Raw genomic sequence first — 124,948 nt, forward strand, 5'->3', positions numbered from 1 at the left:
TTTCACAAGACTGGTACAAATAGATGGCAGTCTTTTCAAAGGGTTTTACAAGCGGGCACACTGTGTGTGTTGAACATTTCCTGTTAACTGTTACTTGTAAAACATTTCAATCAAAGACATGGCTCTGTCTTACTACTTCTAATAAACAGTTTTCTCCTGTTCCATGTGATTTCAATCAAACTGCCGTATATAATGCAGACAGAATATTTTGATTGGACAGAAAAATCATATTTGATATCTTTGTTGGAGTTTTGGATACATCCAGTTTTCCAGTCATAGCATTAGTCTCCAGAGATGCTTACCCTAAGCTATGTGGTTGCGACACTTGATACTTCCCCTGAGCTGCCCACACCACACTGAGAGGGAGTAGGGGTCCGGCTGGGTAGGGTGATGTTGGGGGCAATAAAAAGTCCTGTCACATACACCTTCAGTAGCGTGTCAGTAACGGGTGATAAGAATCTTTGCATCTGTTGAGAAATTCCAAGAAAGTATCGCTCTGCAGATTTGTTTAGTCTCTGAAAATGAAGATAGTCTCATGGCTCCATTTCATTATATTATTATTTTTTCACTATGAACGTTTTTTCAGTAAAATATGTTCATTTCAGAGACTAGCTGTTAGTCTAAGGGACCGCAGAAACTGGAACTTGGCATCGTGCAGAAACGTCCATTGGTCAGATGAGAGTAGGTTTTTACTCTTGATGACTGATATAGCAGAACCTGTGTTTGGCGGCAGAGAGGCACTGCTTACACACAGAGGAACAAGTCCCATTTGGCGGCGAATCATTGATGGTATGGGGATGCTTCTGGTGACTGCAAGAAGCAACCTCAATGGGTTTAATATCAAAGAGACATCTTGCAACAGGTCTTTTTTCCGCATTTCGATGACCACCCTCTCCGTACAAGGCCGGTTTTATGTATGATAATGGGAGACCCCATAGGTCTGCCATGGTTCGTGATTATCTTCGTCAGGAAGCCATTACAACGATGCCATGGCTTGTAAGAAGCCCCGATATGAATCCAATTGAGCATGTGTGGGACAGTTTAGGTCGAAGAATACGACAAAGATGATCTCTAGTTCTAAATCTTGCAGAACGATGTTGCTCTCCATGAGAAATGGAACAATTTGCTGCAAAGGCAAATCCAACGCCTTGTTTTGTCAATGAGGATACGTGTTGCTGCAGTTGTTGTTGCAGACGGTGGCTACACCAGATATTGAGGTTCTTGTCAGATTTGAGTACTTCAACATTCTTTCTAGTGACGTTAGTGCTCCGCCGACGTCTAACCAACATTACATTGTTGCTGTGACCATAGTTATTCTGTCCCCTTTTTTGTGAGTTTTCTACGGTCGTTTTGAAATGACCATAGTCGAATGAAAAAGTAACAAAATTCATGCAGTTTTGTTGTCATTTTATCGTCAATACTCTATTTATCTCACAATAACAGGTTTGATCCCAGTTATTGGCATAACCGTATAACACCATTGGCATATGGAACAGCGTAGTTCCAAAACACTGGTATTGCAATACTGTTTTCCAGTTGTATACTTCACATCGTCCACAGTGGATGTGCACACTGGTAAGTTTTGCCGTAAACAAGGATGCATACATAAACCGACAGCTTTTTCATAAGGGATGTATACAGAACTCTATGGTCCACGGTAACGTATACAGATGCTAGTATTGTATTCCACAGTGATGTATTTTTGTATACAGAGTTAGCTTCACTGTCCACAATAACGTAAACACTGACCAAAACCTTCCAAGGATCTACATCGTTCCAGATATGCATGTTTGACCATTAAAACACTCTCTGCCTTCCAGCAAGTATTTCAGTGTCTGCATCTAGGGATGCTCTGTACGTGAATCCGGACACATGTTCCTTTGTACATCAACTACAGTCTCACAATGCTGAGAAATTTTAGATCCGCTCGCACAGAAACTGCGTGAATTCTGAATACAGAAAAATATACATATATTGAAGGGGATGCTCACAGAATAAAAGTAAACAATTTGAGGTATCAAACAAATATCCTTCACAAACGTGGCAATGATTTAATAGAAATGAATATTTCAAGGGGGACAAAGCAATTTTACCTGTCACGTCTAGTTTGCCGTCTCCGTTTCGATCTGCCAGATGTAATATTTGCTCTGCTTCCGACACCGTGAGTACCTCGCCCATCCTCGTGAGGACTTCGAATAGCTCCTACAACAGACAACGATGTGGACATACAGAGAGGACCGAGAAACATTTCATGAAAACACTTCATTCGTTGATAGAAGTTGGGGAAGTGGAGACATTTGTGGGCAAAAACTATTGTGTGGTAAATAAAATCAACGAAGCTATTTCCATATTCATACGAAAGATGTTGATTGGAGCATAACGTTTAATGGTTTGTTATAGTTCTTTAATAACTTGAATACTGAGAAGGCGGAACTTTAAATTTCGGTGAACCCACTCTCAACTCTGGACCGTTTCCGGAGCTTTTGCGAAAGTAGATTACTCGCCCTTGATTTTCATTAACATTTTATCATCCAATCAAACGACGACACAAAAAGAACAGTGAAGAGTACGAGAGGTAACTCATAGAACAAAATAGACCCTATTACGTAACAGGTACAAATGACTTCAAACTATACCACCAGCCATCGCCAGTGCTAATGTCGATGAGTACATTCACCTTTCGTATCAGTCACTTTTTCAGCATTGCATATCTTGCAGACTCTACCATAATCAAAGGGCCGCTGATATTGCCAATCTACCATTGAAACTGTTTGTACCTCGCAATCTGGTTGACTAGACTAGTAAGTCTAAGGTACCAAACAAACTGGCAAATGCGAATCAAGGGCGAGAAATTGAGATACGTACACCCACGGGAATGGAACCAGGGCTATTGTGCACTATTATTAGCGAATTGCTCGACCCTAGGACATAGAGGATGGTGGCACTGTTCGCATTGTACCTGGAAACGTTGGTTCAAATCCCCGTTTGCCGCGATCACACTCGTTTGTCCTCACCATACCTAAGATCGCGGGTTTCATCGGTCGGTGAACGTCCATGACCTGTATCAATGCAGGGTTTGTCTCCACAACACGCTGATGTGTAGTGATGTAACTGGAACACTGTTAAGATCGGGTTAAAACCCAGCCTTCTCACTCACTAACTTCATTTGTCTATCATTGACGATGAGTAATTTCTCTTACTCTTTTATCCAGCAGTTCATTCTTATCCTTGTCGAATACCAGGAACGCCTGTCTGAGCTGCACCTCCACCTCCTGAGGCGAAATGATGTCTTTCTCCACCAACTTGACGAACTCGTCGTAGCTGAGATAGCCGGAAGCTGGATCACAAAGTATCAGTTTCATATAATACACCTATTCATCACGAATCAACAGCTTGTATGTTAATACTAACAACTATTTTGTTTCCTGGTTGCAGCACATCAAGCACACGTACACCCCCCCACTATTGGTATGGAGATCTGTAATTTCATCCATAGAAATATGCTACTCAAAGGCAATACAGCAAATATAATTACTGGACGTACAAGGACGAGCATCAGCAGCACTACAAATAGCAAATGTAGGGAAGATCAAGATAATTTCATGTGACAGTTCACATGCTGCAGCTGATGTTACATTTACCAAAAATATCGTCCGACATCATTGTGTCCACTTTGAAGTGGCCCACAGTACGCCAAATAAATAATTGTTGTGGTCTCTAAATTTAAGGTAGGTAAGTAGGATTTTTACCTTCGATTTACGTTTTTTAAAAGTAAATTGTTTATTTAAACAAACGTGCGGCCAGTTTCTCTATCAGAATGACCCATGTCGGTGACGGGGAAAAAAAGTAGTATCTGAAAGCTTATTTTGTTTACATAGCTCCCAAAAAATAGTGTCAGCACTAGACTTAAGGGGTCGGTCGGGTAATCGGAACATTTCATTTATAGGCCTTAATGCGAAATTTCAAGTCTCTTAACAAAGAGTCTAATTTGGACTCAGGGAACATAAACAAACATTGAGGGCACCTCAACCCATGCCCCACCGTGTTATCTGTGAACAAGCTATAATGTCATAGGACAAATACTACCATGAATTAATTACTTGGCATATATGTTTCTTTGAATAAACTTCAATTTGTCGTTTTTGTAGTGTTTAAATTTGCTATTAAGTATTTCCTGAGGGTCAGGTTATCCAGAGAGTAAGTTAAATTAAAGTTTGGTAAGATTCTTCTCAATAGTTAATGGCAACACAATGATAAAATGAATACTATCGGGTGTTGCCATACCTTTTTCCTTGTGTATCTATGAAGGTCTCATTTACAACTTCACTCATTTCAGGACAATAAATTACAATCCATTTTATGAAGACATATAACCTACACCTCCATTCGTGATATACCCACCGTCTGTGTCTGCTAGCTCCATATACATGTCAATATTTTTCTTTGTGGGGTTTTGACCGAGAGCACGGAGGACTGCTCCCAACTCGTCTTTGCAAATCTTCTTGTCTCCATTCTTATCAAACAGGTGGAAGGCATCCTTAATATCTGCAAATTTGCACACACTCATAAATTATATTTGTCCCTTATTATTCCACAAGTAATAAAGTTTGATAAGCTATAAGATCTCAACAAACCCTACTGGGGACCCTTGAAGATTCGGGTTAGAACTGATCTTCGACAACCCATGCTTGTCTTAAACGGCAAAGAGCGGAATTGGATGGTCAGGCTCGCTGACATTGTTGGCATGCGTCATCGTATTCCAGTTGCGTATGCTCATACTGTTGATCACATGATTGTCAGGTCCAGATTATTTACAGACCACCGCCATATAGCTGGAATAATGCTGAGTGCGGTGTTAAACAACCAACCAACCCCACTGTGTCTCTTCCACGAAGCGTTGCACGTTGTGCTGAGATAGCCTTTCTGTAACCTGCCTTTTTGCCGATTGGAGTTTGACCTACCTTGTGCCTCACCAGGAGTAAGCCCTTCGACATACGCCTGAAAATTAAGGAAGTAATATTATAAACATGATCAGCTGTTATGAACGGCATTGACGTTAAGTCCACTTAAACGTACCAACAAACTCTTTTCACTGACATCTCCTGAGTCTCCATGCATTCACATAACATGAAAGCCCACGCCTGCCGTTGGATGCAACAAACGAAATCAAGTGGTAAGATTCGGTGAAATTTGATGAGATCGATACTCATGATTTCAGTCACTTGTTCGTCTGGCTCGAACTCGATGATACGGATGGTTATAAAAGTGTGGCCTTAGAAAACAAACAACCAAACCACATTTAGTAATAGTAACACCTATTTTAAAGAAAGAATGAACTCTATATTGGGGTACTCCTTTTTACCATTGCATATGAAAGACTTCTGGTTAGTCATAAACGGAAAGAAAAAACTTGTGGTTAATTAATGCCAAGCGCTTAAAAGTTGCTAAAAACCGTCTGCTTCTCTCTCCCCGGCAAAACAGACGGGTTACGTAACTTTGTAGCCAGAGCCCTGCAGTGACGTCATAGAAGGAACGATTTTCAGTAAGTTGTTTAGAAAATGTTTAGGAAGCTCGTCATTTTGCTGATTTCTCAACCTAACCAAGGACATGCCAAATTGTTGTGATGCCGTCAATTGCTATTTGGGGTCGGGTGATGGCATCACGATGCACGGATTTCCACCGGACCCCGTAGTTTGTGTGTGCGAAGCGAGCGTTGTGGAAGCCTGTGGTATAAACTAAATCGGATTGTTCGAACCCTACCACGCTTCCAAGACAGAAAATGGAGTTCCAGTTTCATCGAGTTTATAAAATCAGGACTGCTTACTACACATTGCTGACCAGAAGGATTTTGCATGAATATAACGCTTTCTTCCTCGGGAGCGAGGTTGTGGTCGAAGTGACAATATTATCGTAAGTAATACTATACCGACCCCTGCCTCGCTTCCAAGAGTGAAATTGTTATGTTATAAGCAGTGTCATGTAAACTCCTAATGTCCATCAATTAAATACATATTTTATAACCAGTGAAAAGTAATTTTGATTTTGTAAGCCGGTGAAAACAAAAGTAAATAGCATTCATCCTCAGACAGGGCGCCGACATGTTTGAAAATCGAAAGTCCATTTGAATTAATTAGATTATAGTTTGTTTTCATCAAGTTAGAAAATCAAAGCAACTTTTTACTAGTAGTTAAATATGTACTAGTATTTGAATCAATATCCAAAAGGATTTTGCATGACACAACATGTAATGTAACCTAAGCGAGGTCGGGGTCCAAGTGAAAATACTGTGCGATAAATTTCTTCACTTGTTACATTTACTTGATTTGTAAACGTTCACACACCAGTATGTAGAGACTTGTCAATACACGCCTTTATATTTGGTCTCATAATCCTAATTACTTTATAATCATACTTGCATGCATTTTGAAACTTAATAAAAAGAAGCGATCTGCGAATGTATATCAGGAATGTAATATCTAGATATTTTATAGTTTGCCTAATTCGACATAACACGCCCTAGTCTATGTCGTCTGTATCAATACACTTCACGACAATGGTTCTGTTGAAAACTACGACAACTTAACAAAAAAAATGCAAATATTAAAATTAAAACAAATTAAAGTTATAGGAGCAAAGTCGGGCTATTACCTTGTTCGAGGAATGTGTCCATCAATATCCACAAAAACGAGTGAGAAAAAGTTCATCTGCAGACAAATAACGTGTAGGTTTATAGCACCTAACACGGATTACAACCTAGCGACACCAAGTGATTTTGACAGAATCGTCTACGAAAACCAGGGTTGTAACTCGGAAACTAGGCAAAGCAGGAGACAAAACTAAATGATAGTAGATTTTGAGAACATATAGCTTTCATTTTTCACTACAGGTGTCGCGATTTCAGGTTTGTACAAACCTGTAAACGAAATAGTTTACCCCCTGAAATGTAGATGAATTCTGCATAGACCCTAATATCTATACCTACAATTACGGAGATCGACGCGCCGCTCTGCTTGGTTGAAATTTCGTTTGCGGCTGAGAATTGTACATTGTTGTCAAAAAGGTCGATTTAAGTTAATTAAAGATCGAAATGGGCAGTTTTAATGACGGGGATTCATTTAAAACGATGTCAGTGAGTGATTTATGCATTTGCACCCCCTAGAGTGTATGTGATCTTTAAACTCTATGACACAACAGTAACACCTTTTAAACTCTTGCAACACTATCAGCCTACCCCATAATCTTCCGTATCTGCTTCGAAATAACGAAAGGGAACTTACGTCCATTAGTTTGAATAAGATGTTGACAGTCCAAATGTTTCTGTTACTGCCACGTAGAGACTCTGATTAGAGGGCCTTCATATTACAGCGACTGCATGTGTTACTTTATATCCACAATCGTATCATGCCGTAATCTGACGCTGTGGGGCGTCACGGTCAACTGACTGTAACCAGGGCTACCAGGATTGTCGTGATGGCTGACAGACATGTGTTTCTTAATAGACAATGCCTTATACGAAAGACATGGGTTGTAACAACTCACTGTTGGCTGAGGATCATATTATGTAATCAACGCCCTAAGCTACCATTTTTTGGTTCGAAAAAATCCATTTGAGACAGTTGGAATTTATGAATATTCACTCTCTGTCCTGAGGTTTACAACAATGGGTCTGAAAGCATTCTATGGCTTAGGGATGCTAGATCATGTACATGGTATACACACACTTGTGAATTCAAGTTAAAAAATAATGTCACGTAAAAAGATAAATCTAGCATGCTGTTGTTGAGATTTCACTTTCTTAATAAATGGGTTATGTTTGACCACTTTTTATGTGGTATTGTGTATTTAATGTCATGAAACGTTATCTTGTTTACTTATTAAGAGGTTTAATAAAATACGCAGATCATGACTCACCATCTTTTCCGGTCCCGCAGCGGAATAGTCGTTTGTTTGTTACTTATGCACGTTGTCGTGTACCACTGTTTGTTGGCTGGGCGCCATTCAGAGCAGAGGACACAGGGATATTTAACTCCTTTACTTCTGCTCAATATCCGACCAGTCCATACCCTAGGATTATCGTAACCATGCCATGATCAACCTAACACGTTTACCAATTAACCCGTCTACTTCTGTGAATGTCGCGACGGTGGCGCCAGGACGGATACTTCGAAGTTTCAAAAATTAAGCTTTACATCTTTTACATACATGTATATATTAGCGGATACAGCTTCTGGCAGTGCACTGATACTGTTCTGTGGTTCACAAAAGAGAATACCCAACAGACAGGGCAGTGAAAGGAGCTGCAAATAGAATTGTGCGTGCATGGGATTACTAGAAAAATGTATGTCAGATACCATTTAATTTCCAACAAAGTTGTAAATACCGTTGACGATTTCGCTATTAATTTAAAACTAATAATAGGTAACTGACACTCTTTTTCTTGATCATCATAACGCACTTGTTTTTGTCACCCGATATAAAGTTATCTATAACATTATATTTTACGGACGCGTCAACTACAAGCGAGCGGTGGAGAAGCGAGTGTGTTAAATTTTGTCACTTTGGCAATATTTCAATCGTATCGTAACAAAACAGTAAATATTTTATTATTCTCTTTCATAAAATAATGACAGTGATAGTAAAGTAACTAGATAACCACAGATTTAAAAGTATACACTATTAAGGACATTACAACATAACGATGGGCTATAGATCGCCAGCAACTGAAGGTAGATCGCCATACTAGGGACCATGGAGATGGAGAGATAGAGTGAGTGAATCAATGAATCTGTTTGTACGACGCTTTAAGCAATATTCTAAGCGGGGGACACCAGAAACGGGCTTCATACATTGTACCAATGTGGGGAATCAAGCTCGGGTTTTTATATGTGTGTGTGGTGTGTTTTTCAACCATATTTCTTAACACACTGACACCAGACAATATTGCTATATTAACTTTTATTTCTCTGTATTATTGTAGATGTGCCTATTGCCTGTGCATATACTACCACCAGGCAACTATTTTGTGGGAAACGTGCCTGTATTACTTTTACATCCTTCTTTGCCATTTATTATGTAGTTAACATACTCTGTCACCAGACAATGTTAAGCCTCATTTCCAGTACAGCCTATTGCCTGTGCATTATTGTTATTGCAATTTGTTTTGTAATTTAAAAAACTGGCCTATTCAGAAATATAGAGACAAAGGTTGACGGTGGCCAGGCTCACAGGGACTTATATATACATACACTTTACATAGTACTATGACCGCGTTACAAGCCCATGTGGTTCTGTCTCATTGCGATTGCGTAAGTCTTTGTACATTCGTGATGTGTTTTGGTTACTGCATGCTTTCTCTGTTTAGTGTCTCATAATTACGTTTTTCACGTTTTGATACGAATGCTTTCTGCTTGGGCCCAAATCTGTTCCAGCAGATGTATTATGCCAGTCACTCGGAAACAGATACTCTCAAACAAAGAAACACTTTGGTGATATTGATTTATCAAATTCAAAAATTTTCTTTTCAAAGTGTGTGTGTGTGTGTGTGTGTGTGTGTGTGTGTGTGTGTGTGTGTGTGTGTGTGTGTGTGCATGGAGCGAATGCACAGCACAAACACTTATCTTCGAAATCTTCATGCACACGTCTTCGAATCTTTACGTTCGAAAGCGTCCACTTGCATAAACATTTCTTGCAGAAAAAATGATTCGCACGTGGAGTTCAGGAATCGTGAGCACGGACATTGTCCATATAAAGTCATTTCAGACTCACTGTTGGAAATCACAACGTTGCCTTTCGGCAACAGCAACAGCAAGTTGCAACAGAAATTTCGTCTCAGACTCGATAATTTAATAACAAATAATACTTTGGAACCAGCCTTTATTAATTGCATTTACTGTAAGATGCTTATGTCTTTCAGACAGAATCCAAATGTGATACACATTAGCTTTCTTTCAGACTAATTGGTACTTCCATCTCATTTGTAAACAGTGAAGCATTATCGCCACTTTATATTGATTCAACTTTTTAAAGACAGTATGCACACTTAAGTACGTGCTATGTCCACTTTACGTTGTCATCGCAGAACACTATTTATCCAGCTGAGTAGAAATTACCGATATCTGGTATAAATAATGTTGGTAAATTTCCTAAATGAATATTTTTAAACACACGTCAAATTGGCCAACATGATAAGTGAGAAAAAGGGAATTATGTCCTTGGGCTTTTGTTTAAATACTGGCATAAATTATGATGTCTGTAAACAACACATATCGATGCCTTGGCCTATGTAGTCGAGGCTGAACACGGTATTTTACTGCTGAGGTCGATCATAAGCTGCAGTGCCTGCCCTGCTTGTAACAAGTGAAATGTTGCATGATCCAGAGCATTAAAGTGAGTACAACAATACATCTTATCATTTTCAACTTGTTGCAATAGGAGTGCTCTGATACTGCAACCATAATCCTCCAGAAAGCACTGTGAAAATCATCTCATTGGCGAACATGATAAGTGAGAAAAAGGGAATTATGTCCTTGGGCTTTTGTTTAAATACTGGCATAAATTATGATGTCTGTAAACAACATATATCGATGGCTTGGCCTATGTAGTCGAGGCTGAACACGGTATTTTACTGCTGGATAAATGAGGTCGATCATAAGCTGCAGTGCCTGCCCTGCTTGTAACAAGTGAAATGTTGCATGATCCAGAGCATTAAAGTGAGTACAACAATACATCTTATCATTTTCAACTTGTTGCAATAGGAGTGCTCTGATACTGCAACCATAATCCCCCAGAAAGGACTGTGAAAGTCATCTCATTAGTGCAGCCGTTGGTGAAACGTTTTTGAATATCATGTAGCTAACACAGCCTACAGGTTTTATTGTTTCCTAGTAATCTAAAGATATTGTTGACATTCCCAATCCTCCTATCGACGCTCCGATGTATGTTTTTCCTATGGGACATCAGTTAGTAGTATGATAAAGCGGAGAAAGGATATATTGGTAAAATGATGCTCTGGTATGTTTACCGTACGGGACAGAACTTTAATTGGAGAACACGCTGAGCATAATAAGACATTTGACAAAACCGTAACAAAAAAGTACCGGATATGTTTAATTAGTGTCGTAAAATCGTTCCGAATTCAAAAGAGCACTGAATGAAGACATCCCTATTATATTTCCATCGACCCATATATTGCAGCCAAATCATTGTTTCCCACCCAGATTACATTTCCAGCTGATATTTACTCTCACATATGAACGGGATGCTCAGAAATTATTTACAGTTGTAACATGTCTTAGCTTCTAGTATGGCAACGACTCCCTTTCATATTGTCATTCGTTTGGACGTAATCACTTCGGACAAGCATCAGGTGTTTATACAAACCTGGTTAAGACCCCCAATTAAGGCTTTGAAGACGCTTTTAATTACTCTTGTTGCTTCGGTAACCATCTTCAACAGAGCCACTGGCAAAGGAGAGCTGAGGAAAAGGCGTCAGTACTTCTGTCAGTTTACCTCCAGTAAGTCATGGAGTCGTTGACGAGAACGTTGACATTCCTGTGTCGGGTGATTCTTGGGATGGGAATGTTGGGGCACTCAGTCATTGGTAGTGTCCAATTTGCAAAGACGAAGGTCAACAATTACCACCAGTGCTACAGACTTTGTGTGGTCACCAGTAGGTGTCACGCCCCAGAGTATGATGCTCAGAGTCAGTTTTGCAGCTTGTACTTGGCGACAACAGAGGTCACCAGCACCATGATGTCTGACAGTCTAACCAAGGGATACATTGCAGATAAGGTGATAACATCGAGTTTGTCTACTTTTGTCTGACAATTAATGACATTGACGTAGTACCGATAACCTTCTTCATGAAGTAAATTGAGAAAACTCAGTGGGTTAGTCAGTAAACTACACAGCCACAACTACTTTGACACTCACTGTCACAACGACGTAGATAATGTTTAACTGCTTTTACATCACTTACAACACTTCTTTCACTTGCACTTGCAGAACTACTGTTATTGCCTGTGCAACTGCTTATATGTAAGGGGGAAAAAGAATTATGCCTGTGTTTTTTGTTTTTTGTTTTTGCTTTTTGTTTTTGAAATACTCTCATAAATGATTGAGGTGCAGAAGGCACTGTGAAAATCATCTCATCCGTCCGTGAATTGTTTGTATATTGTAATGTAATTCCAAAACCCCAAAGCTAATTGTTTCCAAGTACTCCTTGACACTAGTTATCAATGTGATAAAGCGGGTGTGATGGTAAAGTGATGTTATGTTTAATGCACGGGGAAAAATCTGAACTGAGGGGCTAGGTTAGCATGATAATAAGACATTTGGCAAACGCATACCAATACAGTATTAGAAGTGGGTAATTAATGTCCTGTTGAGATGACACAAGGTTTTGGATGGTCAATTTGTTTATTTTAACAACTGCGACGTTTCGGTAAAGGTTCTTATTCCGTTTTCAAACATATGGGAGAATGATGGGGTACTTCAGTTTGTATACGGCCACACCTCCCCAAACTATCATTAAGGCAAACGGTAGGACACACCACCACAGTCGCAGCTGATGTTGTAGACCACACCTATAGATTGTTTTTGGTGTATGGTGTATCAATGTCGTGTCGTAAATGTCGTTTCTCGGAGGTTTGTGGTACCAAATTGTAAAGGTAATGAAGGAAATAGTATTGATGTGCTCTGTTAGTGTCACTCACTGTCAAACCCTTAAAAGACGTGTTTAGAAGGGCAACAATATCAAATTTCCTTAATCGCCTTTGTCGGAGTACCATCACTTACCGGGTGATTTCCTTTTTCACAGATTCTTAATTGCATTCGAAATTTCAACATTTGAGATCTACTCATCTAAGATATCGTCACAGTCTCTGCATTGTTTACAAATTAACAACATCAAGAAATGCTTACCGCATCATTCGTAACTACTCGTGTCATTCCGGCAAACCGGATGGTCTTCTTGCAAGTCACGGAAAGAGGCAAGTAGTTACGAATGGCTTGCACATCAAACTGTTTGCAGTCAGTTTGAGGGTTAAAGATGTTACTGACGTGTTTATACGAGTTATCTGGGGCGATGTTTGTTTGTATACTGTTAGTGTTACAATACGTCTTTACAGACTTGGTGCATGTTTTACTTTTTTACAATTTACTCAGTCTGCAATATTTTTTTCCCTTGTTTTCTTTACACTGAGCTTGTTTGGCATCGATGTATTTGCTTTCAATATGCAGATCCGTTTAGTTTTTTACTCTAACTGTATCTAGAAGAACATATGTATTTCCAATATCCACATTTGTGAACATGTTACATTTCTAACACTGTGCTTTATAAATGACACGCTAAAGCCTATACTGAATAATAGCTCCTTAACTTTCTTAACAATCTATTCCCTTTTCTGTCAACTTGTACTGATTAATATTTAATTTTTAGCTTTATTCCTTGCCAAAGTATTCTCAACAAATCATTTTAACATGCTGCTGATTTTAGCATCTTGAGTAAATACTGACCAAGTTCACCTCCAGCAGCAATACTGAGTGTTCTACCAAGATCTAAAATGTCCTTCAGAAACGTATCCTCGACAGGAATAATATTACGGAATATATCTGGGCAGGAATAATATCAAGAAATATCGGGGAAATCCAAGACTTCACTGCCAGATATCAGAACTTGAGAAGTTTTAACATCGAAAAAATGGGTTAGGACCCTGGGGATAGATTAACAAAGTTACGAATTCTTGATCGAAATATCTATTAAACTTTGATAGCCTGCTCGGACAACGTCTTGTGTGTAATAGACTGGAACCCAAAGAAGAGAAGTGAACTCCTAAGGACTTATAAGATGGAACAATATCCACAGAGTGTGATTTTTTTCATATCTTCTAAGTCTACCCCTTTTTTAAATACAATCATGACTCAGAGTTAATCGTAATTTGCCGAACTTATCAGCTCTTTTCTGGAGGCTTCTACCTTACTGTTAAGCATAGCAATGTCATCAGCAAACGGCAAAATCTGAAAATAGAGAAATGCTCAACAATATCATTTATGAAGAAAACGAAAAGAAATTGTAATAACTGAGAACTCGTCCAACTGAAAATAGTCACTCAACGAAAACCGTACTTTCACCCCATCACCACAAGCCTTGACATTCTTCTTATATTATAACTGAAGGAAACGTTTACTATTAATATTTCTTATCCACAGATAATAGTAAAAACCCTTCCTACCTCTACCTAAGAGACAAACACTTAGTATAAATACTATCACGGATGAAAATGCTATTGCTGATATCCTTTACGAAAACATGCTTGTTCAGATGAAAAAAAACTTTCATCTTCGGCCCTTCAATTAAGCCTACACCTTAGAACTTTAGCTAAGTGACTGAGCAATGTCACCTGTATTGTTTAAATGCTGTTGATTTATCCGAATAAAGTCAATGCTATGTCTATATTATCACGTGTTTTTATTCTCGCGTCATGACGTCGCGACAATTAAACGGTCGCGAAAATATGACTGTTTACTGTATCTTGCCATTAACCTAAAACGTAAAAGGTCTGTAATGAGCAGGGTCACTGATACATCTCTACTCATGTGTAGGGATAGTAATGCCAAGTATCCTTTCCTGGGGGTATATTCCAGATGACAAAACAGAAACAAACAAGGCGACAAGGATATCTATACAAAATGAAGATGCTTTCTCAGTTTAACACTAAGTCCTGGAGCTCTACCCAGTAGCATACTGTCAATTGTACTCTGCACTTCCTCTTAATAAATATTCCTATTTATATTAATAAACTAACAGAATTAACAAAATTAATAACACAATTATGAAACACAACCTCTGTTGCACAAACATCTGTACCTTGAAATATGGAATGAAAATAACAAGAAAAGAAACAACATCCCTCTGCTGTAATATGACTTTAGATGACACGATTTTTTTCAGTATTTTTAAGTACCATGCATAAGTCAATTTGTTTGACATCATCCCTCGGGTTTTCTGTTTACAAAGATCTGCTTTCGTGCGAGCAGACAGCATTTCAAACCAGTTTCCCATAGTATTCGACAGTGTGATCTACAGTTCCAGAGTTCAGTAAAGTGCTATCATCATCACTGAGTGGAATTCCAGTGATCAATGTTGTCCCTTTCGAACTTACCAGCCGTTGCGCTGTTGGTTAATCAGCTCATTGTAGGGTTGATTGGCAGTTTTGTTGTCAGGTGTGTCAGCACGTATGTTTACAACTTTATTGTATGATTTCCCAACTGTTATACATACGTCATCAGCATATCAAGTTCACTGTCAATAGGTAAATATATAGGACTACAAATTAGTGCTGGTGCAAACTTATGGATGTGTCTTAGTGGTATTGACACAAACGTTGATGGATAAGCTATATTTAGTCAGCGCCATTAGCTGTTCTATGCATAACTGCTTCATGGTGGTGATCATATTCAATCAGGCATAATGCAATACAGAAGATTTCATCGTTTATCGATGAAGTTCAGTCTTTACAAACAATTCCGATGGCCAATATGTCAATTATGTCGCTTCATATTTTCACAGTTTCAATGTATAAAGCTTTCAAGTCACTTCATCGTCTTGGAATGGTGATTATCATTTAATGGACGTAATCGTATGGAACAAGTTCAGATGCATCAAATGGTTATACAAACCTGGATAGGATGGTTGAAATGGACATAAAAAAAGGAAAGAAAAGGAAAAAGTGCCTACTAGTGTCCATAAAGATCTTATTGATCAAGCCTACTGCTCACAACGGCGTCTCTGTTGAAGTGACATTTCAATTATAAAACAAAAAAAATAATACAAATAATAATAATTACTCCTATTGCTTTGGTAACCATGTTGGACAGGTGGGTGGGCGGGGTTGCCAAAAGGACGTCAATACGTCTCTCAGGCTACTTCCAGTAGGTCATGAAGTCGTTGATCAGAACGTTAAGTGTCAATCCACAGTATGAGGCTCAAACTATCAATGGAGAAAACATACTCACTATACATTTCTTCTTGAAGTACATTCACTAAATCCAACAGGACAGCTCGTAACCAACACAGCCCCAACTACTTTGACAATCACTTACACAACCACGTATATAACAATGGTCACAATCACTTTCTTTCACGTGCATCTACTACTGCATGTACAACTGATTACATGTATGGGAAAACTGCAGAGCTTGTCTTGCTTCAAGTAAGTGAAATGTTGCATGTTCAAAAGCATTGAAGTGAATATAGCAAGACGTATTATCGTGTTGCAACTTGTATACGAGTATTTATACTTGTTACACTTCAGGCACTCATACGTTGTCACCATAGTCCTGCAGAACGCACTGTGAAAATCATCTCATCCCTGTTACCGTTTGCGTAATTTCTCTTGATTGTCATGTAACTAAAAACATTCCCAAAGGTCTTATTTTTTTTCTTGTTGGCATTCCTAGTCCTCCTTTCGACATAAGTTAGGAACGTTATAAAGCGGAGAAAGGATATACTGGTAAAGTGTGGGGTCTACCACATTTTACAAAACCATAGCAATAAAGTATTGAGGTGTTTAATTAGTGTCCTTGGGGTTCGTGATACCCAATTCTGAACAACATCGAGGCTTCCCTATTATATTTTCATGCATCCATACATTGCAGTCAAATCATTGTTCCCCATCCAGATTGCATGGCTCTTACCTATGTAAGGGATACTCAGGTGTGATTTACAATTTGAACAGGTATAAGTTTCCAGTATAGCAACTATGAACGACTCTGGAGCATTTTGCAGCGGGAAGTAATCTTAAACCTGATAGGGGCAAGATGAAAATTTTCAACCATTATGCTTTTGCTAGTTTCCAATAGGCTCAAGAACCCGCAGATATTGTAGACATCCCTAGTTCAACAACACACAGTGAATGAAATGAAATCAAGATCATTGGAACTTTCTGCAGAGTTAATCGACCTTCCTTGGAAGTCTCAAACCAAGGTGTGTCAACGAGCTTGCGCAAACTATAAAATGTGTTTAGTGTTATTGACGTTAGCGTTAATGGACATCTATATGTAGTCGGTACAATCAGTTAATCTACAGCTTCGGTTCAACGTTACTATTTCATGATCCATTAGGCTTCACAGTCCATTAGACATAGTACAACACAAAACGTTTCATCGTTTATTGAGACTCTTTTACAGATTTCTGACTGCAGTTTATATGGCCAATAAGTCAAAAATGTATATCCGCGGTTCTAAAGTAAAAAGCTTTCATATCACTTCATCGTCTGTGATCGCTTATTGACGTTCATTTGAAGTTAACCCCATTGGACAACTTCAACTGCATCAAATGTTTACACAAACTTGAGTAAGATGGTTAAAATGAACTCTCCCGAAAATGTTGGCATCCACTTACGCGCATGAGAGAGAAAGGAAGAAAGAAAGACAGCTTTGCACAAAGAGCTTATTGATCAAACCTATTGCTCACAAGTGCGTCACTGTTGAAGTAGATGCATCTGTAAACCCTTCACTGTTTTTAAGTTTTTAAGACATTAATAATTACTGTTGTTGCTTCGGTAACAATCTTCAACAGAACTACTGGCAAAGGAGTGCCACCGAAAGGACGCCAGTTCGTCCCTCAGCCTACATCCAGTGGGTCATGGTGTCGTTGATCAGACTGTTGTTATTCTTGTGTCGGGTAGTTCTTTGGATGGGAACGTTGGGGCACCAAGTCATTGGTAGTGTCCAATTTGCAAAGATGAAGGTCAACAATTACCACCAGTGCTACAGACTTTGTGTGGTCACCAGTAGGTGTCATGCCCCAGAGTATGATGCTCAGAGTCAGTTTTGCAGCCTGTATTTGGAGCCAAAAGAGGACAACAACACCATGATCTCTGACAGTCTAACCAAGGGATACACTGCAGATAAGGTGATAACATCCAGTGTGTTTGTAATTAAATTATATTCAATGTACAATTAACGGCAAAAACTATTAATGGTTAAACGTCGTCACGAGGTAAATTCCTGCCTAAAGTACTTGATTTGAAGCCGTACTTAACAGGTTGGTCAAATGTGATTGTGTCTGATTTTGTGATAGTGTGTGACTGTCTCGTATGGAATACTGTAAGGGACATTCAGGCGATCTCGCATTCTCGCGATCTCGACCTTTGGAAACAAGCTTAAAAAGCCAAAAGTGCGAGAATGCGAGATCGCGAGAACGCGAGATTTGGCCAAAATCTCGCGTTCTCGCGATCTCGCATTCTCGTGTTTTTGGTACAGAGCACATTTCTGTCAAAAGTCGATAACACGAGAATGCGACATTTGTACATGCTGTCAAATCTCGCAATCTCGCAAACTCGACTTGTCAAATAAGGCCACAAAAACACGAAATCGCAAGAACACGATAATGCGACATTTCTCGTGATCCCTTTGTCTCCTTACATTCCCTGACACTATATACAACTCACACCCACGCAAACACAACGTAGATCAACTTATTCTCAACTACTACTCTCACAAGTTTTCAATCTGGAGTTAGCATCAACAAAGGCATGGCAACAACATGGCTTCTGGTATTCCCCTTGCATCGCGATGCTTAACCCTTGTAGGTTTCAAGAAGAGTGTTGACGCTGACGTAAGACGTCTGCCGATGATATCCCTTTGTTTTACTGGTGACGGATCGGGCGACACTTCTGGTTATGACAAAGTCGATGTTGACAAAAGTGAGAAAGTGAATAGTCACAACTGGCCATGGTCCGGATTCCCCCTCTACAGACCCCCTTCACATGTCCGTATGATTTAAATGGCCACAACCCACTCTGGGGTGGTACAAACATCAAAGATACATTACTGGAGGACTGTATTTCAAATAATGACTTCTGCATTTATGATGACCGTTCACAGACATATTTACATCCTGGCACAGGAACATATTCAGCTCTTGTCTTGTCTATTACTGACTCTAAATTACTGAGTAAATTCGAGCGGTCTGTCCACAACGGCCTCTGTGGAAGTGACCATTTCTCAACAATACTAAAACTCGTGAATCCATCGGATGTTCATCCATCATCGAGATGGAATTTTTAAAAGACTAACTGACCTTTATAAGACGCTCTATGTGCTAACAAACTCACGTCTGAAACTTTTCATCATATTTCTGATGCCATAAAGTGTTTTTCAGATGAACTATATTACATAGCTGACGAGTGTATCCCAAAGACCTCTACAGTTCCTCGCGTCCGAAAACCATGGTCAGTGATTCTTGCAAACAGGCTAGGAAGGCACGGAAGAAAGATGAGCATTATATGCGTCGACACCCTATGGTCCACAATTTAGACAAATTTAAACTTTCAAATGCTAAAGCAGGGCGTACTTTCAAGCAAAGTAAAGGATACCCTTGGCGGAAATCAAACATTAATACGCGCCGCGCACGCCGACAACAAGGTGTGGAATATGATCCAGAAAATCAAGAGTAAGGGCTCTAAACCCATCATGCACCATAAACAAATGGGAACAAATTACTGACCAATAAATCAGATATTGCAAATGATCTTGGTGAGACGTTGGCCAAGGATTTTTCCTCATTTGATTATGTACCTGAATTAGAAAAATATATACAAAACAGCAAGAATATAAATATTTAATTTCAATTCAGATGATGGGGAGGGCTACAATGAAACTATTTCGATACATGAGGTTCATACTGCTCTTGATCAGGCTCACGATATTGCTTCTGCAGCTGGTGACATACATTATTAACTCCTAAAGCTCTTTGCCAGAGGCATGTTTAGAGACACTCTTACATATTTTTGATGATTTGGACAACTGGAAAATTCGCCGCGTCGTGGGGGCTGGGGGTTGGATGCTAATATAGTATAATTGTTCCCACCCCTAAACATGGACGTGATCATAGTGATCGTTCTAATTACAGAACGTGTAACTACATGTGTGTCTGTGTTTGCAAGACCATGGAACGCATGATAGATATTAGACTTGTTTACTAACCTAATAACAGATATACAATGTGGTTTCCGTAAAAACAAAAATACTATCGATCATTTAGTGCGTATAGATTTTTTTGTGAAAAATGAAATGATAAACATACAGTGTCGATCTTTTTTCGATTTAGAGAAAGCATAAGACACGACATGGAAACGAGGGATTTTCAAAGATTGATATGATTGTGGATTACGAGGCCTCAATTTATAACCAAATTTTTAAATGGCAGGCAATTTCAAGTCCCAGTGGGTTCCCTGTCCGGCTATTACAATCAGTATCAGGGTGTCCCACAAGGTAGTATTCTGATATTTTGTCTGTCAAAACAGTATCAAGATCAACAGTTTATCAAAGATTTTAAATGAGTCAATCGACGGATCACGTTTTGTGGATGATTTTAACATTTCCTGTCGTGGTAAAATATGCATACTATTGAACAGGAATTGCATTTGTATTCAAAGAAAATAAATAAATGGTGTCTGGAAAACGGCTTTAAATTTTCTATATCCCACATTAATTGTATTTCTGCCATATAAACAAACCGCAAAAAGACCTTGAACTCTCTTTCTAAATGGCACGCCCATTAAGGCTGTAAAGGAATCCAAGTTCTTGGGTGTTATTTTGAACTATTTAACCTTTCTGTCACAGATAGAATCCCTTACAGCTAAATGCATGAAGACACTTGATCTATTAAAAGTTGCTTCTAACTCAAATTGGGAAGGGGACTAATCTACCCTCATACACTTATACAGATCACTCATCCGTTCTAAATTAGATTACGGCACCATCGTATATTAAAAAGTTCGCAAAAGCAACCTAAAAGTATTAGATTCTGTCCAGTACTAAGGTTTAAGAATTTGTCTTGGTTCTTTCAGAACGTCTTATAATGACAGTGCCTACGACGAGGCCGATGAGCCACCTCTTGACCAGGCCTAAAGGCCATTAAAATCTTTTTTGCCAACATCCAGTTATAATACATATTATTGAATTGTAAAATGATTTTGCTACTGGTCAATGCAACATCGTCCTTTCTTGCACTCGGTTGCCCTGCCACGTTGGTATTTCTGGGAACACAATGGCTGAATTTGCTACCAAGACAGGACTCAACAAATCGGTGACGCCACTTCTTTCTCTATACTCTCATTACAAAGCTAGCAAGAGAATCCACATCCGTGATCTGATGCAGAAGAAGTGGGACACTCAAGTAAGCACTAATAAATTACATACAATAAAACTCTATATCGGTTACACCTACTTGGGCTGTCAGTCCAGATTTGAAGAGGTCATCGTGCGATGATGTCGCATTGGCCATACGCGTTATACTCACAAATACCTGTTGAAAGATGAAGATCCTCTGTTTTGTATCCGTTGTGATGAGAGAATCACAGACAAGTATATCCTGCATGACTATGTTGGATTCTCCATCACAGGGATAAATATTTCAACTAAAGGCCAGTGAGGGATGGTTTTGCTTTTGCTAATTCTATTTTATTTTTTTTTTCTTTTAAAGAAATTGATTAATTTGATGAATTCTGATTGATATGTTTTTAAACAGATATATTTTAAAGTGTGGCAGTTTAGATTAGTAACTTAGATTGTTAGTGGCTGTATCCCTAAAGGGGTTTAAAATAGCGTAGAATTATTGTCGTCCTGAGAGGGTACGTAAGTCCAAAAACCCGTTCCAAGTCAGTTTCGCTCAACCATACTCTTTTTATATCATGGTATGTGTGTTATTTTAAATTTCTGCTAAGTCTTCCTAACATCGCCAGTGGCTGATGGGATGGTGTAAATTCAGCTAAGGTCCATTGTCTGGTCCAAACTCGAGTATTTACTGACCGCCGCCATATAGCTGGAATATTGCTGAGTGCGGTGTAAAACCTAACTCACTTCCACTACTAATACGTTCGGGTGTTCAGGCACGCTGACTCTGTTGACACATGTCAGCGTACCCCAGTTGCGTAGATAGATGTTCATGCTGTTGATCACTGGATTGTCTGATCCAGACTCGAGTATTTGCGGACCGCCCCCATATAGAGTATTGCTGAGTGCAGCAGTTTGCTCTGAGATTGCTTCCGATATGTCGAGATTCTAGGTTTGTTACGAAGGTAACCCGTATCCTTTCCATCTATCCCCTAACTAAACTAACAACTAGTCCCTTCAATAAACACATTTACAGACAAAAAGCTCTTAGAAAGAAAACAGTACAAAAAAAATGAAAAGGAACTCCGAGACTTACTGGATTTACTACATTTTCTAGACTTGCTGGGACTTTCTTGGATACATTTACTTCACGGTCTGTATGACTGACTATGAAACCCTTAGACTAGTCTCTAAAAGCTCACAGTAGTAAGATCTTTAAAAAATGAAAAGGAGCTATGAGATTTTCCTGAAGTTGTGTGAGCTTTCTTTGATGTATTTACTTCAGGGCCTGCATCACAGACTATCCCGTAGCTGACACGTGGTGTTACAATCCCTAAAGGACGATCAAAGATTTGTTTAATCAACTGTTACTCCACTTTGTCACTGTAGATGGCCCTGAGCCAGTGTGGTGTTCGCCCGTGCAGTGTTCGCCCCTGCAGTGAAGGTCAGGTCTGTGTCCACCTGGAGGCCGGGGAGAGCTACCTGTGTGTGTCAGGTGATATACGCAAATGTCAACAAGACATAATGATATCTTCTAGGCCCCGCTGCACAAAGCGATCGTAGCTCTTCAACAGTCGTATGTTAAAGTATAGGGATTACGATCACCCTCTCGCTACGATCGCTTTGTTCTGCGGGGCCCGAACGACAGCATTAAGAAAGTAAACTACAAACGACAAGAATACAATTGAGATGTATATTTTCTCTTGACTTAAACAGCTGATCCTTTACGCACATAACAAAATCAAACACATTTCACCGGTCACAAATGATGAATAATTATAGAAAAAATTATATCAGTACCGAGACGTTCATTTGGACGCATGCTTATTAATATCAAATCGTGTTGCAACAAAACATGGTTTCAAAGAAGTCACTGATTATGGTAATTAAGTTTGTAATTCAAGAGGATGCATATTTGAGTACATCAGTTGCATCTTTAGTCGTCCATTTCTCAGATGCATACACTAACAGTGTGGACCCGTGAAGGTCCAGGGGTAGAATAGGCCTTCAGCAACCCATGCTTGCTATAAAAGGCGACCATCGGGATCGGGTGGTCAGGCTCACTGACTTTGTTGACACATATCATCGTACCCCAGTTGCGATCACTGGACTCTCTGGTCCAGACTCGATTATTTAAAGAGCGCCGCCATATAGAGGAAATATTGCAGGGTGCGGCGGAAAACTAAACTCACTCACTGACAGTGTGCTTGGACCTTGGAGTTAAGCAATATATGCGAATGTTTCGGCATGACATCCAAAACAATTTAGCATTGGATCTGCCATAATAGTCGACACACATAGGCCTATAAGTGATGTAATAATATAAAAATTCACAGTGGCAGACTGCGGCCGACCCCGGCGTCTAGATACTTTGACAGCGCCAGATACAAGTGGAACATTCTTGGGGGCTGTAGTTGTGTATGCATGTAGGATGGGCTACAACACGACCGGGGGCAGCGGACTCATCGTGTGTCAGAACACTGGACAGTGGTCAACTCCAACATTGCAGTGTACAGGTAAATATCACTATATTTTAAGGTAATCACTACCACAATCAACAAAATATTGTATGTATGTATGTATGTATGTATGTATGTATGTATGTATGTATGTATGTATGTATGTATGTATATGTGTGCGTGTGTGTGTGTGTGTGTACGTGAGTGTGTGTATATAACAGGATCTTTCAGTATTAAGCTTGTGTTAATAGTAACATGACGTTACATGACTGTATTTAAACAAACACGATTCATTTTATATTAGTCCAGTCCATTCTGATATCAGAGGGGATTAGTTCAGCAACTATGATATCTGAAATTGCTCGCCCTTAAACGCCTTAGATATCAGGCATTTTTTCTCTCAGTTAAAGCTCAAATCGTAAAATTACACATTTACCTTGTATACTGCACCTCAATTCCTATAGCTGTGGACTGTGGAATGCCACTGGCTCTACCGAATCAGTCCCTTGGTCAGGTGACAAGCACCAACTTCAACAGCAGCGTCATCTACACCTGCAGCGTCGGCTATACCTTATCAACGGGAACTGGTGAAAGCGTCTGTCAAGATACAGCAGTCTGGTCGACCCCCACCCAAATTTGTCAGAGTGAGTTGGGGCCCTGCAGAAATGTTTATACTGTAAACAGCGTTTATCTCTTTAAAGGTCACATGCAACGCAAAAGCATTACAGATTCTAGCTGATACCTTTCGATATGAACTTACAGAGACAAATCATCAAAAACGTAAATTCAACATATAAAGTTCAAAAATAAAGCGATGGAAAAAGCCCGCGAAATCGCAGTTCAAACGATTTTCTCCCCGCGCTGGGGGAAAAACTGGTTTCACCAGCTGTGCTGCGCTGCGCCCATAGCGCAGTGATTATGTTTGAACTCGTACAAACATAGCAAGTGATGCAAGTTATTATATCTGTGGGTTGCAAGCAAACTACATCGATTTTCCAAGCCAGATGACAGGATCGTACTTGTCAGTTTCAAGTTCCGCCTTGTACTGACAGTTTCAAGCCACGCAGTATTTCACCATCTCAATATTTGTTGATTGGATTGAACACAAATACATGTATTCACAAAACGCAACATCTCTATATGCATTATTTATGGATGACAATTTCTTTTATTGTATATCATGCGACGTTACGGTATAGAGTCTTATACCGTTATCACTCTTGCTTGACTCTTGTTACATTGAGTGCACACCCACCAGCTCTGATGGGTTCGGTCCCCCGGATGTTTCGTTTCGAGGGAAGTAAACCCAAGTACAAAATATTGCACTTTTGATACGCGATTATAATTTTGTTTATCTGTCTTTTCACAATCAGCAATGTATATTGTAAACCAAAAGTCACTGTGTTCTGTAATCTGATTGGTTGAAAAACATTATTAAATGGTATTAGATTCCCGGAAACTGAAACACTATTCACCGCGTATTGACACGTAAACAATTGTTTTGTTGTGTCATCAACAGTGGTGACGTCATTCAAATCATATTGTGATGTAAAGTTAGAATGACGTCACAAATGAGCAACTCCAGATGCTACCATGAGAACCAGCTGAAACGGCCAGCTGATGACACTTCACTGCTGTATCCGTATTCGATGTAAACGAGTGCAGACAGTAAAACCATTTGGTTTACTTTTGTGTTTACAATGTCGATAAACACATGATGTTTATCTCCTAATTACATGACACGAATAAGTGGAAATTGTGTTTTAATTATGTTTTGTTTTGTTGGGTTTTTTTGGTGGGTGGGGGTGGGGGTGGGGGTGGTGTGTGCATGGGACCTTTAAGAAGCCACCGCAAAACGATACATTTTCTTCCCTCTTACTCCGTATAAGGTGAATTGAATAAACGCAGTAATTCATGCATCACGTGTTCTTCTTAGTCGTGGACTGCAAGACTCCCGCTGCCAGGAGCAATGCAACACATGACCTCATTGTATCAACAACGTTCAACACGACGGTGACATTCACGTGTGATGATGGGTTCAGAAACCACGGCGACGATGACTCCATAACCTGTCAGGAGAATGGGCAGTGGTCATCGACGTCGCTGGACTGTCGAGGTACTTAAATCTTCATCCTTATTTAATGAACAATGGCCCATTTCTGATGTCCCCCGCCAGATATTCACTCACTCACAATTGCAGGCCAACAATAGGCATTAGAGCATGCAACCTTTTCGGATTCCTACAGCAGTAAATGATATCTTGGAAATGTACCTTTACAGAGGTAACGATTAATATTATAAAACTATCAAATTTGCTACATGTACAACTCAACAGTCATCCCCAACTGGATCACGACGAAGAGGTTGTCCGCTGGGCCGACGACGTTGACGTGTACAGACAGAATGTCCGCGGCTGGCAGTCTTGAGTCGGTATCCTGTGAGGAAGATGAGATGCTGACAGACTGCTCGGCTAAAACTGCGGTGAAACACTCTCTTTTACTCTCTATTATAGTGCTCCAGTGTAATATCGAATAGACATCTGAAAGTACTGAAACGACCTTGACCTTAACCACCATTTTCTAACTTGATTCACTATAAGATATTTATAAAACGTACACGTCCATACCACTAGTACGTGCTCAAGGCGCTGTTTTCCCTCGATCATTGAATGTCAGTCTCATCGGCATATCCTATTATGAATCTAAACTTCATGGGGATGATACACCGCTTGTAGCCATCTGGCGAACCAAGCTTTTGGGACTTACCCATCCTTACGAAGTATCCATTCACATACACCCCGTTATCCAAGTTTATTGCACGTCGCTGTACCCGCTGCTCGGATTCATGTGGTCACCATCTAGTCAATTACATATACGTTGATTCTTTTAAGTGCACAAGTTTATGTACTGTACTCCTAAGGTTGTGACAACACCGGAAGAGTCTGCAGAAAAAACTGACTCCAAAGTTTTTGCACCCGGTCACAGATGGGCTTGATCGCAGCACCTCAAGCTCGTTGGTTCATCAGCATGGCGCTTCAGAGAGCTCGCCCACCATGAAACTGTGGTGCAGCCTTGACCCCGAAGCCAAAATGTTCAAAAGATCTTATTAGAATGATATGTTTTAAGTGTTAAAGTCATAGCGTCATTATCGTTGGGATGAAAACCTGCAGCGAGACACTATTGATATTCACGTCAGTTCATATGACATCGAATGGTCATCACAATGTATAGTCACGTGTGTGCACAGAAGAATGAATTGCTTTGAATTTCTTTGAGCCTTGCCTTTGGCACTGATTCAAGAGCTGAAGGAAAAACTGTTTGTAGTAACGTCAAAACGCAATTACTTTTATTCATAATGCATTGCATTGTTTGGTGGGCGTTGGGAAAACTTCACGAATGTTCCCAGCTGGGGCGACTCGCCTACTTATGACATCATCCAAGCAAAATACACATCCGACAATGGAAATAATTCGTCAAAACATGTCAGTCACTGTCCAATTATTTACAAAGGGGAATTAAATGAAGCATTCGTCGTGTCGTTACGTTATCAGAGTATCCTTTTCTTCTAATTACAGTCAAGCGGTAAAAACAATGGAGTCAAAGTTGTATTGATTAACGACAAGCTTGCCTGCCAAGTCGACTCAACGTCAACAAGTACGTTCCAATCTTTTTAATGTGTGTTGTTAAATGAGGCACATAGCCTGCGTTCAACATTAATTAACCATCCACAGGCCCGAAGCCAACTGAAAGCCAGTCGGGCCCATTTTGTTTTCTGCAAGTCCTTATAACATACCCCATTTACTAAGAGTATTATTTTCAGAAAATATTATTCAGTAATTTCAAGTTTATATTTCTAAATAAAGCTCTTTAACTCAGTTTGTAAACTGTCACATTTTTGTTTGCTGGGAATTATTTATTTTAGCTAAAATACATAAAGTAAAACAAAAATAATATATTCTCATCAGGATCCACAACCCAATATGGTTCTGTATCCGTGGGGCCTGACGGTGCTCAAGGTTAAACAGGGCAAACACTGCACATAGCGATAGTCCAGCTATCCCAATGATGTCCATACATCCTAATGATTGACAATATGAACATCAATCCATACCATTTAGATACGCATTGTTTATACGATATATATACGATTCCATTCTGACTATAATTATGAGTTGCAGACAGCAATTTCTGAACTAATTTTTTTAAAGATGGCTATGTTCATGTACGTCACATTGATAAAGTAGATCAGAACTGAATGTGTCATGATGTTTCTCGTCGCCTTTGTCTACCATCAGTCTTGTGATAACTTACCTACCTGTCAGCTTGGTGTCACGACAAATACGGTTCTGTTTGTGTCTTGGCAGCTGGAGCCTCCCCTCTACATGCCCAGGCTAGATGCTGTAGACAGGGAAGCCTTCAGTGCGAGTACCTCACAGATGGGCCTTCCGGAAGCGCGGACAGGAGTTCCGTCAGAAGCGAATGTTTTCATTCCTTCCAGGTTTTAGGTAAGATATGTAGGAGAATAGTAAATAGCATGTAGGATGTATTTGTTCCCAAATGAAGGCCTGGAGGAGATACAGATATTCTGCTTCTTTTTCTTTCTTACTTTGGGCGGTGGTGTAGCCTCGTGGTTAAAGCGTCGACATGGCACGCTTAACATCCGAGTTCGATTCTCCTTATGAGTACATTTCGAAGACAATTTCTGGTGTCCCCCGCCGCGATATTAATGGAATATTACTAACAATATACGAAAAGCCATACTGACTCTCTTTCTTCCGCAGTAAGCCCCATTTCATTCTCCTAATTATAATTGCACAGTATATTTTTGAAATGTGAAATCTGCTTCAAAATCGCACACACCTTACGGAAATTTGTAAATTTAGCGTGGTTCCTAGCAGGTGGGAAAAGTACTGTTAGCTCACATGGTCTCAAGCGAGGCGATCTACCTTCACTTGCTGGTGATTTACCGGCCATGTTTATATTATATCGTTGTCTTTAACATCTTTTGTATATTAGTTCTAACTTAATATACAATGCCCAGTAGTGTTACGGTCTCAATTTAGTTATCTTTAATATATAAATTGCCCTCCTCACGACAAGGGTGACATAAGTATTTGATTCATTCACTCAGGTTGCAGCTCTTACCAAGAAAACGGTCGTTTGGACGGAACTGTGATAGGCAGTCACTACTGTTCAGGCGTCTCGGGATCTCTGTCATTCACAGGTAATCTGACACATTGCTGTGGAATGCTAACTGACACTTCAATGAGGAATGTTATCTCAGACACATTTTTGTGGAATTTTAAATCAGACACACTGTTGTGGAATGCCAACTCTGACACATTGTTGTGGAATGCTAACTCTCACATATTGCAGTGGAATGCTAACTCTGACACATTGCTGTGGAAAGCTGACTCTGACACATTGTTGTGGAATGCTAAATCTGAAGCGTTGTTGTGGAATGTCAACTCTGACACATTGATGTGGAAAGCTAACTCTGACACATTGCTGTGGAAAGCTGACTCTGACACATTGTTGTGGAATGTCAACTCTGACACATTGCTGTGGAAAGCTGACTCTGACACATTGTTGTGGAATGCTAAATCTGAAGCGTTGTTGTGGAATGTTAAGTCTGACACATTGCTGGTGAATGTTAACGGACACATTACTGAGAATTGATATCTCAGACACATTTTTGTGGAATGTTAAGTCAGACAATTTGCTTTGGAATGTTATCTCAGACACATTGACACTGCTAGTGCAATAACACCGAACTGTAGCGTTTGCAATTTGAATCTGAAATGCGTTGCTCACGCATAAGGTAGAAGGAAGTAGTGCGGTATGTAAAACCAGTTTTAACGCACGATTCCTATCACTGTGTTCTCCTATATGTTGCTGTTGCAGGAGTATATTCTTTCGCCACCTGCTGCCAGGGTCCGGGTCTCTCCTGTCGCGTGTACACGACAAGTCCTGAACCTGTTGAAGGACTGATGAAGATGGCGTGTCCAGCTGGCTCCGTACTCACTGGGTGTGCAGGATACAATGGATGGAATCACCAGCGAGGATCCTATATAGCTGGTACTCTCATAATGTGTTGCAACAAGAGAGGTCATTCGTTTGATACAACTAGCTGGGATGACGTGGAATACAACCTGTTTTGAAATTACGTTGACAAGCAAGACAAGTTGTATCTGACACAGAGAGCAGAGGGGTCTTAGGTGATCAGAGCTCTAGTTCAGGGAAGAGAAGGGGGACCAGTAGAGTCCCATGCTGGGTGACATAGGGCACAGGTTGTAGTACTACGCAGCTGTTTGTGTATCTCGCCGCAGTCCACTTCTATCACTGACTTCGATCAAGTCGGGGAAAAGCGCAAAGTGATGAAAAACATACACCATTTATACCCATGAAGATCCGGCTTAGAAATGATCTTCAGCACCTCATACTTGTCGTAAGAGGCGGCTAATGGTGGTCAGACTCGCTGATTTGCATGACACATGTCATGGTTTCCAATTGTGTAGATCGATGCTTATTTTTTGGTCTCTGTATTGTCTGGTCTAAGATCGATTATGTACAGATTGCCTTCATCTGTATGTTGCGTTTTAGGATACAGTGGCACGAAACAGATATTACCATCCATGTGCAAGTTTTTGTATGGTAGACACGATGTGAACAGAAAATGTTAGCAAGCAGGCGTTAACATAGGTGGTTCAGCGAGATTTGATATACGTTATAATCAGAATGTCACTGTTTGTGCTATAAGTTCTCAGAGGACAGATACAAGATGCCACCCACAAGCAAAGGCTGTGATGGTGGCTACATGTGTAACTGACTGGATCTTCAAGAAAACAGCTATTGAGCTGATTTTAAGACATCGGTCAACTGATTCAGGTTCATTTTCATGCAATGGATGTCGTTTTTTACATTTAGATGACGGTGGAACTCCAACGTGCTACGTGCTATCCACGGACGAAAGAACCAAAGTGAGGTGTGTCTGTTGCAGCTGAAGCTTGGAAGGGCGATCTGGGAGCAATGTCACATCTAGCTCCAACTGGTTTATGTAGCTCTTATCCCACCACTGTACGGCTACTTTACCCTCATTCTGAAGAAGATTGGTACTACTCCAAACTAAAGGGCATTTGATGCAGCACTGCATTTGTTAAACCCCTTTGCACCTTAATTTACTGCGTTGCATTCGTTGAGTTACGTGAGCTTGTATTGCTTTCTTCTATCCCCACAGGGGCTAGGTCAGGGGTGACACCTTTACCAACATGTCGTCACATATATGAACATTAACCAAAAACTGCCAACCATGTAGCCCCATATATAATGACATTAACCAAGAACCGCCCACCATGTGGCCCCATATATAATGACATTAACCAAGAACCGCCCACCATGTAGCCCTTTATATGACATTAACCAAGAACCGCCCACCATGTAGCCCCATATATAATGACATTAACCAAGAACCGCCCACCATGTAGCCCCATATATAATGACATTAACCAAGAACCGCCCACCATGTAGCCCCATATATAATGACATTAACCAAGAACCGCCCACCATGTAGCCCCGCATATAATGACATTAACCAAGAACCGCCCACCATGTAGCCCCATATATAATGACATTAACCAAGAACCGCCCACCATGTAGCCCTTTATATGACATTAACCAAAAACCGCCCACCATGTGGCCCCATATATAATGACATTAACCAAAAACCGCCCACCACGTAGCCCCATATATAATGACATTAACCAAGAACCGCCCACCATGTAGTCACGTAGATGAACCGCTCATATTCTTACATGAAGCATGCGTCCATTCCCATGTGATATTGAACAGGAAGCTCCTTAGCTCGAACCTGGCGTTTCGTAGATATACTGTAATTATGAAGTGTTCCTCAAGTGTGCTTGACACCTTCGCAGCACGTGATCATTTGACTCAGGGCTCGATGGGGTAGCCTAGTGGACAAAGTGTTCACTCGTCACGCCGAGACCTTCATTCAGAGTGTAGTTTTACAAGGTGTATATGAGGTAAACATTAAAAATATAAACTTACTGTTATTCACAATTATTTTGAAACTCTCTGTCGTTTGTTTGCCGCTATGGTTGTTTGAGAGATAACAGGGGCATATAACTCTAAATCAAAGTGAACGAATCTGGTACGGAAGCCAATTACTACACTATCAATAGTCCCATATACTACCGATCTATTGAAAAGTTTTCGTTTCTGCCATCAATTAATTGCTATTGGAGTCTCAACAATTGCAATCCATCGATAGTTTGATGCATCGTCACAGCACGACTAACTGTACCCTTTGGGGTAGTAGGTACGTTATGTGTACAAGAAGTTTTACAGTGTCTAACTGGGTCGATGTTTCTGCTGGTGGGCGGCAGTCATCCATTTCCTCGTCTTGTGTCACCTTCAACTGAAGTACTTGGCCCAAGATATTAAAACTGCTCCCGATTATATACTCGATAGCGCATGCATTCACCATACGTCAAATGTTATGTCTCTGTTGGTTTCATGTGTCCCCGCGTCTTGATGCATGGAATCATTTATCTATATTCATCGCCACACCGCAACAGAAATCATCTTCCAGTTGAAACTGTGCAGCAGAGAGCATTACTGTCTGGCAATAAATATCCAGATTACTTTCAGAAATTGGCATTTGTTTTGAAGGAGTTTCAAGGTCAAATCACTTCGTCACGTCTTGATCCTGCAACACGGAACGTCGCCATTGAAAGAATACATGCTAGAGATAACCAGTATTCTGTTGCCAGGCGTCTGAATGTTAGTCTGAGCGAGATATCATCAAACAGTTATAACAAATGACCGTCCCCGTACAGGCAGGCCTCGAGTTACCACTGGAACCCAATTATTTAATATAGGTACATCCGGGTACCTCAGCTGCGTGATCGTACTGCCGCGGGTGAAAGTACAGCAGTCAGGGTGCCTGGACTTCGAAGATATCCAGTCAAACTGTACTGAAAAGGACAAAGAGATTGGTTCGAGAGCCAGTATCTGCCACGTTGGGGTCGTGCTCCGTCATCACCATCGCGCTCAACCTCCCCATTATCTAAAAGTATTCACTTGGTTGTATCGACATTACCTTCTTCTAAACTGGTGTATAATGTCATGCACTAAACTATATTTGTGGACGGGGTTATACATGTTTAAAAATACAACATCTTCGCAACATATTTCTCGTCTATGCGTTTCTTTTTTGGGATAGTATATGTATATTTCCTTGATTGTATATATCACACATAAGAGCATTTTCTGCATCATTGCAACGAATGTTAAAGATTTACAACTTCTTTGATATTTACAACACGACGTCTCTGGGCTACTTTTTGCCCCTTCACCGGGTGAGTGAATGATTATATTAATAGGACCAATATATGTGAATGACGGAATATTATTAAGAGTAATATATATATAGTAAGTATAGGAATCCATTGAGATACTGTTACAGATTGAGATGTACAGTGATCAATGAGATTAAGGGATGTGTTTTGAGTTTTCCCATTTCCTGCATACCCGTGATATTAATGTGCCAAATCACAGTGTAAAATGAGGAGAAAATGTAAAGGATCCATTCTTCTCTTTTTCTGTGACTAACCGACAGATCAAAGCATTGGATACGGGTAACAAATAGGGGAGCATGTGTGCAGTCTACCGTTAAGACTGATGTCAGTAGATGACAGATGGTCGGACTCGGATCATTATACTGAGCATATTTACAAAACTGTACATTAATATTTCAGTTTGATGTTTTCGGGTTGAGCCTAATGTAAACTGTGATTACACAAATTCATTTAGAAAGTGGTCAAATGTATACATGTTATATTTGGGATTGCACTTTCTTGAAAAGTAAAGATTCTAGCATTTTTGGTAGGCTGAGTTCCGTCCAGGATTCGAACCCACACCCTCAGAGTCAGGCACCAAGTAGTCAGCACACAAAGCCAGCAGCCTACCATGACTTCCACTCTGTATATTACTAGGAGGAAATGTAAAACTATGATCATTTTAATGTAAAACTCAAATATGCAATTTGTTGTAAAGGTGTTATGATTTACATTATCTTGAAACTTTACATTATTACGCTGTGTCTATCTATTCCGCATTACGATATTCTTTATTCCTTTCTTCTAAATCAAGACGTTTCTCAAATAATTATTACCTTTCCGTATTGTAAAGTCATAACGCATGGGCGTGATAAAGTTTCAAAACATATTCTGCCTTCCTGCATTATTTTTCAAGACAAGTAAAAGACTAAAAGGTAAAAACTGGGCTAAATATCCACCACTGTATTGTCTGGTCTAAAATCGATTTGTTTACAAACAGATCGTAATACTAAAACAAACAACCCATGCTTGTCGATAGAGGCGACTAAATGCGGAGATCGATACTCATGAAGTCAATCACTGCATTGTCAGGTCCAGATCGATTATTTACAGGCCACCGTAATGTGACATTAAACAACAAGTAAACTAACGTATGTATGAATTCAAATTATCGAGTGACTTTCAGAAACAGACGACATACACACACTTAAATGATTTACTATTCTACCGTTGTGAACAGTTCATTATTACGAGGGTGGAATAATCTTATGTACACAATATATGCAGGTAACAATGAAAACCTTTGCGCTATAGCTCCTGTGGATGAGTGAATGATATTTAGCATCGCTTTGAACCGTATTTCGTTTATAACGTGACATATCAGCCTACAATGCAGATGTTAGGCGGTGGGTGGCCTCGCGGTTAAAGCGTCCGCTCGTCACGCCGAACACGCGGGTTCGATTCCTTACATGGGTAAACTGCGTGACGCCCATTTCTGGAGTCCCCGTATCTGGTGGTATTGCTGGAGTGTCCCTAAAATTGGTGTAAGACTCACTCATTCACTTACTCAGTAACTCACTCACTACAAAGCAGAATGAGAGACCGAAGTAGTGCAAGTCTCAAACGTTTACCTCCTTGGTGAAATCAAACAGCATGAGAATGGACAAACCTGGACACGTGACCCTCGATCATGGTGAGTGAGTTTAGTTTTACGCCGCGTGTAGCAGTATTTCAGCAATATCACGGCGGGGAACACCAGAAGTGGGGAACATGTGTCTTTGACGTATCGTGCGAATGCATTTACCGGCAGGTTACTCGCCCTCTGGACCATAAGTAGGTTGAAACGAAATCGTGCCCCGGGGATTCATTTCTGCACGTCAATTAAGAGAGCAAGAACATGTGACAGTGAAGAATAAACAAAATTGCAACCACAGATTCTAGTCGGTCTCACAGTCCCTGAACTTGTTTTCCCTTCCAGACAAACCTTTTTGTAGAAAAACGCTTAATCTTTGAATACATAAAATTGATGTAAACAATTTCTTTTACATTGAAAAGTATCCCCAGTGATAAGGGAGATTTAAGGGCTTTGGCATTGCTTTGGCATTGCAGAGACGACAAGGTAAAGGGGAGATAATGCTGTTAAGGGACTGTGAGACAGACTACCCTTTTCACAAAGCGAAAGCCCTGAATATAGCAAGGATCTTACACCTTCCTCAGGTTGAGGTTCACATTCTCCCAAGTCTACGGGGCTCCTTTTCTAGTTAGATGGAATTATTTCTTTTCATCTGAAGTATATATACATGTATTCAGAGACTAATGATTAGTCTATAGTGGTGACAGCTTTCACGCACTTTCCCCCACTTATAGTCATCCCTCCTCTAGTTATAGACTCCTCTTTACTACCTCAGGTATGGACTATTTGTTATAGTGTCAGAAATATACTTAAGTATGTTTTATTGTGTTGCCTGAGATGATTACGTTCTTTAAATTTGCTCTGATTTGACGCCATCGTGGAGAAGATGGCATTCATAAAAACTCCCCAACCCTCTGATGCGTTAATGTTTTATATTATATCGTCTGCCCGGATAATGTACACAGGGTGCATTGTTACAAGAGCACCGCTGGGACATGCTTACGAAACCAACACCGGGTTTAAAACTATGACTTCGTAAATGATCCAGTAGGGAACTAATTCTGTTTTATGACAATTTAAACAACTTTTGAACTTTCGGTATGACTATTTTTATGCGTATAGAAAAATGACAGCTTTACATTTCAAATTCAACATGTCTGCCTCCTAGTGTTTTCCAATTGAATTTCCCGGTTGTTTACGTTCAGCTACATATCTGTTGCTCATATCTGTTGCACACATTTGATAATTATACTGATTCCCCAATGGTTCATCTGGGATATGAATGACACCGAGCTAGATACAAAGGAAATCGAAGAAATGGCGGAAACGAAGAAGAGACGACCCGGAGCAGGTTTTGCCATGATCGAGTTGATAAGCCGACTGATTTTGGCTGTGATGACAAGATTTTGGAAGCTATGCAGCACGGCTCTTCTAATTATCCTGCTGGTGTTTTGGTTTGAGGGAGGAATGCTGGCGTCCTTTCTTCTTGTCATAGCACTGTTAGGTAATTTGGGTTTGGTGTTTGATTTGGGATTTTACAGTTTTCGGGACGAGATTGGTACAATATGCTTCTCGCCCATGTCGGTATTGTGTTGCTATGGGAGCAGTTGCATACAAAATTAAAATACAGAGCTTGCTCATTGTGAGAAAATACTGTCAAACCGTGGGAGTGCTGCACTTTACCGTGCGCAGTTTTTCAGACTCATAAGTGCTCCCAAAAGATCAGAACGGGTACCAGACAATACCCCAAGACCTAACTCCTAAATCTATGGATTGTAAAGGCAGCACCCACTCAGTAATTGAAGGAATTGCAGCAAATCTGAAAGAATTGCATTTCAAATATAAACAAGCGTAGCCCACTCGTGAAACAATTGCAGCGATATCAGTAGTTTAGCGGTATTAACATAAACACAACGCCCCTACCGAAAGCAACGAGGGTAATACTAGTACTTCACTATCTTTTCTTGAAAAAACAATTTATAGTCCCAACAACACTTTGTATGTAAATGCATTCAACACAGGTGGTCAAAGGTTGATAATTATAAAAATGAAACAGTAGAAACTAAATACAAAACTCACCAAGATGGGTACTCCTTCCAGTGACGCCATGTGTTGTTGTGTGAGTTTCAGTATGCGACGGACAAATCACGGAACGGAGCCAAGAAATCTCTGAAGATGGCTGAGCATGTTTCAAGTGTTACCAACACTGCTTCCGCTAGGGGCGTTGTGTTATGTTATTACCGTTAGACTACCAATATTGCTGCAATTGTTTCGCGAGTGGGCTGTGCTTGTTTACATTTGAAATGCAATTCCATCAAAATTTGCTGTAATTCTTTCAGTTACTTAGGGGGGTGCTGAAAGGGAGCCTATCCCAAACCTCACACTCTAACAGTGTATGAAATGCCTTCAAAACGACAGAAAGCCCACAGTTCTGATAACTAAAAAAATGTTGCCAGCCCTGTTAACATGTAACCACCCTGTAATAAATATAGGAAATTGAGATATAATGTTAAAAGAAAGTAAACAATGAATTACTTGTAGTGATGTATTCTGAAACCTGCGAAAGGAAATTTAATATATTGTGTCACGTAGTGTCACTGTCACTGCCACCAGAAAAGGACAACATTATTCATTGGCTGAAAGCATTCTCTAGAGCAGTCACATTTAGGGTAAGATAAATGATAGATTGCTCTGTGGAAGTTAAAGTTTGATTGATCATGAACAATACAGACATTATGTACTTACCATAATTTTAAATTATTTCTGAAATATTTCCCGCAGTTAATGACATGGTCAAATATATACCCTTGGAAAATGTATTGTTTCACAGGGCCGGCTATAATATAAAGTTGTATGCCCGCCGTGTAACTAGCAAGCAGCGGGCCGCCGGGCAGATGCCGATCCATACACTGACTCTAACACTAAGGATTGTAAAGAGTGGAGTTGCTATGGTGAGGTAATTGCTCCACGGCAGTGGCTGGTGCTGTGCCTGGTAAACTGCATTCTGCTGCACTTTACCGGATGCAGTTTTTCTGGCTTGTAAGCGCTCCCTATAAATCAGAAATGGTACTAGACACTAACCCGAAGACCTATACCCTAACCCTTAGGATTGTAAAGGGTGCCCATCCCTAACCCTGAACCCTAACCCTTGTTTTTCTGGTCATGTGTTGAATGTCCACAGTGATGAAAAGCAGATAACTTGCTGTTTATTTTAATGCTGTGTTCGTGGTAGGTTTTGTATAACTGCGTCCAGAAATAATATTGCATATATGTAGTCCAAATCTTTTGCAAGCTTATTTTCAGTACAATCCTGAATTATTTCAAAAGTTATTTTTTTTCTGGAAAGAGTTCCTTCCATTCCCCAATATTCTTTCTTCTGCATGATTTAGAGATGTAACACTAACGCTATATATTGCACTTTATTTGGGGGCTTTTACTTATTTTTGTGAGTCCCTTAGTAATTGTTGTATTAGGTTTTGTTAACAATTCTAGGATATAACAGTGAATAAATATTATTTGAGGTGGGGGAACAGGAGAAATTCTTACTGTATTTCCCTAGGTTGCTGTTTTAAGGTATTTTTTAAACTCAAGAAGATCACAATCTGTGCATCCAAAACACATGCACAAAATATATTTTGCATGTTTTTATTATTTTTTTGCAAGAAAAAAACACAGGTTTCTGCATTAACGTGAACACCATGTCTGTGGCTCCTGCTTAGCTGATTTTGTGTGTCTTTGCTTTGGACTAGGTTTACTGTGCTATTCTACATCCAGTTCAAGCCTTAGCTCTTGGATCACCTATGTGGTCAAACAATCTTTGTGTCCCCCAAGATTAGGTATGCCTCTCCGATCAGCCACATTTTGAAGAATTTTAAGCTGGGGCAACTCATAGGGTTCCATATGTCAAAGACTTGTTTAAGTTGTTTATCTGCGCCAGACTCAGTTATGTATAGTGGAACCAGTAATTACCAAGCACAATCACCATTTTAATAGCATGTGATTTCTACTGTTACTTTGAAGTGCTGAACACAGCTGTGTGTTGAGATTGGTTTCATTAAAGCAGAGCCTTCATATAATTGTAAGTGAAATGCATGAATGGCACCAGAGTATAGAGGAGCGTTTCATTTATACAAATGAAGAGGTTCATGTGATAAGGATTCCTTTGATGTTGAGACTACAGCGAAATAAGGGGCACATTTAGTCAAGAGGAATGTTCTGTTTCCTATGTTTTATTCCATTTCTTCTGGGGCTGGCTATCCATATAGATCAGGTAGATGGATAAGTATTGGCTAAATATTGATCAGTTATCAGTAAATGTTTGAGAATAACACTGAGCAAAAAAAGACAGAAAATCAACATATTACATTGCACTGGTGAGCTGTATGAACAGAACAACATTCTGAACATAATTTAGAAGAAGCTAAGTGTGAATAAAGACAAGACATTGTGTCTTGTGTGTGTAAACTGAAACCATATTTCTTCAGGAAAGTTTCTGCATGAGATAATCGATGACACAATTTTCACTCATTTGAGTGACATTTTTAGAATTTGGAAGTCGGATAAAACAAGTTTATATGGCAGCTTCTTTAGTTCAAGATTCACACTTGAAAGTGATACAAGAACCTGTATCAAAATGACGTGCCCTTGAAGCTGATTGAAGAAATCGTCATTCATATATTCTTGTTCTATTCTAAGAATTTTCATATCAATAATCAGTAAATTTTTTTCCCATTGATGATATTTCTGATAATCAATCTTTTTAGCCAGTCCTACTTTGCTCACTATATAGCACTAGCAGAAATCAGTGGAATTCTTTAAGAAGGATATTTGCTCATAGTTTTACTAAGATCAAAGTTAGTAACACAGTAAATGTACATTTCTGAATATTTCATGAACATGATATATACAGTATGGAAATATAGCAGTTACTTCTGGATGGGCAGTAAAAAGTGCAGTGATAGTGATGATAAAGCTGGGATATTTGTAACCGCAGAATAAACAACCAACAAACAAGATAATGTTTCCATGGCATCGGAAATGATAGATGTCATGCACTTGATGACATCAGTACGAATACAGATGACCTAACTATGATAACCTAATACATACTTGAAGCTGTATCACAGCACATTTGCTGGCACACAGTACATAATGTTTAATGCATTTTCTGTCCTGATAAATCTGCATGATCTACCCTGGCGGTAGTAATCAATAGATGTATTTGATGCAGCCTCGTGTTTTAGCAGTATTTCATCTGTTCCTTCTGCTGCCACAGCGACTGATACAGCAGGGCACATTGACAGTGACATGTTTATAACAAACTGACAGATAAAGCATACTGTTGGTTTTTTGTTTTGTTTTGTTCCAGACACTTCATGTATACTTTAGTTGAAACTTGTATGGCAAAGTTTTGTTGTAACTAGATAAAATAGGTGTTATAAGTAAACTGTATTTTGGAATGTTTCCGACTTACATAGAGCTTTGTTTACTGTAATGCATTAGAGAAACTCTGTGAGGAGCAACAATGCATACCTTGATATGTTAATTGATTTTGGGTCAAAACTTAAATATTACATAATACTGCTCGTGTGACCTTGAAGTTACAGGCAAGCTGTGACGGTGGGACTTTTCCAACCATGATATTATACTTGAACTGAGAGTTTGATTACATCCTCAAAACAAATGTAATTGATTGGTACATATATGCTTTTATGTATTCTGATTTATCTGTTAGCACTGTTAGAAGTCTCAAATTTATGAGACTATCATATTGTTGAAAATAATTCATGGGTAATTTATCTCCTTTCTTAATCCTTACCATATGTGATCATCACAAACTGAACAAGTTGTGCAAGTATCCGAACTCTCGTCAAGCTATATGTTGTTCCTGATGTTATTTCAGGGTTGTTCTACAATGCTGAGGACATGCTTCTTTATCACTATCACCCACACCAGCTTCTCCTTTCAAGGATGTAGAATGTATGTTGATCCTGTTGTTATTTCAGGGTTGTTCTACAATGCTCAGGACATGCTTCTTTATCATCCGGACCAGCCTCCCCATTCAAGGATGTAGAATGTATGTTGATCCTGTTGTTATTTCAGGGTTGTTCTACAATGCTCAGGACATGCTTCTTTATCATCCGGACCAGCCTCCCCATTCAAGGATGTAGAATGTATGTTGATCCTGTTGTTATTTCAGGGTTGTTCTACAATGCTCAGGACATGCTTCTTTATCATCCGGACCAGCCTCCCCATTCAAGGATGTAGAATGTATGTTGATCCTGTTGTTATTTCAGGGTTGTTCTACAATGCTCAGGACATGCTTCTTTATCATCCGGACCAGCCTCCCCATTCAAGGATGTACGTCGAGCTGCCTGGGATACTCCATCTTCCGTACGAGAATCATTTTGTGAAGACCCGAGATGGCACACAGATCAATGTGGTGCTAGTGAAGCAATCTCACCTAGATGTGCCAACCGTTGTCTTCTTTCATGGAAATGCAGGCAATATCGGACACAGGTAAGTATGTTTGTAATGAAGATCCAGTTTAGAATTGATCCTCTGCAGCCAGTGTGTATTGTAAGAGGTGACTAACAGGATGGCATGGTAAGTAAGGGTAGATCATATCCCAGTTGCGTAGATCGATGCTCATGGTGTTGATCACTGGATTGTCTTGTCCAGAATTAATTATTACAAACTGGTGCCATATAGCCGGAATATTGCTGAGTGCTGCAGTTTGCTCTGGAATTGCAAATTTGCATTGGAACTCAAGTATGTCCAGATCTAAGTTTGGTACGAAGGTGCAATGTCTGTGACCCATATCCGTTCGCTTTTTTTGTTATACTCCCTGAATGACCATTCAAAAAATCATTAAACAAACTTTTATTTCTAATTCTGCCGATCTATGTTCATGCTGTTGATGACCGTACAATCTGATCCAGACTGTTACTTACAGAGCACCAACATATGGGTGGATGATTGTGGCACCAACATGTTAAGTAACAAATAAACACATCTGTAGATCGAGACAACTGAGTGTACTACCGAGAGCCTGATATTTGCCTATGAGTAGATGTCAGTACATTGGAACTAACCATTACCAGGTTTAGTTATCATGAATGTGGTATAGCATATGTTGAAGGTTTACATTTCATTAATAACAAGACCAGATGAGAAGAAGACTGTCCAAATTCATGATCCTATTCCCTATTTTATTCCATATTAATTTATTTTCAAGAAGTAGTACAGGGGAGATAATTCGTGGTCCTGATAGAGACGGCTCATAGGTTTTCACTAATTTCAGACGTCTGGTTTTCCTTCTGCTATAATGAGTTGGCTTTTATCACACATGCTGGGATAATTGGTTATGTTTATGATAAAGTTGTCTTTAATGTATTTGTGACATGTTTCATAATTGTGCATGTGGTAATCGAGACAACAACAGATGTTTTGAAGAATCTAATAATTATTGTTGTGATGGCCTAGGTTGGGATGAGTAAAGAGATGTTTTGTTGTTGGTTTCAGGTTGATGAATGTCCTTGGCCTTTACTCAGCTTGTAAGTGTAATGTTGTTATGGTGGAATATCGGGGGTATGGAAAAAGCGATGGATCTCCGTCAGAACACGGTAGGTTTGAAATGTTATGTAAAACTTCTGTCCTTTTGAGCTAGTAACTAATGTTCTCACTAATATTTGGTATCTTCTTTCTTTAAAGGTCACATGCAAGCAAAAAATCAAACATAATTAAAACACAGTTATCACTTGTTCATGGTATATAAAATGCATTTCTGATTAAGAAAAAACAAATCAACAAAATTGTAAGCGTATAATTGCAAATCTAAAGTGCAATAATTTGTACTTGGGTTGATATCCCTTGATACGAAGCAGCTGCAATACCAGACCCAGTCAGAGCCGATGGGTGTGCACTCAGGTGTAACGCAGCTTTTTCATTGGCCACAGGTTCATTTGCCGATACGATTAGCCGGCTCTTTGTTTATGGCTTATAAGCCTGATTTGTGTTAATTTCAAATTGCATGTAGTCATTGATTGAAGTTGTGCATTGTAAATTGTTATTAGCAGACGTCAGACATTTACTCGTAGGTATCAATAAACTAGACATTATGTTTTCTCTGTGACTGAGTCTGCTGATGACAATCAACATGTTTTTTTTCATGTAAGAAGTAGATTATTTACTTGTTTGTGTACACAACTAAGATTAGACTACTGGTCATACTTCGGGCAGGCATACTGTTTCACGCTCCACGAACCTATTCACTGCACATGCATTATAAGCGCTGCACAGCATAGTTGTTGAAACCAGTTTTTCCCCCATGTTGGTTATATGTCGTTTGCCTCCCCGGTGCACAGCATCAGTTTGGGGTCGGTGTAGCACACATGAACATATTTTTGCACCTTTCCACACTTGGGATTTCTAGTCACATTTTTTACTGTAAGGTAGTTGACTGTGGCACATATAGTTTATCCAGTCATGGAATGTTTTACAAAATTTACACACATGCTCTGAAAACATAGTTGCTGCTATGGTCAGAACCATCACTTATTGTACAAATATTGCAATAATATTGCCAACACGAATATTTTGGATATGTGACAAGTGCATGTTTTAACAGTAGGCTACCTCAACGCCCCTATTAATGTGAGTTCTCAGTTTATTTTATACTCCAAATGTTCAAACTCTTATCACAATCAGTGAGATACAGTTCTATTTTTAGATGATGCGCTGAGCATTTCATGTTTTTATTTTGCTCCTCCTTGTCGTCAGTGTGTAACTCTCTTGTAATCATCTTCTCACGATATTTCAGGGATGTATGATGATGCAGAAGCAGCCCTGGACTTTGTCCTCAACAGGAACGATATAAATAAGCGGAAAATATTTATATTTGGACGTTCTTTAGGGGGAGCTGTTGCAATAAACCTTGTTTCCAAGCCCTCCTATAGCAAATTAGTTGCTGGACTGATTGTAGAGAATACATTTACCTCATTGCCAGATATAGCAAGAGTTTTATTTCATTTCAAAATACTGGATTATTTGCCATTATGGTGTTTCAAAAATCAGGTGAGTAATTTGGGATTCTATGTATTGCTAAAAGAAAGGATGTATTTCCTGATACAGAATCATTAGAATTATTTTGAAAATGTCTCCTTGGCAGTTTAAAGCTATTCAGAACAAAAACAAATCAAGGATTACAAATTTTATTTTTGGTATGTACTAAGTCAAAAAAGAAACTTCACAAAATGTAATTTTTGAAAATAAAGAATAATTTTCACATCTATGTATCTGAAATGGGATCCCTATCTTTCGACTGTAGAAAAACGTCAGCAAAACCCACTCAAACCCATTCATTCGTCGTGCAAATGATGTTATTGCCAAATCAGGTTTTGTACGTGAAGTCGATCACATGATCTTCGCATCAAAGTTTTCTTCATTTGCATGTGTGTGCATTGGCCTCAAGAATTAAAAAACACTTTTAAACCACAGTTATAATGGTACTTTAAATGCCACGATTGTCAAATGTGCAACGTGCCGTTGGCATGTTGCAAGCGGGAAGATCAGTTAATGAGCAATGGTATGAGCAACTGTTGTACTGTGTATGACTTGCGAGGTCATCTGCAACAAACTGACACCACTTCTCATCGCCCAAGGTCGGGTCGTCCATGTGTGACGTCACGAGCAGAAGACAGTCAAATCATGCTACGTCACCTATGTGACAGATTTCAGCTGGCTACACGAACCAGGGTTGAGATGTTTAGAGGTCGACTGTCCTCACAGACTGACTGCCAATCTCCATTCTTGATGTCTATATTGTGGGCCAGTATTGATGCCGTTTCATCAATGTCAACGTCTGCTGTGGGCCCAATGTCACCTCTGATGGACCCAGAGAGACTGAAATCGAGTCATCTTTAGCGATGAATCCAGGTTTACCATCAGATTCACGGACGGCAGGCATAGAGTCTGGAGACCACATCGTGAATGGTATGCCCAGTGTTGTGTACAGGGGACGGAAGTTGCATGGCGTGGGGTGCTTGAACTCGTTCCTTTCATGGCAACTCATGGCCCAGGTCTACAGTTCCAGCATGATAATGCTCGGTCGCATACCGCGATGTTGACATGATATTTCCTTCAAAACACTGGAATCAACGTCATGGACTGGCCATCAAGGTCCCATGACCTTAATCCAATAGAGCACGTTTGGCATGCGCTTAGTAGTCTTAGGAACCAACCTCAGAATATGCAGGAACTTGGCACTGCCTTGCAAGAGCAATGGCGCAGAATCCCAAACCATGTGTTCACAAGCATCAGGCAGTCGAAGAGGAGACGGTGTTTGGCATAGAGTCTGGAGACGAAGTTGTGAACGGTATGCCCAATGTTGCGTACAGGAAATCGACAGATTCGGGGTGGAAGTTGCATGATGTAGGGTACTTTCTGTGGGAACAACCATTCCCGACTTCTGGTCATCCACGGAAACCTCACAACTGCTCCTTACCGTGACCAGGGGGTCACCCTGAACTGGTTCCTTTCATGGCAGCTCATGGCCAAGTCTACAGTTCAGCATGATAAAGCTTAATTCAGTCGAGCACATTTGGAATGCACTTGGGAGAAGGCTTCCTTGTCTTAGGAACCAACTTCAGACTTTACAGGAACTTGACGCAGCCGTGCAAGAGCAGTGGCACAGAATCCCCAACCATTTGTTCACACGCATCAGGCAGTCGATGAGGAGATGGTGTTTGACTTGACATTCACTATACCCATGTTTTGGAACGGCAGTGTAGCCTAATAGAACTAATTGTGGCACTGCCAGTGCATCGAGTACATCACACAGATCTCAGCAAGGAAACAATAACAATTTAACCTTCTTGCCCTCTCTTGTTCTTTTATAGTGCCCTGAAGAAAGAACGTGAAGTTTCTTCTTTGACTCCATATATTTTTGAAGTGAAAACTGAGCACTCACTTTAATTAGAATATTTATGGTCATGAACTGTTTTGTTACCTGGAGCCTGAGATATATTGTAGATGGTATTCAATAATGTGTTGATATGTGTAAGGTTATTATTACATGGTTGATATCTGTTCGACGATTAAGGCCGCCATATACCATGGGTCTTCTACTATGTTTCAGTACCCGTCCAAGAAGAGGCTACATAAATTATGTCTTCCCATCCTTTTCCTGTCTGGTCTCGGAGATCAGCTGATTCCTCCGCGGATGATGACAGAGCTGTTTGAGGTAGGGCTATATACTTAACCCATGACTTATATTGGGTTATTGATACCTTTAGTTTCTATTATGTTATGGATAGAGAAATATTATTCATCTTCCAGATTAGCATTGCAGTAAGGAAACATCTACAGTTTGGGCAAGATTGTTTGATACAGAAGACTAACTGATTGTTTAGTTAGAACAAAGGACATGTACTAATAGTGGTATGGTCTATAATATTTTCATCCATGACGATTCAACATAGAATTGGTCTACAGCAACCCATATTCAGTGTACAAAGTCACTAAAGGGATGAGGTGATCAGGCTCACAGACATGGCATTGTATCCCAATTGCATTGATTGATGCTCATGCTATTGATCACTGGATTGTCTTACTGATTATTTAATGACACGACCATATAGGTGGAATATGTCTGAGTGTGGCATTAAGCAACAAACAAACAGGTGTTGTTCCAATAGAGTCATCTTCGTGTCCCCAGCAACCTGTGAGCAAGTGGTCAGTCTTCATATTGTGTCACTGGATTGTTTGTTATTGTATCAATCACTGGATTGTCTGTTCTTAGCTGCTTATTTAAATGCCACTGGTTTGAATTACAAATATTGCTGAGTAGTATTCTACAAATATTACCAAGTGGTCGAATGAAAAATGTTTTAAGTTTGGGATTACACTTTTTGGGCATTGTGTGTGTATAGCTTTTGGCCATTGGAACTATGCCATTTTACACTTGTCAGAGAGCTGCAGCAAATGACTGAGCTAGACTACCAGTTGCAGGCCTTCCATTTTTGTGGAAGCTCTTGTGTTAAACTTCAGTCCTGCCCCACAAGCACATAACACATGTGGTCTCACCTTAGGCAAGTGAGCATGTTTAAAACTGCGTCTGTTCACCCAGCAGGAAATGGGTACCCGATGGAATGTCATGTAACCACTAACCTTTCAGCATCTAACAGGCAGCTAGGGTTAATCAGGGTAATAATAATCAAACTGTTTGGGCGCTTTGAGCATGCGTTGTGCATGGAGTAATGCACATGATATTAGGACTATTGTTATTGTTATTATAAGTGGATGAGGTTGCTGATCGTACGTGCTATCAATTAGTTGCATCACTCTTAGAGTGCACGTTCGAATTTTATGTGTTACATGTTCACTCTCTACTAGCCCTACTTTATTATTTTTGTAAAGTTTATTAGTGTCATTATGAGCAGATATGAAATGAAATTCAAGATTATTTGCATAAACCATAAGTGGAAATTATGAAGTAGTCCACGGACAAGTAAGATACCATTATTTGATTGCCTGAAATGAAAACTGACTTGTCAGGGGCGTCGGGCAGTGGGATTTTTTATCCCCTAGGTACTCATTGCATAATCACAAATATACTGAATGTTAAATAGTACCAAGGTTAGATGCAGTAGATAGTCTGTAGATATGGTACATTTAGTGCATATGTGAATAGAGTGGTGCATCATGTGCTGGATGCTCTCAAGGTAACTGCATGCACAAAAATATTACAACATGCACTATGTAAACATGAAAAATTATGTTAGTCACTCCTGAACATTTATGTCTGTTGTGTGTTTGTCAGAGTTCAAGCAGCCCTCTGAAGAGAATTATTCGGTTCCCTGGAGGATCTCACAATGAGACTTGGATGAGCCCTGGTTACTATGAAGCTTGGCTTAATTTTCTTAAAGAGGTAAGACTTGCATCCATAAATCTTATCTAAACAGATTATTTTAAATACCATTCGAACTAGCCTTAACTCCAATTCACTTATTTGTGTTAAAATAGATTGAAGTATTTGCTGGAAATATCCAAGTTGATTCTCTTGATACTTCATTTGTTCATCACTGCACCTTTATGTTTCACTAAATAATAAATGCCAAGAATTTTCTTTGGCTTTCAGCATTTAGCTCACACCCAGTGATACTATATAAGTGCTATCCCAGAACCGTGTCTGACATCCTGATAAATATGTCAAAAATACTAACTTAATATGCTAGTTGTTACACCACTAACACATAAGTGTAGATAAAAATATGTGACTCACAGCACTATAATCCAACAATCAGGAAACTGGTGGGCGTTGCCAAGATTCATAAGGTTCATGGAGACAAAATGCTGAAAATGGCTTGGTTAGCCAGTCAAATGACTGGCCAGCATTTTTTTAATAGAGGAAACTGTAAAGTCATAGCAATAACTTAGGATTTCAGGAAAATACTTTAGCAGTCTAAACATAGTTTCACTATTATTTGTTACACTGCCATACTGAGTCTAACAAATCCTAGAAGAGGGTTGCGTCAGCTAACCTTTGAGCGACCCATGACCACCCAATCAAATGTGAGATGACCAAACAGAATTAGCCAATCAGACAACAATTACTATTTATGGTTCGGCAGGACTCACTAAACCGATTTTCTTTTAATTTTCTCAGCCCTGATCCCTGGTATTGACCCTCAACAAACTAAAATCTGAAAAGATGTTTGAGCTGCAGTATATGCACTAAGGGATTTCTGAATCTGATCATATAGTTACTATTAGTTCGCTGTTGTGATAATGTGATGCGTTCTCCGTGTCTGTCACTCAGAAGCGATCATGTGTTAAATATTATTTGGAATCATCCAAGTTTTTGAGGTAAAAGTTCAGACAGAATGTGCAAATGTTAACTTTTGTGATATGGTAAGCTGCGTACTGATTGGTCGATTCTAAAGGTTCGCTGACACAACCTTTCACTAGGTTTTGTTGGACTTAGTTCAACAGTGTTAAAGAACAAAACTATAACCTGAAATGTTTCAGCATTATTTCACATATTTTTCACCAATTACCTAAAATGTATCACACAAAAATTCAGTAAATAGGGAATGTATTGTCTGAACTTTTCTGATGAATTCAGTTCAGCTGAGACTTTTTATGAAAATTATAAAAATACAAGCATGATTGGTATGACTAGCTGAGCACTGTATGGGAATCTTGTCGGACAGGTGTGGTGAAGTCCAGTAATCTGTTTCAGGTGTGCGATCGCCCAGTACATGAGTCCGGCCACAGTATTGCACTGCACATGGACAAGGGAGTAAAGGATGTCTGATGTAGGACTGATTGTGATGTAAATATGGAAGACAACTTCCACTGTGAAGAGTCTCAGCAGAGGAGGATTCAGGACTTTGAAGAAGGGATGGAGCTTGGGTATGCCTGTTGTAGCCAAGTAACAAGGGTGATGTTTACAAGTAAAGTGACAATAGAAAAGGGTCCCCAGATCCGTCTTTGCTCAGACTGAGTGAGTGAAAGGGACAGGCAACAAAAAAAGGCTGCAGTCATCTCAGCAGTATGTTGTTTCTGTATCCTCTCCTCTAGTATGGGTCAAGGCATTGCTCCTTCAAGCTGGACATTGGCTATTTATCCATATAATTATTCAAAATGGTTGCTATGACAGCTATCCGAAATGGGGTTGTGAAACATCGGACTGTCCAGTTTCTTTTATACCATGTTCACAATACATGAATCTTCATATTTTAATCACCTAATTGTTCCTTAGGATTTCATTGTGGCACATGATAGTTTGCCATAGAAGATCAAGGTCACTTTTATTGAAGCCATCAAGGATAGTAATCGAACCCATTCACAAATATTGTTTTATTAGGATTACAACATTATTGTTGGAAACTGCCTACAAACTGGAAATTATCAGGCTGTGACCGGTATGAAACATGGATAAGAAAACCCCCAGCTTCATTCCAAAATAAATAGAGACATTGTGATATAATGGTCTCTTCAGTTGTCATGCATGATATACGTGACCTACATGACCTATGTAGGAATGTTTAGGTAGGATTTGACCTAGGCTGCCTCTGTCAAGGTCAGGGTCAACGGAATCTTCTGCAGTAAGGCAGGTTTTCTGGTTCAAGTGTCTATTTTTGGTGAATATGTTTAAACTTCTTTTGCATCAACTATCTTCCAAACCTGTGACACTTTTTGTTCAAATGAAAGTTTTACAGTGTTTTGGCAGTATTATTTATACTTTCTACAAAGTTTTACAGGAAATGCCATGATTTGAAAAAAGGTACGTGTTGACAACTCAAATATTCCTGACCTTGATGTAGAACAATATTCAATGCTGACCTTGAATCTCTGTGTCATTAGATGTTTCCCTACTGAATGTTTGTCCTGCAAATATTACCTAATGCAGTCCTGATTAGGGATCATGCTTCTTTTCACAAAATAAGGTAAAACTGGTTGGTAGCCAAAGATGTAGATTTTGAATTTGATATGTCCATGGAGGTGCAGGAAACTCAGAAGCAACGTGTATCAGTGTTTTCTGGATAGACTACATTTCTGAATTGGAGGCAAAATCCCCATCAAGAGTTCCAGCAAGAGTTGTCTCCTCCTTTGTTATGTGATCTTCAGTTTCTTATTTATTGCCATGATTGTGATTACAGCTATGTAAAATCTTCACATAATTTATTGTCATTTTCCATATAACTATCGTCAAGACATAATGAAAGTATGTGTAGGGTGCTGTTTTAATGCATTTCTCCATGTACAAGGTGACCAAATATGGAAACGTGATGTGCTAACTGCAAGCATAGCCTTTGAAATTTTTGTCACTAAAGAATATAGAAAGTGCATTGATGGATGCAAGTATTTTGCACAGGAGTGTCTATAATCCTACAATTTTATGTTTCATGGGTCACATGATGATGATGATGATGATGATGATGATGATGATGATGATGATGATGATGATGATGATGATGATGAGTAAAATATATAATGCTTACAATTCCATGCACAGGTCAGTATACAAAAGTAGCTTCTAAAATACCTCTATGTAAACAGCAGTTATAAATAGGTGATTCTTGCAAATGATCACTGAAAAGAAAATGTACCAGTACACACAGAGCAAAGTCTAGTCTTGTTAACAGGTTTGTGTCATATTATTGCGCTTTTGCAATTTTTAGTGTGTATTTGTATGTAGCAACTCCAAATTATTAGGTTTGTCATAGTTCATGTTAAACATATTCTGCAGCTATGCATCTTACCTGAAGTTCTGTTTAGTAATGACATTCAGGAACATGATGCTGATATTTGCATGCTGAAATTCAGCACATGAAACTTAATCACATAATTGGCAGATGAATGTGTAGACTGAATTATGTGACATGTTAATCTTTAGTGACTTTAAAACTTACATAACAGCCAAACTCGCTGTTGACGTTGTCATGGTATCACTGTCTATGCATCTTTCAATAATAGTGATAATGCCTGCATTCATGTGTACAGATACACCTAATGTGTACAAATACACCCAATGTGTACACATACACCCAATGTGTACACATACACCCAATGTGTACAAATACACCCAATGTGTACACATACACCCAATGTGTACAGTGTATATTCAGTGTAATCACCCAGCATGGATGACATTGTGCCTTAGAAAAATTTGGCTTTCTAATCAGCAAGAAATTTAGGCAGTTGGAATATGGCATACTGACTTGGGGCTGAGTTGCAGCTGACTTGCAGCTGAGTTGCAGCTGACTTGCAGCTGAGTTGCAGCTGACTTGCAGCTGAGTTGCAGCAGTGTTGTTTGTTTGATACAGCTGCAGTAATGACAGCAGTGAGTTCTGTCTCAAGTGCATTCTTGATATATCCAATACATCCATATTTGATATCAGTGGTTTATGATTTAACTCTTCTGTTACCTTGATGAGATGTGGACGTTAACTATTCATGATCTACTGATCTAGCTGACCAGAACACAAGGAATATACTCGTCTGTGATCACCTGCCATAATTAATGTGTAACATGTATTCATCGTCCGGATGATTACTTGGCTGGCTCCAAGGTCTTTATGTACTCTTCATGCTCAAACTAAAGAACATCTGTCTGTGTGGACAACAAATATTTCACGCCTGAACATCTGTGGAAGGATTCTGGATAAGAATCAGCTCCAGCAACCAGAGCCTAGATTTTCAAAGCTCTCTTAGCACTAAGATAGTCGTAAGATAATGTTAATGTATGACACTTACGACTATCTTAGCGCTAAGAGAGCTTCGAAAATCTAGGCCCAGGGTTATAGTTGGCTGGATGGTCCCGATTGGTTGATTATGTCTGATGACACGGATTATCGTTCACAAGACCAGACAGTCTGGTCCAGAATCCATTGTAACAGGTTGATGGCATATAATTGAAGAGTTGTGTGTGTTTCCTGTACATAGAAAGAGAGATACTATAGAGTTAATTGAGGGGGAGAAAATATTTACAGGGTAAAGCTCGATTGTGGGTTTGTTCTTTTAGACTAGTGTTACTCAAGTTAGATTGTCTTGATGTGTGATATATACAGAGCTCCAGATGTGGTGTGTATTTGCATATTTTGCTCAATAAAAATCACATTATTCCATTAATTACAAATCTGGGAGTACAAAAAACATGTAAAGATCACTTGAAACCCAAATGGTCTATAATTCCTTGCGTTCGTTACTCAAATGACTAAATTGGCTCGTGTATGATTTGTTGTGGTGCACAAACTCTACAACAGCATTAGCTAATGGTAAGCGATACTTATATATATATATATATACTATTATAGCCGTAGCCACTGTCCGGGGTTACTCTAACAGCCACGTGACTTCCACGTTGAGTATTCAGAAATGGCTGCCAAAAGTGTGGCAATATGACAATTGCTGAAAACTTTTAGTCCATTGAGATGTATTTATATTTATATATTTATATATTTGGAAGAGTTAAGTACCCAATTTACATGTTTAGAAGAATTAAGTACCCAATAAGGATAAGAAACTCAATAAAGTACTCAATTCTTTTTACTAGTGGGAGTATACACAATGCTAGTTACTATTCGTGAAAATGCAATGACTCATAAACAAACAATTGCTTGAAAAATTACCTGGAGCTCTGTGTGTAGTTTGGTTTTAAGTGTTAGTCATGAGATGAGTGGACTCTACTCAGCTTGTTTAGTTGTTAAGGGGAGAATTTTTTTTATAACAACATTTTTCATTGTCAGTAATACAATATTTCTGTGAATATTCTTATCATTCACTGACCATACTGATAAAAGAGATATTATAAAACGTTCACCGATGAAATTCAGGTGGTAAGAAATGCCATCGTCAAGTCAGTTTTCATTTCATGTAATCAAATAATGGTATCTTACTGGTCAGTGGGCTACTGGATCATTTCTGCTTACGGTTTCAAACAGCAAACAAAGTTGGATTTCATTTCAACTTCATTTCATATCTGCTCAAAATGTAACTATTAAATTTCACAATGATAATAAAGTTGACTTATCCAAGTTTGCTATTTATCACTTCTTAATAAATAGTCCACTAAACGTGAACGTAAGTACGATATTGATTTGTTCTTTCACAATTACACGATCATGATGATGTAATAAAAATCAGGGCAAGTGGAAAATATGTCCGGACAAGTTACTTTCTTAAGAATTCTTAACAATTTATTTTGAACCCCTGAAGTAAGTATATTCTCCCAGACATGGTGTTCCTTATAGTAAGGTTGACATCCCTGAAATGTTCTCATTGATGTGTGTATACTCACCAATATACACATTTCATACATCTTACTAGTAGGCTTAGTAAATCAAAGTCTGGGCCTCCCTTCACAAAGCTCAAAGTCATTAAGGTAACCTTAGTACAGTGTTAAAGAATAGGGATAAAGTTAACCATAGTAAAGCTTGCTTCATGAAAGGAGCTCTTGGTCTTGGAAATGAAGTTATTAAACCGTCTTAACATTCAATGAGCAGGAGACCAGAGACTCTCCTCATATCCAGCAATTGCATTACCAGGACTTGCCAACCAGGCTTCACGGTCTGTATTGGATATTTTAGTTTTCAACGTTAGAAATTCAGTGATACTTATGGCCAGGGACTCGTTTTACAAAGCTGTTGAAACATTAGGACTGTTAAGTAAGTATTACAGTACAGGAGATACGCTTGCTACGAGAAAACGCTGAGGGTTACAAGAGCTTTATGAAACAGGCCCAGGATAATTATTTTCTGTGTATTCAGATCAGTAAGGACAAGTTCATGTCCACACACTCCATGTTTATACTGGGCTGCTGAAAGGGGTATGTTTTCCTTGGTGTCTTGAAGACTATACTGTGATGCCTTTTGTATTGTTCTCTACACTGTTTTCTCTTTTCTCCATACAAGGGTTCTAACCCTAAACTAGATCACACCTTGCCTTTAGAGGCCTTTCTTGGGGAGTACCAAGTGTACTGTATTCATAATGTTATGTAAATATTCTTTATACTTTGTTGATTTTGTGTACGTACGGGAACTATTGCTGTGATGTACTCTCTGTTTTATTATCACTGTAGGACTTCATATTCTGTCATCCTCGTTTATCAAGGTTATGCGGATCTGCATTCCATGATCCTCTGTTAAGGTCAGCTTTGAATTTATGCATGTGCCCTTTTTTTTTTTTCTTTTTTTTTTTTTTGTCTTCATGATGTGATTCACTTTAGGTGGCAGTGTTCTTAAACCTAGTCTGATAAACGAGGATGGGTTACTCTATGCATTAAAAAGTATTATTTATTATAGAGATTCCTGTTTGTTATTCATTAGAAATGTTAAACCGCTTGATGTTTTAAATCAACCGAGGTCTTCCATTCGGCATTTTCGATATCTACAGGGTATACAATCCGATGAATCTCCACTATACCCTGGATGCATCTACAGCTAAGCCCCGTAAATTTATTACCTCCCTTGGCTGGCTTTTTCTCCAATCAGGTGTACACACTGGGAAATTGAGCAAACCACTCACAACCCACTTTCGCCATTTAAATCATCTTACCGATTAAACTTTTCAACACGAACAGGCTCTCTGAAAGAGGCAGAAGGAGTTCTTGCATATATTTTTTTTTAAATTGTCGGACCTATCAATGTGTCTGTAAGGTTTCCCCCAAATCTGAGTTGCATTGCGAACAAACCCTCGCAGGTGCGGCCGCTGTTTGTTGACACTGGCAAGTTCAGATGTAATGGCGGCTTAGCCGATTGGCTACTTTGAGAATGAGGAGCCAGTAAAGGGAGGTATTAAAATTTTCGGACCGAGCCGTACGTTCCAATCGGTCTCCACAATATCCTGGAGATATCGAGGATGTCCATGCCGGGGCTACAGACTATATGATTAAGACTTTTCACATGGTGTCAGTTCGTTTTGGAAGGAGATAGCAAAACTATGGTCATCGGACCTTTTATTCAGACCTCCATAAAACAGTGCGACGGGAATAAAGACTCATCCACTGTTGGCAGTTTCCCGTAATCATTTCACGTTGGTGCTAAGGCATCGACAGTAAAAATATATTACGTTCTAGCTAGGTTTTTGAGCAACACACCCAGTGCTTTCGAAAACTAAGTTTCGGCCAAAGGGAAGTATTATGGATTAAATGAGAATGAAAATGCGCTTTTATGAGAAAGACATCAGATTTTAATTGATTTTTGTAAACAAAATAGCTAAACAGCTGAAAAACTTTCTAGTGAATGCTTTTGATTTGTTAATCCATTTCTCCAGTTTCCTTATGTCCTGTTTTGCCTAGGATAATGAGAACCAGCTGCCCAAATAGTGGAAGGGCCTTGTTTAATTTCCCAAGATTTTGTAGTCAGTCTAACGTAACAGTAACTCGAAGTGAAAGGCATCGGTCCCTGACAGGCTGTCTACAGGGGGTAGGCCGAGGCGATCTGAGCCCCCGACTTGTGGGACACATCCCACGTCTGGATCCTGATGGAATGTCCGTTCATGGTGAAGGAGCAGACAGCGTTAGGGTGCATCAACGCGCAGATTGAATATATGGCCATGTCGAACTCCGGACTTGACGCCACAAAGAAACTTCCCTTGCTCTTCCTATGGCCGTTCCAGGTGAACTGCGCTCCTACAATTTCAGGCTGAAAGACAAATTGTTCTCATCATTAAAGATGATGCGTGCAACGCTTGTCCGTTGTATTGTATGTACGTTAGTACGTGAAGCACATCCAAAGCATTCTACGTACATTTGCGCATGACGTTTCGTTTTCTATTCTAGGTTGTCTGGACTCATTAAATTTCGGGTTAGAATTGGTCTTCTGTAACCCATGCTTGTCGAAAGAGACGACAAACGGGATTGGGTGGTCAGACTAGCTGACTAGGCTAACACGTGTCATCGTATCCCTTTTACGTAGATCGATGCTCATGCTGTTCTGGTCGAGACTCATTTATTTGCAGTCTGCTGCCGTATAGCTGGAATATTGCTGAGTGCGTCGTAAAATGACTCACCCACTCTAGGTAATCTGTGTACTTAAGTCCCTTGACACCTATCCCTGGTTTGATACTGATAGTGGCCCTTGATACTCTCCTTGGCTGTATGCAACATACATTAACCCACACAAATCTGACACTAGTATCTTAGTTCATTTGCATTAACTAGACCGTATCCACTGTAGTACGTACGTTGGATCGCGACACATATCCCTTGTAGTCGATGGTGTTTGTCTTCTCCTCCTGGTAGAACTGAACCCAGTTGTGGAACCCACTCACTCCATTCTTGTATTCCCCAACAACAACGTGTTCAAAGCCGGAACTGTCAATGGGCCCCGAGCTTGAGCGCGGGTACAGATTAAACCAAAGCTCCTTCAGGAGGTCCCGGAAGTCTGCGGTTCCGGTAGTCTTACCTGAAGACAGAGTTATCAGACATGACTCACTCCAGTCCCAGTGAAACATGCCCCAGTACGATATGGATAGGACTGGGAAGTTTGTTGAGAAAGAATAATTTGCTTCCAGACAAGTATACGTTTGTCCTTTTAATATTAGGCTTTCAGTATATCTGAAAATTATGTAATATATATAAAAAGGCTCTTCTCTAACATGGGTTAAAGTTAGGACATCTGTACGTCATTCAACGAACCAACTGTAGATGCAGTCACTGACACAATCCGGAAGGGCGCTTTCCCCGACAAACGGTCTTACACTACAAGGCAGTTGAAGCGGAAAGACCACAACTCCTGTACTTCATATGGACATGGGAACGAGTGACTGACTGAATCCCCCAGTGAGGCTCTTTGACTTACGTTTCTTTCTACAATGACGTTATGTGGAGTTGCACAGACTATCACCCACTCGTATAGTTTTGTCGGACAATCAACCGTTGGTATAGCTAGCTCGGACTACCATCCACTAACATAGTTTTCTCAGACAATCAACCGTTGGTATAGCTAGCTCGGACTATCAACCACTGGTATAGCTGCTCAGATGATACACCGTTGGTATAGCTTGCTGAGGTGATCAACCATTGATCTAGATTGTGCGGACCATCAGCCGTAGATATAACGTGAATGTCGCTCAATATGATGTTAGGTTTTATTGCCAGTTGTATTTAATATACAATTACCTTCATTAAGAAGATAGTTGTAGGCCTTTTGCATAACGGACGTAGCAAGTACTTCGTCAAGGAAGCTGTTTATCTCTGCCCACTGGGCACTGGTCAGCGACTCTGACTCGCCGATGTTTGGATTGTAGTTGTCCAACAGCGGGATTAGGCGGGAAAATGTTGGACGTGAGAAGATAGCTTCGTTCACATACCTGAAGAACCTGTGTTGAAAATGAGTGAATGAGTTTAGTTTTACAGCCATATTCCAGCCACATTGCGGCTGTCTGTAAATATTCGAGTCTGGACCAAATAATCCAGGGAACATCGCTCTACGCATTTGGGAACCGATGACATGTGTAAAAAATATGAGCAATCCTGACCACTCGCCCCCGTTTGTAGCCTTTTACGACAAGTATGAGGTACTCAAGATCAGTTCTAACCCGGATATTCACGGGTATCCGTTGAAAGAGACAGCCGGCGAATTTTATCATTGTTTGGGCAAAATGAAACAGCTAAGGAAAAGAAGGTATGCAGCTGAAATATGGACAGACAAAAAGCATTTAGAAACGTTATAACAAATTTCTCATTCTGAACACAGTCCCGAAACATTGCAAATGTAAAGACTAGAAGCATTTAGCTAAGCGCGTACCATCATGGAGCTTCTAGCCTTCATCGAACATGGTCGCATACTTCCTTGTACCCGGCGGTTTCAATGAAGTCTTTACTACAGCTGCGCGTGGAGTGAAAATAAATAGGAGGGGAATGCAGTAAAATTAATCCAAGGAATTTTCCGAACAATTTTTGCTAGAATCTAAACTAACAAATGACGTATATTTCACCTGTAACTGGGGTAGAACAGGTCTTAGCAACCCATGCTTGCCATAAAAGGCGACTATGCTCGTCGTAAGAGGCGACTCAGGGGATCGGGTGGTCAGGCTCGTTGCCTTGCTTGACACGTCATTGGTTCCCAATTGCGCAGATTGAAGCTCATGGCGTTTATCACTGGATTGTCTGGTGCAGACTTGATTATTTACAGACAACCGCCATATAGCTGGAATTTTGCTGTGTGCGGCAAAAAACTAAACTCATTCACTCACACAGCTGTAACTGACGGACGCATTAATCCTCTAACATATTGAGTTATAACTGACGGACACACTACTCCCCCAATATTTTCAGCTGTAACTGACGGACGCACTACTCCCTCAATATTTTCAGGTGTAACTGACGGACGCACTACTCCAGCAGCATATTCAGGTGTAACTGACGGACGCACTACTCCAGCAGCATATTCAGTTGTAACTGACGGACGCACTACTCCTCTAACATATTCAGGTGTAACTGACGGACGAACTACTCCTCTAACATATTCAGGTGTAACTGACGGACGCACTACTCCACCAGCATATTCAGGTGTAACTGACGGACGCACTACTCCACCAGCATATTCAGTTGTAACTGATGGACGCACTACTCCTCTAACATATTCAGGTGTAACTGACGGACGCACTACTCCTCTAACATATTCAGTTGTATCTGACGGACGCACTACTCCTCTAACATATTCAGGTGTAACTGACGGACGCACTACTCCTCTAACATATTCAGGTGTAACTGACGGATACACTACTCCCCCAATATTTTCAGCTGTAACTGACGGACGCACTACTCCCTCAATATTTTCAGTTGTAACTGACGGACACACTACTTCCCGAACATATTCAGTTGTAACTGACGGACGCACTACTCCTCTAACATATTCAGGTGTAACTGGCGGAAGCACTACTCCTCTAACATATTCAGTTGTATCTGACGGACGCACTACTCCTCTAACATATTCAGGTGTAACTGACGGACGCACTACTCCTCTAACATATTCAGTTGTAACTGACGGATACACTACTCCCCCAATATTTTCAGCTGTAACTGACGGACGCACTACTCCCTCAATATTTTCATGTGTAACTGACGGACACACTACTTCCCGAACATATTCAGTTGTAACTGACGGACGCACTACTCTTCTAACATATTCAGTTGTATCTGACGGACGCACTACTCCTCTAACATATTCAGGTGTAACTGACGGACGCACTACTCCTCTAACATATTCAGTTGTAACTGACGGACGCACTACTCCCCCAATATTTTCAGCTGTAACTGACGGACGCACTACTCCCTCAATATTTTTGCATGTGTAACTGACGGACACACTACTTCCCGAACATATTCAGTTGTAACTGACGGACGCACTACTCTTCTAACATATTCAGGTGTAACTGACGGACACACTACTTCCCGAACATATTCAGGTGTAACTGACGGACGCACTACTCCTCTAACATATTCAGGTGTAACTGACGGACGCACTACTCCTCTAACATATTCAGGTGTAACTGACGGACACACTACTCCTCTAACTTATTCAGGTGTAACTGACGGACGCACTACTCCTCTAACATATTCAGGTGTAACTGACGGACGCACTACTCCAGCAGCGTATTCAGGTGTAACTGACGGACGCACTACTCCAGCAGCATATTCAGTTGTAACTGACGGACGCACTACTCCTCTAACATATTCAGTTGTATCTGACGGACGCACTACTCCTCTAACATATCCAGGTGTAACTGACGGACGCACTACTCCTCTAACATATTCAGGTGTAACTGACGGACGCACTACTCCACCAGCATATTCAGTTGTAACTGACGGACGCACTACTCTTCTAACATATTCAGTTGTATCTGACGGACGCACTACTCCTCTAACATATTCAGGTGTAACTGACGGACGCACTACTCCTCTAACATATTCAGTTGTAACTGACGGATACACTACTCCCCCAATATTTTCAGCTGTAACTGACGGACGCACTACTCCCTCAATATTTTCAGGTGTAACTGACGGACACACTACTTCCCGAACATATTCAGTTGTAACTGACGGACGCACTACTCCTCTAACATATTCAGGTGTAACTGACGGACGCACTACTCCTCTAACATATTCAGGTGTAACTGACGGACGCACTACTCCTCTAACATATCCAGGTGTAACTGACGGACGCACTACTCCTCTAACATATTCAGGTGTAACTGACGGACGCACTACTCCACCAGCATATTCAGTTTTAACTGACGGGCGCACTACTCCTCTAACATATTCAGTTGTAACTGACGGACACACTACTCCTCTAACATATTCAGGTGTAACGGACGGACGCACTACTCCACCAGCATATTCAGGTGTAACTGACGGACGCACTACTCCTCTAGCATATTCAGGTGTAACTGACGGACGCACTACTCCTCTAACATATTCAGTTGTAACTGACGGATACACTACTCCCCCAATATTTTCAGGTGTAACTGACGGACGCACTACTCCCTCAATATTTTCAGGTGTAACTGACGGACACACTACTTCCCGAACATATTCAAGTGTAACTGACGGACGCACTACTCCTCTAACATATTCAGGTGTAACTGACGGACGCACTACTCCTCTAACATATTCAGTTGTAACTGACGGACACACTACTCCTCTAACTTATTCAGGTGTAACTGACGGACGCACTACTCCTCTAACATATTCAGGTGTAACTGACGGACGCACTACTCCAGCAGCGTATTCAGTTGTATCTGACGGACGCACTACTCCTCTAACATATCCAGGTGTAACTGACGGACGCACTACTCCTCTAACATATTCAGGTGTAACTGACGGACGCACTACTCCACCAGCATATTCAGTTGTAACTGACGGACGCACTACTCTTCTAACATATTCAGTTGTATCTGACGGACGCACTACTCCTCTAACATATTCAGGTGTAACTGACGGACGCACTACTCCTCTAACATATTCAGTTGTAACTGACGGATACACTACTCCCCCAATATTTTCAGCTGTAACTGACGGACGCACTACTCCCTCAATATTTTCAGGTGTAACTGACGGACACACTACTTCCCGAACATATTCAGTTGTAACTGACGGACGCACTACTCCTCTAACATATTCAGGTGTAACTGACGGACGCACTACTCCTCTAACATATTCAGGTGTAACTGACGGACACACTACTCCTCTAACTTATTCAGGTGTAACTGACGGGCGCACTACTCCTCTAACATATTCAGTTGTAACTGACGGATACACTACTCCCCCAATATTTTCAGCTGTAACTGACGGACACACTACTTCCCGAACATATTCAGGTGTAACTGACGGACGCACTACTCCTCTAACATATTCAGGTGTAACTGACGGACGCACTACTCCTCTAACATATTCAGGTGTAACTGACGGACACACTACTCCTCTAACTTATTCAGGTGTAACTGACGGACGCACTACTCCTCTAACATATTCAAGTGTAACTGACGGACGCACTACTCCAGCAGCGTATTCAGGTGTAACTGACGGACGCACTACTCCAGCAGGATATTCAGTTGTAACTGACGGACGCACTACTCCTCTAACATATTCAGTTGTATCTGACGGACGCACTACTCCTCTAACATATCCAGGTGTAACTGACGGACGCACTACTCCACCAGCATATTCAGGTGTAACTGACGGACGCACTACTCCTCCAACATATTCAGATGTAACTGACGGACGCACTACTCCTCTAACATATTCAGGTGTAACTGACGGACGCACTACTCCACCAGCATATTCAGGTGTAACTGACGGACGCACTACTCCTCCAACATATTCAGGTGTAACTGACGGACGCACTACTCCTCTAACATATTCAGTTGTAACTGACGGACGCACTACTCCTCTAGCATATTCAGTTGTAACTGACGGACGCACTACTCCTCTAACATATTCAGTTGTAACTGACGGACGCACTACTCCACCAGCATATTCAGTTGTAACTGACGGACGCACTACCCCACCAGCACATTCAGGTGTAACTGACGGACGCACTACTCCTCTAACATATTCAGTTGTAACTGACGGACACACTACTCCTCTAACATATTCAGTTGTAACTGACGGACACACTACTACTCCCCCACCCAACATAACCAGATGTAACTGACAACAGTCACACTACTCCTCTAACATATTCATGTGTAACTGACGGACGCACTACTCCACCTGGCGGACGCACTACTCAACACATGGACAAGGACATGAACGAGGTGACTGATTGAATTCGTCAGTGAGGCGCTTTGACTTTAACGTTTCTTTGTACAATGACATTATGTGGCGCTGCTCAGACTATCAATCAGTGGTATAGATTTGTCAGACAATCAACCATTGGTATAGCTGGCTTAGACTATCAGTCACTGGTATATCTGGCTCAGACTATCAACCATGTATATATAGCTAGCTCAGACTATCAACCATGTATTATATCTTGCTCAGAGAATCAACCACTGGTATATTTTCCCCCAGACAATCAACTTGGTATGGCTTGTGCAGACTATTAACCACTGGTAAAGCTTGCTCAGGCCATCAACCACTGGTATAGCTAGCTCAGACTATCAACCACTGGTATTGCTTGTTCAGACAATCAACCGTTTGTACAGCAGACAATCAACCGTTTGCGGACTATGAACCACTGGCATAACATGCTCAGACAATCAACCACTCATATAACATATTGGTATGGCTTGCACAGACTATCAACCACTGGTGTAGATTGCTGAGACTATCAACCGCTGGTTTATCTTGCTCAGACTATCAACCACTGGTATAGCTTGCTCAGCCTATCAACCACTGGTATAACGTAACTAACGGAACTAGTGATCTTTGTGACACTCACGGTCCTGCTGCACTGTCGCCTGTATTGCTTGAGCTGACCTGGCCCTGGTAGCTGACGTCGTAGTCTGTGACGGAGACGCGGTTGACGTCCAGATTCCACAGTTGATCAGCTACACTGGAAAGGGTCTCTTTTCCTGCATCACCTTCACATAAAACTTTGTCACTTATCGACAGGCGATGTACATCGTGTGACGTTCGGACGGGTAAAGCTGTCCGATTCTCAGAGAAAAGGGAATGTAAATAACTAAATCATGTTTCGGTTCTAATTCGTTGTAGAAACTGTTTGCATAAAATCAACACTAAGAATATTATTGTAAAATGCAAGCAACATTCTAATGTATTCTAATGCAACACGATTCAAATCAGATAGCACTTTTCGTTGTATCAAATATATACTTGTATGTAGGTAGATATACTGAGTCAAAAAAGAAACTTCACAAAATGTAATTTTTGAAATTAATGACTAATTATTCTCTGATGATACATCTATGTATCTGAAATGGGATCCCCATCTTTCGACTCTAGAAAAACGTCAGCAAAACTCACTCAAACCCATCCATTCGTCGTGCAAATGATGTTAGTGCCAAATCAGGTTTTGCGCGTGCAGTCGATCACGTGATCTTGGCATCAAAGTTTTCTTCATTTGCACGTGTTTTCACTGGCCTCAAGAATTGAAAAACATTTTTAAGCCACAGTTCTAACGGTACTTTAAATGCCACGATTGTCAAATGTGCAACGTGAACGTGGCATGTTGCAAGCGGGAAGATCAGTCATTGACGTCGCAAGAGCTGTGATGTGCTACGTCACCTACGTGACAGATTTCAGCCGGCTACACGAACCAGGGTTGAGATGTTTAGAGGTCGCGGACTGCCAGTCTACATTCTCCACATCCATATCATGGGCCAATATTGACGCCGTTTCACCAACGTCAACGTCTGCTGTGGACCCAACGTCACCTCCGGTGGACCAAGAGAAACTGAAATCGAGTCTTTAGCTATGAATCCAGGTTTACCATCAGATTCACGGATGGCAGGCACAGACTCTGGAGACCATGTCGTGAACGGTATGCCCAGTGTTGTGTACAGGGGGCGGAAGTTGCATGGTGTGGGATACTTTAACTCGTTCCTTTCATGGCGGCTCATGGCCCAGGTCTACAGTTCAAGCATGATAATGCTCGGTCGCATACAGCAACGTTGATCCGAAATTTCCTTCAAAACGCTGGAATCAACGTCATGGACTGGCCATCGAGGTCCCCTGACCTTAATCCAATAGAGCACGTTTGGGATGCACTTAGTGGTCTTAGGAACCAACCTTTAGAATATGCAGGAACTTGGCATAGCATTGCAAGTGCCTTGGCGCAGAATCCCAAACCATGTGTTCACAAGCATCAGGCAGTCGAAGAGGAGATGGTGTTTGGCAGTGATGAATGCGCGGGGCGGCCATACACAATATTGAATTGAGAAATTTCGAATTTCTATTTTTGTGACTTGACATTCTGAATACCCGTGGCGGTGTAGCCTAATGGAACTGATTGTGGCTCTGTCTGTGTATCGAGTACATCACACAGATCTCAGAAAAACGGAAATGATAACAATTTAGCCATCTTACCATCTCTTGTTCTTTTTTTTTTCTTTGACTCAGTATATCCGGCTAAAACTACGTACCCCCAGCACAGAGACTGTCGTAGTCGGGGCAGCAGTCTCCATGGCTGACACAGGCTGTGTTACACTGGCAGGGCTTAGAACTGTCTAATCCAGCGTTGCACCGCCCGGAGCATGTGGCTTGATAGAAACAGTGAGTATTTTTATTTATTTATTTATTTATTTATTTATTTATTTATTTATTTATTTATTTATTTATTTATTTATTTATTTATTTATTCATTCATTCATTCATTCATTCATTCATTCATTCATTCATTCATTCATTTATTTATTTATTTATTTATTTCAATGGGATATGATCTTTGAAATGTGGATTGCTGTGGAGGGCCGGTGCTAGAGTCGAGTGTTTACATGAGTGTTAGTGAGTTTAGTTTTACGACGCAGTCAGCAATATTCCAGCTATATGGCGGATCTCTGGGAACCCATGATCGGTGTTAACCAAGTCAGCGAGTTTGACCATCCGATCCTGTCAGTGGCCTTTTACGACAAGCATGGGTTACTGAAGGACAATAGTAGTATAGGGAATGATAGTTCTGGACCACTTTCACAAAAAGTCTCTACAAAGCCTTATTTAGTAAATAAGGCTTTGGTTGGGTCATTAGCTCTTGCTACTATTACCCCTACTACAAAAAAGTTGGCGGTAATTACTGTGCCTTGGTAGGAGGTAACACTGTGCCGTACGGTACGATCAATAATTCTTCTCTTACAAATCCCCTACCCGGCCCATCCCTCAAGTAGTACAAGTTAGGTTCGTTGGCTTTCATATCCACTTTATCTATGTTGTAAGTTTTGACTGACCATATAGGATCGGTGGCTCGCTTACGGCTATCGCCCTCGTGTTCCCCCGGCTGGTATAAATACCTCACTAGGGCCCTATCTGGTATCTGTTTCTCCTTCCCACGCAATGGAGCGGCCGACTCTGCAACTATTGATTTTAGTTTGATAGCGTCTACCGGTTTCTTACCGGTGAGACGGGTGACTTCATGGTTGATTGCCGACACCACCTTGGGTAACCTCGTGACCCATTCAGTCGATCGTTTTCCAGGGGTGGTCATCTCCCTAGCATACTGATAGCCGAACAAGCGCTCAGCCAAAGTCCTATTAAATCTCTCAACTATGGCTTGGCTGCGATGGGCTCCGGCCGTGCCACGCCTGACCTTTGTATCGTGTTTGGTTAGCAGTTGTGACACGGCACCCATGAACTCCCGTCCGGGGTCAACTTGCAGCTCTGTTGGCCACGTCAGTGGGCTGCGTTTGTATATGCGTTCGAATCCTCTGGCTACCTGGGCCGAATCTTTCGTGGTCAAGGGTTCGGCTTCCTTGTAACGACTGGCTACGTCCACTACGGTTAAGGCATACTTGTACCTCTTGTCGTGGGGTAGGAACAGTAGGTCTGCCTGGTGAACGCTATTAGGTATGTTAATACCGAACCTCCTTCTAGGCACGTAGCGTGGTGCCGGCAAATAGATCTGCCACAGGGCTTGTTTTTCAAGCCACGCTTTGGCTTCCTCCGGGGGTACTCGCGCTATTTTAGCTAGCTTATCTACTGCGCTAGCTCCTTTCCAGTACCCACGCGGGCTGTAGTAAATAGCCTCAAATTTTTTCATGTCCATACGCGTATGTGTTTATCCCATCAATAGCTATCCAACGTTTCGTGTCCATAGGCGACAGGGACGTCTTGTTTATAGTCAGTCCGTATATCTTATGTCCATCACTTCTAAGTGTATTCATTTTATGTCTAAAGGTACGGGTCTTGAACAGGGCTTCCTTGAATCTGGCGTGTTTGATGTGTTGTTTCACCACATACTTCTTAACCCCCTTAGCCTTCCGGATCTCACTATTGTCGGCTTTCAGTATGGAGTACATCTTAGGTCTCAAACCTATGTACTCGGCTATGGGCGTGCCAGCACACTCGTCCTTCATCTTACCTAGGACCTTTTTATTTACAGTACTGTGTATGGCATGGGTCTTAGGGTAATCGCTGGTGTCGTATAAATCAAGGTGTTTTTTCATGTCCTCGTACACGTCCTCGGTTCGAATCTCCATCAGCAGGGAATCCGTGTCAGTGTACAACACTTCACACCTGTCGCCGTACTGTTTCTTGAGCTCGTTGTAGTAAAAGTCGTACATCAGGTGTTTGGATAAATCGAGGATGCTCATCCCCACATAAACAGGCCGGTTGAATTTTATGTGACTTTTCTTCATGTGTAGGGCAACCAGGTTGTCTGTGAATATCTTACTACGGTTGAATGCCGGACTGGCTATCAATTTCCTGAGCTTGTCTTCCTCACTAGATCTAACCAGCTTCACGGTTACGCGTTTCCTCAGGTTCTCCATAGTCTTACCAAACACCGAGTTGTTCATGAGCTTGTAGAGATTTTTCTCAAAATCACTGGTGGCTTTTTTTCGTAGGTCTGTGTTCATTCTGATGTAGGGCTCCATCCATGGACTCTGGTCGAACATGAGCACCCTGTGTATTTTGGTCAGCCTCATACCCAACGACAGGTACAGCTGTAGGTTGCGATAGTGAACGATGTACTTGGTCTTATTCATTAAGTTAGGCACGAGTTTTTCAACGTCTGTCACACGACCACCTGACAAGTTATGTTGGTACTCAGACATCCAGTCTGGGTTAACCCTCATACGTTCGGGGGCCAGGGGGTAGCTGTTGTGCGATGTGTGTAATTCCTTGGGATACTCTAAGTCAACCTCGAGGATATACCCTTTGTTCGAATCTGGTGCGACCCCCATAACATCAACGTGGGGTACCCATTCGAATCCCCCTGTAGGTAGATACTGACTCATGGCCCAGCCGTACAGGTTGTTTGCGTCGAGGTAGAGAATGTGATTGGTTGGTTTGTTAGGATCGTAACCTTTCACGTATTGATTATTTGCTTTCGCGTATCGTTTGGATGCCATGGAAAAACCACCTCGCAAGCCTTTCTCAATGAATAGGTGCATGTCGTAATCTGTGAGCAATTCCAAATTAACTCCGGTCTTTTTAAGCAAGGCGTCCCACGACAGACCTGGGCTGGTGTAATACCATGCGGGGTCGAGTTTATACTGCTTTAAACAAGTCCGCCTGAACGTTTCAAACACGTCGGCTAACAGCAGTACATCTGTCCTCAAGTACAGGTCGTGATAATCACCCAGGTTCTTACAACCCAGTTTATTCCATACGTTAGTCGCGTGCGAGTAATCATCTCGTGAGACGGACGCCTCATTCAGCTTGCTATAAAAGCAGTCAATAGGGGGTAGTCTGGTCTCGGTGAACTTGTCCCAACTATCCATGTACTCATAGGGGTACACACCCTTCCTCATAAGCAGGGGTCTAGTCTCGGCGTCTGTGTATCGATCGGTGATAGGGAAGGTATTGTTGGCCTTGACCAGACTGTCGAGTGACGACAGGAGGAACTGAAACGAGTCAATGAACCTAAGTCCGTTTAAGCTGAAGGAGATGTATCTCTCCATGTTGTTGGGGATGCACGTTATATTACCATCGATTTTCGCGATGGCCTGCATGATCAAGTGTGAGTCGTACCCTCTCAAGTTGTGAAAGACAACGGGGATGTTTATTGTCTTAGGGTTGATTTTAAGCTTGAGGTTGCACGCGTTGTGAGCGGCGCCTCTATACTTACCAGTTATGTGACAGTGATCTCTCACCGAATCACCGTTAAGTGGTGAGTCGCACACGTGACAGTTAGTGCTACTAGAGTGAGCTAGCCTGTCGGCTCGGGTCATACGCATGGGAGCGATTCTATACAATGTATTCCTAATAATTTTTTCTTCCTCCTGCAAACACTTTAGAAACCTTTCAGCGGCGTCAGGGCCCCTATACACTACCGGAGCTTTAGTTTCCCCGTCACAACGGACGACAATGTATCCAAACGAACAGGCTTTATGCTCTTGTGTCTTGTGGGTGAAGCTACCACTGGGAGCCTCGCCGGCGGCAGCCACTAAGGCTTCGAAGTCGGCGTATATAATATAAGGTACAGACATTTGGTTCTTGTGGTTACTGAATTTTAGGATATTTTCACCTTCCTTAGGCATGTCGACTCGTATGGCCGTCTGCCCCACACCTTGGCAATCATCCCGGTGGGATTCTAATAAATCAGCTCGACTGAAACCGTGTAGGCATCGTACACAAAAGTGTTTTTCCCCAACGTGTTTCGACTGGTCGTGCAACAACCGGCTGAGATGTTTTATCCACGTGTAGTGATACTTTTCACCTAGCTGGATCATGAATATATTGATAACTTGGCAATCCTTCACCGTGCTGACCGCGTGTACTATTGTTGTGTTACCTTCATACCCAAAGACATTTATAGCCAGATTATTCTGTTTTTCTACTTTAGTGATCTGGGATATGGGGGTGGGTTCATCTATACCATCCCAGTTGAGTCCATCGTCTTGGGGATAGCTAGAAAGCCTATCTGAATGAGTGCCAGCTGGAAATAAGGCTGACCTGATAGCTAACCTCAGGCAATCGTTTCCTCTATTCTTAACGTTTACTATGGCATGTTTGTTCCTATAGTAGGGAGGCAAGGCTAGGTATGACCCGCCTCTGAACGGCACGTAGTTAGCTATGTCTAGATAGACATTATCGATTTTATCTACAGCCCACCCGGACCCCAAGTGTGTATAGCGTTCTAGGTATTCTCGTATCTGCTGAAAACTTGTATCGATTGATGCGTCAATGGTCTCTGCATGTGTGACGACCTCTTGTTGACCTCGGAAGTAAGGCTGAACATACTCAGTGGTACTCCCAACCTGCTTATCGAGCGACATTTTCACTGTGATCTGAAACTTGATACTTCCTAGATTATTTAGTTCCTGGTTGACCTTATCAGCTATCAGAGGTTTGATATCTGTAATGTCTATGTTTCTATCAACGTGCATGCGCCAACCTCCCAAATAGTTGCCTACGGCGTGCTTAGTGCGCACGAACTGTAGGTCAATAGCTCTATTCTGTCGTAATAATTCTACAAGCTGTGGTTTTCTCATACGGGAATACCCGCCTAAACCCAAATCGTGTGCCTCGACTTTCAGTTGTTTTACAGTGGGACGTGCTACGGGGGCATGTGATAACAATGCGGTTAACCCGGCTCTCCCCAGGTTTGAATAACCCGTGTATCCAAGCTGTTTTGCTTGAGCTTTTAATTGTTTTACTGTAGGAGGGGATTCTAAACCTAGTAATCTCAACAATGCTGACTTCCGCATTCGAGAATACCCGATGACACCTCTCTGTTTTGCGACCCGCTTGAGCTTGCTTACAGTAGACATCGTGTTTACACCTAAGAGAACTAATGTCTAATTGGTTCACAGTAAGGGGAGGTAACCCTTAAGTGGCTATCTTGAGCAGTCGCCTACGTTCTTTTATGTAGCCTTTTTTATTCTCGTAGATGAGTTGATGTCTGACTACGTTCGCTCCGTGAGCTTTACATAGACAGTAGTGCCCTTTAACCCCGATACCACACACAGAACACGTGTAGTTAGGACTTCCCATATGGAAACAACAGAACCCCTGATTCCTGCATTTCCTACCACAGGCCTCGGTCTTCCCCATAAGTATGTATTCGCATCGGTATGGAGCGGGTCTCATGTTTACTTATATAGGTGTTTTAGTTTAATTGCTTCGCAACCAACGCAGTAGCTACTATACCCAACACTATGAAGCCCAGTTCACGATTCATTTGTCCCTTGGATGGTGTGTAGTACTGAGCGAGTGTGGGTTTATTGAGCGGTTCCAATTGTTTACCAGTTAGTAGGTAGTATTCTTTCATTGCTTCATCGACATCGTTGAATGTTTGAACGGCATGGTTTTCACGCTGGAGTTGTTCGTTAATAAAGTCGATCCTCTGGAGGCGTTTTTTAGCGTAATCGGCCTGTGCCCTTTGTAATTTCTCAGTAGCGAGATCGTGCCGCTTCCTTTCTTCCTGTATTTCAGCCGCGTGATCATCTCGTAGTTTCGAGAAGAGGAAATTACTCCCGGAAAATGCCAGGGCATTCACTAACGCCCCACCGACCATCATAGCTATCGTGGCCATCCCTATATTTATTTCATTATATTATCAGGTATTATTCCTTGTTTTACTAGGATGTCTTTTGTGGCCATCGCCATACCAAGGTTCATTATGAGCATACCCATATCCTGCAGGTTGAAATCTAGCTTGATAGTTGGTTGTTTAAGCACCATTTTAGTCAACCGAGCGTACCCTACGGCTAGACTGGCGACCACTGTGGCGTGGTATGCGTCGTTGACGAACGTTTTCCCCTCAGACATTATGTATATGATATAAAATATTAAAATTATAACATGATATGCGGGTCAATAATGGGGCCTGCCGGCGGCGTGGGGGGCTCACTGTTGGGTGGTGGCTCACTGTGGGAGGGTACCCCCACGTATAACCACGAGATAGCCAAGGCAGCAGTTACACCTACAGCCAACAACAGTCGGGTTGGGTTGGTCACTTTATGTTGGTTACACCACCGTTTTTTACCGGCAGCTACTCTCTTAGGATTCTTCTGTCTGGTTACTGTTTGTGAAGGGGTCACTTCCCTCACTGTGGGGGTTTCCTCCAGTGGAGTTTCCCTCACTGTTGGGGGTGTGGGGGGTACCACCACTGGGGTTTCCCTCACTGGTTCCTGTGTCACCTCGGGAGCAGTATCCATCTATACTATTATTATTATTCTTTCTCTCAAATTGACAATGTTTTGCTGTGATAATCGCCGCCGTCACTGGAGCCAACAACATACCATATTTGTGGTACAGCCCGCAGCTGATAGAGCTCACGGCGTGTTCGATAAAAGGGTCTTTCTCGAGGTCTTCCCACAGGTAAAGTCGGCGCTCTGGTGGAATGGGAAAGAAGTATGATACAATACCGGTGTACATCTGGGTCATAGCCGATCCTATTGTCTTTGTCATTTCTGCTCCGAGCCGGGACTCGTATCTAGCGTACAGCTTATCGATTTCTTCGGCTGACATTTTGTGAATTTTATCCGGAGTGTAGTCTCCAAAGTAATGTTTGGCTTTGCCGCCAACAGCCAACGCCACCAGTGTCTCTCGCTTGTCATCAGTGGGGCCTGCGGGCGGCGTGGGGGAACCCTCCAACGACAATTGTTCGAGCAATTCCTCACACTCCATCTTATAATATAACAAGTAAGATTTAGTTTTAACTATATAATACCCGATGCAGACAAAACACAGAGAAATGAAGGTTAAGTTGCACACGACAAATACTTCAAATATCATAGCTTTGCTTAGCTTTGCTTAGCTTTGCTTAGCTTTGCTTAGCTTTAGCTTAGCTTTGCTTAGCTTTAGCATACTATATATGCTACTGGTTGGTCGGTTTTTAGAACGAGCTTAGCGTGTTTAGTTTCAGCGAGCTGTTTCTTCACCCGTTCCCGTTCTAATTTACTCATCACATCGTTCTCTCTCAAACACTCCTCAAACGAATCCCTGTCCTTGCAGTGAAATAAGGCCACCCATCGCGTCTGCTCCCTGAGGTCTTTCAACACCGAGTTGAACTTCTGCGTTAGCACCCAGACGCTGTGATTTGCATGCCGGCCGGAGAAGGCCAGGTACGATAGCATGTCTCTCTTTTTTGTTATCTCGCGATTAGCGCTGCAGTCGTCCAGTATGAACAGCGTCGGTTCCCCTTTAAATTTCTCGTGAAGAGCTTTCAACCAGTCCTGCAGGCGTGTCCCAGGGTCGATTTTGTGTACGTCCGGGTCCGTTATCACCCAAGGTCGCGCGTACGTTTTATTCATGCTCAGAGTAGGGCACATGATAACGATGTTATCGAACACATCCTTGTAGTAACCCTCCAACATATCCAACACGAAAACGGTCTTCCCACAGCCAGTCTGCCCGCATATGATAGCGCAGTGTGGGTCAGTGGGTAGTGGGGGGTACCCCCCACTAGTAGATGGCTTGCACAAATCTCCCATTGTCTATATTAAGTTGCGCGTCCATAATAACGTACAGATATAATTTCAACTTACCAGCGGTTTGAGCCTTCTTAGTAATCTGGATAGTTATCCCTTCGCTGCCGTTATCTATACGACGCCCGCTGCCGTGCAGTTTATCATCATCCGTGGATCGCATGTCCAACCATAGGGCGTACTTGGTGGTCAGGTATTCACCGATCTGCACGGAGCCGAGGTCCAGGTCCTTTGTTATGTAATCCCCCACTGGTAGCTTTTTTATCTCATCCCACTGCTGGTGTGGTCTCATACCATGACTGAACAGATGGTTGGCCACGCCCTCGATGGTCACTTCCACCTTTTCAATCTCGGGGTTGAAAAACTTCTCGCTGTCCCTCCGGAATGGATCGTAATACTCCACGGGGACGACCAGGATACCTTTCATCGATCGCGCCGGCACGTTCAGGTTGATATTCCACACAGTGTCGCTCTTATCTCGCACGACTGATCTATGCCTCAGTACGCGATCGTACAGGATAGCCATCTTCCCAGAGTACTGGCTTCGAACCTGCCTGGCCAGCTCCGGGCTAGTGACCATGTCGAACTCCAGAGAGATGTTGTCTATGGCATAACTGGACTCATCACCGTTCTCCCTCGCTTTTCCAGAGATCCTTGTAGCAGTGAAACACGTCGCTGTCGTCGATGCTCAGCACCTCGTTACCGCTGATCTTGACGGTCGTTTTCTTGATGATAGCTCGACCCACGTTCCGCACTAGCTCGCGTTTGTCGTTGTCGGAGGTCAACGTGATATTGAACGCCAGTCGAACAGTGCCTGGTACAATGAGGTCATTCTCACCAAGGTTTGGAAATCTAACCAGCAGAGTTTGATTCTGGTCTATCTTGCTGGGATTGTTGGTGATAGTCACCGACTGTCGCACGGCTCTGGCGCCTAATGGCTCTCTCAATTTTCTGAAAGGATCTAATTTTCTGCCGTACATTGTTATATAAATGAAATATATTTTTAATACTAATGGATGAAGACATACCTATGGATGATATGTGGGACGATAGTGCCCAGGCATTCGATGATGACCAGGAGACCTCATTCTCGCAAAGTGACGAGCTCCTTAAGGGCGCCGTCGACGATTATTACAACGCAGTTGAAAATAAATCCAAACTCAAACCGTTGGGAAGGAACTATTCCGATTTTACCCTCAGCAATGGCACGCTGCGTTTGAAGTCTCGCCCGGAGATCGATCTCATGAATAAACGCACTAGAGAACCGCTTGCTTTATCAACATTGGCCGGTAAACATGGAAGTCAGTTGGTCCAAGATGAACTAGGCTTCACAGATTACGGTGGCGCGCGACCTAAGCAGTATCCTCCGAAGTTAGTTCAAGGTCTGGAAGGTATCAGGGACGCCATATCAGATCAAAACATGACTTATGATATTAAAAAGGTGTTGGCCGACTACGAGAACAAACCCTTCCCGGGGCTCGAATTTACCGTTCGGGAACTGCGGGGGTTGGATCTGACGATGCAAACCATTCGCGGACATCTCGCGAAAAGCACGGCCAAAATGAGTGAGATAGACGACAACATCGCCTATGAAAAGAAAAAACTCGGTGAAACTGATGACGAGGCTCTGAAAGCCCACATCGAGAAACAAATACGTAATTTGGAAGAGGAAAGGCAGACCTGGCTGGAGACAGCATCCTCCTTCAAAGAAAAGCTTCGATCCCAGGTCAACCGTATACGGGAAACCATCAATCAAGTCCTCTACCGAGACACCACGTTAGCAGACAGGATTCGGATATTGTTCCGGGAGCAAGGGATCACCATCGCCAGCATTCTGACTGCATTGGGTTTCATTATATCAACCCTGGTGGTGTCACTGACGGGGGGAACCCCTGTGGGGCCTGCCGGCGGGGGAACTCCAAGTGGCGGTGGGGGTGTTAAAGACTGGATTAAAAAACTCGGGGAAGGCCTAGCTAAACTGGCTGGTAAAGCCGCCGAAGCCCTTCCCGGCATCCTGGGTAGCATCGTCTCGTGGTTGTTGAGCGCTCTGTCTAAAACTGCCATGTGGCTCAGTCAAAACCTGTGGGCAGCCATCGTCGCCGTGGCGGGTCTGGTGTACGTAGCGGCTAAGAAATCTTTAACCAAATAAGTCCCAAAGTTACCCCACCAACCACCAGGGCCGTTTTATTATCAATATGCTGCTGATAGGGGGGTACCCCCACATGTATATGGGGGTGTGTGGGGGGCACATGAACTTTAGACTCCGGGGGTGGCGCCACTATACCCTTTTCACGTGGTGGGATGTGTTGGATATAGGGGGTGTTAATATCGGGGTTGATACCCAATTTTTGATCCTTCGTGGCTACGACTATTTTGTTGTTATAACCCACCACTTTTTTTACTCTCAGTTGCATATCACTCGGAGCCATGTACAACCCCACGGCGAACACGTAATTGACTTTCGATCTGGCGTGTTCTAACACGTTTTGGTAGCGTTCGATGGCCCGCGGGAGATCAACTGGAGAATTAATAGCATCCTCAACGTTGGTAACGAACTGTTTCTGAGCTTCGTAAGCAGTTCCCTTACCGAGGATGTTGGAACGCGTTTGCGACTGCGCACCCAACAGCGCCCACACGTACGTTGGAATCGAGTCGTTCAAGCGTATTGTACTAGCACGAGTGAATCCTTTCGACGTGTCCAGCATGAACATTTTCCACCCGTCTGCGGTTGACTGCTCCACTTTCTGGACTGTGAAAGCAACACCACCTTTAAAGTTCATACGATCATCCCTCCATTCATTACTCGACAAAGCAAAGTCCTGGCGTAGTTTATCTTGTTTCAGTAAAACATCACTGAGTTCTTTCACTGATCGCACGCCATCAGAAGGAATACCCAACCCGTGGTTCGGCCTCGGCAAACGCCAATCCGTCTTCGGGTTTATTTCGAATTCATTGCAAATACGTTCGTAGGTCCGTCTATCGTACGGGTTGTTTGTTGCGTCCCACGCTTTGTCCTGTGGGAGGGGGGCACTGATCTCTTTAAGGATACGTCTGACCTGGTAGTACACGTGGAACTTGAACACAGACTGACTCAGCGGTCCACGCTGAGGGTCGGCCAATGCCACACCACACCCCGTTGTAGCGCACCACACGGCAAAGTTGAATTGATTCTGCCAGAACTGCATAGGGTTGTTGAACCAAGCGTGGACTGCCTTGATGTTAGTCACCGAAAGCTTATACTTATCGAACACATCTAAAAGCTGGGCATTGAAATACAACCCAGGAGCAACCACGATCTTCATGGGGGAGAAATCTACATCCAGTTTAGGGTAAAACACACCAGGGGAATACATTTTAAAACTATTATATAAATAAATATATATGTAATATGTACATAACACTTCCAGGAATAACGAGCGGTGAGGCCGTTCAGCTGACGCACGCGATCGATAACACGTCAGGTCAACTCGAAGTCGCACTCTGCGATATCACCTACCTACCGCAATGGACTAACATCAATATCAGCAACAATAAGCTGTTCGTCAGTGGAACTCGCAGCCAGATAACTGACGGCTACTACAGTGTGTGCTCTCTAAACGACGAGGTCTTCAAACCCCTGGGAGCCGAACTCAAGATGAACGACTCAAACGGTACAGTGGTGTTAATCAACAACGGAAGAACCTCCTTGAGGCTAGGCCGACCATTAGCGAGGATACTCGGTATGTCTCCTGACGAGATAAAACCAACAACAACCGTCACAGGCACGAAGTTACCCGACCTAGTACCGTACCGAGAGCTGTACATTCATCTCGGTCAGGTGAGCACAACGTATAACATTCAAGGAGGTCACCCTTCCACTATACTGAGAGCAGTGCCGGTGAAAACTGAGAAATTCAACGACGGTAGAACCGAGTCGTTTTCACCACGGCAGTATAAGAGATTAACCCAGGGCAACATACCTGAGCTGACAATATCGGTGTTAGATATAAATCATAATCCTGTAAATATAGGATACCTCAGCTTAACACTTCATGTAACATGACCAGCGCACAAGGGCCCGGAGTGAAAAAATGCGTCAATATCGGGATCTCCGACCTCGGAGACACACGCGGTTTCGACGCTCCCGGAGTAGATGGTAAATCGTATGCCTTGCAACTGAAAAACAACATTTACAAACGCGTTGAAATCCCCTCCGGTGGAACCCTAAGTGATATAGTAGATACCACAAGAGCAACAGTCAACACTAAGTACACCCTTGTCAACACCGGTGATAATAATTGGGTAATATACCCATCGTTCGGAGGTAAACTGTTCGACTTAGACGATGTTGAGAGCACTACCGTCGTCAAAAACAAACCATATATGCTCGTCTTCACCGAAGATGACAAGTGGGTGTTGTTACCCGATAACAACTGGTTTCTCAATATTAGACTCGTCTCCCCTTACGTGTTCACGGATAACAAAGACAACCACCTAAACAAAGTCGTGAACAATGGAACCCTGCTCGTGGCTTACGTCCCAACTCAGAGACGTAGCATAGTCGTCAGCCCAGTCAACACTATAGCAGCCCACATGCTATCGAGTAAACCGGCCATGCAAAACGTGAAATTGCAGTTGGTGTCTGAATTCGAAGGCGTGGTCAAGATACTAGAGAGTCTACCGGCAAACTCAACATTGATCATCAAAGTCTACCTAGGGGAACCATCGGTGAATGAGGTCGAGATCGTGAAGGGGATCAAACTCGGGTGGGTGAAACGACACCAGTATCAAGTTTGCAACGTTTACGTGCGGGTGGGTGTCGGCTCCAACACCAGTCTGCAGGGGGTCAACGTGATCGTGGAAAACAAGATATCACTAATCAATATCTTCCTGCCTGACAACATACACTTCATGGGTATGAAGTTAACCCCTGAATTATTATCAGAAAACCAGTTGGAAATTATATCGTAATAATATAATAATGACCAGTCATCATCCCAACACTACGCTTAACGACCTAGGAGATACGGAGGGATTCGATCAGTCTGGTGAGGAAGATGAATTATATATCCTGCACTTCAAAGACAACGTGTACAGACGGGTGCCGTTACCAGATTTAAAAGAGCCCAAATGGCTGATCAACTTAACACCCACCTCACCTTATATCACAATAGACGCAGATACGGGACGTATTTCTAAGATTAGGAATAACGGTATCTGGGTCGGGGATTTCATTCCGGAGAGGGGATTAATAAGAAGTAGCAAAAATGGGTTATCGGCTCCATTCGAAAATAAATTAACATTTAGTAATCCTGAAATAATATTCCCCCCTTTCACACTAATCATAGAAGTCTTCTTTGAGTATTCAGACAATGGAGACCCCCCAATAGTACACCAAATTTTACCCGAGGTGTTAATAAGCTGGTTTAGCATACACAAAGGCAAATATTGCCGTATTGTTATACAACAGGATACCACGGGTCCTATAAACCACTTAATAAGCCTCAGTGGGGTTTTTATTACAACAGAAAAATTTATTAGCCTCTCACCTATTACCCTGACTAATAGTCTAGAACTTATAGACTTTAAATTCATTAATAGATTTTTAACTGAAACCCAATTAAAATATCTTTCAAAATATACATTATAGGATGGGTCTGTACCCAGTCGTAGAGGAAGTAGCGAAAACACTGGAAACCGTAGATGGATTCCGCTTGAGGCAGTTATGTGATGTGAAACGTCAACTAGAACAAGACCGTGACACGCGGAAAGCACTATGTAAAAAGTATAATAGAGCTTTCAATATCGTGAACGGGGCTGACACTACCCTTATGGCAACCAGCATGGGACTAGTGGAGGCAGGCGTTGGGTTGTTAACCACCATCGTGGCTGCACCTATAGTGCTAGGTATTGAAATAACGGCTGGGGTGACAGGGTTGGTAGGGTTGGCGCTTAAGTTAGTATCACGCAGACTTAATCGTAAGGCATTGAAACACGACGAGATCAGGGTTCTGGCCGAAGCAAAGCTGAACACAGTGAGTGAGCGAATTTCCACGGCACTCTCTGACAGTAAGATCTCAGAAGAGGAGTTTCGTTCAATCCTATCTGAACTCAAAAAATATAACGAAATGAAACAAGATATTCGGTCCAAGTCTCGTAAGTCTGCTATCAGCGAGGACGAGAAAAAAAAGTACATAGAACAGGGGATACAAAAAGCCCAACAAGCCTTTATTACGAACACCAAAGAGATCATAGGCGGTTCACGTTAAACTGTTTCCTCGATATAAACATGACATAGGGGAACACGAGGGCGATAGCCGTAAGCGAGCCACCGATCCTATATGGTCAGTCAAAACTTACAACATAGATAAAGTGGATATGAAAGCCGACGAACCTAACTTATACTACTTGAGGGGTGGGCCGGGTAGGGGTTTTGTAAGAGAAGAATTATTGATCGTACCGTACGGCACAGTGTTACCTCCTACCAAGGCACAGTAATTACCGCCAACTTTTTTGTAGTAGGGGTAATAGTAGCAAGAGCTAATGACCCAACCAAAGCCTTATTTACTAAATAAGGCTTTGTAGAGACTTTTTGTGAAAGTGGTCCAGAACTATCATTCCCTATACTACTACAATATCCTAACCCGGGCCTTCAGGGGTGTTTTGCATGAACTCATTGGAGATGTATATTTACCTTCCACACACACATGCTGGTAGTCGTCGCAGCAGTCGCCATAGGTAATACAATGACCGTTACACTGACATGGGAGGGTCTGGTCCAGCGAAGCGCCACATCTTCCCTCGCAGCTCTCTACAACACACACACAAAAGGTCTCACGGTCGCTGAACTCAGGACACTTTCGTTGAAAATACACACAGCAGAAAATGGGTACCCGTTGGATTAAGTCATGACACTATTGGACTTCCAGCACTTCACAGCTTGGCTTATCCGGAGTAATAATAATCAGATTGTGTACTTTGAGCAGACTGAAGTCCGGAAAGGCGCTATAGAAACATTCTCATTATCATGATAAATAAATACTGGGCACTATTAGTTATAAACCTGATACTATAGGCCATATATATGTCACGATACCATATACATTTGACACCAACGTGATGACCTTGACACAAAAGTGTATAAACACCAAAACCATATACTTGTCATGACGCCTTATTTCCCTGACACCGTCTGTGATATACAAGTCGTACCTGACGCAGTAGTGTAAACACGTTACACAAGTCGTAATATTTTTTTCTTTCAGTATGAAGTTTGGGCTAAATCGTGAACATAAATATATCTTCTTTGATACACATTTAGACGTTAGAGTACAGAGAATGGATAAGATATAAGAATGAGCAACGTATTTATTTAGTGAAACGATAAACAGTGTAAGTCCTTATACACCTTTGAAAACATTTACACCGTAAATGAAAGCACTAAAATTCAAAAGCAAGCGTGGTTTGAGAAATTAATAACGGCAATAGTTAAAAACGTAAACAAAGTAATTAATATAAAAATATCGGTCAGGATTAAAGACTGGCAAGATTAAATTAAAAGTGCAATGTAAGGTACGGAAGTGAGAGGAAAATTGTAAACAGGTCTATAGAAATCAGATAGCTGCTTGGTGGAAACAGAACTGTTCACAAAAAAGTAGTTGTCAAAAGATCTAATACTGGCTTTGATAAATAAATCAGTTTTTACGATAGATCATTTAGCCACAGTTGAGGGACTACCACGGGTTCCTGACAGCAGAGTGCCGCCTTCGCGAAGAAGATCTCAGCGGAAGGCGTCTTGAGCGGAAAGCACTGTTCTTGAGGGGAACCGATGATGGGGGACTAAAAGGTTCAGTTGTGCAGAAAATGTTGATTGTTTCCTACAGTGATAGTTATACTTGTCTTTCTAGGTAGCATTTATTTTACCAAAAAGTTAAGTGCCACTGTCATGAGGCACACATGAATCACCGTGGACCACATTCACTCATGTCTGTGAAAAATGAACACCCGAATCACTATCGACCATACTCGTGCTCGTATGTGAAAGAATGTACACGCCGTTCACTGTCAACGTCACTCGCGCCCCACTGTGAAACAGTTCACTTCCATTTCACAGTCATCCACACTCGTGAATCACCATGTGATTAAGGTGAGAGACCAGGCATGCCACCCACTCTCTCACTCACTCACTCACTCACTCCTAAACAAAAGTGTCTTTTTTGTATTGTCTTGTACATAAACCTCTTTAGACAGAGCGTCGCTTAAACTTCTACAGTGACTGAGTGAGTGAGTGAGTTAAGTTTTACGCTGCACTCAGCACTATTCCAGCTATATGGTGGAGGTATGTAAATAATTGAGTCTGGACCAGACTATCCAGTGATCAACAGCGTAAACACCGATTAGTGCAAATGGGAACCGATGGTATGAGTCATGATAGTCGCATGTTATGGCAAGCATGAGTTGTTGAAGGGCTATTCTAACCCGCACCTTCACAAGTAATACTTCTACAGAGAATGTCAGTAACGATTAATGAATACAGACCACAAGCATTGAGCCTGTTGCAGAGCTGTGACTATACTATTAGTATCGCTAGAACTAATTTGATATACATAACGCTTTCACTCAGGTAGAGTGTTAACTTACCTTGAGCCGAGGACAGTGAAAACAGAACGCAGATGAGAACGATCGCAGCTACCATGGTGACCCGTAGGAGGAACATTGGTTCTGATCAGAGCATACGACTACACTAATCTTTAATGGAAGGATGTATATATAGCACCCGGAGTATTAAATATACACATTCAAATCAGTCTGAAATATTGACTTGCCCTAATTCTCGGCAATTTTGCTTATGACATATTTATTATACACTGACGTTAGGTCAAAGTTCTAGTTGAAGGTAATTTATTATGTATTGTATGTACCGACTGTATTTTGTAGGCTGATAGTTCTCATGGTGGGAGAGTCTCTTAGCCTGTATAGCTATCATCAGCAAAAATCAAACTCACCCCGACCTTTTATATTCTTGTGTGATTCAATGCATTGAATCAACTTTGTGAAAAACACATAAGAATGAATCCACATGCGCTTAAGAATAATTTTTGTGACAGTATGATATTACTCATTCCTTTATCGACGAGAGAGAATATTGTTTATCAAAGTAGGAATTGCTACATACATGTCATGCTAAAACACGTACATAAGGCAATGAAATATATCATTCGGCAAGATACGGCCTACGAGACACTGAACCATTTATGTAGAACAGTTAGCCTGAATAAGGTGAATGAAGAGATGCACGTGGATAGTGCCTGATGTTAAGAGGAGCAAGAAATTCGTTCACATGACCTCAACACACACACACACACACCAAATTTCAATGGAAACTGTCAAAATCGGCATCTGCCCAATCCAGCAAGTTTTCAACACCGGCATACAATCTCAGTCCCATTCGTGACTGGTACATTTATCAACAGTTCTACAATCCGGCACGTTGTCTAAAGTGGATTATTTCTTTATTCCCGATGAGTGCCAGTTTAGACTGATTCCACTGTACATAGACAATCATGCTCACCAGACTATATAGACACGCACACCGAGGCCCAAGAATGATCACGCAGATTTATACCCATCCACTGCATACAATTTCCTTCCATACTATAGCCTACCATACATACATCTATGTACACAAAAGTATAGAATGTACATACAGTACATACAAATGGCGAAACATGTATAATTGGGATTACACTTTCTTAGTAAAACTCAAATCGGGTTACCTATTTTTAGTTGAGCACCATCCGGGATTCGAACCCAGTCAGGCACCTAATCGCCAGCACACAAACTCAGCCGCCTATCCTGCTCAGCCACCATGACTTCCACAAACATGAAAGTCGGACAGCATGTGTAGATGTGACTGAATTCTGCCCTAGATTCAATCACATTCAACATCATATGTTAAATTACCATACTAGGTAAAATCAAAATAAAAATGACCTCAGTCTCGACGGAATTTAAACACAAAGGGCAAGATCCTGTTTTCTGGAGTGAGGAAAGATGCGTGTGTGCGCGTACCCGTAAGTACTAGTTAATGAGTGTGTATTGTTTTACGCCGCTTTTAGCAATATTCCAGCAACATCACAGCGGGTAATATCAGTGTTCTGCTCCCCGAAGGCAAGGATGATAAACGTTTGCACATATGTGAGAAATCAAAGATAGCTATCAAATAATAATAATGAGTGTATTTTCAAAGCGTTAAATACTCTAGGCACTAAATGTCACATCATTACTCCGGATAACGCAAGTAGCCTGCGAGGCGCTACAAGGTTACAGTCACATGACATATCCCACTAGGTACCCATTTTCTGCTGGGTAAACACAAAGCCATAGGTGAGACCACATGTACCACTCACGTGTGTTTCGTTGTATAGCAGAAGTAGAATCCTAGAAACGCAAGCAAGAGTCAAGCTGTCGAACATGGTCACCCATCCAAGGACCTAATGCTACTTCTTCTAGTGATTTGTGACCTGAGCACAATGGACAGGTAAAGAGCTCATGCCACCATACCATCTGATGGACATATTAAAAATGATAATTTGAGCGATCCGAAACAATTCACACATTATTTTGAGTGAACACATCAAACTATTGCAGAGAAAGGGACAAGTATAAGAACTTTGGGAAGATGGAAAAATCATGTTCTCGTTTTGGAGCAACGGTCGTTACAAGCTGACAACTGTGAACACAATGTCCACATTAGTTTGACGAAGCACGATATCTGGATATGTTGTCTCTTAAGGTTTTTGGAATATTTCGGTGATTTTCAAACGAAACAGAGTTTCACACGCTACTTGGGGAACAGAAGTCACTGCCAGATTGCCAAATTGCTGATGCTATTCGCTGTTGTGGTCAGTCAGATTCAGTATGTTACACTTGTTGACAAACAAAAATTAAAATACCAATATCTCTGACTTTATCTCTCTGGTCATCTCGCTGTACAAACTGGCGATTTACTAAACAGCAGATGGCCGGTCTGATGGGAAACAGTCCCTGGTCAAACGTTTACGGTGGATGGTTTGAATAAACAGGGCGGTGATTTGGAGAAACTGTAGATGGGCAGATAGGCACGTGGCATGGCACAAGGCAAGGCGCAGAAAGGCACAATGATTAGCTACATATATGCTCTTTAAAAAAAGAAAGACAAAAAGGAAATTGACATGATATTTTGGAGTTTTTTTACGGAGTGCATATAACTGATTCAAACTTGATATCATTATTCAGTTACAATAAAATCATCACTCTACAGACGTCCAAAGCCTGAATATCCAGATATTGCTTGAAAACACAGGAAGCTATTAAAGCCACTTGGTCAGAGTAAAATCCCAGTATCTGATGTCACCAGCATGAGCACATCCTCGATATCTCCAGTGGAGAGTTGTCGGAACGTTTACCCTGGAGATATCGAGGATGGCATGAGCATCGATAATAACAGCAGCGGTGACCGACAGAAAAAAGTAGATGCCGAATGCTGTCTTGAGAAATGTTTGCTACGGTTACTGGAGTGATGCGTGCGGTTTTTTGTAGCATCTAATGTGAGGATTACGCTGGCGCAAGCGTCGATCAAGAGTATCCCATAAATGATCAATGTGGCACATATCGGGTGATAGGGAAGACCATGGTAACCGTTACACCTGAACGTTGTTTTGCTGGAGGTAGCTCTGGTGAGCACACGCTAAAGGAGACCGAGCACTGATCCCCTGTTGACCTTGTGTCAAGACGTTACGTGGAATTGGTCTTCTGACAAAAATTCCGACTTCACGTACCCGATTGCACACAGTTTGGTCGGACATTCGTGGCAGTATAGGGACGTGGTTTGTTGTGGGTGACGCAGGCATAGCGCATGAAAGATGATGTCTCAACCGTATGTAGTGATCCTGGGTGGCGGTGGTAACTCCAGGTCGACCTGACCCGGGGCTGTCATTAACACTCCAAGTATTGTTGTATTGGGTCCAAAGGTTTGAGATGCTGTGTCTGGACACGCCGAAGTGGTTTACCACCTCATGCTGTGACTTCGGTCCTCGTATGTCGTTGTGTTTTTGAACGTCTGTCGGTCTTAGTATTCTTTTTTTTCATCACTGCTGGCTAAAACGATGCTCGTGGGGTACCGTACATGTGGCGTTGTAAAATCACAGGGTTTACATCGGTGTAATACACAATTTCATGATTCACGTGCATTTCATGTAGAAAGCATTTTAGTAATTCACTACAAACGTTGGTGCAACGTTACGTTTTCGTTCAACGTTTCTGTTTCTTTAAACGTTTTGTAATCGGCCACTATCCTGCATCCTGCTGGAATTCATCATTGATTGCTTTGTATGACATGATTTTCTCAAAGTCAAGTTCCTAAGGCAATTCTGTATATAGGCTTCTATTTGTTTACTGTTACACCCCAGAGATGTAAACGTCGTCTAAATGTACCTTTGAACACTACGCTGAATAAACATGGAAAGCAATGGATTTGCTTTTCTGTACAACTATGGCGGTTGTAGCAGTGTTGACATTTATGTGCTTGACATGATTGTGCTTATACAATGTATATGTTACAGTCTCTTTTTGTGAAATGACTAAGAAGGTCAGGTATTTCGTGTCATTTTGTGTAACAACAACCTGTATACTTCAGTCATTTCAGTCATTTCATGAAGTTTGATTGAATAACCTAATCTACAAAAGTGGATCACAATTTAAACATCAGTTATTGTCAATAACAGTTAAATCTATTGTCGCAGCGACTGTTGCACTTCTGCATGGATTCGAAGCATTTGCAACTGTTTGTTTGACAGTTGCTATATGTAGAGCAACCACACCATATATATATATATATATCTGTGTGTGGTGTGTGTGTGTGTATATATATATAACAGGATCTTTCAGTATTAAGCTTGTGTTAATAGTAACAGGACGTGTATGACTGTATTTAAACAAACACGATTCATTATATATTAGTACAGTTCATTCTGATATCAGAGGGGTTGGCCGACTTGTATTAGTACTAACATAGGTACTACTAGCTTTTATGTTTCTTGTCAGTGATCAAAAGAGACCCAGAGTATCCCATGTAAATTTCTTAGCTTCATATAAACTGTGCATTCATTTGTAAATGACTTCAAATGAGACAATTCAAGGAGAAAAAAATGTTGCAATGGTATTGTAGTGGTTGGTCGCAATAGACTATTGCTATCACAATAGTTGTTTCCCCTGAATAGTCACCCCTAACGCATAGGAGCGTCTTATAAGCGGACTGCTGTTTCCAAGTTGTACTTGATACCGAGGTGTGATTATGTTAACTGAGGTTCATGTGTTGTGTTGTGCTAACTGAGGTTTTTATCTTGGTGTGTATGTCAACAGATTACATTATTGTGTCAAGCTGCAATGTGTTGATTACATAGAGATGTTACCACTATTTCTACTGATCTGTAGGGCTGCATAAAAGTATTACATGTTTTTTCGGGCGACAAGGTAGCCTAGTGGTGTTGATGTAGAGGCGGCGAGATAGCCTGGTGATGTTGATGTAGAGGCGGCGTGGTAGCCTAGTGGTGTTGATGTAGAGGCGACAAGGTAGCCTAGTGGTGTTGATGTAGAGGCGACAAGGTAGCCTAGTGGTGTTGATGTAGAGGCGACAAGGTAGCCTAGTGGTGTTGATGTAGAGGCGACAAGGTAGCCTAGTGGTGTTGATGTAGAGGCGACAAGGTAGCCTAGTGGTGTTGATGTAGAGGCGGTGAGGTAGCCTAGTGGTGTTGATGTAGAGGCGACAAGGTAGCCTAGTGGTGTTGATGTAGAGGCGACAAGGTAGCCTAGTGGTGTTGATGTAGAGGCGGCGGGGTAGCCTAGTGGTGTTGATGTAGAGGCGACAAGGTAGCCTAGTGGTGTTGATGTAGAGGCGACAAGGTAGCCTAGTGGTGTTGATGTAGAGGCGGCGGGGTAGCCTAGTGGTGTTGATGTAGAGGCGACAAGGTAGCCTAGTGGTGTTGATGTAGAGGCGGCGGGGTAGCCTAGTGGTGTTAATGTAGAGGCGGTGAGGTAGCCTAGTGGTGTTGATGTAGAGGCGGTGAGGTAGCCTAGTGGTGTTGATGTAGTGGCGACAAGGTAGCCTAGTGGTGTTGATGTAGAGGCGACAAGGTAGCCTAGTGGTGTTAATGTAGAAGCGGCGGGGTGGCCTAGTGGTGTTGATGTAGAGGCGGTGAGGTAGCATAGTGGTGTTAATGTAGAGGCGGCGGGGTGGCCTAGTGGTGTTGATGTAGAGGCGACAAGGTAGCCTAGTGGTGTTGATGTAGAGGCGGCGTGGTAGCCTAGTGGTGTTGATGTAGAGGCGACAAGGTAGCCTAGTGGTGTTGATGTAGAGGCGGCGGGGTAGCCTAGTGGTGTTGATGTAGAGGCGGTGAGGTAGCCTAGTGGTGTTGATGTAGAGGCGACAAGGTAGCCTAGTGGTGTTGATGTAGAGGCGACAAGGTAGCCTAGTGGTGTTGATGTAGAGGCGGCGGGGTGGCCTAGTGGTGTTAATGTAGAGGCGGCAAGGTAGCCTAGTGGTGTTAATGTAGAGGCGGCGTGGTAGCCTAGTGGTGTTGATGTAGAGGCGGCGGGGTAGCCTAGTGGTGTTGATGTAGAGGCGACAAGGTAGCCTAGTGGTGTTGATGTAGAGGCGACAAGGTAGCCTAGTGGTGTTGATGTAAAGGCGACAAGGTAGCCTAGTGGTGTTGATGTAGATGCGACAAGGTAGCCTAGTGGTGTTGATGTAGAGGCGGCGGGGTAGCCTAGTGGTGTTGATGTAGAGGCGGCGTGGTAGCATAGTGGTGTTGATGTAGAGGCGGCGTTGTCAGCTGACAATGTGTAGAGTCTATTTCTGGTGTCCATCGCCGTTATATAGCTGGGTCTGGATTTTCGAAGCTCTCTTAGTGCTAAGACAGGCGTAAGCTAATGTTAATGTCTGGCACTTACGACTATCTTAGCGCTAAGAGAGTTCCGAAAATCTAGGCAATGGAGTATTACAAAGCGGCGTAAAGGTAAATACACTAACCTCATTCACAGTGAGTGAGTTTAGTTTTACGCCGCCCTCAGCAATAGTCCAGCTACATGGCGGTAAATCAATCCAGTGATCCACAACATGGGCATCGATCTACTCAATTGTCAACCGATGACATGACTGTGTCAATCAAGTCAGCGAGCCTGACCACCGATGCCGTTAGTCGCCTCTTATGACAAGCATGGGTTACTGAAGATCAAGTCTAACGCGGAATTTCACGGCTCCACTCACAGAGACATATTAGTGTAAAATGAATATACGAATACGAAAAATATGGGAGATTTCGCCCGTCTAAAATATGTACAACCACTTCTGTAATGCTTGTCGAATCTTGTGTCCATTTAACGCATTTACTTACTAACAAGTCAATGTCACGTGCTGAAGTGCACATACCTGAGCGCCATGGCAACATCATCACGTGTATAATAACACCACAACAAACAGGACTCAAGAATGTCCATTAGTTCAATACATTACTAAGTGATGAGTTTGAATATGTATTATTTAAAGTTTGCGGATCGTAAACAGGTTTAAAAAGGATGAAAAATACGTTGGCATGCGTACAAGTCCTTGCCGCCAATTATCTTGTATTGGAAACATTTTCAGCAAAGGTGATATTCGCAGGGAACAGGAGAACGCACTCGTGCATTTTCGTTTAGCTTGCAGAGTTAAGGCCCTTTGTCGTGTCAGGAACCCCTGATAGTGCCCTTGAATCACCATTTATACACTGCCAGTTATCGCCCCATATCCGAAATGACTCCGGTCTCTACATATACTACTTATCATACGTTTAGACTCACTATAGTTTGTTTGCAGTGAAAACGTACCGAATAAAAGTTGTTTAACAAATTATCATAGTTCTAAATTGCTATTATTGGTCTGTGTTACAAGGTAGTAGGCACATTAAAGGAAACACAGACAACAGTGCTAATATCCTTCAAATAAAAAAAATAGTAATAATAATAACGATTTGAAACTATGATCACTTGTTAAACAACTTTTTCCTAAGTTGAATAAAATTCTGATACTTAAGTGTTCATTTGGCAAGGTAAAATTATGAGGATTCGCAATTTTTATTTTATTAAAATGAAATTCATAGGTACAATTCAAACAGACTATAGTGTACTTGTAGCCACTTACTTTACTCAACTTTTCTAAACTAGGTTGTATAAAATATTCCATACCGTTTAAAGGTACTGTTTACACATGAACTCTGTATGTAAAACAAGTCCGTAACGGTGATGAGATTATCGTCATGAGTTCAATAAATGATGAAATTCAGTGAAAATTGGTGATTGCTTAACAAAACTGTACAAGTTTATGCTTGCTTAAAACGGAATCTGTGCCGCGGTGGCAGTCCGAGGTCTACCACCAAGGGGCCAAACGTGCTTAAAACTGATTTGTTTATATCGTCCCGAATAACGGCTAATGCTACACTCATTAACACTGAGGTGACATAAGCCTCTCTGATCTCCTCGCGTCCAGGGGCGTAGCTACTACTTATATAAAAGAGTTTACACATGACTGTTGCTAAAAAGGTTGGGAAAGCCATCAATACAATCTAAATCTAACGCTTTTCCAAAACTGGCAATGACCGTCTAAAAGATAAACGAAGTTTTATAGGCAATGCCCCTGCTCCCGAATATGCACGTGCATATTGAGAGCCACCTTTTCCTTGACATTTTCATGCATGCAAGTTGACACTTTCGAACGTAAAAGTGCATTAAGGATTCCGAAGAATTGCATTGTAGTATGGAATTGAACACGACTCTTTGGCGTGACGAGAGAACGCCTTAACCACTAGGTTACAAAACCGCCCCGTTTATTTTCGAATGTTAACTGGTTGCGCATAAACATGATTAATAATGCAGCAGCTAACCAATCAGCGAAGGCCATGTGTTTGCCATGATGTTTTTTATATTTCATACGAAGAGTATATATTCCCACATTTTACTCACACCTTCTAATTATCCGGAATTGCTGGTAAGACTGTTTACAATAATTAGAATGTATCGATCAATGCATTTTTATACATCGTCTTTTGATCTGCGTCTTCATACTTTAGGTTTTGCTTTACATTTGATGATGCCTGCATTATTTAATTCGTTTTCTTTTTCATTTTCTGTATTCGATTTTTGTACGCCAGTGACTGTCGCACAGAACCGGTGGACAGTGAGGTAGCCTAGTGGTTAAAACATTCGTTCGTCACGCTGAATACCCGGGTTCGATTCTTCACATGGGTACAATGTGTGAAACCCATTTCTAGTGTCCCCCGCCATGATGTTGCTGGAATGTTGCTGAATGCGGTGTGAAAACAGTCGGTGAAGATCCGCTGTGTTTCTGCTCATGTTATATATCGATTATCTATACGTGTATTGTTTACCATTTTTACAGCTAGTTACCCCTGTTATGTACAGTGACGCAGCATGTATTCAAGTAGTGAATATATTTGATCATTTATATTAAAAACTGCAAATTATGTGATCAACACTATATATGAATACGTTATGAATATGAATGAATTCTGTTGATTGGAAACTAGGTGAACTATTTAATTGTGTATGCATACAACGTATTTGTTGTCATGGTAAAGAAGTACAATAAGAAGATTTCTTCAGTTAGCTACTTACAATTTCAAGGCATTTCTGATTTTAGCACTGGCGCTGCAGTGTTAAAACTACCATCGAACACTCAAAAATACATCATATTTTAATCAATATTAAAATAACCACAAACTTACATGTGCAATATGAAGATAGCTTGTATGAATAACCCGCTATTTTCAAACTACCGGTAGTTAGTGTATTTGAATAGGCGAAACAATATCATGTTTAAATCTAAAGATTCCCAGAACAGGAATTTACATAGAAACTGATTGTTCATATCCTTCACACGAGTCTGCTAATTCCGGTATTAACTTGCTGTTTTGTTCATTCTCGCGTATTACATTCAATTCGACATCTATCAACATGATTTGTCTCATCAAGGTTAGAACTCAATTGTGGTGCGGTCGTTTTCATGTCAACTATTTTTGATTTTCATCAGCGAAATATTCTACAAAGAGTGAGTGAGTGAGTTTAGCTTTACGCCGCTTTTAACATTCCAACAACATTCCTGCAACATTCCAGCAATATCACGGCTCGGACACAAGAAATAGGCTTCACAGATTGTGCCCGAGTGGGGATTCGAACCTGGGTCTTCGGCGTGACGGGCGAACGCCTCAATCACATGGCTACCCCACCGCCCCAATTCTACAAAGATAGTTGATCTGATGGTCATACACGGCTGTCTTCAAGACCTATGTGCTGAGTTCAGTCATAGTATTTGAATGACAGAATCCGTTCCATGTCCTAGATTATCATCTGTTATTGTTCCAGGCACCATGAGAATATGGATCTTCTTGGCGTTGTTTGGAGTGCTGTTGGTGATTATCCCAGAGATACAAGGGAGAACACTAAGTAAGTAATGCAAGTATCGGAATGAAATACAAACCAATGTTTACGCAGTTAAAATGGCATCTCATGGACTGAGTGTATTTTGAGAACATTCTGTTTAACTCTACAGGCGAGCGAGATGAGAAAGTGTCTGACAGTGAGGAGGCGGAAGGAGATGCTGATCAATCTGATGATGACAACACCAAACCAAATGCAGATGACCAGAGAAAAAAGGTCAACACCCGAAGCAAAAGAGGACTGTTTGACTCGATGATGGGAGGGGGTGGGATGAGTGGCAGCGGTCGGCATGGCGGAGCAGGGGGTGGCAACAATCAAGGTTTCCTCTTTGGAGGCGGCAGCCTCGGCCAAACTCACGGTACGGGAAGCAACCTATTTGGTAGGGTGATGGGTGGTGCAACTAATCGCGGAAGACAGTTGGGAGACTTTTTTGGTGGGGTGATGGGAGGTGGAAATAATGATGGAAATCATATGAGCCGCATGTTGGGTGGTCTGGTGAGCGGCCTCACAAGTGGAAAGTGACGCTCCAAGTCCGGACACAAAAGTGGCAAGCAAAGCCACATATTTGCACACTAAGATTTTTAAATAGAGACCATTAATCAGACGAGATCCCCAAGTAATGTATACAGAGCTAAAATGTAAACAAGAAAATATATTCAACTGGAAACAGAATATATAAAATTTTCGAAAATTAAAATACTTCAAAAGTCAAGCGACTCATTTTTATGATGTTTTATGAGTTAATATTTTATGTGTAGTTTATACTTACGGCTGGTCTCTTCAGGATTATAAACTACAGGGCAAACAAACGTTATTACCTACTTCACGTGGCCACAAAGTAGAAACAATGATCTATATGAGAGTTTGGATAATTATTTTACAAAAAGAAATAATTTTCCAATAATTTTACAGAAAGGTCATTGTTTAGTCAAGTTAAAATCAGAATTCATTCAATAAGACACAAAGCGTCACCTAATGAAACAGGATCGGGACACGGTATCACACATCTATAGGGAGTGTCACCGCCCTGTGCATTCACATGCGTCGACACGTCGCCTCACTGACGCGGTCAGTCGGTGGAAACATAGCCCTAGATTTTCGAGGCTTTCTTAGCGATAAGATAGTCCTAAGTTAATGTATGGCACTTATGACTATCTTAGGATTAAGAGTATTTCGAAAGTTGTCGAAAGTTGCGACGTTGTCGCAGATGACGATCAAGTTGATCCCAAAGATGTTCAATAGAACGCGCTGGCTGAGACAATACGTTCGCGTTAACTTTGTGTAAGGTAGTCTCTAATAATGCTAGCGGTGTAATGCCTCGCGCTGTCGTGCTGCAAAATGACTCATTCCTATATCGCAGGGCATTTGAATTTCCTCGGATGATAGCCAGTCTTGCACTGTAGCCACAAGTGCATCCCATGCCATAACGCCTTCTCCGTCGACCGGTTGAACTTCTTGAATGCAAGTTGACGCCTTTAATTCGTAAAACTCGAATTCTGCCGTCGTTTCTATACAGAGTGATTCATATATAAAGAGCACTCTCTCACATCATGTCTCTGCCACCGACGTACAGTTAGTGCCCATTGCAGTCTGCGGTGACGGTGTAGACGGGTCAAGGCCATTCCACAAACGGACGACAGGCACTTATACTAGCCATACCAAGTTGTCGAAAGACTGTTTGTTTGCTGCTGATGTGTCCTAGTACTTTTGTCGTCGTTGACATCGCCATTAAATATATGTTCAGGAGATTGATCTGCGGTCTTTGGTGGGTCTTGAGATATCTGAGGTCTGTTTGCTGTTGCGGTTTGTCAAGTTGCCGATGGTGACTTAATACAGTTGAAGGGTCTTGCCAGCTGATATTATGGAGCCCCATATCCACCATATCAATCGCCTTGTCTTGTGCTTGCCTAGGTCTTGCATATTAGTGGCGGTTTTGGGCTGTTGCATAATCATCATTCGTCGGTTACCATGCCACACATGCACGTGCCTTTTGGACCAGTGTCCTATAATGCCGTGTTTCACGTTTGGAAAAAATACACGATTCGAACCAAGTTCTCGGACAGCTGCGTTGTTATCGTGACCAAGTTCCTTATTTGACGTTTTCAGCTTGATTTCAAACTTGATCCAGCATCCTTTTTTATACAACTACTATAAAATGATAACTTTCTTTTGCACGGTAGTTTATGTATTGTTATTGGCCTGTATTCATTCATAAATGCACCTACAACGTGATATGTACGTGTAGCAAAATACCATTCGAACTCAAGGTCACTTCGGCGGAAGTCCTGGCGGAAGTCCTGGTGGAAGTCCCGGTGGAAGTCCCGGTGGAAGTCCTGGTGGAAGTCCCGGTGGAAGTCCAGGCGGAAGTCCCGGCCAAAGTTCTATCAGTCACTTTGGCGGAGGTCGTGGTCGAACTGAGGGTAGCTTCGGCGGAGGTCACGGCAGAAGTCCAGGCGGTCGCTTTGGCGGAGGTTTCGGAACTCACGGCCATAGGGGAATTCATATTCGGCTAGGTGGCCGAAGGGGCAGCGGTATGGGTGGCCTCATGAGCACAATGGGTGGAATGATGAGCAAAATGGGCGGAATGATGAGCAAAATGGGTGGAGGAATGGGAAGCAGGATGGGTGGAGGGATGGGCAGCAGGATGGGTGGCCCCAAGGGAAGCATAAATAGTCGAGGGAAGGGCAGTGGGGTGGGTGGGGGGATGGGAGGCAGGATGAGTGGACGGATGAGCGGCAGGATGGGTGGAGGGATGGGTGGGGGGATGAGCAACAGGATGAGTGGAGGGATGGGTGGGGGGATTAGTAACAGGATAGGTGGAGGAATGGGTGGCGGGATGGGTGGAGGGATGAGCAACAGGATGGGTGGAGGGATGAGCAGCAGGATGGGTGGAGGGATGAGCAGCAGGATGGGTGGAGGAATGAGCGGCAGGATGGGTGGAGGGATGGGCAGTGGCATGCGTGGAGGGATGGGCAGCAGGATGGGTGGCCACATATCTTTTGGCAAATAATACTCCAAGTAAGGATACGGCAGCAGAAAGAAATGTACGACTTTCGCATATTGAATTGAAGATTGGTTGACTCTTCTTCACAGCGTCTTACCTGCAAAGTTTTATAGAGAAGAACATCATATGTAGAAACATTTAAAAAATCTCGTCATGCCCTGTACCAATACAGATAAAGGTGCTCTTTAATCATCCTGCATATCTGAATAAAAGTATGTGCCCAGAGGGAGTTTGAGTGAATCCTTAGCGAGAGTGTAGCGGGGCTAAACGATACCATGCAACTTCGACTTAGCCAATGTGAATGGTGTCGTCAAAACAGCTTTGAAAGTGTTTCGGCAATATAAAAGTGTGTCAGTTTTATGTTGAACAATATGTTCGATATTTACTGCCTCGGGTCAAATCCACTGGCACAGACATAGTGCTGACAAATCTAAACTCACCATTATTGCGAAAGTAGGATTCGAACCCATACAAAAGTGGGACTTTATGTGGTACATATACATCGGTTTGACCTGTATTCCCGTTATATAACGGCGCATCATACTAATGTGTTTGAAAGCTGAACGTGAAGCGGTTCTCAAAAGTGTACTGCGGTGGGGAAACCGTGAAGTGAGAATTCCAAGTGTACATAAACTGATTCAAGTCACTGACACAGTAACTGTTGTTCACCATAATGTGGGGCGGTGGGGCAGCCCAGTGGTTAATGCACTCGTCACGCTGAAGACCAAGGCTCGATTCTCCACGAGTACAATGTGAGAAGCCCGACTCTGATGTCACCCCGCTGTGACATTGCAGGGATGTTGCTAAAAGTGGCGTAAGACCATATTCACTCACTCACTCAAGATAATGTATACATGGCATATAACAGGCCCTTCACGTAACACAATGAATCATTTGAGCTGGAGTTTTAATAAGCTTAAGTGAGTGAGTGAGTTTAGCTTTACGCCGTACACAGCAGTATTCCAGCTATATGGCGGTGGTCTGTAAAAAATCGAGTCTGAACCAGACAATCCAGTGATCAACAGTCTGAACCTCGACCTGCGCAACTGGGAACCGCTGACGTGCCAAACAAGTCAGCGAGTCTGACCACCCGATCCCGTTAGTCGCCTCTTACGACAAGCTGAGTCGCCTTTTACAGCAAGCATGGGTTGCTGAAGACCTATTCTACCCCGAGACCTTCACGAGTCTGTAATAAGCTTAAATGTATCCGACTAGCTGATACACAAAAAAGATGCACATTTACTATTATACTATTTAGACGTCACATCATTACCCTCGTTCACAACACTGTCCTTGTTCACAAGATCACATTTCTTCCAATAACCCTTGTTCAGATCATAATCCTTGTTCACATTACTGTTGTTCACATCACTGTCCTTGTTCACATCACTGTCCTTGTTCACATTACTGTCCTTGTTCACATCATAAACCTTGTGCACATTACTGCCTTTGTTCACATCATAAACCTTGTCCACATTACTGCTCTTGTTCACATCATTACCCTGGTTCACATTACTGTTCCTGTTCACATCATTACCCGTGTTCACATTATTGCCCTTGTTAACATAAGCCTTGTTCATATTACTGCCCTTGTTCACCCTTGTTCACACTACTGTCCTTGCTCACATAATTACCCTTGTTCACATTATTGTCCTTGTTTACATAACTCTTGTTCATATTACAGCCCATGTTCACATCATAACTTTGTTATTAATTTGCTTGTTCACATCACAACCCATGTTCACACTACTGTCCTTGTTCGCATCATAACCCATGTTCACATTGCTCTCCGTGTTCGCATCATGACCTTATTCTCATCATCCTTGTTTGTAATGATAAATTGCACGCGGCAGCATGCGTTAACCGCAATTTCACTTGTTTCATGTTTGTGTTCACTGCAGTATCACGTATGTGAGTAAATGGTGTTGCTCCTGATGCAGCTCCTAGACGCTTACTACCTTAGTGAAACCCACAAACACGGGTACCCAAGGTGCTGACAGAGCAAGAAACAAATTGGGGACAGACAGGGATTGCGACCAACCACCACAGGTTTGATGCGTGTCCTGTTGGCCTAGTAATGGAACACGGCACAGTGAACTAGGGAGCTCGATACGAAGAGCCTATCGTCAGTAATAAACCAAGCGTACATTGTCTGAGACCAGCAGAAACAAGTTTCGGAGTATAATCAAAAGCAGTTACGAATGACATCTCTTGGACTGACTAAAATTTTTAGAACATTCTGTTTGACTCGACAGGCAAGCGAGATGTGAAAGGCTCTGAACGTGGAGATGCGCAAGAAGATGCCGACAAATCTATTGCCGACAAGACCAGAAATACGGATGACAAGATGAAAATAATCACACAACGCAAAAGAGAAAGTTTTGATTAGTTGTTGGGACGGGAAGAAGGCGGTCATGGAGGGAAACAAGGTGGAAATCATGGCAAGCCTCACGGTAAGAGAAGCAGGATACTGTGTAGGGTGATGTGTGGTGCAAGTAGTCGTGGAAGACAGTTGAGTGACATTTTTGGTGGTGTGATGGGGGCGGGGGGGGGGGGGGAGGGTGGTGTGTGTGTTCAAATAGTGTGTATAAGTCGACTGAACCCGGATGGACATTTCACTTACTGCACGTGTGTGGACACAAACGGTCGTTCAGGTCTGTACCCGGTGACGGTTAAAATAAGTGGGAGGAGGTGGCGTCACATGATTTGATCGATGTAGCGATTTGCTGTAAAACTGCATCGAACCACCACTATCTCCCCACCATGATGCTTTCTCCATCAAATCTGTACACTTGTCGAATGCAATACGGGACAAAACGTTGGTGTTGACGTTGACAGGCACATTGTCTTCCATACTGTCGTTGCAGAAAGAGACGCAATTCATTGCTGAACCAAACACGTTGCATGCGTTCCCCTGGTTCCATGTCTGCACCCTGTTGCACACGTCGTTGTTGCGTTAGCTGTGTCAGGACAGTTCCAACGTTTGGTTGATATGCTCGCTTAGACGATTGCCGATGGTTTGGTCGGAGATTCTTTGAAGACCAAGCACCTGTCCTGTAGTGGCCGTAGGTGAAACACCTGGATGAATATGTCCTGAGCAGGAGTGGTCACTCTTGGTCTCCCACTTTTGAGACGATCCTGGATAGAACTGAAGCGGGTATATCGTTGTCATTATCGAGATATGGCGCTGTGGTTGACGTTCAAATGTCTTGCAACAGCATTCTGGGACTCCCCTGCTTCCAAACATCTAATGGTAATAATTCGGTCAGTAGCATTCAATCTTGGCATTTTTAACTTCGTTTTCGTCGTAATTTTCACAATGTAATGAATGGCCATGGTGTGGCCTTTAATAGTCGATGTCTCTTCTCATGTGTCCGAGACATTACACGTGCATTAAGTGGAAACCCTTTTCTGCATGCACTGTTCATGTGTCCTTTTCAATTTCTATCACAAACCTTTAGAAACACATGCTCTAATGCCTTTGCGTGCAGTACACTGCATCCACGACAGGATTAACGCCATTCAGACCAAGAATTGTCTTGACGATAGCTGTCAAACTATATCGAAATGAATTGCTGAAAACGCCTATTCGTTTTCTTTTCTTGAAGAGTGTGTATGTTTAAAGCTCATCTCCATGGAATATTAACTAAAGTCATGAACGTTCTTCACTTGAGCACAATATAGAAACAAAGACATTAGGGAGATTTGTGACAATTATGTTACAAAGTCATTTTCCAATAATTTGACGGAAAATTCACTGTAATGCAGTTCTTGTATTTTTTGCAATTCATTCAGAAAGGATCAAGGCGTGAAAATGGAAAAATCAAATATCAGATTTCATTGAAAAAGTGCATTTAGAGTCACAGTGAAATAGGAGACCGCCGCACCCTGGGCATCCATGCACCCCAGCACACGTCTTTGCATTGACCTCAAAGTCCAATTCTGTTAATGTTCCTGTCGGTTTGTTGGGTGTGGTACACCTGGTCGCAGCTGACGATCAACATGATCCCAGAGATGTTCAACAAATCCAAGGCAATACGTTGACGTTAGCATTGTGCGGGTATTCTCGACCATTTCTGGTGGTGTGATTCCCTGCGTTGTCGTGCTACAAATCTTGGTTATTGTCGAATAAAGAGCTCAACAAACGTCTCAACACTACATCCACGTATCGCCGAACATTCAGATTTCCTCGGATACTAACAGTCTTCTTGTCGTCCCACACCACGACCCTTCCTCCATTGAACGGATGAACTTGAATACAGTTTACCATTCCATGGAACATGCGACAGGGTCGTATAACATATAGAATCGACAGTCGTCGAAGGACTGTTCGTCTGCTGATGATTTCTCCTACTGCTGTTGCCGCCACTGACGTCGCCGTCATGAATATATTCCGGAGTTGCCGGATGGAGAGGTCATAAATTTTGGATGATGGATCGTGAAATTATAGCTGCCGTAACACGGGAGACGCGTGCCGGATCCCCGACTACTTTACACGCCATTAGCGCAAAGCGCATTTACATATGGCGCGCATTGCCTGACTTTCAGACGCGATTTGAATGCACATTACACCTTGGCAGAACCGCACTTTCAAGGGCTTTCCACCACAGTAAAATTTTATATATTAAAACTACAGGCATTGCTTTTATGGCTTTATTCCAATTCATTGCAGCTTTAGCTGTGACGTATATTGATTCCTCTGTAGCGCGAATGTCTAATGTTGCACATCAGCACGTTACATATTTCCAGAATCCCACATGAATCATCTTGCAAATGCTTTATAGTTGTAAATATTAACGACGCCGGTATAGTCGGTGTACAGATTCATTTAAATTTCGCCAATCTATATCAACCGCGGTATTTGTTGCATTTCGCACATTAATACCTATATAGCTCCTCCACTAAACGCGCAACGTGTGCGTTTTATACACTGTCTGACACACACTTTAAATGGTTTTCAAACGCAGTATAGAAATGCATTTTCTGAGGTGAATCGTAAGAGTGGTTGCCATTACATCATGACCGGACTATGGTGGCATGATGACTGCTGTGATATAGAAGAATTGAAGTTCAACAAAATTACACAAACCATCATGTCGGAGATTCAATCTGGACTGGTTACCAGGGGCAGCATTAGAACCACGTTTGCATTTTTGGAGAGAGCGTTGCCTTGGGTTTCCAACCATGTATAACATGCATAGATATCACAAAGTAAAAGGCTTCCAAAATGCAATGGCGCGAGCGACTACCACCGGAGGCTGGGTGGAAGAAAAGTCTTCCACCGAGACTTCTGTGGAAGAAATTCAGACAGCCTGAAATCACAGAAACCTTAATTGCTCGGCTATACATTTGCCAAAATACAAACGGATCCCGCTATCCAACGACATGCAGGATGCGCGTGTAAGGCGGCGCATGCAGCTCCCAAGGGAGCCGTGCTGCAATAGGTGATACAATCTGGGTGGATCTTAACAGTGTATGACACGAGGATGACTTACAGCCCACTTTCCTTTCGTGTATTTCACTCAGTAACCCAGTTGCATAACAGTTTCGTGTCTTCATTCGTGTCTCTGTTAACAGTTTTAGAATATAATTCAAACCTAACACCCTTTCTTTCTTACAAACGCCTTCTTTGTGCGATACGTTTGCAACGTACACTTATCCTGGTGCTAAATGATTTGTGAACAACGCAACTGTGTTTGAAATGGAACAGCTGGGAGGAGCGATGAGTTTCAAGGCCTTACACAGTGTCGTTCCGGTCCTTGCAGCCTGAATACGTACAAAGAGCCGAAGTGTTCTAGATTACTGCATCTAGATGTTTACGTATTCTTATGTAACAGGCAGCAATCTTATTTCTACCCATGACGGAGGGGGGTGTTTTAATTTTGAAAATATTGTAATATGTCAATAAAGATGCCCCTTGAATGTCTGTATCTTATGTTTTTCTCTTAAAATTGAAGGTTTCATAAACTAATAATGATAATACCAATTGAGTAGGATGTAGTGTAATTGATTATTTCATTAGTTCTGCTGATGTACATCAGATCTGTAAATATATGCATATAGATACTCGTGTAGAGTCGAAACATATGCCAGTGAGTTTACACTTGAAGTGCACTACCGAGGTGACAGACAATGAGGCTGAACGTAAACAAGAACAATCACGAGGTGAGTGTAGATATAGGTGGGAGGACAGCAAGATTGATGTATATCTAGAATCCCTAAGCTATCTGTGGGGGAATGAAGACCTCAACGATTATATAGTCTGGTTCATAATTATTGAGAATTTTTCTTCTTACTTTGAGCTATCCTAACACCACAACTGATTCACTGATACTTAAAACTAAGTAATGGTATAAGGGAGGTAACTCATCTTGGCCTACTGAGTATAGTACAATTAGAGTTACCTCCCCTGAATTTGTAGCAGACGTCATTTTCCTCAGCACTGTCAACAATGTCTGCTGAAGATTTTAAGAAGGTTGATTTTTGAGTTGTGTAATCAAGGAACTGATGATGTAAATACATTGGCAGAGAGAACAGGAACTCCTCTTTCTACTGTGTATAGGATTAGGAAGAATTTTAAAGAGGGAAAGGATTTTGGGCACCAGAAAGGAGCAGGGAGACCCAGAAAATTGGACTTCTCAGATCGCGTCCGGCTGGGAATTTTAGCGTCTAAAAAGCAAAGGGCAAGCATCTCCAACATCAGGTATGAAATGATAGAAAGGGAATCAACAGTTGTATCAAAATCTACAGTTAGAAGAAATTTGATTGATCTTGGATGGGAGAAAAAGACTGGAATTCATTCTCCTCTCATGAAACAAGAACATAAAGACAGGCGTGTTGAGTGGTGTTTGGCACATGAAAACTTTGACTGGGAAAATGTGTTTTTTACTGATGAAAGCTCAATATGGGTATATCCCATTAATATGAAAATATGGACAAAGTCTGCGTCAGCACCGTTGTATCGACGACCTAAATACAGCCCAAAGGTTCATGTATGGGGAGGGATATCCTTATTAGGAACGACCCCGCTGTGTGTGTTTGAGGGAAATCTGACAAGTCAACGCTACACTAACATATTAGATAATTTTCTCCTTCCAAGTGCACATGTGTTTTATGGAAATGACTGGATTTTGCAGCAAGATAATGATCCTAAGCACACCGCAAAACATGCCAAGCAGTGGTTTCAGGAGAAAAATGTGACTGCATTACCATTTCCTGCATATAGTCCTGACTTAAATCCCATTGAGAACATTTGGGGGATGATGAAGGAATGTGTGAATCAAAAGGGGTTGACAAAAATTTAAGACATGAAGAGAGAAGTGGGACAGCATAACTCACGAGACACTAACCTCTCTGATAGGAAGTATGCCTACCCGTCTTAGACTGTGCCGTGAAGCTCAAGGAGACTTGATAAAATATTAAATTGTTACCTACACAACATGAAAAGGTCAAATCACTTTCACAATACATTCAATTTTATCTGATTTGTTCTCGTTTAATAATATGAAATGCTGTAGCTATTCTCAATAATTTTGAACCATACCGTATATAGAGAGATGTTAATGGTGCTGTTGATGAATTTGTATCTGTCATTCTTAGAACCGCTGATTGTATGAAAAAGCCTCTTAGAAACAAAAAAAACCCCCAATACTTCATTTTATAATCATCATGGTAAATCTGCTAAAAGAGAAGCAAGACGTTCGTTAAGAAGATTTAGAAATCAAAACGAAACAAGAAGCATGTATTGCAAACTAAGGAATGACTATAAAAATATATGTAGAAAATCAAAGGCCATGTTTAAACCCAAAAGTAGAAATAGATTAAGTGCAACATTATCAGATTCAAAAGCATTTTGGAAAGAGCTCCGATTCATTTCTGGAGGAAATAAGCCACAACCTCCGATCGACAAAGATATATGACTCGATCATTTTTATACAGTTTTTGATAGAACTGTGACCAGTGATACAGTACCTTTCGAATGTCAAGATGCTAAGGATTGTACTGATGATATAGATGCTACTATTCTTGAATGTGATTTCACTGATTCCGAAATTAAATTAGCCTTAGATCATCTAAAAAGAGGAAAATCTCCAGGTAATGACGGTATAATTGTTGAAATGCTTACATGTTGTAGACATATTATTCTACCTTTTCTTAGAAAGCTTTTTAATACATTGTTTCATAAAGGTGTTTTCCCAGACAATTGGACTAAAGCAATTATAATCCCCATACATAAAAAAGGTGAACGAGACAATCCCGATAATTACAGAGGTATCTCCCTCCTAAGTGCACTCAGCAAAATATACACACGGATTCTTCATACCAGACTTACAACATGGGCAACGATAAGAGATAGAATACCCGAATTCCAAGCCGGCTTTAGAAAACAGTATTCTACAACTGATCACATTTTCACCCTAAACGCAATAATTCAGAAATGCTTATCTAGAAAAAGGAAAAAAGTATATGTTGCTTACGTAGATTTTAAGAAAGCGTTCGATTCTGTCTCGCGACATAAACTTTGGTACTGTCTTCAAAACTCTGGATTAAATGGTACAATGTTAAAGGCGATAAAAAGTATATATGCATCTGTTAAAGCGTGTGTAAGATGCAACGATAACGTTCACACAGACTATTTTGACTGCCCGGTCGGTCTAAGACAAGGGTGTATTTTAAGTCCACTTCTTTTTTCCTTCTTTATTGGTGAATTGTGCACGGATATTGTAGAGAATGGTAAATTTGGTGTACAGCTGTTTCCTGACTTTTTAGAGATATTGCTATTACTTTTTGCAGATGATGTCATTCTCATATCCGACGTTGTCTCAGGACTACAGAAACAATTGAATATTTTAGAATCATATTCTGATAAATGGGGACTTGAAGTTAACCTGGATAAAACTAATATAGTTGTTTTTAGAAGAGGTGGGCGCTTGTCAGCTAAAGAAAAATGGTATTATAAGGACTCCGTTATTGATGTTCTGAATTCATATAGATATCTTGGTATTATATTTTCATCCACATTTAAAATGAATAAATGTACAAACGATCTAGCACTGAGAGGAAAAAGGGCATTATTGCAAATTTTATACAACTTAAGAAAGATTGATGTGGTTGATCCGAAGGTATTCTTTAAAATATTTGACTCACAAATTCAACCAATATTACTTTATGGAGCGGAGATATGGGGGGTTAGCCGCATTGAAAACATAGAAAAAATTCATGTCCTCGCATGTAAGAGATATTTAAATGTAAGATTACAAACGCCTAACGTTATAATATATGGCGAATGCGGACGATATCCTTTATACATAAATGCCTTATGTCGAGTTATTAAGTATTGGTTAAAACTTACAGAAATGCACCCTGGTAGAATACCCAAAAAATCATATGACATGTTATTGTATTTAGATAACACTGGACAAAATAATTGTGCTTCTCATATTCGTAATATACTTTTTTCACATGGATTTGGCTTTGTATGGTTGGCACAAGGTGTAGGTAATAAAGTCGATTTCCTTAGATGTTTTAAAGATGTATGTATAAATATGTTTTACCAATCCTGGCATTGTACTCTTCACAGCATTTCACGCTACGATTTGTACAGAGAGTGCAAAAGTCTGCTGGTTACTGAGAAATATCTAAGCGTTATACATGAATATAAATATCGTAATGTTCTTATTAAATTCCGAGCAGGCTTACTACGATTGAAACAAAATGAAGGAAGATGGCTAAATATTGATGTATCTTTACGCACATGTCCTTTTTGTAAATTCGGTATAGAGGATGAATTCCATTTCCTTTTAGTATGCAAGTATTATTCTGAAGAAAGACTACGTTATTTTCCACATGCCTATAACCGAATTCCAAATATATATATATTCAAAAGCTTGTTATCTTCAGCGTCCAGGGTATTATTGCTAAATATATATATTATATATATTTGCTTACAAAAAGAGACCGACTTTGTTAAACGCCTAATTGTTCTACGTCATGTTCCAATATATTCTGATTGTATATGTGTTATATGTATATGGGCCGGTGGCCTTCATGCATAATAAAGATCTATCTATCTAATTGAAATGATTCAGCCAGTCTGTCAAATATATCGACTATTTTTTTTTTCCAAATTGCCTGATTTTACACATTGATTTAAACACACATACATTTGAGTTAAATGCATCACAGTTCGTTGTTAAATGACAGACACAACACCATATGATAATGTATTGCAAACTCCTTGAGACATAATATTAGTCTGCACAGATCACACACGCATACGATGTAGACAGGACTGAGAAAAATATCAGTTACAAAGATTTGTGTTTTCCAGGAATGACTTGCCATATATGGGCAATGTGACATCAGGAACAGGTTCGACAGGTAGTATATATGAAGAGTGAGGCCCGGGACAGACAAGGCGTTACCTGGCTCTCTGTCTGCAAGCTTGGTGAGTAGCTACTCACACCTCCCTGAGTTAACTAAGATTGTTGACATAGCATTAGACTAAGGCTTAGTCTCCGAATGAATATAATTTTGATAGCAACGAGAAAACCCATTTTATTTGAAAAGGATGCCTAGCAAGCCTTCATTTAAGGCTTTAGCACTGCAGAGAAGTCTTGGCATTAGGTAAAATAATGTGGTTCAGGGACAGTAAGACAGACTAACATGGCATTGGCGCATTGGCGAACTACAGTTAACATATTATCTGCTTGTACACTGCTTAAGTATTATGATTAGGTAAACATATATGTTCTCATTAAACTTGATTAAAATGTTTATAATGTAATCCGCAAACACTTGCTCAAAAGGACGAACTTATGCAATATAGTCTAAATATTGATTTTTTTTACTTGTTTCAGAAAATACAAACTGACATTATTTCTCATCAAAATTAGTATATTTGTTGGAAATCTATATTTTACAGCTTGATATTTGTTGGTCGAACAGGGACGGGCGTTTGGAGGAGTCTTCAGCTCAAAAGTAAGTACAAGATGTGATCTGTTGTGCTTTGTTCTCCTGAATCTCCATTTTACCCACTTTTCACGTCAGTCTAAGCGGTCACACGCTGGTCGCACACATTCAGCTGTCACAAAAAGGTAGCTATTATTTGTCGACGAATATGACCACGGATAAAACTCTTTGCACGTGGTGTGTTCGAAAAACACTACTTCAATTTGTGCAGCTTTTTATACCAAAACATTTCCACAACCACAACAGCATAATAATTATCCTCAACTGTTTTGTTATTACCCCCCAAATCAATAGGCGATATTGATTAATATGACAACAGATGAGCTGTTCGAGAAGCATGACAATGAAGAAAAAGGTCAATCTCTGAGATCGGTCATGACAACGGAGGGGTCATGAAAGTGTAAACAGACTCTACGTCACCTCTCGCAGTCATTTTACATCATGTTTAGGTCATAGCATGGAAAAGAAGGTATAAGGCAGACAAGCGATGAACCATGTAAACTCCTCTAAATATCTACCAAAATGTCAGACAGCTGAATAGCCTGTGCATGATCTTGTGTGAAATTTTGGCATCATCAGCTAGAGCTATTGGCAAAAGCACTCAGGACCCTTGTCACTTTCTGTGTATCCCTCATGTTTTCAAAACATACACTTTAAGAAAAAAAGGAAACGCATTATCCATTTTAAAAAAATGTATTTCTTTAGTTTAAGAACAATTATTTCATGCAATGTCAATGGTACACGGGTGAAAATTCAAAGACAACGAGTTTGCCAACCCAACTTGAAACGCTTCTCAGTACAATATACCTAGACAAGGCCGGACACGTCGCTGTACGACGCACGCCTGTTTTGACTATTTCTAGGCTAACGTCGCATGCAATCGATTAAAATTTTATCTTAACATAATTTGTCGAGTACGAGTAGACAAACAGGAACCAAACAGCCCAGTATAAATGGGGATGCTTCTGATCTTCTCCTGACTTAGGCTGGTGCTGTCACCGTATCAACACTGCACATTGGTTTTGAAACAACACTTTGACACTCATATTGTAGGATGTACGTCTCCTTTGTATAATATTTATTAAAATCTAAGGCATGTTTGCTGCTGTTTAATGATTTATACACATCATACTCAGGTTCAAGGTGTATGTCATGTGGGTTATTTCCACAGCCGTCAACCAACCTGGTGTGCTCATGTCGTTCCTTTCAATGCAGTTTGAGGGATGAAGCTTTCTCTTGCACTGCACACTGTTCCCAAAGTAAAACACCGTGTAATCTGAAGTTGTTGAAAAGGCTTTCAGACATAATCAGGAATAGGTTAACCACTTAACTCCACTGAGCTGGCAGATAACAATGGAACTGTCTTACGAGGCAAGGTGTCATAATGTGATATCATTTTGGAGTAGATAAGCTTTTCTTAGACTGGAAGCGAGTATTACCATGCAATGGTTTCTGGGGCTTTCTGGAAATGGTAATGAATAGATGGATCCCATTCGGCAAACACGTAAGAACAGCCAGTTGGTTGTAGAAATGATCTCAATTATATATACATACAGTGGGCTGGCAAACTGAAAGATTGTGTAGTACATTTTTTTACCTTCCTTTATGCCGTGCTTCTGTGCGCCAGTGAGATCTCACACTGACATGGGGACACTGTGATTTCATTCGGTAAGTTGCCTCGATGCTCTTTATTACAATCTTAACAATATGATCACTCAATACATATTCGCTCAATACATATGAAATAATTGGCAAAATAAACATTAAGGAAGAAATATTTCGCACCTCACCCATCAAGCAGAAACCAAAACCAACATGTTTTTACATTTTTTGCAGGACGATGAGCACCCACATGAAAATGGTTCTCCTCGGTCGTAATGGCAATGGCAAAACTGCCGTGATAGAATCACTTCTTGGAGCATCCATTACACGTCCAACATCGTCGATTGGCTTAAATAATGTCCATGAAGTGAAAAAGCAGAACTTCAATATAAGCATTATTGAAACACCTGGGCTGTTTGCAGGACAGGATGCTTATGCTAGTAAAATGAGACTTGCAGAATCGGTGTACAACTTCACACCAGGCCCTGATGCCTTTGGACTTGTAATTCGCATAGGTCGTTTTACACCAGAGGAGAGGAAAATGATCGATATCCTCAGAGAACTGTTTGGAGAACATGTATTCCAATTTACTGTTCTAATCTTCACGAGACTGGATGATCTTAAGTATGACGGCGTCACTCTGGAGGAATACCTACAAGAGAGTACCCCGGAGTTGAAAAGAATCCTTAATGCATGTGGAGGAAGATACATTGGTTTTGACAACACAGGAACGTGGAATTCCAGAGTACTGTGTGGAGATAAGCTGATATCCATGTTACAAGATCTCCAGAAGCGGAACTGCAATATGGTTTATACTGTGGCTATGCTCGAGGACGCCACTAGGCGGCAACAAGAGAAAGAAGAAGAGGCTCGCAATGAACAAGAACAGAGTTACAGGTCAATGAAAGAAGAGTTGAAACGTTCTATGAGACCGGAAATAGAGGATAAGATAAGAAGAGAGATTCTGGCTGGACAAAGCATCACCGCCCCTATGTTCGCGCCAAACACACAACGGAAAGATATTACAACAGGATGTGGTAGGTACACTTTTGTACAATATAATGTTTTTATTGTGTAACTATTCAAATGGTATGGGTATTGTTTTACACACATATATATGAACAGCATATTTCAGTTTCAGTGATCATTAATATGATCATTACTTTCTTGTGGAAGTTTGATTGTACATTGCTTGTTTTTTTCTGTCTCAGGGCCAAACAAACCACAAACTAAAATATATACAAGACAGAAGGGTGTATCGAGGGACATAGCCAGCCCAACAAAATCAAGAGAAGGTAAAATTATTCTTTAATATTTATTTTGAAGCACCAATAAATATTTAAGAGTTCTTCATTCCTTTCTATGTGATACATTCTTAACTCCCAAGCACTCAGTAGCTTGTGCCTTATTTTATCAGAAGCCGATCCACTCAGACGTGAAAGAGGACCCAAACCAACTTTAAAACCAAAGCCTTCATTTCAAAAAGTACAAGAAAACATCTCTACAGACCCGCACGTCCAAGGTGGTGGTATGTGTTAAGTGCAATCTTGCAGTTATTAATTTTCCATAACATCTGAGTGATCTTTGTTTTTCTGATTTAGTTGTAACCATAGGATAAGCACAATCGTTTACTCTGTAGTTGTAAAATACATGCAAGTACACTTTAACGTTTGCCACTATCATTTATGATTAAAACATGCTTTCTTTCTATACTTACAGCTCAAAACCAAGGCCAAGATGCAGGAGTGAAACGAAAGCGAACTGGAGTGATTGGAAGATTGATTCGCTTTTGGGAGTCATTTCACTTGAAATAAAGCTTTGAGTGGTACTAATTGTCGCTACATCAAGAAACTTGTAACACATTCTTTAATTTTTTACAACAAATGGATTTTGTTTCTAATTCACTACTAGTAGAAGCGGATAGCCTATGTTCCACTGAATAAAAGTGTTTTCCCAGTAGTATTGTATGTCGTCTGTGTGCACTGCGCATGACCGGAAACTCATCATTCCTTCTTCAAAGCTATCTGCTGAGGGGTTGTGTTCTCGATTTGCTCTGACATTATTTCAGTGTTTACCTTTCCATCGGGCCTATTTTGTGTCCCACTGAGGTTGTGTCTGAGACACTATGTTTACCACCAAGTGTTACAGCTTTCATCTACCAAAGAATGGAAGGATCCACGTGGTCGGTGTCCCCACTGCCCGGACAGGAAGGGTACCAAGGAGGATAAGTGCCCGGAGTATGGATAGGAGTTTGCAGCATAAATCAGAGTGGTCATGTGGGGTCAGCAACAGCATTCTAGAAGCATTCCTTTGGATCCACGCCAGGCTTTGAATCGGCTCCTGTCTACTGGTCAGCGCCAGTTAGCTGACTAATGCCAGCATGCTGACCAGTGCCAGTTATCAGATCAGAGCCGGTCTTCTGATCGGCTCCTGTCTACTGATCAGCACCAGTTACCTGAGCAGCATCAGTTATCAAAGTTGCGCCTGTCTTCTGACCAGCGCCAGTCACCTGAGCAGTAGCAGTCGTCTGTTTGGAAACCCCAGTCTTTTGCTGATCGACTTTCACCTTTTTGTGAGGAGCAATGTCGTCAGGTCGTGACCGCGTTTTGTCATGGAGTTACGGTCGTTCCCCTCACAGATCAGTTTCTTGGTGCAGGCCTGATGCCCTACATTGCAGTGCCACTCATGCTTCAGCGTCCGGTCGCAATCACCATCGCCATCGACACTGCTGTTCAATATCTCCACCTAAACAATGTCTTCAGTCTTCAACGGATGGTTCTTCTTCGACACCCATCATCATCTTGAAGCCCAACTTTCGAGGATGAGGATAAGTGTATGCCTCTTCCCGTTGGTGGTCTGTGTGTGTAGGCGCAGGTTGGCGCCTCTCTGGATCGTGTGTCTTGCGTTAAGTGTCTGGATATCCCCCCTGTGTTCCATCTTCAGAATAGCCAGTCTCTCTCTCTCTCCACACACCCCAGATTTGGAAACGACCTAGTGAGTTTGGCTGATCACAAGCATTCCAGACTGCACCCTGCTGGTTAAGAAGAACATGCTTGTCTGAGTCATGGCACGTCGTTTGTCGAAGTTCATACACAAGTGGCTTCAGATTTTAGATGAACCCCTTGTCTTAGATTCAGAGTACCAACTTGCGCTTGAGTCGTCTCCACCATTGACCACTCAGCCAATAGTGGCTACCAGCGCCAGACGATCAGCTTCAGGCTGTGTCACAACTTAAGTTAAGGGCGCCATTGAAATGAAGTCCCCACAACATCACTCCCGGGCTTTACAGTCCAAATGTCTTCATTTGACTGACATGTGGAATCTGTACAGTAGATGCTTTGGGCCCAAGGCACAACAAGCAGCTAGAGACATTCATCCCTCCAGTCCCAGACCCTCTAGCGTGGGATGTGGACGCTCATGCACCTGGGATGGGTTGGATGCGTATGCGTGGCCTGCACGCCTTTGGTTTGTGGCACTCACAGGCGGTCCACTTCTAACACTACTAGATTTGATGGATCCGCTGTGGACCCACTCAGGAGGAGACTTCACCCGAAGCCATAACGGTTTGAACTGCATATATGGCTCATAAAGGGGGGTTTGGTGAAGTGGGGATTTTCAGCTTCAGCTATTTCCCTGACACATAGGGCCTCACATTGGACGCTTTTTGACAAGCAATGGACTTCAATTTTGACAAACTGTAGGTCTCGGCAGGTCATAGCCTCCTTGACTTTGGTTGATCAGGTTGCAGACCTTCTCATTTTCCTGCTGAACAAACAAGAGCCACCAAGATCACCACCTATCTTTCTGCTGTGGGTTCTGTGATGTCTAAATCTGATGCGTCCCTTATGAGGTTCCCAAAGCTTAAAGCCCTCTTCAGTAAGTTCTATCAGGAAGACCGGATATACGCTGTAGTTGTATCAGTGGTTCTTATCCATTTGGCAGGTGAACCATTCAAACCACGTTCGATGCAGTCGGTGTCTCTGATGTCCTTAGCAGCGGCGGCTTGTGCATCTGAAATTCAGATTTTAGAGGAAGGCTCAAGGTGTAGTTCATTTGAGTCTTCTCATTGATTTCATAGCCAAGAACCAACTGTCGTCACAGCCCCCTGGGGAATTCTCCACTTATTCGTCTCCAAGGAATCTGCAAGATGTGGGGGATCTTTCCCTGTGCTCAGTTTGGGCTCTCCATCTAGATTGCAAACTACAGCGGTCTATTCCTTCTGACTACAAAACAAGATTTGTGTATTGGTTTAGATCCTGTACTTGGCGGCTCATAAGAAATCTCAACTTCCCCGGCCGTGTCAAACCCTCATGATGTTTAAGCTGTTGCAGCAACCATGGGTTAACATCTCTGAGTCAGACACCAAGTGAGACTGTTTCTGGACTGGAGAAGCCACCTTCGCCAACCACTACCATCATGTTTTATGCCTCAGGATACGGATGGACTGTCCTCCATCGGTCCCCTATCGCGAAGTGTCTTCAGACCCTTTCTATCATCAGAGTTTGTGCAGGAATAACTCTTACTGGACGTACTCCGGTGCACGTGGCCGACAGCGTGAATCCTGTTGTTTTTATTATCGACCCTCCCTACTACAAGACGACAACGTTGGGCCTCATTGGGCCTCAGGATTGTCTTAATCAGCAGGGTGTAGAGTGGCTAGCGTACTCGCCAAACCTCAACCCAACTTGGGATGAACTCGGTCGATTTGTGTACACACATCACCCAGCATCAGTGGACTTCCCAGGATTCCATAGAGCCCCAGTAGAGGAATGAAATGCCATTTCGGAAGATTTCTTTATGAATTTGATAACGAGAGGAAGATGCGCCTGTGCCTTGGACGTGCGAGGCGGGTACACAAGATAATGAATGACCATATGCTGCACGTGCTTCATTGTCTATACAGCTGATGTTTGCCGATGCTGTTTTGTCTGTATGTCATGGCGTTTCACGTTCATCAACACATTAAACATTCTGACTTACTCCTAGAAACATTTCTATATATGTGTGTTGTATATCATTTGACCCTATATTAATGATGCCTAGTATGTTTAATGAAAGATTACTCAGAATTTTCTATTTTTCATGATTAGCTAATAATCAAAACAAAAAACCCTTAATTAATTAGTGCAGCTTTTATCGCAATGGAATTACTGCTTAATATGCCTAACATTGAAGCATTATATTATATGTGCATAAATATAAGCAAATTGTGTATTTGTTACAATAGCATGTGATATTGAATAACAAGTGGTTCGTGACAGAATACTTACATACATACGTTGCACTATGTAATAAATAAGAAATTGTTTATCCATGAGCAGTGCACTTCATTCTTGACTCAACAACGTTTATAATATCTGTCTAATAATTAGTAACGAAAGTGTTCAATGTTTCTCAGCCTGCTGCTGGCAGGCTACGACAAATGTACCTGCACAATGTTGATGGTTCAACAGAGTGTCTGTTGTCAACGCCAAGAGAGCATGACATTGATCTAAACCTGTGCTGAAGGAAACAAACACAAACAGCAATTTCACCAGGCAACAAGCTAAAAGATTAGATACTCCCAACATGTTGACTTAATGAATATTCATACATATGGTAGCATTACGCTCTACTAATAAAACAAACCAATAATCAAACGTTTACACTCCCTTCTTTTTCCTATCGTCCTTCAAGATTGTTGTGAACCTTCTAACATCTTCTGTCATATATCCATAATGATTGTGTTGCCAGTGCATTCATTATCGTCATACAACTATCCATTCAAGTTTTTTAAACTGTAAGTTAATCCCGAATATCCCTTACTTCTTACACAGAGTTGTTTCTTGTATCAGTTGACGAGTAGCAGCCAACTAAGGGGCACATGTGATGTAATTATAGCAATGTATTACTGTCAGGCTTCATTTGTTGTGATATCCGCTGTGACTGTCAGCAGGAAACAGTAGATTACCTGAGATTGTGGGGTCGAGCCACGGATTGTTCTCAGCCTGAAAATGCGCCTCAGTGTGTACGTTAGTGAGAGTGAGAGAGTTTAGTATTACGCCACACCCAGAAATATTCCAGCTATGTGGCGGCGATCTGTAAATAATCGAGTCTGGACCAGACACTCCAGTGATGAACATCAATCTGCGCAATTGGGAACCGATGACATGTGTCAACCAAGTCAGCGAGCGTGACCACCCGATCCCGTTAGTCGCCACTTACGACAAGCATAGTCGCCTTTTGTGGCAAGCATGGGTTGCTGAGGCCTATTCTACCCCGGGACCTTCACGGGTCCAAATAATTAAGAGGTAAAACCTAATTTAATGCAGTACCCAGAGTATGTTTTCCTAATACCTGTGTCACTGGCGTCTGAGTGATTGATAGTGGTATGGTGAGGTATGGTCATGGTGGTGACTATAGTGTTATGTTTGTAGATTACTCACTTCTTATGTTAGCATAGTATGTATTAACTCAACGTGATTATTCTGATGAAAGAACCCTGACTCTACGAAACAAAGAAATACTTGGTTTTTATCCATGAAACAATGTCTTGTTTTCATCTAAAGTATTAAAGCTGTCAGGGTAGAGTACTCTTTCTATTTCTCTTTATGTGTTCGTCCGCAGTAAAGAAACATTTTAGATTCGTTGGCGTTGTCTCAGAGATGAAGTTGTTTTAACTCGCCTCAGACTGGGGCATTATGGATTAAAGGCATATAAAAGCATTTTCGATAACGACATCTCTCCTCTGTGTGGAAGCTGTAACTGACACTGCCGAAAAACAGTTCAGCACTACCTCATTGAATGTCCAGCTCATGAAAGGCTCTGAGAGACATTGTGCTTAACAAAAACCAAAACTAATTTTACACTGAACACAATACTTGGCGATAATTTAATATGTGGTTGCATATGGTGTATTAGTCTTCCTCGTTAAAACGGATAAGTACGACGTAAGTTAACTGGACAAAAATTTAACAGTTTGTTGGGCGCATATAGGCCTTTTAAGGCCCAAGGTCGCCCTAAAACCTTATCTGCCTACCTGCCTTTTTCAATAGAGCCTGCCAGAGCAGAAATAGATGACTGGTGCATACTGTTTTCTGAATCATTTCAACGCGATATTTGATATAGTGCAGATACAGTATCTACATTCTAAACAATGATTGATCAGACAAGTGATTAAGACTAAAACAATGACATGCGTCATTGACACTAACGTTCACGGTGCCACGGACATCATATATTTTAAACCAGGAATTTTTACTTAGATAAAATTTTGCGACTGAACAGTCAGTACCATAAATGCGACGATAAAATTTTGCGAGTTGTAAGACTTTGATCAGTGTACTCACTTTGCTATTTTCTCTGCCTTAGTTTGTGCTAGAAATACACGCATGAGACGTATGAGAAAGGAAATCTTGCTCTTTCATCTCATTGCGCCATGCGCGGCACAGTGTCTGATACGATACTCACCGATACTATTATCCTTAGAACAACTGATTGCTGATGATATGTTTATTCAACAATAAAAACATTACCTCAGACTACATTAGCTCATTATTTGATTTGAAATCAAACGTGTTTTATTAATTTCCTGTTATTTTAAAATTTAAAAGTAGAGCATGAAATAGGCAGATGTAGTGTGTTTTTTCTTACTTATCAGCAACATGTGGAAGTTTGTTAGCGTTACGAGTCGCGTTTGCTCAGGGTTTACCTGACCCGCGAAATGCTGAAACACCAGAAAAGACAGCGAGAATGAGTAAGTTAACAAGGCTGTTATGGAAGCGTGGCATGAAGAGGAAGAGAGAGAATAAGCGTACGCGTTCGGTTTTAAATCAAATTTAGAGCTATTATAATTTCGTTATATACCTCTGATTTTCCAACACAGTATGTTTATCTCCTCATTTTCATGAAACCCGAGCTAAAATTAACCATTATGGAAAGAACAACTTGGGTCCAGTTTCAAACAGATTTTTGGGGGCAATTTTCAGTTCCTGCGTTTCGTATTTTCTGAAAGTTAAAACTCAAGCAGAGTGTATGCTCTTCATAAATACGTTGGTATCATTTTGCACATCACACCCTATTCAATGTTGTAACAACAGTCACAAAAGATATTCACATCATGCATGCTTGTGATGAATGTCATCCATATATTTCAGTGTGGGTATGTTCAACCTGCTTCCATAACAACGATGCCTCCCATGACAGTTGCCAAGCATGTGGAACACCCAAACTGATGAGGACAAGAAGTGTCGAAAAAGGTATGAATTCCACTCTTAGCAGAAACGTCACGCGATTAAGGTTTTAATCTACTACTGTTACAATGTTAGGGCCACGCAAAATCAAATCACGTTTGTTAATATAGATAAAACAGTTTCCACCTTTCGATCTAAAGGTTTATCGGAAGACTTTCATATTTAGTTCCTTAGTTGTAGCAACCTATAAAGAGGTATGCTTTGTTACTTCACGTGTCTTAACAGGTACAGTCATTATTTGTTGTTAGTTCAAACATATTTTCCCGCTGGGCAACACCACATTGAAAATTCAAACGAGATTATTGTACTGTTTGGCATTAATATTATGAACATGTACAGTTCTATTTCTTTCTTTTTCGAAGGAGCACAACGGATGCCAATAGGTCCATGCTCTATCCCGAATGATCCTGCTCCTAAACCTCCATTATCGGTTAAACCTGTGTACAGTACACCAACCCAGAAGATCGCACGTGTCAACCCTGTTCCAAAACCCCGTCAAGGAATAGGTATGTCTACAGGTTGACATCAAAGAGGTTCCATAACCTTAGCTGTCTCCCATGTGTTTTACATAGATTCATGGTACATCTTCTTCATGTTTATATATATTCCAAGAGATTTAACCAACGTAATAAAGAACAGGTACTCGCAATATCATACATGGAAATTTATGGATAGCGAAGTTCTGTCCGGATCCAATCTAAAGGATATATCATGCTTACTGGTCATACGTAATCAATTATATCTGGTTATACATATGCGTATTGATCCAAGTGTATATAGATAATGTAATACATTAATAAAGGAATTATGTTGTTTGTTTTTTTTCAGTATCGGGCGAATTGAGATTCGTACTGCTTGGTAAAACTGGAGCCGGAAAGAGTGCAACTGCAAACACAATACTAAATGAGAAAGTTTTTGACTCAAGATCATCAATGTCCTCGGTTACCGAAAAATGTCAGTTTGTACATCGCGAGGTATTTGGCAACACCATCCAGATTGTTGATGCACCCGGGTTATTTGACACCAATACAAAGAAGGAGGTTATTGATAAGGAAATTAAGAAATGTATTGCAATTTCAGCTCCAGGACCACATGCCTTCTTGTTGGTTTCATCCTTAACCAACAGGTTTACCGAAGAAGAAGGAAAGGTTTTTGACGAAATTGATGACATGTTTGGTGAACATGTGCTCAAATACATGGTCGTTGTCTTTACTGGAAGAGATCAAATTCAACCCAAAACAGTGGAGAAACACATTCAAGATGCTCCAGACAAATTAAAACAGATTCTACGTAATGCCGGTGGCGGATATGTCACCCTAAACAACCGAGGTGACACATCTGAAAAAGAAGCTGATGTGAAATGCCTTTTACAACGCATCAAGGACACGGTCAAGAAGAATGGAGGGAAACATTTCACGTCGAAGATGTTTCAAGAGGCAGAGGATATTATTCAAGAGAGGATCCGGAGAGATAGGGCGGAGAAAGAACAAGAGATGAGAAAGGAAATTGAAGCAGAACTGCGCGAAGAGATCAAGAAGGAGAGAGAACATTATGAAATGCTCCACGAAGCAAATATGAAACAAATGGAAGAGTTGAAACTGAAACTAAAGGAAGAACGGGATAAAGATGCCAGAAAGCGTTCGGTAGTTAGACAAAATGAGAGGACCATGGAGGAACTTGTAGAGAAGGAAATGGAGATGAAGGCAAAGAAGGGAAAGCTTGTGCAGCAGATGCAAAAGGCTGAAGGTGGGGAGAGAATGAAAATTCAACATCAACTGGCAAGTGTTGCGGAGGAGGTCAAGAACGTACTTGCTGAAAGGAAGAGAATAGAAGATGAGGTCACAGACGACCGGTTTCAGGCAGAATGTGATTTGAGGGCACAACAAGTAAGAAGAGATGAAAGGGAAAACATACAGAAGGAAGACGAATCGACACTTCATAGATTCGCCGATGGCATGAAGACTATGGGGAAACGTTTCCTCAGTTTGTTTAAGTAGACGCACAGAGAATCAGGTTCTGTGAAAATGCTTCATTATCTAAAGTCTATGCACAATGCCTGTTACGTCAAATATTTGACCTTAAAGGCATCTCTCTGTATCCTTATATAACACTGTTTCTTGTATCCATTCAATTTACTACAACTCTCATAACATGTGATGTGTCCATTTCAAGGAGCATATAATATTCAGTACAAAATAATATTGTTGGGGGCACTTTTGTCTTATCTTATTAGAGTATATATTTAAATATAGTTTAATGACTCAGCCAAACTGAGACCGTCTTTAAATGATCGAAAATGGACATGGCACACCGAGTTGGATAACAAGCAGTGAGACAGACCACAACGACCTGATCCTCTTTCTAGTTTAGCTACTAATGAGCCAAATGAATCAGACATGTAATCGTTTGTTCTTCTTATTAATCACTTTCGAAATACATCGTTTCCAAAATGTTTGTCTTTTGTCTGATGCATGGTTTCATTCATGTAATTTGAAAATGAAAATGAAACTGGGCGACGGTTCCTGCCAATGACAATGTCCAGAAAATACAGTTACTGTTACTATCGCTTTAACTAAAGTTGATATTTTCCCTAAACATACTTTAACTGAACCAGCTGTTAGCACGAGGTCAATGTGTCACTGACCTGGATACAGGGAGGTACGTCATTGCACGTCGGGGTAGAACTAGCTTTGTGAATGAAAGTGCAGTTATTGATACCGTGACCTACAATGCAGTGCAGAGGATGCTGTACGTTATTCTAGCCTTTACAGATCCTCGTTTACTCATTAGTGGAGTGTTGCTTCGTCAAAGTAGCTAATGTTTTGTTCCAAAATATCAGACGCTCGGCGTACCAATCTGATTACCTGTGACGAAATTTCAGATGTTATACTGGACTCGAAGATCTTTTGTCAATGATCATTCTGTTATTTATCGATCAAGAAATGGAGGCCAATCAAACAATTATAAAAATCATTCCCATCAGCTTAATACATCAAATGAAATTATGTCTGCATTGTAGAGTGGGAACTGTTCCTTGCATGACATTAACTTTTGTGTGTATTTGCTCGGAGTAACACTGTGCAGTCAAAGATAGAAAGCAAAGAAATGCTGATGAAGAAACTCATCCGGTACTCGAGGAACGATAGCGGATAGTACTTTGCTTAAAATTCTGTTCCTCGAGGCAATCAATGACAAAACAAAGACGAATAACTGTGACGAATAACCACAAAATACATGACAACAAAAGACAAGAAAATACATCAGATGTTTTTTACCATGATGACACGGTTAAAATGAGACACGAAAAAATAATGTTATCGAACTAAATAAACTGTTCAGAGCTGATATAGGAAAACATGTTTTCAGGCGGATTCCACTGGGAGGTTTTGGAAACATCTGTGGTATATACCGTCACCAGCAACCTCGAAAAACCGTGGGTAGGGGAGCTCACTAACACTTTGTTTCATTACACCTGATTTCCTCATGAAAAGTAATACTGTAAAATAGGGGGCACGGTAGGCGAGCCAGGCAACTAATCCAACGAGCTGGGAGGTGTCGGGGTCGAGCCCACCTGTGACCTGGTGTGAAAAACCTGGGAGTCAACTTTGTGTGCAGACTCTTCCGCTGTTGTCACAACCCCTAGTGTGCAGCACACAACCTTGTGCACTTAAATGAACCCACGAATCCGTTGGTAGACGACCAAATGGTGGCCACACTAATACGTGCAAACACCTAGTTGCGGGTACGAAAACATACAGTAAACAATTACAGAGTACTGTGACTATCCACCCAGCTGTGAACGGGTACCTCGTAAGGATGGGAAAGCCACATTAACTCGGTGCGCCTAGTAGGCTGCAAGAGTTGTATGATCCTCACTTGAGATTGAAAATACTATGTGCCGTTGTGATAGACATCCAATGATCGAGGGAAAAACAAAGCGCCCTTGAGCAGTTGAACCAACAGGATATCGGCGCTATACAAATATCTAGTAGTATAGTAATACAAAGGTTATTAACAGGCGCCAGAACCAGATCGTATTTGAAAGTAGTATTTGATACCGTTACCTTGTGTCCATTACTTCACCTCCCAAGGGAAGATGAACTGACTGATCCAGATCTCTTCTGTCCTGTTCTGCAATACAAAATATTTTCATGAAGTGATACAGCACATGTTATTTACGGGGTAGTTTGTTAAAACTGCATTCTTGAGCAGACAAAATTTTATCGCAGGCTTTCAATGTGTTGGATAGTCAACACTAAGGCTTATATTATATCATTGGAATAGATATTTTCATTTCTGAGCGATTACTTGTGTTGCTCACGTCTTAATTTTATGCTGGTCAATTCTACGCATCAGATATATTCGAAAGGGCAAATGCCCTTCAAAACCATCACTATTAGAGACGTACTTATGGGCAGTTTTTTTACTCCTTTGGTTTTCTGGTTGTCACTAAATTCTTTTAGCTCTTGCTCAACTTAAAAAGAAGCTTTTCATCAAGGGAGTCTTCAGCACAGATCCCCAACAGCATGGACACCCTCTCATGAAAGTCTGACTACAGATACCATTCCCCTCGCTCTCCCTCGAATATTTTTTGTAGTTGGTGCTGTACCTGGCAGACATTGTATTATGCAGTTGCACAACTTGTTTATTCAAACCAAGGATGTTGGACATCCTTGTTGTTAATATCAGTGTTGATGTTGTGTTCCGCTTAATCCTACTTAACTGAGTGTTAAACCAGCAGAGGATCGGTGGTTCAAGGAAAAACTCCCTAAACGACATCTGCACCAAGTTTATTAACAGTGCAAACTTAAAAAGAAGTGCAAACCCTGTCGAGATCAAAACAATCTGATAACAGAAGCGGCATATTTGCAATATAAAAATATGAGAGGTAACAGTACAGCAAATTCTAACTGAAACATATTTAGACTTAATAGGGCTTCCTCGGAGATATGAAACTACACGATGGGTGTACGTGGATGAGCAGTGAATCAACACTATCAGCTGGATGGATGTCAACATGCAGCACGTGTTGTTGTTCTTGTATTGTATGACCATATGACTCTTGCCCTTATGTTGCTCTCCGGAGTAGTGAGTGAGTGAGTGAGGATGGTTGTTAACATAAGCCACTTTTAACAGTGTGCGTGTGTGTGTGTGCGTGCGTGCGTGCGTGTGTGTGTTTGTGTGTGTGTGTGCCAAGTGAAGAATCGAACTCTTGTGTCTTCGGCGGGTGTGACCACTAGACTACACGCACCGTCCCGTACCAGTGTGTGAGTAGATGGATATCCCTCTTCATTGGACAGAATCAAAAGGTTGTCCACAACGACTTTAGATCACATTGGAGATATTGACGCAGGGTAGAAACATTCTGTTACGTTTTGTGTTATGGTATGTTTTTCGAGAATTGCCTTTTCATAGTAAAATGTTGTCTAGATCCAGTAAATAGGGCTGCGTGTCCAAATGCGTTCTCTTAATTTATTTATCTTCTTCGTGAAGGTTTCTAAACTTATCTCAGGGATATAGTTTGCCTTGTCTTTTCTGAGGTAATTGAGAGAACTATAAATCTGACATAGATACATATAGGCACGCACGCTCGCTCGCACACCCCCATCGATATCAGTGCTACATCAGCAGCACAATGCTGCTGATGCACACTATGGACTGTGCTGTAGATCCACAGTGAAGCGATAGTGCTTGATGCAGTACAGTTTGGGTAAGCATTAATGGGACCGAAATATCTTGATTCACAATTGTTAAATATAAATGTTTCAAGGAAATTATATGATAATGCCGACAGATGTTGCTGAGTATATACGTGATAAGAAACAGAGTTACATTTAGAAGTGATAACCTCCGCTTGTTCCGTTTGTTTATTGTTATTGGCCTGTGCATATTCAAAGATACACTTAGAGTGTGATAAGTATGTGTAACAAAATACTTTCCGAACTTAAGGTGGTAACTCCGGCGGAATTCTCGGAGTCCAGGCGGTCACTTTGGCGGAAGTTCTGGAGCTCACGGTCGTGAGGAATGTCACGATCGGGAAAGTGGCATGATGGATGGCCGCGTGAGCAAAGGAGTTGGTGGACGGATGAACGACAGGACCGGAATGTTGGGTGAAGCTATGAGCAACATGCTGGCTAAAAGGATGAGCAGGAGGATGGCTGCTCTACGAGGCAGCGGAATGAGTGGGAGGATGAGCAGCAGGATGGCTGTTCTACGAGGCAGCAGAATGGGTGGGGGGATGAGCAGCAGGATGGGTGAAGGGATTGGCAGTAGGATGCCTGGCAGCAGGATGGAAATGTTGGTGAAGCTATGAGCAACATGTTGGCTAAAAGGATGAGCAGCAGGATGGGCAGCGGTATGGGTGGAGGGATGGACAGCAGGATGGCCTGCAGCATGAGCAAAATGATGGGTGGAGAGATGAACAACAGTTATGAAAAGTTGGGTGAAGCTATGAGAAACATGATGGCTCGAAGGATGAGCAGCAAGATGGGCAGCAGAATGGGCGGAGGGATGAGCAGCAAGATGGGTGGAGACATGAGCAGTATGATATTTGGCAAATAATACATCAAGTATAGCCAGAAAGACATGTAGCAGATTTGTATGAATTTGAATCAGGATCAAGTGTGCGACGGGATTCTTAAATTAGATCAACAGAACTTAAACTTAAACTGAACTAGACATGACCATCAGTACATTAATGCAATGTTTAACTTTCCAAAACTGACTTAGCCTTGGATTGGATGACTCTTCTTCATAAACTCCCGCCGGATTGCTGTTTGGAATTGTCATCTATCGGTTCGCTTGCATCATCCCGTATGTCTGAATAAAAGCATGCGTCGTCATTCTGGGTTTGAGTGAGTTTGTTATACACTGAGTGAGCGTTAACGGCACTATACAACTTCGACTATGCCAGTGAAAATGGTGCCTTCAAACAGTCCTGTAGAACAAAGCATATTTGTGTTTTCAAAACCTAAAATATGAAAGAATTAATGTGGTCGCTATTAGAATAGTTGAATGAAGAGCTTTGAAAATGTTTCTGCAATATACAGGTGTGTCATTTTCATGTTGAACAATAGCTGTAATATTTACATCTTCGGTGAAATCACTTCGGTGACACGACTTAGTACTGACGAATCTAAGCTCTCCATCATTGTGCAATTGGGATTCAAACCTACATAAAAAATAGGACTTTGTGTGCTGCAAATATATCGATTTGGTAAAAGATGTGAATTTTGCAGAAAGAAATCCTGCGGTAGTGTAGGACCTAGACCAAGATCCGATAGACAAGAATGAGTGAGTTTTAAAGGCGCTTAGACCTTTATTCCGGTTTATATTACGGCGGATCATCTTTATGTGTTTGAAGCCTGAAAGTGAAGAGGCTGTCAGGTGTACCACTTGGGCGAAACTGAGACGTGAGAATTCCAGATGTACTGATTCACGTCTCTGATACAGTAACTATTGTTTAGCATAATGTGGGGCGATGATTAGCCCTATGCGTAAAGCACCCACTCATCACGCTGAAGACCCGGGTTCGATTCCCCACGTGAATCCACTGTGTGAAGCCCATTTCTGGTGTACCCGCCGTGATATTGCTGGAATGTTCCTGAAAGAGGCGTAAAACTATATTCATTCACTCACACAAAATAATGCATGCATGACAAAAAACAGTCCGTTCACGAAACATAATGAATCATGTGAATACAAGAGTTTATAAACTTGCATGAATCCCATTACACAAGAAAGATAACACAACACCATTTAGACGTCTAAGTAGATCTAAATGATCTAAATGATCTGAATAGATCAGTTCCGAATGTCAACACATCATTGCCCTTATTTACGTCATTACCCTTATTATTGTCCATTAAAAACAGCATTACCCTAAAACACAACCTTGTTTGCATTGGTACGTTGCATCTAATAACATGCGTTAACCAGAAGTCCAGTTGTTTCATGTTTGTCCTCGAGACATGAGTGAGTGAGTGAGTGGGTGAGTGAGTGAGTGAGTCGGGGAGAGAGGGATTGCTTGACGCCATGTTTGGATCTATTTCGCGGTAACACGAAGGGGGACACCAGAAATGAGCTTCACACATTGTAACAATGTGATAAATCACACCCAAGTGACGAACGCAGTCACAAGGCTATACCATCGCCCTCTCTCTATGACAGAAGATATTCAGAGAATAACTCCGCCTTTTGAGCATTAAATATAACCAACAAACCTGTCATACAGTTCATTGTGTGTTCGCTAACCTGCATACAAATAATATCAGTTCACCGATCCTGTCAGAACACCTTCCTTGAATGGACGTACAAAGCCACAATGAATGCCCTCATACAAAAGATCCAGAAATACCTTCGTTCCTCTTGTGTTACCACAACAAACCAACAATGACGGTAACCGCCGTGTTACGAACGCAGTGGGTACGACCAGCAGTTTCTGCCACACACTGACGGGGACGCCACTGTAGTCGAGGTGAGTACCATACCACCTATTCCGAAATATATTCTTGAGTCTGGTAGTCCCCTGACAGTAACTTCACGATAACGGTGTAAACTGGATGATTTTAGAAAGTGATATAATTCGTTGTTGAAGTGACTGAAGAACCACATGCAGAATGTATTTAGAGGACGTGGATGTAACACAAGAAGAATTCAAATTATACTCAATGAATGAAAATTTAACATTGGTTTCCCTGAAATCTGTCCATGTTAATAAAACAAATTAATTGTTTTTTAAACTCTGCGACTAACGGGATTAGGTGGTCAGGCTCGCTGACTTGGTTGACACATGTCATCGGTTTCCAGTTGCTCAGATCTATGCTCATACTGTTGATCACTGGATTGTCTGGTCCAGACTTGATTATTTGCAGACCGCCGCCATACAGCTGGAATATTGCTGAATACGGGGTAAAACTAAACTCTGCGCACTTGGGAACCGACCATATGTGTCAACCAAGTCAGCGAGCCTGACCACCCGATTCCGTTAGTCGCCTCTTATGACAAGCATAGTCGCCTCTTACGGCAAGCATGGTTTGATGAAGGCCTATTCTCTACCCCGGACCTTCACGGGTCTCTTTCGTACCACATATGTAGTAGCCGAAAAACTGAAATTCTTACCGAAGTCCAGTCCGACTCCAGCCCAGTTCGACATTAGTGGAATGTGGACATTTACGTTCAGAAAGAGCTATGCCCCTTGTGACGACACTAAGTTATGTTATTCTTGGTACATTTTCCTCTAATACTTTCATTTATATGAAGCATGTCTCAGAAATATATTACGTTTCCGTTCCGAAAACCCAGGCAGGAGAAACAAGCGGTTCCGGCATGGACTTTCATGCGCTTTGCCTGGGACGGCACCTTCATACTGGGAATTCGATATTTCGATATGTAAACTCTAGGCTATACACCCTCACCCCTGTGAAGAGTGAGTGAGTGACTTGGATTTTACGCCGCTTTTAGCAATATTCCAGCAATATCACAGCGAGGGACATCAAAAGTGGGCTTCACATATTGTACCAATGTGGGAAATCGAACCCGGGTCTTCGGCGTGGCGAGTAAACGTTTTAACCACTAGGCTACCCCATTGCCCTGAAATGAGACTTCTTGTGCATCCGTGCTAGGATGCATTCCAAAATACTGGTTCTTCACCCAACCCGAAGAACCCGGTGAACAGTGTCTGCCCGGATAATAGAATTTTGGTTAATCGATTCCTAGTCGCGTAAAATGATGCTACTTTTGGTTGAGACGGGTTACCTCGTCATTAAGGGAATAAAACTTGGCTGGCTGGCTGGTTGAATTACGACATATCAGCACAGAAACCGGCTTCGCTCTAATTGGAACAAGCAGCCACACAAACACATTTACACGTGTATGCCCGCCTACGTAGTGCAATCATCTTGAAAGCGGCGCTAAAGTCTATTCCGTCCTTTTCAGCTTTTTGTATTTCCCTTCGTTTTGGTTGTGATCACAAGCAACTCTAAATTATTGATTTTTGCTGCTTTCAAACATTTCAAACTGCTGATCATTAACATTTAACACTTTCCGATAGGTGTCAATACAGGTGGT

At 41.4% G+C, this 124,948-nt stretch overlaps 6 protein-coding genes across 7 annotated transcripts; 4 read left to right on the plus strand and 2 right to left on the minus strand.

The window, feature by feature from the left end:
* Positions 1 to 1,395: 1,395 nt before the first annotated feature.
* Positions 1,396 to 7,283, minus strand: LOC137278742 (uncharacterized). The gene is made up of 6 exons (XM_067811256.1): positions 7,278 to 7,283; positions 4,962 to 4,998; positions 4,402 to 4,545; positions 3,201 to 3,337; positions 2,094 to 2,202; positions 1,396 to 1,949 (listed from the first exon to the last, which is right to left on the minus strand). The coding sequence occupies exons 1-6, from the start codon at positions 7,281 to 7,283 to the stop codon at positions 1,918 to 1,920; spliced, it is 465 nt and encodes a 154-aa protein (XP_067667357.1). The 3' UTR covers positions 1,396 to 1,917.
* Positions 7,284 to 17,644: 10,361 nt separating this feature from the next.
* LOC137278743 (P-selectin-like) lies at positions 17,645 to 30,582 on the plus strand. The gene is made up of 11 exons (XM_067811258.1): positions 17,645 to 17,914; positions 22,525 to 22,615; positions 23,457 to 23,636; positions 24,044 to 24,223; positions 25,516 to 25,695; positions 25,915 to 26,060; positions 27,154 to 27,232; positions 27,943 to 28,083; positions 28,710 to 28,802; positions 29,483 to 29,656; positions 30,506 to 30,582. The coding sequence occupies exons 1-11, from the start codon at positions 17,645 to 17,647 to the stop codon at positions 30,580 to 30,582; spliced, it is 1,611 nt and encodes a 536-aa protein (XP_067667359.1).
* Positions 30,583 to 35,696: 5,114 nt separating this feature from the next.
* On the plus strand, positions 35,697 to 54,345 carry LOC137277594 (protein ABHD13-like). Its single transcript, XM_067809399.1, has 7 exons — positions 35,697 to 36,071; positions 40,864 to 41,086; positions 42,092 to 42,192; positions 43,389 to 43,642; positions 45,705 to 45,809; positions 47,388 to 47,495; positions 48,810 to 54,345. The coding sequence occupies exons 1-7, from the start codon at positions 35,846 to 35,848 to the stop codon at positions 48,882 to 48,884; spliced, it is 1,092 nt and encodes a 363-aa protein (XP_067665500.1). The 5' UTR covers positions 35,697 to 35,845; the 3' UTR covers positions 48,885 to 54,345.
* An 893-nt stretch (positions 54,346 to 55,238) lies between these two features.
* On the minus strand, positions 55,239 to 81,307 carry LOC137279281 (uridylate-specific endoribonuclease-like). Its single transcript, XM_067811797.1, has 7 exons — positions 81,188 to 81,307; positions 79,242 to 79,358; positions 64,625 to 64,741; positions 62,962 to 63,103; positions 57,195 to 57,394; positions 56,258 to 56,478; positions 55,239 to 55,716 (listed from the first exon to the last, which is right to left on the minus strand). The coding sequence occupies exons 1-7, from the start codon at positions 81,261 to 81,263 to the stop codon at positions 55,489 to 55,491; spliced, it is 1,101 nt and encodes a 366-aa protein (XP_067667898.1). The 5' UTR covers positions 81,264 to 81,307; the 3' UTR covers positions 55,239 to 55,488.
* Positions 81,308 to 83,946: 2,639 nt separating this feature from the next.
* Positions 83,947 to 94,082, plus strand: LOC137278744 (keratin, type I cytoskeletal 9-like). Its single transcript, XM_067811259.1, has 4 exons — positions 83,947 to 84,085; positions 90,998 to 91,078; positions 91,185 to 91,567; positions 93,318 to 94,082. The coding sequence occupies exons 1-4, from the start codon at positions 83,947 to 83,949 to the stop codon at positions 94,080 to 94,082; spliced, it is 1,368 nt and encodes a 455-aa protein (XP_067667360.1).
* Positions 94,083 to 104,467: 10,385 nt separating this feature from the next.
* On the plus strand, positions 104,468 to 117,330 carry LOC137277593 (GTPase IMAP family member 9-like). 2 transcript variants are annotated; one of them, XM_067809398.1, is made up of 5 exons: positions 104,468 to 104,523; positions 105,024 to 105,056; positions 114,785 to 114,886; positions 115,243 to 115,386; positions 115,709 to 117,330. In XM_067809398.1, coding segments are annotated over exons 2-5 (1,416 nt in total). In that variant the 5' UTR covers positions 104,468 to 104,523; positions 105,024 to 105,055; the 3' UTR covers positions 116,878 to 117,330. The 2 variants fall into 2 exon arrangements, with proteins under 2 accessions (XP_067665499.1, XP_067665498.1); XM_067809397.1 differs by having other exon boundaries at positions 104,485 to 104,523; positions 105,001 to 105,056.
* The last annotated feature ends 7,618 nt before the right edge of the window (positions 117,331 to 124,948 follow it).

Source organism: Haliotis asinina, chromosome 3 (assembly GCF_037392515.1).
Source record: "Haliotis asinina isolate JCU_RB_2024 chromosome 3, JCU_Hal_asi_v2, whole genome shotgun sequence".
Taxonomy (NCBI): domain Eukaryota; kingdom Metazoa; phylum Mollusca; class Gastropoda; order Lepetellida; family Haliotidae; genus Haliotis; species Haliotis asinina.

What these genes read in the sequence shown, in the direction of transcription:
- LOC137278743 (XM_067811258.1), top strand. Translation starts at nt 17,645, where the DNA reads ATGGTGTCGTTGATCAGACTGTTGTTATTCTTGTGTCGGGTAGTTCTT. An exon ending in ACTGCTCGGCTAAAACTGCG is followed by an intron (nt 26,061 to 27,153) that starts GTGAAACACTCT and finishes TTCTAATTACAG; the next exon opens with TCAAGCGGTAAAAACAATGG. An exon ending in AGTCGACTCAACGTCAACAA is followed by an intron (nt 27,233 to 27,942) that starts GTACGTTCCAAT and finishes GTGTCTTGGCAG; the next exon opens with CTGGAGCCTCCCCTCTACAT.
- LOC137278744 (XM_067811259.1), top strand. Translation starts at nt 83,947, where the DNA reads ATGAGCACATCCTCGATATCTCCAGTGGAGAGTTGTCGGAACGTTTAC. An exon ending in CGAATGCTGTCTTGAGAAAT is followed by an intron (nt 84,086 to 90,997) that starts GTTTGCTACGGT and finishes TTATTGTTCCAG; the next exon opens with GCACCATGAGAATATGGATC. An exon ending in GCCGCATGTTGGGTGGTCTG is followed by an intron (nt 91,568 to 93,317) that starts GTGAGCGGCCTC and finishes ATGTACGTGTAG; the next exon opens with CAAAATACCATTCGAACTCA.
- LOC137277594 (XM_067809399.1), top strand. Translation starts at nt 35,846, where the DNA reads ATGAATGACACCGAGCTAGATACAAAGGAAATCGAAGAAATGGCGGAA. An exon ending in GCAGGCAATATCGGACACAG is followed by an intron (nt 41,087 to 42,091) that starts GTAAGTATGTTT and finishes TGTTGGTTTCAG; the next exon opens with GTTGATGAATGTCCTTGGCC. An exon ending in TATGGTGTTTCAAAAATCAG is followed by an intron (nt 43,643 to 45,704) that starts GTGAGTAATTTG and finishes ACTATGTTTCAG; the next exon opens with TACCCGTCCAAGAAGAGGCT.
- LOC137277593 (XM_067809398.1), top strand. An exon ending in GACAAGAAGTGTCGAAAAAG is followed by an intron (nt 114,887 to 115,242) that starts GTATGAATTCCA and finishes TCTTTTTCGAAG; the next exon opens with GAGCACAACGGATGCCAATA. An exon ending in AAAACCCCGTCAAGGAATAG is followed by an intron (nt 115,387 to 115,708) that starts GTATGTCTACAG and finishes GTTTTTTTTCAG; the next exon opens with TATCGGGCGAATTGAGATTC.
- LOC137278742 (XM_067811256.1), bottom strand. An exon ending in ATGAACTGCTGGATAAAAGA is followed by an intron (nt 2,203 to 3,200) that starts GTAAGAGAAATT and finishes TGTCTGTTGTAG; the next exon opens with GAGCTATTCGAAGTCCTCAC. An exon ending in CGGCAAACTAGACGTGACAG is followed by an intron (nt 1,950 to 2,093) that starts GTAAAATTGCTT and finishes TTCTGTATTCAG; the next exon opens with AATTCACGCAGTTTCTGTGC.
- LOC137279281 (XM_067811797.1), bottom strand. Translation starts at nt 81,263, where the DNA reads ATGTTCCTCCTACGGGTCACCATGGTAGCTGCGATCGTTCTCATCTGC. An exon ending in CGACAGTCTCTGTGCTGGGG is followed by an intron (nt 63,104 to 64,624) that starts GTACGTAGTTTT and finishes TTTTATGTGAAG; the next exon opens with GTGATGCAGGAAAAGAGACC. An exon ending in GATATGTGTCGCGATCCAAC is followed by an intron (nt 55,717 to 56,257) that starts GTACGTACTACA and finishes TTTGTCTTTCAG; the next exon opens with CCTGAAATTGTAGGAGCGCA.